At 40.4% G+C, this 135930-nt stretch overlaps 1 protein-coding gene across 1 annotated transcript; it reads right to left on the bottom strand.

Annotated features, from left to right (window-relative positions):
* Window positions 1-75333: 75333 nt before the first annotated feature.
* LOC124622477 (myrosinase 1-like) lies at window positions 75334-134536 on the bottom strand. The gene is made up of 11 exons (XM_047148185.1): window positions 134393-134536; window positions 133561-133691; window positions 128375-128509; window positions 122656-122778; window positions 122392-122572; window positions 113656-113750; window positions 113344-113491; window positions 101532-101647; window positions 91026-91160; window positions 90831-90937; window positions 75334-75630 (listed from the first exon to the last, which is right to left on the bottom strand). Exons 1-11 carry the CDS (start codon window positions 134526-134528, stop codon window positions 75516-75518), a joined length of 1422 nt encoding a protein of 473 aa, XP_047004141.1. The 5' UTR covers window positions 134529-134536; the 3' UTR covers window positions 75334-75515.
* Between the last annotated feature and the right edge of the window lie 1394 nt (window positions 134537-135930).

The following is a 135930-nucleotide window of genomic DNA, read 5'->3' as shown; positions in this document are numbered from 1 at the left end:
CCGGATAGATACTCTCCAGTGTCCCATCTCGATGGTGCTTGAAACTCTTGAGTCCGATGATTAGCGACACTGATTCCCGAGAAAAGTACAGTCGTCAATCCTTACAAGGGAACATGTGGCTCACATTAGCTAAGTACAAATTATAAATTAAAAACACAATAATGATTTAAGTGCTTTGGGAAAATCTACATATTGATGAAATTCTACGAAGAGGCAGTTTCTCATAGAATAGAGAATCATTCCTTACACATTCGGCACTTTAGTGTAACTGTAATTTACTCTTCAAAGGAAACTTTTGTGTTATAGTCAAACATCACAGTAAAAAAATTATTTGAGTTAAGCTGTTCCTCCACCCGTTCATAGGCGACTTACGTGCATTGCTGTGGTAATTTGTAGCCAGTATGACATTTCACCTCCTACTAGCAATTTGTATGATTGTATGTCTCTTAAAGTGTGTAATTTTTACACCTTAAGTACTGTACCAGCTAAAAGACCGCTACACACAGAAAAACTGTAATTTATAGTAGAAGAAATGTTTCGGATTATAAATATATATGGTATCTTTTGAAATGTTTCAGCAGGGTGCAGAAAAACCCGCGGCCAATTGCTGGGCAAAGAAACTGAGGACCCATGTTAGGAAATTTCATCCAAGATCAGAGAGTATCCGAAGTATGGCGAATGCGAACTTCCTCACCTACCCCAGAAAAATATTGTTTTCTTTCTCTGGACATATTCCCGTTCTAGTGGTGCCGGCACGGTAGCTCAGCGTGTTCGGTCAGAGGGTTATCTGCCCTCTGTAATAAAAAAACTGAGTCAACGGCTCAACACTGTACTTGAACGGATGTCATGGGACATCCGCACCGAACAAATGCAACGAAAAAAAAGGGGGGGGGGTAACGTCTTTGATAAGTAATCAAAACGTCCTCGCTCCCTGGTTCGAAACTGGCCACAGATTAAATTTTGATTAATAATCAGTATCTGTGGCCAAAGATCCGGCGTAAGACGTCATCATCATTCTGTCAAGGCTTTGGCAAAGAGGACGGAAGAGCGGACAGAGGTCCAGATCACTCTCTTCTCCGTGCGGTGGGAAACTAACCCTAAAGGCGGAAGAATCAGCAATGATCAACGGCAAGAGGATGCAGAAGGCAATGGAAACCACATGAAAGACACATAACGTGTATCCACAGGACATGTTGCCTGTAATTGAAAGTGTCATGATGAAGTCTCCATTGGCTAAAGATTCCGGAATAGTCCTCCACTCGGATCTCCGGGGAAGGACTGCCAAGGGGGAGGTGACCATGATAAAAAAGAGTGAATAGCCAACGACAGGATAACGTTCTAGGAGTCGCGGCAAGGAGTGTCAGAAGCTTGAATGAGGCAGGGAAGCTAGAAAATCAGAAAATGGAACTGCAAAGGCTCAATCTAGATACAGTAGGGCTCAGTGAAGTGAAATGAAGAGAATACAAGGATTTGTGGTCGGTTGAGTATACGGTAATATCAACGGAAGAAGAAAATGGTATAACGGCAGTCGGATTCGTTATGAATAGAAAGGTAGAGCAGAGTGTAAGGAACTATGAACAGTTGAGTGACAGGGCTGTTCTTATCGGGATCGACCGCAGACCAACACCGACAACGACAGTTCAGGTAAAAGTGCCGACATCGCAAGCTGAAGATGAAGAGATAGAGGTTTCAGTTGTTGCACCGTCTGGATCTTGTATGGGTACTAAAATAAAATAGACCACAAAATATTCCTTACTTGAAAATTTTAAAAATGGCTGCGAATCAGCAACTGTACGAGTTTGAAGAGGCTGAAAAAAAAAAATCAGCCAACCACTTGCAAATCATAGGTTTATTTAGCCCTCGACCTAAGTTTCAGTATTTATAAAAATATATTTTTCAGGGGGAATGGTCCTTGTTACATCACAAAGTGGTAAATGACATTAAGTGAAGCCTAATGGTTCTCTTCATACATAAATTTGATATAAAAGCCATAAACTTCACATGCCATGGCTTAAGATTACATTCAGCGTACGTCAGAATAGACTCACAAAAGTGTTCGCTCACTGGTAAACGCTCAACATAGTATTGTAACAGCAGTCCAAAGTATAAAATATTTGCATGATCTAAGTATTCACGACTCCAGATGCAAAGGCCACCTTGTTCCGGGGCAGAACCCCTTCCTCTTCTAGGTGCCACACCACGCTAACCCATTAGAGCTTTTAATGACATCGGGCCTCTGCTCAGACGTTTCAGTCGGCAGTGCTCCCTCAATGCAGCACTGTAATTGCTGCCGTTTACATACAACCCTTTCACCAAGAGCTCACGGTCTCCCTTCTCTATAGCAATACTGTTCACTGGCATTACGGTTTGTCAAAGGACAATACGCATGTCATACCTTCATGCAAACAGTGCACAGCGCCAGATTTGCACCTGATGGCCACAAATGGAACCAATTTGTTTTCTAATGTAAATCGTTTTCAAATTAATAAATTAAAATATCTACCAAGATTCGATGCCATGCGGTAACTAGAGCCCCCACTGGACCTGAATAGGTATTGAAAGGGTACAGTACTACCCGAGATACAAAAATTTTTCCTCATTGGGTACGGGAATACCCGTTGTAGAACAACATACTTCGTTGGTCTTGTCAGAACAGCAGTTTCATGGTAACAGAATTTTATTCAATACACTGTAACTGGATACTGATGTAGAAAAGAGGGGAAATTCCTATATTCAATTATTCGTATGTGCACTTCCTTCAAAAATAGACCCCCATATACAGTTCTGCGATGTTTGAGAAATGACTGAATGGTTTGTTGTCTGCTGACTACAGATAGTGGATGTAGAATCTGTAATTATCTTTGAGACAGTTCTCTGGTCATCTTTGGTTTGTTGTTGTGGTCTTCAGTCCTGAGAGTGGTTTGATGCAGCTCTCCATGCTACTCTATCCTGCGCAAGCTTCTTCATCTCCCAGTACCTACTGCAACCTACATCCTTCTGAAACTGCTTGGTGTATTCATCTCTTGGTCTCCCTCTACGATTTTTACCCTCCACGCTGCCCTCGAATACTAAATTGGTGATCCCTTGTGCCTCAGAACATGTCCTACCAGCCGATCGATTCTTCTAGTCAAGTTGTGCCGCAAACTTCTCTTCTCCCCAATCCTATTCAACGCCTCCTCATTAGTTATGTGATCTACCCATCTAATCTTCAGCACACTGCTGTAGCACCACATTTCGAAAGCTTCTATTCTCTTCTTGTCTAAACTATTTATCGACCATGTTTCACTTCTATACATGGCTACACTCCACACAAATACTTTCAGAAACGACTTCCTGACACTTAAATCTATACTCGATGTTAACAAATTTCTCTTCTTCAGAAACGCTTTCCTTCCCATTGCCAGTCTACATTTTATATCCTCTCTACTACGACCATCATCAGTTATTTTGCTCCCCAAATAGCAAAACTCCTTTACTACTTTAAGTGTCTCATTTCCTAATCTAATTCCCTCAGCATCACCCGACTTAATTCGACTACATTCCATTATCCTCGTTTTGCTTTTGTTGATGTTCATCTTATATCCTCCCTTCAAGATACTGTCCATTCCATTCAACTGCTCTTCCAAGTCCTTTGCTGTCTCTGACAGAATTATAATGCCATTGACGAACCTCAAAGTTTTTATTTCTTCTCCATGGATTAATACCTACTCCGAATTTTTCTTTTGTTTCCTTATCTTACCCAAGAGGACGCCATCATCATCAACCACACAGTGAAGCTGCGTAGAAAGAAGGGAAGGAAGTATTCCAGAGTACTAGAGGGCCTGGAGTGTGGCTGACCAATACAGTAACAGTATCCTCCCCCACTTCTGAAGAAGCGTGGGGTGGCCTGGTGAACAGGCAAGTTTCGAAACTCCGTCGCTGGTTCCTGCAGTTGAAACACCTATTTTCAGTGTGCTCCGTAGAACTAAAGAATATAGGGATGGTATGCATGTGGAATATTTAAGAGTAGCTAGAAATAATGATTTCCGTTTTCAGAATACCGACGGAAACAAAACTTTTTGGTGGGAAATTCATTTAAAGGTAGGCATGGGGAACTAGCGATTCTTTGGAAGCGACCAACGGTCACAATGAATCCACGTGTGATAATTTTAAGCTGAGGTACTTGCGTGTGTAAACTTATGCCAAGAATTGCGGGTGCAGAATTTGAATTAGGAACAAGCACTTGCACATGATGAGTATTGACTCTGTTTCAATCTGACCAAGAGACAATAGAAAACAGAAGTGCTTGTGCAAACATTCAGTTGAGGATCCGTGTGTGAGATAATTAAGTAATCATGATACCAAAATCACCGTTATTAATTACATTCTTGCGAATCAAGTTAGAAATTTTGATACTCTGGGAGAGAAAAAGGTGAGTTAGCCATCTGCCCAGGCCCGCATCTCGTGGTCGTGCGGTAGCGTTCTCGCTTCCCACGCCCGGGTTCCCGGGTTCGATTCCCGGCGGGGTCAGGGATTTTCTCTGCCTCGTGATGGCTGGGTGTTGTGTGCTGTCCTTAGGTTAGTTAGGTTTAAGTAGTTCTAAGTTCTAGGGGACTTATGATCACAGCAGTTGAGTCCCATAGTGCTCAGAGCCATTTTTGAACCATCTGCCCAGGAACACAATGAGGGTTACATTGCAGTGGGAGACGAGCATAAATCCTCCAGAGTATGTGGTAGGTCTGTAGGAAAGGTTACGTGTCAAATTCAATCCTAAGGTCTGTGACTTGTTAAGCTGGATTGAAATTGCGTCGTGGGGAAGATGTGATACGTACTGGCGAAAGTCGGTTGTACTGTTTTATCTTACAGGTTTAATCTGTGTAATTAGATTGTGGTGACTTAGTTACAAGTACTGTACCAAAAAGCAAGAATTTTCTTGTGATAGGCAGACCGTTAGTAAATTCTCTAGGTTATTAATGAATGAGCTTAAGAGAGAGAGAGAGTCAGAGAGAAAGAGAGAAAGAGAGAGAGAGAGAGAGAGAGAGAGAGTAGTGGTAGTGGATATCCGTACCAATACAGCAAGTGCACTATAGTAATAAGGAAAAACGTTAAGAGACCATAGGATATTGAAATGTGTGCATAATATCATGCACACTGGGCAGAGAATTCGTTGTTTTCTTTTATGTTTAAATGTATTGGAGGAAATTTTGTATCACTGCGGTGGTAGAATCTCAGAAAGTAAAAGAGGAGAAATGAAACAAAATGTTGGTCATGATCACTCAGTACAGGCTAGCCATTTCGTTCAGACATTTTTGCCATAAGCTCCCTATTACTGGAATAGTCAACCTCTGATTAAAATGAATGCACTAGAATGGGAATGTGGTCTCGCCGAGGTGGAGTGAGTCCGGCGGAAATGGTTACAGACGGGGCCATACTTAAAGTTTATTAGTCAGCATTTAATTCCATTCTGCTGAGATAGTTAAAAAGAAAAGATTATAGAAAAATAGTTGGACGATATGGCTTTGCTATCAAGGTACAGTAACAGTGGCTACGATAAGTCATATTAACATTTCCTATGCACAAATATTAAAAGCACTTGCTTGGCAGGCCACACATCTAGTACGCCTGACTGCTAGATTCAACAGGTGAGAGAGTTGCGACCGGAAAATATAACGGTAGTAACCCCTCAGCATCTCCACATTAGTTATAACCTCCCTACATAAGTATCATTTAACGTGATTTGTTTGGTTAGTGCCCAGAGACAGCATTATAGCATTACTTGGCACTTAACAATATTTTGTTCTTGATGTTATACTACCACATGAGATACTTAACGTCCCCATAATATTAAGTTAAGGTAAACTGTAATATTTTTCAGTGTTTCAGTATACAGTGGTGATGATAATGATGGAAGCAACCAGTTGGCATTCTGTCAATCACAGGCTGTTCCAAACACTGAGGATCCCAAACTAAGTGTTTTGAAATATGGAAGTGTTTTGAGATACGGAACCTATGGTAATATTTCAAGAAAAGTGAGAGCTTGAATGAATAATGCACCTGATTTACACGGTTCTGCATAGACGTTGTGATTTGTGTATTGTGTTTGCGGTCGTGTTTTTCGTCACTGGCTGCATGAATTTGTTTTTGAATGAAACTCTAGTATAAACTGAAGATTTAGTGATGTGTTCCAGTGTTGCAATTGTTGAGAGACGGGCGATACTGTGCGCACTAGCAATGGGCTTACGTTATTACAAGAGGTATGTTTTTAAATCAATAATTTAAAAATACCGTAAACCATTAATTCCTTATAACCATGAACTATAACAATACATATGTCATTCACGAGATATATTTCTGAAACCCCCAGGAAATCACGTAAAGTATGAATCATAAAATAATTGTATATCGATAAGAATGTTACTGCTGTAATAAATGCAAATTTCTGTCTCATTTTATGTGTGAAAGTCTTTGTGTCTTTAACGCCAAACTTCTCTAGAGACTTTACAAAAGAGCCAAGATTACTGATATGACGCAAATCTATGCAAGCTATATTACAAATAAGCGAAAAGCTTACTTCAGTTACTCTCGCCATAATAAGGTGCTGTTATGTCGTCTAGATGTTTAGCGTAAACATATATTAGGTTACGTTCCATTCGGAATGCCGTTGCACTCAGCGACTGTTACATTGACTTGTAAATTATAGATGCAGCAATTTTTAAATTTTATTATGCGGATCTAGATTTCGGCTAGAAGCTAGCTATTCTCAATGCTAAGAATACAAGAAATAAATAATCAGATTATGTCATAAAACGTTACAAATAATGGCTTAACTCATATGGTTTGTATATTACATACCACTATTATTTTCACTCAAAGCACGTAAGTCCCTGTTGATCGGCCTTCACCCACAGTTCATTGAATACTACTGTTTGCGGAAGGCAGGCTGTATGGTGGACACATCGGTTGGTTACATGGTGCCACCTACAAGGAAAGTAAACCACTTCAAATTTGCTTGTTGTTGTTGTGGTCTTCAGTCCAGAGACTGGTTTGATGCAGCTCCCCATGCTACTCTATCCTGTGCTAGCTTCTTCATCTCCCAGTACCTACTGCAACCTACATCCTTCTGAATCTGCTTAGTGCATTCATTTCTTAATCTCCCTCTACGATTTTTACCCTCCACGTGTCCCTCCAATTCTAAATTGGTGATCCCTTGATGCCTCAGAACATGTCTTACCAACCGATCCCATCTTCTAGTCAAGTTGTGCCACAAAGTTCTCTTCTCCCCAATTCTATTAAATACCTCCTCATTAGTTATGTGGTCTACCCACCTAATCTTCGGCATTCTTCTGTAGCACCGCATTTCGAAAGCTTCAGTTCTCTTCTTGTCTAAACTATTTATCGTCAATGTTTCTCTTCCATACATGGCTACACTCCACACAAATACTTAAAGAAACGACTTCCTGTCATTTAAACCTATACTCGATGTTAACAAATTTCAGTTCTTCAGAAATGATTTCTTTGCCAGTCTACATATTATATCCTCTCTGCTTCGACCATCATCAGTTATTTTGCTCCCCAAATAGCAAAATTCATTTACTACTTTAAGTGTCTAATTTCCTAATCTAACTCACACAGCATCACCTGATTTAATTGCTCTATATTCCATTATCCTCGTTTTGGTTTTGTTGATGTTCATTTTATAATCTCCTTTTAAGACACTGTCCCTTCCGTTCAACTGCTCTTCAAGGTCTTTTGCTGTCTCTGACTGAATTAAAATGTCATCAGCAAACCTCAAAGTTTTTATTTCTTCTCCATGGATTTTAATTCCTACTCCGAATTTTTCTTTTGTTTCCTTTACTGCTTGCTCAACATACAGATTGAGTAACATCGGGGATATGTTAAAACCCTGTCTCACTCCCTTCCCAACCTCTGCTTCCCTTTCATGCCCCTTGACTCTTATAACCGCCATCTGGTTTCTGTACAAATTGTAAATAGCCTTTCGCTCCCTGTATATTACCCCCACCACCTTCAGAATTTGAAAGAGAGTATTCCAGTCAACATTGTCAAAAGGTTTCTCTAAGTCTACAAATGCTAGAAACGTAAGTTTTCTTTTCCTTAATCAGTCTTTGAAGATAAGTCGTAAGGTCAGTATTGCCTCGAGTGTTCCAACATTTCTACAGAATCCAGACTGACCTTCCCCGAGGTCGGTTTCTACCAGTTTTTCCATTCGTCTGTAAAGAATTCGTGTTAGTATTTTAAGCTGATAGTTCGGTAATTTGCATATCTGTCAACACCTGCTTTCTTTGGGATTGGAATTATTATATTCTTCTTGAAGTCTGAGGGTATTTCGCCTGTCTGATATATGTTGCTCACCAGATGGTAGAGATTTGTCAGGGCTGGCTCTCCCAAGGCTATCAGTAGTTCTAGTGGAATGTTGTCTATTCCCGGAGCCTTGTTTCGACTTAGATCTTTCAGTGTTCTATCAAACTCCTCACGCAGTATCGTATCTCCCATTTCATCTTCAACTATATGCTCTGCAATTTCCATAATATTGTCCTCAAATACATCGCCCTTGTATAGACTCTCTATATACTCCGTCCACCTTTCTGCTTTCCCTTTTTTGCTTAGAACTGGCTTTCCATCTGAGCTCTTGATATTCATTCAAGTGGTTCTTCTTTTTTCTCCAAAAATCTCTTTAATTTTCGTGTAGGCACCATCTACCTTACACCTAGTGATATATGCTTCTACATCCTTACAATTGTCCTGTAGCCATCTCTGCTTAGTCGTTTTGCCCTTCCTATCGATCTCATTCTTGGGACGTTTGTATTTCTTTTTGCCTGCTTCACTTACTGCAGTTTTATATTTTCCCCTTTCATCAATTAAATTCAATATTTGTTGAGTTACTCAAGGATTTCTACTAGCCCTCGTCTTTTTACCTACTTGATCCTCTGCTGCCTTCAGTATTTCATCTCTCAAAGCTACCCATTTTTCAACTACTGTATTTCTCTCCGCCATTCTTGTCAGTCGTTCCTTAATGCTCTCTCTGAAACTTTCCACAACCTCTGATTCTGTCAGTTTTTTCAGGTCCCATCTCCTTAAATTCCCACCTTTTTGCAGTTTCTTCAGTTTTAATCTACAGTTCATAACCAATAGATTGTGGTCAGAGTCTACATCTGCCCCTGGAAATGTCTTATAATTTAAAACCTGGTTCCTAAATCTCTGTCTTAAGACTACATAATCTATTTGAAACCTTCCAGTATCTCCAGGTCTCTTCCTCGTATACAACCTTCTTTCATGATTCTTGAACCAAGTGTTAACTATGATTAAGTTAATGCTCCGTGCAAAATTCTACCAGGCGGCTTCTTCTTTCATTCCTTACCCCCATTCCATATTCACCTACTACGTTTCCTTCACTTCCTTTTCCTACTATCGAATTCCAGTCACCAATGACTATTAAATTTTCGTCTCCCTTCACTATCCGAATAATTTCTTTTACCTTATCATACATTTCACCAATCTCTTCGTCATCTGCAGAGCTAGTTGGCATATAAACTTGTACTAATGTTGTAAGCGTGGGCTTCGTGTCTATGTTGGCCACAATAATGCGTTCACTATGCTTACCCGCACTCCTATTTTTTTATTCATTATTAAACCAACTGCTGCATTACCTCTATTTGATTTTGTATTTATAACCCTGTAGTCACCTGACCAGAATTCTTGTTCCTCCGGCCTCACAACTTCACTAATCCCCACTATTTCTAACTTAAACTATACATTTCCCTTTTTAAATTTTCTAACCTATCTGCCCGATTAAGGGATCTGACATTCCACGCTCCGATTCGTAGAACGCCAGATTTCTTTCTCCTGATAACGACGTCCTCCTGAGTAGTGCCCGCCCGAAGATCCGAATGGGGACCCTTTTACCTCCGGAATATTTTAGCCAAGAGGACACCATCATCATGTAACCATACAGTAGAGCTGCATGCCCTCGGGAAAAATTACAGCTGTAGTTTCCCCTTGATTTCAGCCGTTCGCATTACCAGCACAGCAAGGACGTTTTGGTTAGTATTACAAGGCCAGATCTGTCAATCATCCAGATTGTTGCCCCTGGAACTACTGAAAAGGCTGCTGCTCCTCTTCGGGAACCACACTTCTGTCTGGCCTCTCAACAGATACCCCTCCTTTGTGTTTGCACGTACGGTACAGCTAACTCTATCGCTGAGGCACGCACGCCTCCCCACCACCGGCAAGGTCCATGATTCATGGGGGGGGAGGGGGGGAAGAAAATTGCATGAGAATTACATAAAATGCAACGCAAGTAAAATTCTTTACATTGTAGACCGGCTTATTTCATATTTACCGGCAAATAATGAAATCTCAATGCTAACTTCATGTGAGTCCGTTATTATTATTAAAACACGTACACTACATCAGATGGGTAAAAGTTTTCAAATTTTCAAAAATTTATAAAACACAATAAGACACGTACTGTATACACCTATTAGTTGATATGGCTTAAATATTGTTATATTTATATTATATCTCACTTTATTAAAACATTATAAGTATATTGTTCATCATATTCACTAAATAGTTCATATATGGCGCTAAATGTCAGTCAGATGCATGGTTGGTGCAATTTGGTTATTCCACTATAGATATAGGGGGCACTAATCTCATTATCCCTTACAACCGATTTTCCTTGTAAATGCAAAACAACCAATATGCTGAATTCCTGTTAATAATACTGTATATGCATCTGCGCTAACGTATCATGGACATAGTTCTGTTGGTTCAGAATTATAATCATCATACTCGTACAGCATTATGCAAGTGGTTGCTCCATTATGGCAACACAGCAGGTGTTATCTCGTTCCCCCTGACATTTTGCGCCATTTATGAACTATTTAGTAAATATGGTGAACAATATACTTATTATGTTTAAATAAAGGGAGATATAATATAAAGATAAAAATATTTAAGCCATATAAACTAACAGAAGTATACAGCACGTGTCTTCTTGTGCCTAAAAAATTTTAAAGAATTTAAAAAGTTTACCCATCTGACGTAATTCAGATGTTTTAACAATAATAACGGACTCACAAAGAGTGAACATGGAAATTTTATTATCTGCCGGAAAATATGAAATAAGTGGGACTATAATGGAAAGAATTTTACTTATGTTTCATTTTATGTAATTCTCATGCAGATTAGAAGTGGTTTACTTCCCTTGAATTTTGTATACGTAGTTCATGTAGATGGCACCATACAGCCAACCGATGTGTTTCCATGTAGTCTGCCTTCCGCAAACAGTAGTATTCAATGAACTGTGGATGAAGCCCGATCAACAGGGACTTACATGCTTTGAGCGAATTAATAGTGGTATGTAACATACAAACCATATGAGTTAAGCCATTATTTGTAACACATTATGACAAAAGCTGACTATGTATTTCTTGTATTCTTAGCACTGAGAATGGCTAGCTTCTAGCCGAAATCCAGATCTGGATAATAAAATTTAAAAAGGACAACTGATTGCTACAATCTATAATGTACAAGTTAACTTATATGTTTCATGTACTCTCCTATTGATGTAAATAGAGAGTATTGTTGCAACCGTTCATGTTTAATTTGTTCCGTAATATTGAACCCAATAAACTCTATGTTAATAATCGCAGTTTGGTCTGTTTTCTAAGATTCTTCTAAGATTTTTTTTACAGATGCTCTAATGAAAATTTTGGTGACGAATTGTTCGAAGGTATAACGAAAAAAAGCTTCCAGTGTTCTTTCGTTATTCATGCTGTGACGCTAAGCAGAACCTCTCTGAGGTCGAGTTGCTGTTTATCTCTCTTGGCTCCTTGCGTGAGAATTTTTCTCAATTTGATCGGCCAATTATCTTAGAACATTGGTGTAGGCAATTGCTTTACTGGCTTGATGTATCATACCCCATCAGAATCAACAGATGGCAATCTGAAATGCTATGTGAATGTGTAACTGTCATCTTTTAATAGCGATCATTAGTGACATTTATCTAGAATCTTTGGATCAGGTTCGCCGTCCTTGGACGTTTCTCTCAGTCACCGCTGAATTACATTACAATCAGTACTTTAATAATCATATTATATTCTTTGCGTGACCTACTGCGAAAATTTTCGTTTAAAAAATACCTCAGGCTTTTTGTTGTATTATATTTAAGATGTAAGTGAGTGTCTTACTGGATTCTGAATGTGTTGGTGGGCTTCAAACTGTTATTACACTTGATATCATTGCATACCGTACTTTCAGTGTTGGTGAAGCTTTTAGTAAGGACACTGTTATGCCTTATTATTATTCGACGATGCCTTTTGTAGCGAGGATCCGTGGACATCGTATGGCTGATCAAGATGGCGCTGTTTATGCTTGGTGTAAAGGATCTGGTGTGCGTGAAAATGTAAAACTCACTGGTGATTTGACTGCATATTATCATAAATACATAATCCTGACTCCTCCCCTCCCCTCCTTCCACTAAAAATCAAAAGAAACTGTCTCTCAGGGGCACACTGGGAAGCTCTCTGTGTGAAGCACCCCTGTGTCTCTCTCTGAGTCGCAGCTCGATGGCATAGTGCAAATACAGAGCTGTATGTCTCCTGTAGTGTGGGACACATAATTTTTTCCAATTCGGCGGCCAAAGGTTTACTGGCCGCTGAGAACAACAAAAGAAAGGCTTTCACATCCAGATTTCATGCTCTACTATTTGACTATCAAATGTTTAAGTCCTTGCTCTCCTTGAGCGGAGCACATTGGAACAGATTAACACTATAATTACGGTCTGTACTAATTTACAGTTTCTACAGTCTTTCCAACTGAGTATGACAAAATATCAACAGGCCATCGAGCTGGTTCCGAGATCCCCTGGCGGCGACGGCGGTGTGCGGTCGGCGGTGCTGGATCCGGAGCAGACTTCCTGTCTTGGCTGGCTGCGTTGTGACTGCCGTGATCATCGCGGACATGGTCCTAAATACCCACACAGCGGAGGTCCACTTCTTCCTGATTCGCTGCAGTTGACATTGGCAGATGCAGAAAACGGTTCGTAGTACGAGCGACCTCTCTTGCTGATTTACACGCCCTCTGTACTGTGATCCGGCGTATGCGAAGGCCATCTACAGGTCGCGATGCAAATGACGGAGTCGGCACATCGTGTAGTCACAGGGGTTGAGTTGGCAACCAACCCGACGGTGGTGTGTTGCCGTGTGGCGTCGGCACTTGGCGGCTTTTGTGACACGACGTTCCACTTCCCCCTCCCAGCATGACAGAGGCGAGGCGAAGACAGGTGTTGAAGTCCTTGACGAGATCACTTGTGACATCATGGGTTGGTGGGGGAGGTGCAGGCACAGTAGAATTGACTTCCATCAGGGTGTCAGGCTGTAACATTGGTTGCCTCCATCCCACTGAAGAGAAGCATCGAGGTCGGCATGTCCAGGGAATCTGTCGTCATGCTGAGTGTTTGGAACAGAACTTTGAGATGAGTTTTCAATCAGTGGAAGGGAGCTACACCATGGTCGGACCTGACTGATGTGTATGCAACCACAGGAGACATCTTGGAGTGTAACATGCACTGCATGGCCAATGATGCTGGACACTTTAGCAGGGAGCCAGCATGGTTGACCGCAAGCAAAGTGCTTGATCCACACTGGGTCCTGCAAGGAGGAGCAATGCTCTCTGGGTGGCTCTGCTGTTCTTGGTTGTGAAGGACGGAAAGAGAGGAGCAATGTGTTAGATCATGTAAGTGTTTCACTGGGGAGATCCTCTCCTGCAGAGTGGCCCCACATGATACCAAAAACTGAACGAGTGCATCATTGAAGGAGTGGTGAAGACATAGCTTTGCCATTTGGGTCTTGAACGTGCGGGTAAACCATTCAGTTATGCCACTGAATGCTGGATGGAATAGAGCCATAAGAGTGGAGAGATGTTATTCATGGCAGAAAAGGAAGAGAATGTGGAGGTATACTGTGGTCCATTGTCTATGACAATGATTTCAGGGAGAAATTCTAAGGCAAAAGTGGGTGTGAGAACTTCGATTGTCTCTCTGCCAGAGGTGGAGGTCATCTTAATTAGAAAGGGAAACCGTGTGCCAGTATCAACGATGGCGAGCCAGGATGCTCCGAGGAAGGGACTCGCAAAATCGAGATGGCTGTAGGACCAGGGTGTGATCGTAGTGGGCTAGGAGTAGTATCAAAGCTGGAGCAGCTTGCATGCTCTGGTATGTGTGACAGGCAGCGACTGTGTTGATGACTGCAGCATCCTTGCCCCTCCAATAGATGTGTTGCTGCTGCGCCCCCCCCCCCCCCCCACCTGCCCAGTGGCCTTCGTGGAGAAGGAAGAAGGTTGAGGACGCACATGTGTAGCCCTGGAAGAGAATGACACCTTGCACTGCAGACAGAACGCCTGGAAGTCCGGATGCGGCAGCATCTTATGGTCTGAATGCCACAGCAGGTTGACGTAGTGGAGAACTTCTCAGAGGATTGGAACTCTGACTGTTTCTTGTCTGACAAGACTGACACCCAGTGGAGGTTGAGTGACTGCCGCCTCTGCAGCCACATCAATGTGGAAATGTGGAAACACACCTCTGGATCCATTCAAATGTTGGGTCTTATCCAATGGGAAACCTGGAGAGTAAGTCTGCATTAGCGTCATGTGCCATTGAGTGAAACCGTATCTCATAAGTGTAGCTCGATAGAAAGAGGGTCCTGCATTGTACGTATCATGATATGTTGGTTGGGACTTGGGCAGCGGATTGGAGCAGTGGAATCAGTGGCTTATAGTCAGTGAGAAGCGTGACCTGTCGACTATCAATGTAGATCTGAAACTTATTAGTTCCAAAGATAATCGCTACAGCCTCCTTTTCGATGTGGCTGTAGTTGCACTGCACAGAATTCAAGCTCTCCAAAACAAAAGCAGTAGATCGGTCTGTGGTATGAAAGGACTGCCCGCACAACACAATCCGAGGCATCATTGGGCTGGATTTTATGGGGTCAGGCAGGTGGTGGGTTGCAGGAGTGCATGCTGTGGTGTGCAAAACGCTCTGTCACATGGTGGTGACCAGATCTACAGCACGTTTCCGTGGAGCAGCTGATGTAGGGGATCGGCAAGTGCTGCAGCATGTGGTATAAACCGCCTGTAATAGCTGAGTTTTCCTAGCAGTGACTTATATTGAGATTTATCTGTGGGAAACCATTGAATATCCTCTATGTACTGAGGAGTAGGGCGAATTTCAGAAGCACTAAGCTGATATCCCAAATATTCCACTTGTCGAACAAGGAAGATACATTTGTCCTCAATACACTGCAACTGAACTTTATCAAAGACGGAAGAAAATCATCCACGTTGGATGCCAGATCGTCAAGAGATGTGCCAGAGACCAGAATGTCATCCAGGTAATTGGTAGTACCTCTCACATCATGGATTAGGTGTTCAAGGTAGGTTTGAAAATTGGTGGGTGCACTGATGATGCCAAATGGCAGCTGATTATACTGAAACAACCGCAAAGGCATGTTGAGTACAAGCACTTCCTGAGAAGCTGTGTCCAGTGGAGGCTGTAGGTAGGCCTCCTGTAGATCAATCTTGGGAAACACGTTACCACCACCAAGTATAGGATGTCATCCAATATACGATATGAGTCTATCACTGCTTGGGAATTGACTGTAGCACTAAAATCACCATAGACCTGGAGAGAACCACTCAGCTTCTCCACAACCACTATGTGTGTAGCTTTTCTGCTGTTGGAAACCAGTGTGAGTATTTCCTCGCCCTGAAGCCATTGCAATTCCTGGCGTAGCCTGTCTCACAGAGCAAATAGTATGGAACAAGTCTTGTAGAACTTTGGAACCGCCGAGGGCAAAAGGGTGATGTGTGCTTCGAAACTGTTTACCCTAGAGAAAGGTTCTCAGAAAACCCTTTGTACATAATCCACAACATTAATGGAGGAGTCTGGGTTGCAGATATGTAAGTCCGAGGCATGAAAGAGGTCCAACCCCAGGAGTGCCAAAATTTTGGCAATGGGGCTGCTCCCAGGTTTCTGTATATAGGCCAGTCCATAACTGTTGTGGAGGAACTGGCGTCTATCTGCAGGTCCACCTGCACTCCAATAATAAAGACAGAAATAGACATCAGCTTTTTGGTAGGTGTAATACGGGACAGTACCAAAGAGACCGCAATGGGCGCGGCAGCATCGTCTGTCCATCCCTAATTGTGGGTGACTCAACCTGGATTCAGTGCATGTGCATCATCCTTGAAGACGGGCAAACTTCCACTTTGTGGCCCGACTTTCCACAGGTGGCGCAGTTCCGTCGGTAGAGACACTGTTGGCACTGGTGGCTGCAGCAATCTGTCTAGATCGATGCGGCCCCGACGGCATCGTGTCTGACTTCCAGGAGAGGTGAGAAGTAGACGGTGTACCACCAGATAGGCGGGAGGCAAATACCAATGGCGGATCATGCAAGGTCACGGCGTCAGTATGACTCAGTTTATGACGACCAAAAGTTTGTGGCATGCTGCCGGTACGTCGGTACGTGTACCTGGGAATCGAAGTAGTCAAGGGGACTGGAACGTAACGGGGCGTAAGAGAGGGGGGGGGGGGGGTATGGGGCTCTACCTCAGGGTGAAGCTGCTGTATCAGTTGATAAATTGATGGAACGGAGTTGGGCGGGAGGAAAGCACGTTGTTGTGTCTCCCCAGTGACGCTATGCATCAGAAAATTCTGTCCCACCCGTGCAGTGTAGGGCGACCAAGGTTCTACCTTACGATCGAATTCCCAGAAAGGCGATGACAGCGGCGAGTCGTTGTTGATGGAGGCGTTAAGTTGCGCTGACTGTCCAGAAACCACAGGTATCGACTGGACGAGAACAACGAGTTAGTACTCCAGTAGTTCGTTGGTGTGTTGCATATTTTTCAGCAGAACGATACTGGGTGGATCATGTCCACAGGTCCCGCGGCAGTTGCCATGGCGAAAGTGTATGGACACAGGCACTACCTGCAACTGTTGCATAGAAATTTCGTTCAAATCATCGTCTACAGCTGAAGTATCCCGACTTTGAAAACTTCTACAAGAGACACGAGAGCATATAGTTCATCTTCTATATTTAGAAACACAAGGAATTCAACAAAAATGGTCTTAGTTGACCGTCAAAGGAAACTAGTAACCAACTTTTTAACTACATCCTAACAAGGAAATAAATTCACAACTAAACGCAAGTACTTGAACGATAAAAGGAAGAATATCACAGTTAGAATTCGTGCTCTACTATTTGACTACTAAATGTTTAGGCCCTCGCTCTCCTTGAGCGAAACATATTGGAACAGATTAGCACGATAGTTATGGTCTGTCTGAGTTCACAGTTTCCACACTCTTTCCAACTGAGTCTGGCAGAATACACAGGCCCTCGAGTTGTTTCCGAGGTCCCTTGGCAGCAACGGAGGTGTGCAGTCGGTGGCGCTGGATCCGGAGCAGACTTCCTGTCTTGGCTGGCTGCGTCGTAACTGCCTTTATCGTCACGGCAGAGGTACACTACTTCCTGATTGGCTGCCCGTGACATTGGCTCATACAGCCAAGGTTCGTAGTATGAGCGACCTCTCTTGCTGATTTACACGCCCTCAGTGCTGTGGTCCGGTAAACGCGGATGCCCTCTGCAGGTCGCGCTGCAAGTGACGGAGTGGGTGCGTTATGTAGTTGCAGGGGCTGAGCTGACAGGCAACCCGACAGTGGTGTGTTGCCATATGGCGTCGGCGTTTGACTGTTTTCGCGACATGCCAGCAATCTTGAAATCTCATGAAGTATGCTCCTAAATCTTCGCATTTATCCTCCAGCCATTCCTGTTTTGCCACCTTGCACCTCCTGTCAGTGTCATTTTTAGACTTTTGAATTCTCTCTCACTTTCTCCATTTACTGCATTTTATACTTTCTCCTTTCATCAGTTAAATTCAATATCTCCTCTGTTATACAAGGTTATCTACTACGTCTTGTCTTCTCACCTATTTGATCCTCAGCTACCTTTACTACACTACTGGACATTAAAATTGCTACACCACGAAGAAACGTGCTGCAGAAGCGAAATTTAACCGACACGAAGAATATGCTGTGATATGCAAATGATTAGCTTTTCAGAGCATTCACACAAGGTTGGCACCGGAGGCGACACCTACAATGTGATGACATTAGGAAAGTTTCCAACCGATTTCTCATATACAAACAGTAGTTGACCGGCGTTGCCTGGTGAAACGATGTTGTGATGCCTCGTGTAAGGAGGACAAATGCGTACCATCACGTTTCCGACTTTGATAATGGTCGGATTGTAGCCTATCCCGATTGCGGTTTGTGGTATTGCGACATTGCTGCTCGCGTTGGTCGAGATCCAATGACTGTTCGCAGAAGAATATGGAATCGGTGGTTTCAGGAGGGTAATACGGGACGCCGTGCTGGATCCCAACGGCCTCGTATCACTACCAGTCGAGATGACAGGCATCTTATCCGCATGGCTGTAACGGATCGTGCAGCCACGCCTCGATCCCTGAGTCAACAGATGTGGACGTTTGCAACACAACACCTATCTGCACGACCAGTTCGACGACGTTTGCAGCTCGGAGACCACGGCTGCGGTTACCCTTGACGCTGCATCACAGACAGGAGCGGTTGCGATGGTGTACTCAACGACGAACCTGGGTGCACGAATGGCAAAACGTCATTTTTTCGGATGAATCCAGGTTCGGTTTACAGCATCATGATGGCCACATACGTGTTTGGCGACATCGTGGTGAGCGCACATTGGAAGCGTGTATTCGTCATCGCCACACTGGCGTATCACCCGGCGTAATGGTATGGGGTGCCATTGGTTACGCGTCTCGGGCACCTCTTGTTCGCATTGACGGCACTTTGAACAATGGACGTTACATTTAAAATGTGTTACGACCCGTGGCTCTACCCTTCATTTGATCCCCGCGAATCCCTACATTTCAGCAGGATAACGCACGACCGCATGTTGCAGGTTCTGTACGGGCCTTTCTGGATAAAGAATTTGTTCGACTGCTGCCCTGGCCAGCACATTCTCCAGATCTCTCACCAATTGAAAATGTCTGGTCAATGTTGGCCGAGCAACTGGCTCGTCACAATACGCCAGTCACTACTCTTCATTAACTGTGGTATCGTGTTGAAGCTGCATGGCAGCTGTACCTGTACACGCCATCCAAGCTCTGTTTGACTCAATGCCCAGAAGTATCAAGGCCGTTATTACTGCCAGAGGTTGTTGTTCTGGGTACTGATTTCTCAGGATCTATGCACCCAAATTGCGTGAAAATGTAATCACATGTCAGTTCTAGTCTCCTAACGCTGCCTCTGAAACCCTCAAGAACCTCTGGTCCTTCCACCTCATCTGGTTCCCTTCTCCTTAATTTCCTATCTTTCTGCGATGTCTTTAGTTTTAATTTACAGTTCACAACCAATAAATTGCGGTCAGGATACACAACTACTCCTGGATAAGTCTTACAATTTAAAAAAGTAGTTCCTAAATCTCTGTCTCACCATTGTACAATGAATCTGAAACCTTTCGGTGTCTACAGGTCTGTTCCATTATGTACAAAATTCTTATACGATTCTTAAACCAAATGTTAGAGACGAATACATTAGGCTCTGTGCAAATCTCTCCCAGCCAGCTTTGTCCTCCATTCCTTTCCCCCAGTATGTAGTCATCTACAATTTTTCCTGCTCTTCCAGTTGGTACTTTCGAATTCCAGTCCCCACTCACAATAAAATTCTTGTCTCCCTTAACCATCTGAATAAAATTATTTTATCACATCATAAATTTCATCACTCTGTTTATCATCGTCGGAGATAGTTGGCATAAAATATTGTACTGTTGTGATGGGTACTGGTGTAGTGTGTATATGGCTATGTTGTTCACTGTAGCTTACCTGCATTGCTACTTTCTTATTCACTATTAAACCTCCTCTTCCATTATCTCGATTTGATTTTGTATTTGTAATCTTGTATTCATATGACAAAAATCCTGTTCCTCTAACTGTCGAGCTCAACTAATTCCCACAATATACAATATTATCCTATCTATTTCACTTCTTACATTATCTGTCCGATGAAGAGATCCCACATTACATGCTCTGATCTGTAGAATGACAGTTTTGTTTCTCCTGATGTCGACATCGTCCTAAGCAGTCCCCAACCGGGAATGTGAATGGGGGACTATTTTATCTCTGGAATGTACACGGAAATGCCAAAGAAACTGGTATAGGTATTCTTATTCAAATACAGAGATGTGCATATGGGCAGAATACGGCGCTGCGGTAGGCAATGCCTGAATAACAAGTGTCTGGCGCAGTTGTTAGATCGGCTACTGCTGCCACAATGGCAGTTTATCAAGATTTAAGTGAGTTTGAACGTGGTGTTACAGTCGGCGCACGTGCGATGGGATTCAGCATCTCCAGGGTAGCGATGAAGTGGGGATTTTCCCGTACGACCATTTCATGAGTGTAGAATGAATATCAGGACTCCGGTAAAACACCAAATCTCCAACATCGCAGCGGCCGAAAAATGATCCTACAAGAAGGGGACCAATGACAGCTCAAGAGAATCGTTCAACATGACAGAAGTAAAACCCTTCAGAACCCTGCTGATTTCGATGATGAGCCGTCAATAAGTGTTTGCGTGCGAACCATTCGAGGACACATCATCGATATGGGCTTTCGTAGCCGAAGGCCCACTCATGTACCCTTAATGACTGCACGACACAAAACTTTATGCTTCGCCTGGGACCATCACACTGATATTTGACTCTTGATGACTGGAAAAATGTTGCCAGCTAGGACTAGTCTTGTTTAAAATTGTCGCGAGCGGATGGGGTTGTATGTGTATGGAAACAACGTAATGAATCCATGGACCCTGCATGTGAGCAGCGGGCTGTTCAAGCTGGCGGAGGCTCTGTAATGGTGTGGGGCGTATGCAGCTCGAGAGATATGAGACCTCTGGTACGTCTAGATACAACACTGATAAGTGACACGTACATAAGCATCCGGTCTGACCAGCTTGAATCCATTCATTTCCATGGTGCATTCCGACGGACTTGGGCAATTCTAGCAGCACAATGCGATATCCCACACGTCCAGGATTGGTACGGAGTGGCTACGGGAACACTCTTCTGGGTTTAAACACTTCCGCTGACCACTAAAATCCTCATACATAAACATTACTGTGCATATCTGGGGTGCTTTGCAACATGCTGTTCAGAAGAGATCTCCACCCCCTCGTACTCTTACGGATTTATGGATAGCCCTAAAGGACTCATGGTGTCAGTTCCCTCTTGCACTACTTCAATTATTAGTCGAATCCGTGCCACGTCGTGTTGCGGAACTTCTGCGTCTTCTTGGAGGGCCTACACGATATTAGGCAGATGTACCAGTTTCTCTGGCTCTTCAGCGTATTACCCAAGAGGATGCAATCATTATTTAACCCCGCTGTAGGGCAGCATGCACTCTGGCAAAGCTGCAGCTGCAATTTTGTCCTTGATATAGAGGTTTTTCCCTTGTCCTTGTGACCATTACATTGTGTGATTTCACTATTTATGTATGCCTTTGACTGTTTTGCCCTCTGTGGTTACCTTGTTATCACTGATGATATTTCTTTTCTGATAATCTGCCTGATTCCTATTGCTATTAAGTATCTGGTTTGCTCTGCATTGAAATTGCCTGTATCTTTCTTTTCTTCATGTTCTATTATATATTCACTTTCTGTAATGATTTTTTTAATGTTCTTTGGGAGACATGTATATGTGGATTGAGTTCCGGTCCCATCTGGAGTAAATCCTTGTCCTCACATTAAGAACTTTATTTAGTTGAATTAGCAACTCTTTCACAGACTGTATGTTTTGTGTGCAATGTTTGTTGTTTCTATTATGTGGGTTCGTGTTCAAAACTTTGTTTAGTTCCTAATCTGACTTCTCAAGCTTCCTTTCTATTTTAGTTTGTATGTGAAATTTCATCAGATCGATAATGTCATTAAGTATTGCAGATTGTTTAATGTGATTAGCTAGTTGTAAGTGTATTTAATATAGTTTGATGGTGAGCAGTCGTTTCTTCGAATTCAGTTCTTGTATTTCCTTCCTAAATAATGCAAAGTGTGTGTTTCTTTTTGCATATTGCGAAGCAAATTATATGTTTTTTGGATTAACCTTGGCATGATTTGTTAAACCGTTTTTGTGATGTGCTGTCGTTTTTTCCTGTTTTGCGTGGTTCGACATCTGCAAACTTCGAATCTGTTTCATTTGTTTTACTTCTGTGTTTGTGTGTGTGTTTGTGCGTGTGTGTGTGTGTGTGTTTGGGTGTGTGTGTGTTTGTTTGCTTGTTTTCTATCGCTACACACAAGATAAATATAATCAGACTGCTGCAGAAAATGGTTATAAAATAAGCATTGTTGACAAACTAGACCATAAAAACACAAGTGACACATAACACACAGAACAGTATCACAACATAACACACCAGCAACAGCCACAACAGAGAACACACAAGACACAGAAGGCAGAGAAACCATAAACAAGAAAACATGGTGCACCCTGACATTTGACAACAAAATAACTCATAAAATAGAAAATATTATGAGAAAACTATGTATACATATCGCATATAAAACAAACAACAACCGGCCGGAGTGGCCGAGCGGTTAAAGGCACTACAGTCTGGAATCGCCGACCGCTACGGTCGCAGGTTCGAATCCTGCCTCGGGCATGGTTGTGTGTGATGTCCTTAGGTTAGTTAGGTTTAAGTAGTTCTAAGTTCTAGGGGACTTATGACCACAGCCGTTGAGTCCCATAGTGCTCAGAGCCATTTGAACCATTTTTTGAACAAACAACACTGCAGGGGAGATTCAAATCACTCTAGACTGCTCTAGAGAAATTCAACAGAACAGGTATAAACGAGATAACCTGCCAAGATTGTAGCTCAATAAGCATCAGACAGACATGTAAATATTTCAAGACAGGATACTGAGAACATTTAAGAACACTGAAAAATGGCAGTGCACATACCACATTTGCAGACCACCTCATCGAAAACAACCACCCTACTAATGGCACAAAAACAGACCTTCAAATCCTAAAACATAGTAACCAACTGAGCCAGTTTTTAACAACAGAAGAAAATTACCACATTCAAAATACACATAGGGCAAAGTACCTATCAACGACCAGACATAACCACAGAGATGTCTGGTGTGCTTGAGATCGGGAGTTATCTGCGTCAGTAGGACTGCTTAGTTACGTCAATACCTACATCGCTTTGTGATTTACCTGGTCATTATGCAGCAAAGACCACCACACGCGGAAAGAATCCGTTTGTGCGTTGTAACTGGGAAGTGATTATAACTAGATGCCGGCAATCTCCGTTGTCGATTTCTTTTTGTGTCGTTCGCGAGAAGGCTAGCAGTGAACTGCAATATAATATAAAGAATGACCACTCTCTAACTGGTTGTGAACAACAGGATCTACGTAATAAGTGTATCAGAATAACATGTCCATGGTTTTAGCGTAGCAGTCTATTTGCTAATCTATAAACTACTGCCATTCTGCGCAACTGTCCATAAATGAACATAAAATGTTGTCTATCTTCCTGCTACATATCCAAGACAGTCGGCTGCGTAGGCGGGCGTGGTATCTTCAGAAACCCTGCAACTTGAATTTAAGCGTGATGATTTAAAATGTTTCCACCGAAAAAGATTTAACGATATTATTTCTTTGTCTTCTTAACAATAAAACTGTTTAACAGAATGGGAGTTCTACTTAAATATTTTCATTTCCAAGTTGGATATTCCATTGTCAACTTACAATGGAGTTTGATGAGAAGGCCATTACAGTTCGAAATGTATTTCGGGGTCAAAGTATTTAACGACTGACTTTGCGTGATATGTGTACAATACGTAAACTTTGCTCTATTTCTCCCAATTTTACTGTATTTTTTTGCACATAGTGAAGAACAGTCAACACGTGCCGAGAACTCTTGATACAAGAAACAACTGTCGCCGTTACAGACGAGACTGACAACTGACTAGAATGTGGTTTAGTCTAGTAGGGCTTTCTGTTCGAACTTAGTCAACGGAAAAAATGTGTGTCACATATGGCTACCTGGAACGGGAGAGAACTTTCCCGCTGACGGGACTATATATTATTGTCTTGGGTAGAATTTCCTTTCCACAGCTGAGTATGGTAGTGTGCACAACAGAGATGATCGTACGTTTGGATAGCAACATGAAGCTCTGTGGCCTCCATGATACTAAGTCAGACGATGAGGCTTCGTGCTGGGGCTATTTTTTTCACCCACCCACTTCTCCCATGGCCTTCATGTTTTCACAAACACTTCGTTACACATTCACATTCTCGTCAAAATTATCTGAAACTGTAACTGACTATATAAGACAAGTAATCAGCCAATAGTACCATCCAAGCCTTACTGTTGCCTAGCTAATTTCCATGTGCGAACGATTTCTTTTATTCAGAAATTATGGATACACTGGCTTGGTTTTCTGTCTTAACACCTATGTGATGTAATGGAAAAATTAGCATGTTGTCTGCCTGTGTCAGAAATATACTAAAAAAAAACAATGTTATTTGTTCGTTAGTTTCTTATTGGCGCCGCTCCGAGAACCCTCCGTATTATTTTTAGGTGTTTGTAAATACAATATTATCACATCTTAATTACCAAAGACTGAATTCCGTTGGCGATTAGTTCGTTGATAAGGTAGTCGATATCAGTTTGGTTGATAACGTCCAGATCTCCTTTAGGCAAGGTACGTGGCCAGGAAATCGAAAGTCGATATGCATCCACATGTTTAATCACAATGTATTAACAGATGCGACGAAAAGATTGTGGATTTATGGCTGATATTTGATAGTTAATGTATTATATTAATGCTGAACTTGAATAAGACAGATTTAAAACTGTAACAAACTGATTATCAGCTCAGTGCAAGATAGCTGATGAAGTATTACTCATGTAAAGACAACGAACCAAAATAACCCTAACTTAGTGGATATTCTTTGAGTATGATAAATAATTTATTTTTCTCTGTTTCCATAAATGTGTAAAATGATATGAAACTTCTTGTAAGCCAAAGATTTAACTGTATGTTAACGATTCATCTTTGAAAAGCAATGATGTGTAACCAATTTTTGCACTTTATGGAACAAGAGATCTCAGTGCTTTTACCATAAGTAAAAGTGAATGTTATTCACTGTCTCTTTCTAACCGTCGTAGCAGTTGTATCTCATTTATCTCGTATGTGTCACTCATTTCCTTGTATTTTAAATTATAATTACGGTAGTATTATGCTGGGTAGCCTTGTCACCCTTTCGAAGCCGCTTCCTAGTCCATTCTTCTAAAACTGGATTCTTGTCATGTATTTCTTAAACTAATGTTTCAGGCCTCATTGGAGAGACGTTACGGGAACATTTCTTGATGGCCATGGACGAACAACACTGATAGACTTCATTGATAGCTTACTCCATCATTTCAAACCCACACGTACCTGAGATAATTTTTTGGATCTTTTATTTTCGCTATCCTGGCTATGTTTACACGTGAATGGCGTAATGCTTCAGATTGGACTTAGCCACCTAACAACGTAGCCATGGAACAAAGTTCGTTGGTGTGATACAATGATACTGCTGGACTGCAGAAACCGTCAAAATTAAATAAGGCAGCAAGACAATCACGAAAATTTACCTTTTTCATCTTTTATTCTGCAGAAGTAGAGCCTCCAGCGAAGCATTACATTAAGTTAGGACGTTTCTTGTTCAACCATTTCTAGTTCATACTAGTATTTTCAAAAGATAATGCAATTTCCACTAAATCAGTAAAAAGAACACTATATTTGGCGCCCAACGTAGAGCACGCACAAAATTTGCTTGTTTGTAGCTAATGTTTGTATTTTTCTGTTTCATGAATCGACATCATTACTGGAGTGGAAAGCAAACTGATGCTTGCCACCACTAAACAAAACGCCAGCTGTAACAAAATAATTGCTGCATAGGGAGATGCAAGAGAAAGCTGACACACAACAAAGCGTAGCTTCGCTGATTCATGGAATTTAGTTTTACCTGTTTTACAAAGTTGTAGCAATATGGCGGCCTTCGTGCTATGGTCACACAAGACGGAACATAGTGCTTGTGTGCTGTTTTGAAATTGAGCGTCCATCTTGTCGTCATCCTGCAATAGTTTTACTCTATTTAAATTATGTAGGTCATTTATTAAATACTGCAAAATTAAGTCATTTCAAAAGGAAATTCCTTGACAAAGGAAAATAGGAAAATACGGATTCAGAGACTAATGATAGTGCTGAGACAAATGTCGTTGACGTCAGCAACGCCGATCCGACAACAGCGAATGTTCGCACACCCATTTTGCTAAACGATTTGAATGTGCAATTACAATTTGATGAGAGCGCTTATCAGATCCCTCAGGCAGTAGATCCTTTTGCTTATCTGTGAAATAAAATATCTGCTTTGATGAGCGCGCAGTGTCAGCAATTAACTGATCGGTTTAATGAGCGTGATAAAAAGCTTGTCGCTCAAGTAAATAATATTCTTGTTCAGAGGGACGAGTAATTACCCACTAGGATAAACAATAGTTTGTCTACAATGGCCACAGAAATTTCGAGTCTGAGAGAAGCGTACAATGGCATTTCGGAAGCTGTTGCCCAATTATCCAAAGATGTACAATTCCTTCAGACTGCAAAGAAACTACTGAGGCCACGGCGTTGCAGTTAACCCAAAGAGTTTAAAATTTAACCATAGAACCCGAAAGAGTTTTGCAAGAGCGATTAGACAAACACGGAAAGGGAGTAGCTAACAAATTTACAAAATGGCTGATAACGAATTTGAATGACAAAATAAATTCCGAATGGAAGGACGTGGTACAACCCGCAGGAGGAGGAAGAGTTGCTGAACTCGGCACTACAGGGTAAAGCATCCGTGCAGGAATAGATGGCATAAAACATGTTTTAGAAAACGAACTTTCAGAATGGCGCAATGAGGTTACGATATAGGTCAAAGAAGTGCGTTGCACTGTCGAAACAATTCAGCAGCCACAGCGCGATGCCCCGTCACTGGTTACACGCAAGCACGATGTATACGAAAGAGTTGCGCCCTGTCCCGGACCATATTACAGTGAGTTTAACCATGGCAGCCCCGAAGTAAAGCATCCGAATGAATCGCTGGGGGCACCTCCAATCTCAAACGGAATTTTGTTGGATGAGAGTGTGTTAAAACACCACCAGTTTTAGGCATTCACTCCGAAGAAAAAGCACGTCCACCCGGCAGTGTTTATCCATTTAGAAATGCGTTGCTACGATCGTGGAACAAGGTGCACAGCTTTCAGTTTGTGGGATGACACATTAAGAAAACGGTTGCACATGGATGACCGAGGTAGTGGAAAATTGCACGTCCTACAACCAATTAGAAAGAACATTCCTAGCCAAATATTGGTCCGTACGAATACAACAGCGCTTGCACAAACAAGTATTCAGCTTCGAGATGTGCAATCCTGAACACGGTGGATTACGCAAGTACTTTAAAAAGTACGTTAGGATATTCGCTACTGGGAGGAGCCCGTGGCACACAAAGACGTGCGTCGCTAACTGAAGGCAAAGTTGCCTGTGAACAGCAGAGAAAAATTAATTTCCGTATCCGACAATGATTTAGAGGATTTCCTGTAGGTACTGGATACGACCGACCTGATATAGAAAGATGCGAAAAGTACTGCCGACAATGCTGCACCGCCTTCCATAAACCAAACCGGACACGGCAACAATACAAGCCGCAACGGCGGTTCACGAGGCAACAGTGACGCGGCAAGCCGGACAAGCACAACAGATCTATAATGGAAGTCCACATAACGGAAAACCATTTAATCAGCGACCACATCGCAATAACAACCGGTATGATCCAGAATATCAAGCTAACCGGAACGGGAATTCGAACGGGCACTGACAACAGAGCCATAGGAACCATTTTCTACAGGACTACAACAGTAAGTGTTAGCAGAATGCACAGTGTCAGTCACCTCGTGCGAAATCACCGATTCACAAACGATGACATACCTCCACCGAACTGGACACGAAATGCTGTTTTCTGTTCATCACAAGAATAAACCTGATATCAACATTACGCGTTTGCTTGAGTCTCATTGGATTTAGTTTCACATGGAGCGGAAGCCCAGCTGTGACGAGTAAAATTCGTACGGTGATAAAGATACGTTTTATTCTGTGTAACACGCACATAGACTGAGCGATAATGTGGGACAGGAGCTTTACCGGCGCATTAAACATGGTCACCACTGGCCAGCCAGCGGTCAACTAACCTGCAATGAAATAATATTCGGAGAAATTCCAGCACTACCGCGCTACTTGGGTGACCAGACGGAAAGCATAACATGCACTCGTCCACACCTGACATAGTATTCCAACTACAAATAAGAGTGATGAAAATTTCTAACTTAAACTTAGGGTAAATTTTCTGAGTGAGCTGTGTATAATGCAAAAGCATACTGCAGCGATTTCACCGTACTGTTGAGTACTGATGCCACTGAAGGTATTAATTACAGTGAGTCGTCTGGTAATCCTTCCTTCCCCGAGTCCGAGAAATCCATTTCAGTTCTGGAAGTGTCACCTGCTACTTTGATAACGAGCCTATCAACAACAGAATCGACGAAGCCAACCAGGCCCCGCGTTTTCTCTTCTTTTATGACGAGCCGTTCTAAACATCGCCAGCGTTCGGCAGCGACATGTGAAAAAGCTGCGTGCTTTAGTTTCAGTATGTCTGGCAGCTTCCTTCAGTCTTCTTATCTCTCGGGCCCAATCCCGCAACCCGGCTCCAGTCAACTCTATTGGGTTCATATTGTAATGGGAAATGGAAGTGAGCGTTTGGCGTCATTGGCCGGGAGGCCCCTTGCGGGGCAGGACCGGCCGCCTTGGTGCAGGTCTTATTACATTCAACGCAACACTGGGCGACCTGCGCGCCAGATGGGGATGAAATGATGATGAAGACAGCACAACATTCAGTCTCTGAGCGGAGAAAATCCCCGACTCAGTCGGGAATCGAACCCGGGCCCGTAGGACGGCAGTCCTTCACGCTGACCACTCAGCTATGCCGGCACGGTAGCTCAGCGTGTTCGGTCAGAGGGTTTAGCTACCCTCTGCGATAAAAAAACTGAATGAACGGATCAACGAACAACCTGAACGGGTCTCATCGGACGTCCGCCACGAACATATTCAACGAACAATGTAGAACAAAATGAGATTAAAAAAAAAAGTATCGGGCGGATGTAATGGGAAATGAAATGATCGTACGGCTTTGTTGTCCGGAAGGTTTCATTCATTTCAGAGTAAGCTGACACAATTGCTATATACTTGGCAACCATCTCCAGCCGCTCTTTCGACAAAAGATCCATGCCTAAAGACTGGGAAGTTGCTCAGGTCACACCAATACTCAAAAAAGAGAAATAGCAGTTATCCGCCGAATTACGAACCTATATCAATGACTTCTATTTTCGGTTGGTTTTTGGAACATATACTGTGCTTGAACATTATGAATTACCTTGAAGGAGATAATCTATCGATAAACTCAGAAATTATCGTTATTGTGTAGCACAATTAGGTCTTAACCCACATGAAATAATGAGTGTTATCGACAGTGGATCTCAAACTGATTCCGTATTTCTGGATTTCCTAAAAGGCTTTGTGATATAGCAGGCTATTCGAGTTATAATTCTTTGCAGTAAAGTGGAATAAATCTTAGAGCCAGCAGCATGCAGTGGCGAGTTGTGAGGAGGTTGGAAGCCAAGTGCAATTGGCAGCAGTGGAATGCGCGTGGACCTGTAAACTGTAACAACACTTTGAGAACTGTGAGAGCTAGGCGGCCGGATTCGCAGTATCATCTCTCCGTGCTGTCACCGGAAAGAAGGAGTTAAGTAGCGTTTTATTTCGTAGGGTATGTGAGTGTGTAAAGAAATGTAAGCCGGCCGGTGTGGCCGTGCGGTTCTAGGCGCGTCACTTTCGAACCGCGTGACCGCTACGGTCACAGGTTCGAATCCTGCCTCGGGCATGGATGTGTGTGATGTCCTTAGGTTAGTTAGGTTCAAGTAGTTCTAAGTTCTAGGGGACTGATGACCTCAGTAGTTAAGTCCCATAGTGCTCAGAGCCATTTGAAAGAAATGTAAACATGGAGGGAAACAGTAATTCTGTAATATCTGAAGAGAATATGGGGGTAAATATGGAAGAGACAATACTTGTTAATGATAGTATAGGCGATGGATTTAAGTCTGATTTGTCATAATCAAATAATATTTGCTCTCTAAATTCGAAGTCGTCTAGTAATGGATCAATAAATGATCAAGACATGGTGGAAGCTGATGTGTTTGTATTATTGCTTATGAAGTAAATAAATGGGTAGCTGTTATTCGAAGTTGATGATAAATTTACACCATTTCAAGTTAGATAGATAAAGAGGGAGCCAAAGTTCGAAGCTGATGCTAAGTTTACATGAAATCCTGTTCTAGAGATAAAAAGAGAGGCGATATTTGAGAATGTTGAAAAATTTGTATCCTCTATTGTGACAGAAACAAAAAATTTGTCAGTTTGAGAGTTTCATGACCACAAAGATGGTATTTCAGTAATATTTATGAGGGTTATTGAGTACATTTGAGACGTTAACACTAAAATGAATAGATTTGGTTCTGATATTAATGGCACAATGATTGGACTGAGTTCTGACATTGATAGAAAAATGAATGTAATGGTTTTGACATTAGTATTAAAATGAATGGATGGTTTCTGAATTTAACCGTTTAATAAATTATGTGCATAATTTGAGGCTAAATTAAAGATTTAAATGTAAATTACTGCAGGAAGTGAAAAACAGCTTCTAGCTTAAGGGAATCGTTGAAGAATGTTATGTTATTTCTTAATGATAGCTTGAAAGGACAAGTTTTTCAAATAAAGCAGGAATGAAGTGATGCAGGTGTAATAGTGAAAAGTTTCTTAACAGATCGTATGCAGAAAGTTGATGAAGAGAAAGAAAAGTATGTTTGTATAGTTAAGTGCTGACTAAAGCACAGAAACGAGTAAATAACTCTGAAAAACCATGTGAGAATGTGCATAATATTTTGGATTGTGAAATTAAGGTATTGGAGGATAACTGTGAGCAGACTGGTTTACAAGTGTCTGCCAGAATCACGAACTTGGAAACTAACATAATACAGTGTAGTACAAATGTATCCAAGAACCTGCACGAGGATGATTATAGACTAAAAATACTAAAGCAAAATTTAACTAATAGTAATGGGCATATGATACATAGAGGCGTTGCAGGATCATCTGACAGTGAATTTTTTATGCACAGACAATTTTTTAGATTTGAAACCAGTCAAAGTTTGCACCCAAAGCAATTATGAGTGATATCCGAGAATATATTGCCCAAATCATGAAACAACAAGCAGAAAACTCGTTTTCTAGCGTAACGCTTCATGGCACACACTTGCATATCAAAAAATTTAACAACAAATAAATACGATTATATAAGAAGTTCAAAACAGGCTTTCTGTGAGGAGTATTAGGGAAGAAGAAGCAAGTGGACAAGCTCTATAATTTTTGTTCAGGTGCAAAATGACACACAGAAGAGGATTCTATAAAGAGGTTTGTGCAAAACTGTGTAACAACTTTGGTCCTAATCAAGAAATAAAATAGAGACTTACCAGATTTTTATGGAAATGGGATATAGGTTGTCTTTGTATTGGTGAAACCAAATAATTTCTATACCCAAGTATGATGTCAGTAAGTTCATTCTTTATCTGGAAAGAGAAGAGAATTAAGGAATGCCGATTACCGACAACAGCAATCAGTTGAATGGAAGAATAACCTTCTAGACAGCGTGTAGAACAAATCGTCAGTGTTAATGACATGGTAGAAGAAGAAAAAAATTATAATCGATCTGTAAGTCAGTTAGCATTTGCATCCTGCACACATACAGGCTAAGTCCAGTATCAAAATCATTTGTGACTGGACAACGAACAAACAATTATAATCTGGTACTGTAATAAGAAATATAAAAGAAGAGAAGGATTAAATCAGGGTATGTACTTTCACAGAAACGTCGTATAATTTAGTGAGAGGAAAAATAATAACACTAATTTTAGGAACCAAGATGAGAACGAACAAAATTTTCAAAATAACTTCCAGCTTCTTCGACTTCCATGGCTGCTTTGCTACTATTGGAAAAACATTTTTTACATTCTATGTAAAGCCTCCTCTGCCTGTCTATCTTACGTTTCCCCATTAACAGTGCTTTCTCCTCAATTCCATACGGGATTCTCATTAGCACTGCACTGTTAATTTAAACTATAAACGTGCTCTAAAACTTTAAGTGTCTCATTTCCTAATCTAATTCCCTCAGCATCACCAGACTTAATTCGACTACATTCTATTAACGTCGTTTTGCTTTTGTTGATGTTCATCTTAGATCCTCCTTTCAAGACACTGTCCATTCCGTTCAACTGCTCTTCCAAGTCCATTGCTGTCTCTGTCAGAATTACAATTTCATCAGCGAACCTTAAAGTTTTTATTTCTTCTCCATGGGTTTTAATACCTACTCCGAATTTTTCTTTTGTTTCCTTTACTGCTTGCTCAATATACAGATTGAATAACATCGGAGAGAGGCTAAGACCCTGTATCACTCCATTCCCAACCACTGCTTCCCTTTCATGCCCCTCGACTCTTATAACTGCCGTCTGGTTTCTGTACAAATTGTAAATAGCCATTCGCTCCCTGTATTTTACCCCTGCCAGCTTTAGAATTTGAAAGAGAATATTCCAGTCAACATTGTCAAAAGCTTTCTCCAAGTCTACAAATGCTAGAAACGTAGGTTTGCCTTTTCTTACTCTAGCTTCTAAGATAAGTCGTAGGGTCAGTATTGCCTCACGTGTTCCCATATTCCTACGGAATCCAAACTGATCTTCCCCGAAGTCGGCTTCTACAAGTTTTTCCATTCGTCTGTAGAGAATTCGCGTTAGTATTTTGCAGCCGTGACTTATTAAACTGATAGTTCGATAATTTTCATGTCTGTCAACGCCTGCTTTCTTTGGGATTAGAATTATTATATTCTTCTTGAAGCCTGAGTTGTGAGGAGGTTGGAAGCCAAGTGCAATTGGCAGCAGTGGAATGCGCGTGGACCTGTAAACTGTAACAACACTTTGAGAACTGTGAGAGCTAGGCGGCCGGATTCGCAGTATCATCTCTCCGTGCTGTCGCCGGAAAGATAGAGTTAAGTAGCGTTTTATTTCGTAGGGTATGTGAGTGTGTAAAGAAATGTAAGCCGGCCGGTGTGGCCGTGCGGTTCTAGGCGCGTCACTTTCGAACCGCGTATTTCGCCTGTCTCATACATTTTGCTCACTAGATGGTAGAGTTTTGTTATGACTGGCTGTCCCAAGGCTGTTAGTAGTTCTAATGGAATGCTGTCTACTCCTTGGGCCTTGTTTCGACTCAGGTCTTTCAGTGCTCTGTCACGCAGTATCGTATCTCCCATTTCATCTTCATCTACATTCTCTTCCCTTTCTATAACATTGCCCTCAAGTACATCGCCCTTGTATAGTCCCTCTATATACCCCTTCCACCTTTCTGCTTTCCCTTGTTTGCTTATAACTGGGTTTCCATCTGAGCTCTTGATATTCATACAAGTGGTTCTCTTTTCTCCAAAGTTCTCTTTAATTTTCCTGTAGGCAGTATCTATCTTACCCCTAGTGAGATAAGCGTCTACATCCTGACATTTGTCTTCTAGCCATGCCTGCTTAGCCATTTTGCACTTCCTGTCGATCTCATTTTTGAGACGTTTGTATTCCCTTTTGCCAGCTTCATTTACTTAATTTTTGTATTTTCTCCTTTCATCAATTAAAATCAATATTTCTTCTGCTCCCAAGGGTTTCTATTCGTCCTCGTCTTTTTAACTATTTGATACTCTGCTGCTTTCACTATTTCATCCCTTAAAGCTACCCATTCTTCTTCTACTGTATTTCTTTCTCCCATTCCTGTCACTTGTTCCCTTATGCTCTCCCTGAAACCCTGTACAACCTCTGGTTTAGTCAGTTTACCCAGATCCCATCTCCTTAAATTCCCACCTTTTTGCAGTTTCTTCAGTTTTAATCTACTGCTATTCCTTATAGAAAAAAATGGTTACCATGCCAGTTCCTGGAATAAACATCGCTGTAGCCGTAGTAGAAAGTAAGAAAGCAGCAGTGCAAGAAGTTACGATACCTATGAAGATTCAGGATGCACAGCTGTCCTAGATTTTGCTTATAATGCCAGGTTTGAGTACGGAAATATCAGTAGATGCGAAATTTTTTGAAAAAACACTAAGGAGATGACTTTGGACTTTATGAGGCTGTCATTGTAGTGGAATAGAATTTTATAAGATTTTCTTTTCCAGGAAGAAATCGTTATACTTCTGAGGAGCAATGAGACAACCCTAAATGCTACTGCAGAAAGAAAGAGGGTGTAGTGGCGTGTAGTGAATATGGATATATTAGGCACTAACACACCTCAGGGACTGACACTCTTCGCATCATCCCGTGTTTGATAAGCATCAGGCCCCTTAATGGTTATTCGGTCTTACTTTCTTATTGTCGACCTATTTCTTCATTCAGAATTTTCCACTGTTGTCTTTCGTTCTTGCTTCTGTTGTGTAGCTAGTGTAGATAATGTTTAAAATATATAATAGTTAATGGAAACTGTTTCCAATAAAATGTAAATCACAGACAGGACACATAAGGAGAGTAATATTTTGTGGAGTTAAGTACATATGTGCTTAATTAACTATTGTAGTGTATCGACTGCATTTGGTCAGAATGTATACCAAAATGGGGGTGAGTTCCAACAAAGCCAGCTGGAGACAGCCAAGAGGGTTATGCATTGCAAAACTAAGCATGGTCGACAGGCCAGTACAGCAACCGCCGATGCTGATACATGTTACCAAAAGCATGGAAACTTTTTCCACTTACCGCCACATAAGTGTCGGAGTATGTGCCTTAAACCCTAAATAAATATAGTGTGGAGCAAATATGTACTCAGCGATTTGTCTACTAAAATATTTTCTTCTCAGTATTGTAGCCTACACCACGGGCCTTTGACACTAGGAGCGACATCACAGAATGCGATAATTGGTCCATCGTTCAACCAAGGGTTTTAGCAGCCTGCCTTGAGAGCAGCAGCTGCTGGAGCAAAGAGTCGCCCACTCGCTGCAGGGTGGGCCCGCCTCCACAGTATCTTCAGCTGCACTGCCACGCTTTCATTACAATCCGAGATGGAGACATTACTGACAGCAGCATTCGAGTGATTCTATGGTTGGCCTTGCTCTTCTCACTGTCAGAAATGCCAGACGTCTATTGTTTTGCATGAGAGGCAACTGGACACCTCCACCGAGCTGTTCCTGATGTTCTGTGGACGAAGGCCAGAATAAAGAAGTCAGCTGAACAAATCTACTGTCGTTCTGGCGTCTCATTTCACTCTGCTATGGTGGCAATCCATGGGTCATTCAACAATGGTGGCAGATCACTGACATTGATTTCTTAGAGAAATGTCTGAACCTACAGCGTATGGTATTGTGAGTACAAAAATTTTTAACGGTGTTTTGGTCATGGAGAAAATGTTTGACAGTCAAGCATTTTGTAAAGTAGATTTTATTGTTAGTAGAGAACCAGTGGATATGTCTAATGTTAGAGGTAATGGAAGTCACGATTAGTTAGTACCTGTTAGATGTGCACCGTGTAACCTTGAGAGGCACTCAGCACCATTTGCACAATAAGTTACAGTAAAATGTTATTTCATGTAACTGTTATTGATGTACGGCTAGGCAATGTCGGGAGTCGAGATGACTCATGATTAGACTAATAATTAATTAAGTTAACGTATTTTTTCGTGTCATACGAATATTAGTTGCGAAAATGAGTGTTTTCAAGGACAAAGCTACGACAGAACCAGAAACAGAAGGTGTGTTACAGTTGAAAGCAGTATGCAAATTGTTAGAAAAGGTAGCACAATTAACAGCAGATAAAACTGCATGGGTTGGTGGAATCGCAATCGTTACAACAGGGTGGAGATTTAACAGTCGCAAGTCAAATTGCTCCTTGTGCTTCATATAACGTGCATTCATCCACAATTAATGTAACAATATTGAAATAATTAAGATAGCTTCTTTAGTTTTCAATAAAAACAAAATACCAAATATTTTTAGCTTCTTCTATTTACCATTTCTTTACACATTGTGAATTGACAATTCTTGTTTCTCAGAACATCATTGCATCTGCTCTCAGAAGTTAGAACTGAATATACAGCAGCATATTATATTACATTCTCTTTGCCACTGATATATTCTGGAACACCCCCCACATTTACATATCTCTCTCTCTAGGTTCATCCATGTGTTTGTGGCCTTGAATGACCCATGGATTGTCACCCAAGGAGAGTGAAATGAGATGCCAAGATGACAGAAAGTTTGTTTAATTAATTTCTTTATTCCAGCCATTCGCCGTAATACATCGGTAACAGCTTGGTGGAAGCGTGCAGTGACCTCTCATGTAAAAAATAGGCATCCAGCATTGCTGAAAGTGCAAAGAGTGTGGCCAGGCATGGTGTCACTCGAATGCTACTATCAGCAAAGTGTGTGGCTGTGGCTGTGACGACATCACAGCTGACGATACTGCAGATGTATAACATTAAAACTGAATCAAACATTTGTCGAGTAACGTCATTACTGGATATAAAATACTTGCTAATTAAATTGTTTTCTGCATAGTAATTGAATAGTAATAACGAACTATCGAATTGTCTTTGTAGCCAGTACTGATTATGAAGAATATAAGTACCCACCATTAGTGCCTTTATGTAAAATAGTGATGTAATTGGTACATGTCAGTACAGTGGGATGCTTGTAGTAGGATAAAGTTCTTAAGAATTTAAAGGCAATCTGTTTGTTAAAACTAGTTTCATTTTTGAGAAGAACAAATGGGAATTTTGTAGAAAAAATGATTTTGGTAAGAAGTTGTAAAATGATTACGCTCTATTGCCATTAATTAGAGATATTAGAATTTTGATATTGTACTGTAACAGAGTTTAATATTTTGTTATTATTTCGATTATCGACAAACTTTTTGGTCTAGCATACGTATAGCAGACGGTGTGCACTTGAGCACCGAACCAGCATCTCATACAGTCGAAACGTATGTATACACTTCCAGTCAATGTAAAGGAAATATTTTTATTTTTATCCAATTTCTTTCACACCTCTTGTACAGTCTGGTGTTGCTACAAAAACTGTAAAATAAAATGGCAGACTATTATATACAGTACTTGAGGAGATATAAAAGTTTCCTAAAAATTACAGTAACTTCTCATTGTTGGAGGACATACGTGATGTCTGAATGTTTTACTTTATTAAAAACAGTATAGAAGTATGTGTGGGTGAGTGTTGTGCAACCGTGAGGCATGTGACACACGTCCAGTGTGCATTTGTATAAAAGCAGTCACAATGAAGATTTGGAGTTTAAGGAATTAATGTTTAATTTCTAGTAATAGTTCGGACCTCGTTTGGCTTTTGTTGATATAACGTTTCGTAAATTTAGAAGCTCTTTCATGTTTACTTTCGTAATCCTATTGTATATGTTAGGGATTGCCGCCGATATTTGAGATCAGAATGTTTTCTGATTGGTCGTTCATATCATCAGCTAATAAGAATTAAGCATTTTCAGCAAATAGTGAGAGGATATGAGCTGCATTTGAGTCGAGGAGCTGCTCAATAGACTTCTTACTGAGGAGAACATGTGGAACACCGCCAAACAAATTCCAGTTCCTTTACCGTGATTCTGAAGCGACTGCAGTATTAAAACACCCAGGGAAGTTTCTCAGTGAATTAGTTGGGAAGTTAAATAATTTGCACGTGAAATTTCTGTTTGGTTCAAATGGCTCTGAGCACTATGCGACTTAACTTCTGAGGTCATCAGTCGCCTAGAACTCAGAACTAATTAAACCTAACTAACCTAAGGACATCACACACATCCATGCCCGAGGCAGGATTCAAACCTGCGACCGTAGCGGGCACTCGGTTCCAGACTGCAGCGCCTAGAACCGCAAGGCCACCTCGGCCGGCGAAATTTCTGTTTGATTAACAACTCCATGTGGTGTATTTGTGAACTTTAGGGAGTATCACGGCGAGTACGTCTTTTAAAGAAGACCACTGAACGACGTGAGGCAGTAACTAGCAAATAGCTAAGAGGCAGTGAGTCTTTAGAATCAGGAGTTTACGACCAGTGGCTTGCGGGCCGCATGCAGCTTGAAACAAGTACCAATGCGGCTCAAAAAGTGAGCATCTCTCAGGAAAAAAGTTCCATAAAAATCTGCTTCTGTAAAATCATGGTAAACTGAAACACAATACTAAAGACGGAATGGCAGACGCAGCCATACTTCTCGATCTGTTGCAAGTATTTCAAAATAAATTTAAGGATTTTCGAAAAAAATTGAAACTTTTGTTTTCATGTGAAAACTTTTACAAATCCCTAGGAGAGACACCATCATCATTAAAACTAACGATCCTCATTTAGATTCACACCTCTTCATAATTATATCCTGTTTCTGAGGAAATAATACCATTAGGACTCTTAGAAATCATCCGCCTACACAACACCAGTCTACCATGCAACCACAATGTTCACAGCAGTGATCCAGATGGCTAACTTACACAAACGAAGAGATCGAAGATGAACTAAACTCCTAAATCAGAAAACCATGTGCGCAACGCTAGCGCATTCAATGTGATAATGGTCCTCACTTCTTGTAGCAGCATCTCTATCCCCTACATAAACGTGGAAACATCAGCGATGACGCCAGTACACTGACACCTGACGCAAAATTCCAGGAAGCCAGACACTTTCCTCACTGCTTGTAAAATCAGCTTTACAGACAACGCCTAAATGTAAACTCCCCACTCACCTGCACCACCTGCGACCTACCTCACCCCGTCTGTTCCCACTAATGCAAATCCAGATCCTCCGCCCTAAAGACTGAACCCACTGTTCCCATATGCACAGTTGATGCACCAATCCACACGAACAATTTCCTCCATCCTTCACCCACCGTTGAGGGTGTAATCCGTTTCGTAACATTAATTCTGCGCAGCATGCAGAATTTTGAAAGACACGGTATCCTACAACACCCACATGCACCATCTCCTATCTCAATATCTACGTTACATACTCCAAAAATCAAGCCTATTTCATTTTTTATTGTCTCGAAGCGCTAGTCTAAACCTGCTCTTCAAGCACCTCCTTGTTTTACTAAAAATGACACAACAGAAGTACAACACCCTATAACAAAATATCCATCCACTGCACTACACTAAATATCCAACTACACTAAGTCCATGTCCTCCTCGTCAACGCTGCTTTTCTCCAAGCTCACCATTCCATATGCATATCTCTTTACTGCCTACATTGCGCTGATAATCACAGTCCTATTGTCCATGATCGAGCAGGCGTCTCTCATCTCCGAAATATTACTTCTATCCCCCACCCACTCCTAAATGATCCAACTGAGCACCCAAAACTCACATTAACCTTTGCTACCATCTACATCCTGTACAATTTGCTAAACCATGTAGACCAAACTTTGACCAAGTACATAATCACAGACTACATTAATATCACTCTCGCTCACCGCCCGTAAAACATCCTCAATGGCCACAATAACCATATCCCTGTCCACAGCCATCCTGACGCAGATGCCACTATTATTTCTTCTAACCTCTTGAGAAGCACCACATTAGAAGTCCTACATACAACTGGGTGTGATCACCCAGCTGTCCTCCAGATCTCATACCATGTACCAAACCCGCCCGACATCTAGTAATTGACCCCAACACGTACAGGATTACTACTGTACACTCTGGAACGCATATTGTGGCCCATTTCATACCATGAACGGAAACCGTGACTTCAAAATCTTGATGTCATACAAAGCGAGGCTAACTTCCGACAACACACAATCTTGGATGCAAATTCCAATCATATCTCACTCTAAACTGTCTACCAGGACCGGTCTGCTCTCCCTCAACATTCTCTTGTCCTGCTCTAATATCCTGTTGCTTAAAAAGAGAAATCCTTCATAATAATGACTGGGACACACTCACAAGCCACCAACAGCTCCAACGACATGTCTGGAGCTACAAACAATTCCACTCCCATCTGTCCATCCTACATCCATATCCAGACAAACCTCACGAAAGTTTACCGTTTTGCATCCTACCTGGAAGACATGTTCACCACCCCACATGATGCCAGCTTTGATTGTTTGATGGACCCCTATGTGTATGAACGTATCAACACAACTACCCCACCACTCTCAGTCAGTGAACAGAACAAAGTACGCCATTAACAGCTGACGACGTTGTATAAACGATCGCAACAAAGCGAAACACTACACCCAGGCATGATACAATATTACCCACCCTGGCTCAAGGAACGTTCTAGAGCAAATCAAAAAACTAATGCCATTCTTCAGAGTACTATTCTGTACACATGTTATTACCCAGCGTGGCGAAAAGCGTCCAAAGACCTCCTCTTCCTGAAACCTGATAAAACATCCTCACAGATCCCATCATATCATTAACCTCCTGACAGTTTTCAACAAAATCTTTGAAAGTATTCGTACTTGAAGAACACATCAGCACCTGCAACCCACGCACCCATCCTCAATACCAAGTGCGATTTTCGTCACAACTATTCTTTCGACGAACAGCATCTTCATCCCACCCACATAATCTCTCCTTAACTTAATAAACGGAAATCCACTATATTTGTCTCTCTTGATAGCTAAAAAGACTGACCAGGTATTGCAATCTGGATTGCTCTTCAAGCTACAAATCTAAGCACTACCGTCAACTGTATCTGCCTCATAGCATCTTCCTTCACCACTGTGCTGTACATGTCACAATGAACCACCCCTGGTCCCATATCATCACCCCACAGTAGGTGTGCCTCAAATCTCTGTTCTTTCCCCCCCCCCCCCCTTCCCCATTACATCCTGTACATAGTAGACATTCCCAAACCGCACTCCGAACATACGTCCTTCAATATGCTGATGATACTCCCTATTTACCCACTGAAGACATCCTTCAACTCTTTCAAGCCTTCCTTCAACGCCACATGAATCTCCTGGTCGAGTTTTGTAATACATGGAAACTTCAAATAATCCACAGGAATGCCAACCTGCGTCTTTGGTCTCACCTCTCAGCATTTCCGTCGTCCAGATTTCCATCTCTCCATCTGCAATCAACCAGTCCCTCTGATTAACACAGTAAAATAGTCAGGACTATCTCTAGATTGGAAACTAATAAGGAATGCACATCACGAAGACCAAAACTCAGTAAAACTACTAAAACTACCGACAAGCCACACCAGGAGTCTACATTTTTCTACCATTATCCTCACCTATAGCTCCGTCATCTGCCACCTCCTAACCTACAATAACCTTACCTGGACCTCTCTCTCGCCTAATTTCAGTATGTCCCATGGTATCTTGAAAAGACATGCACAGGGCCTCGCCTTCCATATCCGCTAAACTTCCCCAATTCCTATCCACTTTTCACACCTTATTTTCTTCCTAGAGCACCCTCGACTCCGATACTTTAATTGCAGAACCCAGTCCCAGCACCCAGTTTTGCACCCACTAATAAGCAATCCAAGGACCTTGTTGCGCCAGCTACATCCATATTCCAGCTCCCACGCACTTTCATGCCTTAAGCATCCTCTCCTGTCAGATTTTTAACCTAAAAACAATGCCCCACCTCATACCATCCTTCCATTCTTTCCCTTCCCCTTCATCCATCCTGTTGACTTCTAGTCGCTAAATGTAGTTCTGCAGGGAGACACAGTCACAATCATTACAGTTCATTCCATGTATCAGTTAGTATCACCATTTACCATTGCATCATTCACATTCACCAGTGATTATAATTTAATTATGATATAAAGTTGTTAAACGAGTTTTGACAACAATCAATATTTTACACCTATGTGTATTTTACGAAAACTTCGTTTATTGTCACTTGTTTTTATGTAAACATCCTAAATATAGTCTACCAATGCGTTTTTGCAAAATCATCTGTTATTGTCACCTTTCTACGTATTTTAACCAACTTTTACATAGGGTTTATTTAACATTTAGCTGAAGAGCGTTTTTATTCACTGTCAAGCCGATCCCTTTTGGAGGAATGGAAATAACAATAGAGAGGCAATTGGCCAGCCCCTGCAGTAAGTCGCTTTTACGCCTGACGAATATAGCGGAGGTAGGCATCGAATACGTGAGAATTTCATTCGAACTGACACAGCTCGAAAACCGAGGAGATTTTATTCAGACATGTCACTACGGAAGACTACAAGTAGATGTGCTCTGAACACAGAATATGCTACTTACATTTCGCTATGCCTGTCAGTATATATTCGGTTTCATACTGATTAAAAATTTTTTGCCTCGTTTGTCAGTCAAAATTTCTTTTTTTTTTTTTCTTACGTTTATCAGTTTTGGTAAAGAATGTCATGGTTTCCTCTTGCCAATAATTGTGAGGCACTTGCCGCAAGATATTATTCTTCCATTATTCAGTTGTAAGCTTTCTTGAAGCCATGGTAATGTGATAACTCCATGTTGCATACTTTTGCTAGCTGTGCGGGTGTTTTATAGATCTTACAACACCACAACACCTTGCCTCACAATTATTACGTTATTTATTCAGCCATCTTGACATTATTTCTGAATATATTATTATTTTCTTAGTAATCATTCGCAACTGAAGAATTGTAATGGGTATTTGTGATGAACTATTTAGAAAGAAAACTTCAAAATACTCTAATAGACTGAGGTGTGTGTGCATTGTAATCTTACGTGAATTGTGTTCAACATCTTAAGTTACATGAAAGAAAGTGGATATATTACGTTATTTGTCTAACCCCAGTTTCGTTTCTTTAGTTATTTTTAATTTTGGGAATGGAGAATTACATATTTTCTGTGGGGACACACAATAATGTCTGTAGGAATCTACAGTACATTTGTGAGCACTTGGTTGTACTTTGAGATTTCAATGAAGTGGTAACTCTTATCAATAGTTTGCACTTGCCAAGTACACTCTGTTGGGGAAAGTTATAAACTGGTCAGGTGAGTCATTCCGTGCTATTCGTTATATGCATTCTACTGTTTCTGTTGTTGGCTACGTTCGCAGTAACACTTAGTGGTGGTGGATAAATGCAATATACTTCGTATACATTTACTGGAAAATGTCAGGGTGATCTGTTTTAGTAAAAATAATGTTCTGCTGATGTAAGTGGCTTTAAATCTCGCTTTAGGGATTGCTCAACATGTTTCAGCTTATCAGTGTGGATTGACTTGTGGATTAACGGTTTATATTAGCACAGTGAAATTTCTATGTGTATCATACACCTTCATATTTCTACTATTTGGTCACAAAATGGAGGTACTGGCTGGACAAGGAACACTTACATTCCGTAGTGTTCTAAGTAGTCAAGCGGTCACTAGAAAATGAGTTGGAATGAAAGGCCAACTACGTACAGCAATGTATCGCGTCCGTTGCCACTCGAAATGTTGGTTTTATACAGTGAGAGATAACGCTGTGGGTCTCTGGCAGCGACAATTCACGCAAGATTTGGGAGTGTTCTCCTTGTACGTAATTTGGCTGCGATAAAAAGTTCTGAAATATCCGTCTGGCAAATATCGTACAGATAGATGGAACGAGGGCAAGGTTCGATCATATGAAGCACTGATGCAACACCGAACGATAACCACGGCCACAGCAGTACATCTACCTCAATTGTCAAGGTGTGTAACGAACGTTAGTGCCATGCCGATCGACCTGGATGAAGGCCTTGGGAACACTTCTACAAGGACACAGATCAATTATCAGTATCTAGCGGATGGAGTGGTGACACAAAATAAAACAATCAAAATGATAGCACACGGCAAAATCAACAGATACGGTGCACTCAAGATACAGCACGTACAGGGGTGGACGAAAATATGGAAACACGAAAAATATAACACATTAAATTGCTCCATAACGTGTAGGAACACAGTTGACACCCAGAACCATTTCCAGTCGTCTCAGAATGGATAAATGCAGGTCCTTTCTCAAGAGAAACCTATACAATTCTCCCTGTAAAACTGTGGCAGTATCAGGTAATGGTGATGGAAGTAGATAGCGATCAGGGACTTTTCTCTCCCAAGCGGACCATAATAGTCTAATAATATTCAGATCTGGGTACTGTGGTGGCCAGCGGATATGCGACAATTCATAATCACTCCAAAATACGTCCTGGATTTGATGAATAAACATTGTATGACACATGGGCCTGATCAGCCAAACTGGCTACGTAACCATTAGTAGTAGTGTGACCTTATAGAGTAACCACGGAGACCATTGAATACCACTATATGGCTGCCCAAATCGTCACCGAAGCCTCATCAAGCGTTGTTATTGGAACGTAAACTCGACCACAAGTTGGAAATCGTGTGAAACAGGACTCACCCCACCAAATGGCATTTTTCCATTGCTCCATAGTCCAGGTTTTGTGACTTTGGACCTACGATTTCCTGTTGGAGCCATCTGCATCACTGATGAGCGGCTTTAGAAATTCCAGCTCGCCCTGCTTATGGAGCTCCTTCCACGTTTATGGTTTTTAGTTTTCCTTAATATACATTTTTACGAGTGATATACGTTTTCTGAATATCTTACTTTTCGTCACAATCCTCTTCAATTGCTATCTATTATGGTCACTCAATATACATTTTCATCCATGTTGTGACTTACCAGATGATATTTTTCCGGTTTCCTTCTACATGGTTTAAGTCTGCCCTACGAAACCTCTTGAACCCCTTTTCCTCTCGCAACAGTGAACAGTGTCCTGACCAAGACTGACACATACATTTTACTGAGGACATTACAACAGTGCTACTTGCAGATTTGGTTGGTATCTGTATGTACTGTATATTCCAGCTTGAATTTCTCGCGGTTTTTCCATTCTTTTGTCCACCCCTGTATATCACTGAACGTCGCAGTATCACGATCGAACATAAGCATAGCTCACTACTCATGTAGATGGAAGCTTGATGTTCCTTAACAGAGAGAAGTCATCAAACGTTAAAGTTAGTTCTCGTATATTCCAAGGGGGTGTGATAGGACCATTATTTTCCACAATACATCTAAATGACCACTGTATAAGACGGCAGTTGCATGTAGGATTTCACGGATGACACTGTTGTATAAATATCAGTTGCAACTATAAAATGATAGAGACCTGTAGGAAGACCTACAGGGATAGAAAGAGATAGCATAAACACGCCACTATTTGTTACCAGATGCAGGGTATGACGGTACATAATCTTATTTCACATGCATACTACATTATTTTTCATTTACTCAGTACAGATATTCATCAAGCTCATTTTCAAATGTTTTCCTTCTCCAGGTACCTATCAGTAACCCTTGCCATTAACTGTTTTTCTTTAAATTTTCCAGTCATCTACTTGAAATAAAGATATAAAATTACGTATTGGGATAAGCGTGCCATTATGTACTTAGTTGCTGTATGTGTCAATAGCACTAAGATGTGTAATAATACACTCCTGGAAATTGAAATAAGAACACCGTGAATTCATTGTCCCAGGAAGGGGAAACTTTATTGACACATTGCTGGGGTCAGATACATCACATGATCACACTGACAGAACCACAGGCACATAGACACAGGCAACAGAGCATGCACAATGTCGGCACTAGTACAGTGTATATCCACCTTTCGCAGCAATGCAGGCTGCTATTCTCCCATGGAGACGATCGTAGAGATGCTGGATGTAGTCCTGTGGATCGGCTTGCCATGCCATTTCCACCTGGCGCCTCAGTTGGACCAGCGTTCGTGCTGGACGTGCAGACCGTGTGAGACGACGCTTCATCCAGTCCCAAACATGCTCAATGGGGGACAGATCCGGAGATCTTGCTGGCCAGGGTAGTTGACTTACACCTTCTAGAGCACGTTGGGTGGCACGGGATACATGCGGACGTGCATTGTCCTGTTGGAACAGCAAGTTCCCTTGCCGGTCTAGGAATGGTAGAACGATGGGTTCGATGACGGTTTGGATGTACCGTGCACTATTCAGTATCCCCTCGACGATCACCAGTGGTGTACGGCCAGTGTAGGAGATCGCTCCCCACACCATGATGCCGGGTGTTGGCCCTGTGTGCCTCGGTCGTATGCAGTCCTGATTGTAGCGCTCACCTGCACGGCGCCAAACACGCATACGACCATCATTGGCACCAAGGCAGAAGCGACTCTCATCGCTGAAGACGACACGTCTCCATTCGTCCCTCCATTCACGCCTGTCGCGACACCACTGGAGGCAGGCTGCACGATGTTGGGGCGTGAGCGGAAGACGGCCTAACGGTGTGCGGGACCGTAGCCCAGCTTCATGGAGACGGTTGAGAATGTTCCTCGCCGATACCCCAGGAGCAGCAGTGTCCCTAATTTGCTGGGAAGTGGCGGTGCGGTCCCCTACGGCACTGCGTAGGATCCTACGGTCTTGGCGTGCATCCGTGCGTCGCTGCGGTCCGGTCCCAGGTCGACGGGCACGTGCACCTTCCGCCGACCACTGGCGACAACATCGATGTACTGTGGAGACCTCACGCCCCACGTGTTGAGCAATTCGGCGGTACGTCCACCCGGCCTCCCTCATGCCCACTATACGCCCTCGCTCAAAGTCCGTCAACTGCACATACGGTTCACGTCCACGCTGTCGCGGCATGCTACCAGTGTTAAAGACTGCGATGGAGCTCCGTATGCCAAGGCAAACTGGCTGACACTGACGGCGGCGGTGCACAAATGCTGCGCAGCTAGCGCCATTCGACGGCCAACACGCGGTTCCTGGTGTGTCCGCTGTGCCGTGCGTGTGATCATTGCTTGTACAGCCCTCTCGCAGTGTCCGGAGCAAGTATGGTGGGTCTGACACACCGGTGTCAATGTGTTCTTTTTTCCATTTCCAGGAGTGTAGTTTGAATTATTACTCACTCGCTTTTGAAGGTAATGGGTTTGCAAATGGTTCTCCTTTCAATTTTTAGAAATGATAATTTTTATTACTGTCGTATAACATTCATAACGACTGATTTATTTATTTTAGATATACTTCACAATACTCATCAGTCATGAAGCACTGTAATGTAATATGATTTTTGCTACTGAGATATCCTCAGTCTTTCCTTTTCCTCCAATATATTTACTGTTTTGTACACATTTCAAAATAAATACTATGCTCCTACCCTTATATACAATTGATGATGCATTTATAACTGTACATTTTTGTACGTACTGGTGGTTCAAATGGTTCAAATGGCTCTGAGCACTATGCGACTTAACTTCTGAGGTCATCAGTCGCCTAGAACTTAGAACTAATTAAACCTAACTAACCTAAGGACATCACACACATCCATGCCCGACGCAGAATTCGAAGCTGCGACCGTAGCGGTCGTAAGTCCTGGTAGGATATTTTGTGATTTGATGTAACACTGGTTTACCTAGTAGTGTAGCTGACCATCAATAGGAGATATTTTAGGTACAAGTTTTTTTCTTTGGTTGTACAAACCTCAAATTAATGTGACATCACTAGCTTTACCCAAAAATTAGTTGAATAATGCTAAAAATATAAGTAGACAGTCATGTCTGCTGAAATAAATGATAGTAAAAGTGGAAATGCATGTTACTTTACTACCTATGTACTACAGTTATCAACTGGACATTGAAGGCCATGGTCAAGGTCCAGGTCATTTGTTACTATTCGGTTATATCAACCCGCCCTGGTGGCCTTAGCTACACAAGACGTGGCCATCCAGGAAATGAGAGATTAACTATGTATCAAAGTCCAGATAAGACGTAAACAACGACTTATCGGCCATCCAAGTAGTGAGACATTAACTATCTTCAAAAGTCCAGATATGATGAAAACAGCCAGAGTAAGCATATGATGTAAGGTATAAATCATACTGTACTTTGGATTACACCATCCATTACTTGAGATCTAGGTTTTGTACCATCTGTCACCAGAAGTCTAGGTTTCATGCTTATACCATCTGATTATTGGGATTTATGGGATGTACCAGTTAGCATTGTTAATTACATTTTGTATGGCAGTGTCTATGATTTACATTCTTTGGAATTACATTTATTTGTGGGCTTTTTACTGAAATGCACTAATGAACAAAGTATAAATTGCTATAGTAATTTCTCTGCCTTATATGTAAATTAATACCCATAATGGCTACATGGTATGTCTGGAAGTATGACTTGTGCTAAACTGAAATCGTTCTGTGGAGCCTTAACTGTCAGGTAACGGTTTCCATTAGGGTTAATTAGTACTTACCAAGTTTTGGATGTCTAACGTAATTTTAAGGTTGGATAGATTGAACAACTAGCTTCTACGACTGGTCTTAAAGCTCCTCATGTTCTTAAAAGCCATTCTACAGCCAAGATTGCATTAAATTTTTTTTTGACATTAAGACAACCTAAGACAAACTAAGGTGTCATCTTCAAGTCCATAAGACAGTACATAGACATGGAATATGTCTCATAAGTTAAGATGTAACTTTTGATGTAAAAGTTTAAAATTGTTATTACAAAAACCGGAAGTGGAAATTGTTACATCTTAATTTATGATACATATTATATGCAATTTCTTACAGATATCAAGATGAACATAGTCTGCTGAAACCGGTTGTGTTAAAGTATACTAAAAAATATTTTCTGCGGCCTTGGCTGCTGAATGGTTTTTAACAACAGATGGGCCTTCAGTTCTCTCAAAATAAGAAAATTCGATCCCATAGTTTTATTGCCTTTTTTGATTTACAGTCGTAATAACCTCATCTGAATACATCACATGGAGTAATAGTTTTTAATGCCTTGCTCCGTTACAGTGCTTTGTATTGACTTCTTTCACAATGTTGAATGGAGATTAATATCTTCTTTTTAACGTCTGTAACTCTAAATTCGATATACCACATCATAACAAAGTATGTATTTATTTTGATGTTAAGAGGAAGGACAAAATGTTATATCTCTATTCCTGTTGCTGTAGTGTTCGGATAGAGCAAAGAACATTTGTAATTTTTTAGGTATTCATACTTTGTATGGGTTTCAACTTCACCTCTTTGACGGTCACATGGTATTTGTACCTTTAACACACATAATGCATCAATGAGTGGACTTACCGCCAAATGTGCACAGATGTAATTGTGATAAGGCACAGAGTGTCCATATAGACTGTGTTAAGACAAAGTATTATTATAATTGATATGTAACTGTCAACATTTATAAATTTGTACGGTCATATAGGACGGAAATGTGTGGCTGTTCCTTTGAGGCACAATGTATAAGTATTTTGGTTAAAAATGACCTCTCAATTCCTCCATTTGCAATGATACTAGTGTATATTCTATAGTTATTTTTTGAAGCTTATGGTTTTCGCCTTCAAGATAAATATACCAACAGAAATCGGTAGAGAATAAATATAACATTCTACAGCTGATGGAACAAATACGCTTTTTCCAAACATTTTATTATTGTAGGGTTATTGTCAGGTTTTTTTGCTGTTGTTTCTTGTTTCTACTTGTCGTTAGTTACTCGTTTCGAAAGGAGGGACGAATGATGGACGATTCCTTTTCTCAGATAGCTATTTCGGAGGACATCCTGGGTTGGCCACAGTCCATCGTGAGTGAAGCACAACGCTTAACTGTCTTTCAACCTTTGGAAGCAGGTGGGTTGCTCTCTAGGAAATCGGATGTCTTGTGTACGAGACATCAGTGGACACTAGAATCAACAGTAGTGAGCTAAGAAATTATGAGTGAATTTCGGAGATGGATGTTTTTTCGGAACTGTATAAAGAGGCAGAGGGAAGTAACGCTTTTACAGATGTGCAAGAGGAGTACCATGAAATGCAGCTTACCTATGGTAAATTAAGGGCGCAATTATCACTACTTGTGGCTTGTACCACGAACGGTAGTTCAGAGGAAAAGTGATTGGTTAATGTGAGAGGTAAATTCCTAACAACGGTGTTTGGGACAGTGAATGAGGAGCATGTTCGGAACTTAAATTATATATTTGGTCAGATCCAGCAATTGGCGAGTTCTACAAAAGATGCCATAGAAAGACATTCAGCCTGACTGTTTAGTTACGAGTGGGGTGTGTCAAACAGTACGAGGTTAGTGCAGGAGCTAACTATGGAACTACCTTGCTATACCAGTGATACAAAAATATGTGTTGAATAATGATGTGTGGAAGATAGAGGGGCAGTTAAGTTTCTTGGAAAACAAGTTGACCATTGTCAGGTCACTCCATGCATTGGCAGATCGCCTGGGACTGATGCAAGGAGTGAGGTGACCAATATAGCATACGATAAACTGAAGGCTCAGTCCGGTGTTGATTCCAACACGAATCTTTACGTTGTAATTATACCTGGCAGAGAAGCAGTTCCTAGCAGAATTAAGGCACATAGTTAAAGTCCCAAGACGTAATTTAGCATTATTTTTTTCGTATTGCTAGGGTAAGTGTAAGAACGGATGGAGCAAGGGCATACAAGTATATAACGGTTCACTTACCTACAGCAGAGTTTGGTTCGAATTTACAGTGTTACACTATTCACCCACATCCAGTGAAATGAGGGGGGGGGGGGGGAGGTAATGAGCAAATGGATACGAATAAGGATGTAGGGGATATTGTTGATTTTGGTAGTAAGGAAGCTCATGTAGTTATGTCGTTAGTGGCTTTGGAGAAATGAAATCAAGTAGATATTGCTCTCTTGTCAGTCAGACTAGTAAATATTGAAATACAAACATTGAGGCAAGTATGTTTTTAGGGAAAAAATGGTATGAGTGGTGGAAAGGGAATCTTGCCCACGCAATCTTACTTCCAGAGGGTGTACTTGGACTTCTCGCCAGAAATTGTGTTGGCAAATTCCTATGAAAGAAACGAAACTTGAGGGGCCGAGAAAATAGAGTTGCAGGAAAGTGATATTATCATTAGTAGTACAGCTTGTGAAATAGTCTGGAAGAACTTCTGCCAACAGTGTACAGTCGTTGGTACAACTGTCATGACATTGAAGCGGAATACGTTTTGTTAGCCCGGAGCGTCACTGTGGGTATTCCACATGCCACCCACAACGCTGACCTCATTCGTCTATTAGACAAATTTCTTTAGTCACGGCATGGAAAAATTTCAATGGAGCAGATGTTTCGACGTGTTCAAAATTCTAAAGATAGTCGTCAGCACTAGATAATATCGATAAACCTTTTAGCTATCAGTTGTGGCGTGTTCCTCTTGGGAACTTTTATATTTTATTTTTGTAATAAACCCAGACGTGCACAACCTTTAGATCCAGCGATTCATCAATTTCTAATCGAGTGGTTAGCCGACATAGGCTGAGGGAACAGTTGATGACATTAAAACCCCTGTATTAAGCAGTACAAGCGTAAGTAGTATAAGCATGGGACTTTATTGTAATATGTCCCTAGAGACCACACTTTGAGATTAAGATCATGTTAGAAGTGGATAAGGGAGAACTCGGTATGGGACAGGTCATGGTTGGGGCTGGGTGTTGCCATCGGCATGGTATGGCGTTTATTTATGGGTTTAGAGTAATCTAGAAGTTTCGACACGAATCTCTCGAAGGGGGGAGGCGTCCTACACCCCTGAATAGTTTTTGAAAGAATTGCGAATTTTTAAAATTTTGGTGCTACCATGACCAGGTAGTAGAAGCCAGCCCCACTGCTGTGCTAGTTGAGTAAGCTGTAGGATGGTATTATTGACACCAAAACACTTGGAGGAGACAGGAATTTCAGACACCAGTCAATGGTTGAGCTCATGGATCACCTAACCAGCTAACACGATGTGACCAGGGGTGAATTAATATTTTGTAGCTCGGGAACTTGCTTGCTACTGAGAAACTCACACTTTGCAAATTTAAATGGACTTAGCAATCCGAGCGCGGGACAGAGTGAGCTGGGACAAGCAGACAAGGCAAGTAATAGGATCAAAATTACTCATTCTCCTCCATTAGAACTATGTCAGAAGCATAGAAGGCTATAAAGAATCCAATTTTGCGGCTCAAAGCGTTCAGTCGTGCCGCCATTCTGTCTGCGTCCTGAAGTGGACAGAATGACAGGCTTTCTATGTTTCAGAGAATTCACTGCCGTCACTTGGTAATGAAGATTCACTCTCACAGTTCCGGCAAGGCGTGCCTACCTGTGGGGTAGCAGCAGCAGGACTTGGGAGACTTCCCTGATGCAGGGAGCCAGAGCAGCGCGTGCATCCGTCCTCTGGGGGACATCGACTAACAGTAAGCTATCTGCGATCCGGCTGGGGGAGGTGCGCCCACGCGGACTCGTAGTCACCTAGACGTCATCAGCCATTGTCTTGTTGCCTGTTCGATCCATGGGGGAGGAGACTGGAGCAATGGCGTACGGCAACGGATTTCTGATGTGAGCTACTGTATTCAAGCGCACGACAGTGCGAGTATGAGTGACGATGTGTTGCCAGCAGGTCTCTGGAGGACCTTGACGAGCCACGTTCGTTTTTCACCGTTGAAGGCACGCTCGGCGTCGCTTGCTATGTGACCTACTCGCGGTAAGTGCCACCCATCACCCAGCACAATGGACGTCATAGGCGGATCAGAGTGCCAGCACATCCTGGGATCGGCTGCTCTTACAAGCACACAGTGCGGCTGTGAGGACGGCTGCAATATTGTAAAAGGCTGCTTGAATAGATACCTGCCAATATTACCACGGTCTGACAGTATGCCCCTCGTAAACCTGCCTCTCCCACACCATTTCTGTCACCCATCCTGAAAAGTAGTGGCCCAGAAGGGGCCATGTCGTTAAAAGAGAAAGATGAACATGTTACATACACTTATTCATAAATTATTCATAAGTAACTAGGATAAACGAGTAACTAGTTGCTATACATATTACAATATAAATGCACTTGTTACAGTGAGATAAGAAATGTGTAACGACCACTGTAAAGTTAGATTACGTCTATGGAGCGGAAATGGTGGCGATTGCCACGGTCCTAATGGATAGTTAAACGTAGTTTGATGAGGACAATGGAACCTAGGAACGAACAAATGAATCAATCTTCCATCAGCTATAAAAATTAAATGATAAGTTAACATCTGTATAGAACTTTTCTGAAATATATATACGATGAAACAAAACTTGTCGTGTTTACAGCCCAATAGATATTAGCACCCTCAGGGACCTGGATTGATAAGTAATGTTGTGGAAAATACTCATGAAAGTAGAAGCTTAACTGTGCTGAATATTGAGATAAGTATGTGTAGTTTAGCCTGCAGGTTTTAAGATGAGCTGTAATGTGAAAGTATTCTTCTTATACAATGTAAGCGAATGTAATCTTCCCACAACTAGTGTCACGGTGGGGAATGGTCGTAGTGTTTTGTATCATCAGTGAATATTTAAAAAGTGATATTTTGCTCCTCGTTGGAGTATATGAAAACATCCGTACACACTGTCTTAACAAACTAGATCCTGCCTATAATGTGACCTCATCTGGCTGGGTGTGATACACGTTGCTGAAAACCATTAAAGAAAAACTACAGCTTATTACTCATATTGAGCAACTTCAGTATGTTTCACGCATGGTCTGAGGGTAGCGTCTTTGATTCATTATGAAAGCGTCTTCGGTTCCAGGTTCGAATCCCACCGCTGCTTAAATTTTGATTAATAATCAGAATTGGTGGCCGAAGCCTTCAGGCATAAGAAGTCACCCTCATTCGGCCAACGGCTGTGTCAAAGAGGGCGAAGGAGCGGACAGACGTCCAGGGCACTCTCTTGTCCTACGGGTGGGAAACTGCCCCTAAAGGTGGAAGAATCAACAATGATCAACTGTATGAGGATGCAGAAGTCAATGGAAACCACTTCATTAAAGACTTGTAACTTGTATTCGCAGGACATGTGGCCTGTAATAGAAATGTCATGATGATCTCTCCATCGGAAAAAGGTTAAGGAATAGTGGAATAGTCCTCCATTCGGATCTCCAGGAGGGGACTGCAAAGGGGGAAGTTAAAACAAGAAAAATATTGAATAATCAACGAATGGATAACGGTCTACGAGTCGGGGCGTCGAATGTTAGAAGCTCGAACGTGGTCGGGAAACTAGAAAATCAGGAAATGGAAATGCAAAGGCTCCATCTAGATATAGTAGGCGTCAGTGAAGTGAAATGGAAAGAATACAAGGCTTTCTGGTCAGATGAGTATAGGGTAATATCAACAGCAAAATAAAATGGTATAATGATAGTAGGACTCGTTATGAATAGGAAGGTAGGGCAGGGAGTGTGTTACTGTGAGCAATTCAGTGACTATGTTGTTCTTACCAGAATCGACAGCAAACCAGCACCAACGACGATAGTTCAGGCATACAAGCCGACGTCGTAAGATGAAGATGAAGACGAAGAGATAGAGAAAGTGTGTAAGGATTTTGAAAGGGTAATACAGTATGTAAAGGGGACGAAAATCTGATGGCCATGGGGGACTGGAATGCAGTTGTAGGGGAAGGAGTAGAAGAAAACGTAACAGGAGAATATGGGCTTGGAAAAAGAAATGAGAGAGGAGAAAGACCAATTGAGTTCTGTAACACGCTTCAGTTAGTAATAGCGAATACCCTGTCCAAGATTTACAATAGGAGTAGGTATACTTGGAAAAGGCCAGGTGATACAGGGAGATTTCAGGTAGATTACACCACTGTCAGACAAAGATGCTGAAATCAGATACTGGATTGTAAGACGTACTTAGGACCAAATGTAGACCGAGATCACAATATAGTAGAGATGAAGAGTAGACTGAAGCTTAAGACATTACTGAGGAAGAATCGATACGTGAAGAAGTGGATACGGAAGTACTAAGGAATGACGAGATAAGATTGAAGTTTTCTAAGGCTATAGATACAGCAATAAGGAAGAGCTCAGTAGGCAGTACAAAATTGTTCAAATGGCTCTGAGCACTATGGGACTTAACATCTGAGGTCATCAGTCTAGACCATACTACTACTTAAACCGAACTAACCTAAGGACATCACACACATCCATGCTCAAAGCAGGATTCCAACCTGGGATTGTAGCAGTCGCGTGCTTCAGGACTGAAGCGCCTAGAACCGCTCGGCCACAGCGGCCGGCAGTAGGCAGTACAGTTGAAGACGAATGCACTTCTCTAAAAAAGGGCCATCACAGAAATTGGGAAGGAAAACCTAGGTACAATGAAGGTAACTGCGAAGAAACCAAGGGTAGGAGAAGAAATACTTCAACTGATCGGTGGAAAGAGGAAATACAAAAATGTTCCAGGAAACTAAGGAATACAGAAATACGAGTCCAAGTCCCTGAGGAATGTAATAAATAGGAAGTGCTGGGAAGGTAAGACGAAACGGCAGCAGGAAAATTGTGAAGACAGCGAAAAAGAAATGACTGTTGGAAGGACAGACTCAGCATACAGGAAAGTCAAAACAACCTATGGTGACATTAAAAACAAGGGTGGTAACATTAAGAGCGGAAAGGGAAATGCACTGTTAATTGCAGAGGAGAGAGTCGATAGGTGGAAAGAATATATTGAAAGTCTCTATCTGATGGAGAAGTTTAGTGTGATGTGATTTAGAAGAGATCCAGTAATAGAATGGGAATTTAAAAGAGGATTGGAGGACCTAAGATCAAATAAGGCAGAAGGGATAGTTGACATTCCATCAGAATTTCTAAAATCATTCAGGGAAAGGAAGTGGGAACAAAATGACTCTTCATATTGGTGTGTAGAATGTATTAGTCTGGCTACGTACCATCTGACTTTCGAAAAAGCATCATCCACATAATTCAGAGGATGGCAAGAGCAGACAAGTGGGAGAAGTACTGAATAATCAGCTTAACAGATCATGCTTCCAAGTTGCTTACAAGAGTAAAATACAGAAGAATGCTAAAATGAGGATGCGCTAGATGACGATCAGTTTGGCTTTGGGAAAGGTAAAGGCACATGGGAGCTAATTCTGACATTGTGATTAATAATGTAAGCAATCTTGACTGAAAGTGAAGAATTACATAATCTGCTGAATGGAATGAACAATCTAATAAGTACAGAGTATGGACTGAGAGTAAATCGAAGACAGATGAAGGTAATGAGTAGTAGAAATGATAACACTGAAAAATTTAATATCAGGATTGTTGGTCATGAAGCAGATGAAGTTAAGGGGTTCTGCTACCTGGGCAGAAAAAAAAAATGATGGACATAGCAAGGACATCAAAAGCTGACTAGATATGGTCAAGAAAGGCATTCCTCGCCAAGAGATGTCTACTGAACTATATAAATTGCGGAAGAAATTTCTGAGAATATACATCTGAAGTAGGAGAAATATATTGAATATATGTTTAATTTAATTGATGAAAGGAGAAAATACAAAAATGCAGTAAATGAAGCTGGCAAAAAGGAATACAAACGTCTCAAAAATGAGGACGACAGGGAGTGCAAAATGGCTAAGCAGGGATGGCTAGATGACAAATGTTAGGATCTAGAGGCACATATCACTAGGCCTACGATACCACCTACAGGAAAATTAAACAGATCTATGGAGAAAAGAGAACGACTTGCATGAATATCGAGAGCTCAGATGGAAACCCAGTACTAAGCAAAGAAGGGGAAGCAGAAGGGTGGAAGGAGTATATAGAGGGTCTATACAAGGGCGTTGTTCTTGAGGACAATATTATGGAAATGAAAGAGGATGTAGATGAAGATGAAGTGGGAGATATGATATTGCGTGAAGCGTTTGACAGAGCACTGAAAGACCTGAGTCGAAACAAGGCCCTGGGAGTAGACAACATTCCATTAGAACTACTGATAGCCTTGGGAGAGCCAGTCCTGAGGAAACTCTACCATCTGGTGAGCAAGATGTATGAGACAGGCGAAATATCCTCAGACTTCAAGAAGAATATAACAATTCCAATCAGGTGTTGACAAATGTGAAACTTACCGAACTATCAGTTTAATAAATCACAGCTGCAAAATACTAACACGAATTCTTTACAGACGAATGGAAAAACTGGCAGAAGCCAACCTCGGGGAAGATCAGTTTCGATTCTGTAGAAATATTGGAGCACGTGAGGCAATACTGACCTTACGACTTATCTTAGAAGATAGATTAAGGAAAGGCAAACCTACGTTTCTAGCATTTGTAGACTTAGAGAAAGCTTTTGACAATGTTGACTGGAATACTCTCTTTCAAATTCTAAAGGTAACAGGAGTAAAATACAGGGAGCGAAATGCTATTTACAATTTGTACAGGAACCAAATGGCAGTTATAAGAGTCGAGAGGCATGAAAGGGAGCAGTGGTTGGGAAGGCAGTGAGACAGGGCTGTAGCCTATCCCCAATGTTATTAAATCTGTATATTGAGCAACCAGTAAAGGAAACAAAAGAAAAATTCATATTAGGAATTAAAATCCATGGAGAAGAAATAAAACCTTTGAGGTTCGCCGACGACATTGTAATTCTGTCAGAGACAGCAAAGGATTTGGATGAGCAGCTGAAAGGAAAGGATAGTGTCTTGAAAGGAGGGTATAAGATGAACATCAACAAAAGCAAAACGAGAATAATGGAATGTAGTCGAATTAAATCGGGTGATGCTGCCGGAATTAGGAAATGAGACACTTAAAGTAGTAAAGGAGTTTTGCTATTTGGGGAGCAAAATAACTGATGATGGTCGAAGTAGGGAGGTTATAAAATGTAGATTGGCAATGGCCATGAAAGCGTTCCTGAAGAAGAGAAATTTGTTAACATGGAGTAGAGATTTAAGTGTCAGGAAGTCGTTTCTGAAAGTATTTGTATGGAGTGTAGCCATGTATGGAAGTGAAACATGGACGTTAAATAGTTTAGACAAGAAGAGAATAGGAGCTTTCGAAATGTGGTGCTACAGAAGAATGCTGAAGATTAGATGAACACACTAAGCAGATTCAGAAGGATGTAGGTTGCAGTAGGTACTGGGAGATGAAGAAGTTTGCACAGGATAGAGTGGCATGGACAGCTGCATCAAACCAGTCTCTGGACTGAAGACCACAACAACAACAGCGTCTGAAGTACGGCATTATATGGTACTGAAACATGGACTGTGGGAAAACCAGAACAGAAGAGAATCGAAGCATTTGAGATGTAGTGCTACAGACGAATTTTGAAAATTAGATGGACTCATAAGGTAAGGAATGAGGAGGTTCTTTGCATAATCGGAGAGGAAAGGAATGTGTAGAAAACACTGAAAACTAGAAGGGATAAGACGATAGGAAATGCAATTGCAAAGAATAGGTTTATTTATTTTTATATTTACAGTCGATGGATTGAGAGGCTTAGTATTAGCAAATTCGTCAAATATGATTCAAATGGCTCTGGGCACTATGGGACTTAACGTCTGTGGTCATCAGTCCCCTAGAGCTTAGAACTACTTAAACATAAGTAAACTAAGGACATCATACACATCCATGCCCGAGGCAAGATTCGAACCTGCGACTGTAGTGGTCACACAGTTCCAGAATGAAGCGCCTAGAACCACATGGCCACACCGGCTGGCAGCAAATTCATCCCTCGAGATTTAACTACATATTACATAATAGCCCTCTTCCACTATGTATTATCCATAGGAGCAGTATTGGCAATCATAGCGGGTGTTACCCTCTTTTTACTGAGCAAACCATGAACAATATACGATGAAAAATTCAGTTAACAATTATGTTTATGGAGTAAACCTGACCTTCTTCCCTCAACACTTCCTAGGATTTGCAGGAATACCACGATGACATTCTGACCACCCAGACGAATACACATCATGAAATGTAGTGTCAAAAATTGGAAAAACAATTTCTATTGTAGTAATCGTTGTATTTATTGTAATTATATGAGAAATATTGGTTACAAATCGAGCAATCATATTTAGAGCTAATATAAGTAGATCAACTGAATGGTTACAAAATAATCCACCTACAGAACATATTTGCTTAGAATTACCATTAATTTCTAGATTTTAATGTGGCAGATTAGTGCAGTAAATTTAAGCTTTACAAATAAAGGTCTGACCTTCTATTAAAAATTTTCCATGGCGACATAGTCCAATTTATCACTTCAAGATTGATCTTCACCATTACTGGAGCAATTATCATTCTTCAATGACCATACTATAGTTGTACTATTTCTAATTACAATAATTGTAGGCTACACTCTATGATATACTCTATTTATTGCTTATACAAACGGAAATATACTTCATGGACACTTTATTGTTGCTTCCCTCACTACGACTATTATATTTTCTTAACGACTTAGTAGACCCTATAATCACAATTAAAACAATAGGACGACAATGATACTGATGATATGAATACTTAGGCTTTATAGACGTAGAATTTGACACATACATAACACCAGAACAAGATGTAGAAAACGATGGATTTCGACTACCAGATGTACATAATAGGACAGTTCTATCTAAAAATACAGAAATGCAAGTATTAACAGGATATTCAGATGTTCTACACTCATAAGAGCACCTGCTCTAGGAGTTAAATTGATGCCACCCTGGGTCGCCTAAGTCAAGGAACATTTACAATAAATCTGCCTGCACTATGTTTCGATCAATGTTCAGAAATTTGTGAAGCAAACGACAGATTTATATTAATTGCAATTGAAATAACTTCAGTAAATTTATTTATCAAGTGATTATCTAAGATAAATTAAGGAGTTAGTTAAAGTATATAACATTAGAGTGTCAATCTAAACTAATTAAATAATTAGTTCACCTTGAAACATCAGATGACTGAAAGTAAGTACTGGTCTCTTAAACCAAATAACAATAAATTAACGCCTTCTTGTGATGGGGAAATTTAATGCATGCCCGCAAATATTTCTGCTCATATGATTCTCTCTATTTGTTATATATTCAGCCACTTTAATTCTATTTAATGAAAAAAACTTTTACTCCTTTAAGCCAAATCTTATTAAAAGGCTAAAAAATGAACAATTGAGATAAAAATCTAACCTCAAAATGATAACAAACCTATTCTCAGTATTTGATCCACTACTAAAATCTTTAATTTATTATTAATTTGAACTAGATTATTTCTAGGGCTATTATTAATCCCATCAATATTTTGGCTTACATATTCATAAATTAATATTATTTCAAATAAGCTACATTTAACCCTACATAACGAATCTAAAATATTATTAGTGTCAAAATCCTTCATTGGGACAACATTAATCTTTATTTCAATTTTCATTACAATATTATTCAATAATATCTTAGGATTATTGCCTTATATTTTTTCAGAACAAGACATTTAGTATTAACATTCACAATCACTTTACCTGTATGATTAAGATTTCTACTATATGGATGACTTAATCACACAAATCATATAATAACACTCCTTCAAGGTACCCCATATGCACTAATTGTTTATGGTACTAATTGAAACAATTGTATATGTTATCTGACTAGGTACATTAGCAGTACAACTAGCAGAATTTATGATTGCTGGACACTTATTATTAACCTTATTAGGAAATACAGGGCCTTCCTTAGCAATAAATTTAATTTTATCATTGACAATTGGAAAAATACTATCATTAATCCTAGAATCAGCAGTAGCTATAAAGCAGGCTTACGTTTTCTTAATTTTAAGGACTTTATATTCTAGAGAATTGTACTAAACTTAAATTAGAAACACAAACCACACATTCCACTTAGTAGATTACAGACCTAGGCCATTGTCAGAACCAACTGGAGCAGTAGTTCTATTATCAGGATTATCAAAATGATTCCATCTATTTAATATCAGCCTATTCATAATTGGATATGTAGTTTGAGAAGGTACGTACCAAGGATTACATACAGGATTTGTATCCATTGGATTATGATAGGGAATAGTTTTGTTTATTGCATCACAAGCTTTTTCCTTTGTTATCATTCTTCTGAGCTATTTTAAGCAGTAGACTAGCGCCAACCATTTAATTTACGAATATCATGACCCCCAATAGCAATCCAACCATTTAATTGAATACAAATTTCATTACTTAGTATAGTTATTCTTTTAGCCTCTTTGGCAACAGTAACATGTGTCCACCACAGTGTAATAGAATCTAATGATACACAACCACTAAAAGGTTTATTCTTCACAGCGCTATTAGGATTATATTTCAGAATAATTCAAGTATGTGAATATTGAGGAGCCCCTTTTACCATTGCAGATGCAGTACATGGATCAACATTCTTTCTTGCAACAGGATTCGAAGTACTTCATGTAATTATTGGAACAACCTTTTTAACAACATGCTTACTTCGACATTCAATGGGTCAATTCCCACCAAGATATTACTTTGGATTTGAAGCAGCAGCATGGTATTGACACTTCACAGATTTACTATGATTATTCCTATATGTAGCAGTTATATATGAGGTAGATAATTGTTTTTGTAGTATAAATAGTATATTTGTCTTCCAAACAAATAGATTGATATAAAACATGAAAACCAATCCTATTCCTACCTACAAGAAATTTTATTAGATTTATTATTCCGATAATCATTAGAATCCTCATAACAGCACTAACTAGAAAAAATATCACCATTTGAATGTTGATTCGATGGGAAAAGATCAGCATGAATATCATTCACCCGGCAACTCCTCTTAATTGCTGTAATTTTCGTAATCTTTGATGTAGAAATTACATTAATTCTGCCAATTGTAATTATTTTAAAAACATCAGACATTATAATCTGAATAGTCTCAACAATATTCTTCAATTTACTCATAATAGGAGGCCTATATCACGAATGAAATCAATGAGCTCTACAATAAGCAGAATAAAAGGTTGTAGATAACTGTAAAATTTAGGTTGTATTGAAAATGTTTTGTTATAATCAATCAACCTAAAATAGAATAAGCATCGAAATATTGTTGTCAGTTTCGAGTTGAAGGGTTGGTAAATAAAGTACCCTACTTCTTCTTTAATTGAACCCTAAAAGAGGTATAGTACTGTTAATAACATAATTAACTATAAAGTTTCCATTAAGGAAATGTAAAGCCAATGTGAAAGCTGCTAATTTTTTATATTATTGGTTAAACTCCATTAACAGTTCTAACAAGTATATAGTTTAAACAAAAGATTATATTTTCACTGTAAAAATAATATAAATTATATTCATAAATACCTAAAATTTAAAATATTTCCTTGACCTCTTCATTGTCATGCTCTAATTATATGCTATGTAGTTACAAGAAAAAGATTACCACTAAAATAAATATTCAAAACATAATACAAGATAAAACATAAAATTTGAGTCATATCGAATTGTATATAATTAAATAAATAAATAAGTACTCTACACTACTAATTCACCCAGCCATAATCAAAAGACTTTGGTGAATAATAACCCAACTATCAGGGTGTATGTCTACCAAACATAGTTGAAAGAATAGTATAAATTATATAGAACCAGCCAATCTAACAAAAGTCAGAATTGTCAACGAAAACAATTACAAACAAAATCAAACTTAGACATAAAGTAAACCAAATAATCACATAAAAACAACATTAATTGTTACAAATTGTAATTAATGAAGTTAAGCAATCACATGCGGAATAAGAAAAATTAATCAAGACAAAAGGCTATCGCCAGAAACAGCATCAAATAATAAACCAATTATATCAAATGAAACATAATAACCCTTATCATCAAATGAAAATGTAGATCAAAAATTATTATCCCCAGATATTGAATAATAAAATAAACGAAAATAATAAGAAGCAGTTAAACCCACAGAAAAATTAAAGAATTAATTCAACTTAAACAAATCATCTCAAGAATTAAATTCTTTGAATAAAACTCAACCAAAAAAGGTATACCACATAAAGATAAACAAAAAACTTAAAACAAAGAGAAGTTAAATATATAATATTAACAATAGAACCTATAAAACGAATATCCTGAGAATCCTTTCAAGTATGAGTTATGGAACTTCCACACATACATAATAACACTTTAAAGCATGAGCCAACAAATGAAAGAATGCAAGCTTTCGATAATCTATAACCTAAATTTTCATTAGTAAACCAAGTTGCCTCAATGTAGAAAGAGCAACAATCTTCTTTAAATCAAACTCAAAACTCTTCTCCCATTCAGGCCATAAACATAGTTATGCAAAACATTAAAGTAAAAATCAAAACAGTTTAAAACCCTAATATTGGTCTAAAATGAATTAATAAATCAACCCAAGCAGTAACAAGAGAAGACAAATGGACTAATGCAGAAATAAGAGTAGGTGCTCCTATGGCAGCAGAAAGTCAGGAAAAGAAAGGAATCTAAGTTCTCTTAGTTGTACCAGCTAAAACAATTAATATAGTAATAAGCTTTATTTCAAAGGAACTCAAAATAAAGTCATAATAATAAATATAATTCCAACCACCGAAATATGACATTCAAGAAACAGAAATTAAAATAGCAGCATCACCAATCCGATTGGACAAAGCAGTTAATACAGCAGCATTACAAGACTTTAGATTTTGATAATAAATAACTAAACAAAAGAAACCAGCCCAAAACCATCTCAACCTAGAAAAATTCTAATCAAATTAGGACCAATCATCAAAAATCCTATTGAAAGAATAAATATTAAAACAATAACAATAAATCGATTTATGTTTTTCTCACCTGATATATAATCCTCTCTGCAATTAGGTACCAAAGAAGCAATATTTATAACAAAAGACATAAAAATAAGAGATATTTAATCCAAAATTTAAGTTGTCACAACCATAGAACCATTTAAATAAAAAAGTTCTCACTCAACAAAATTTCTATGATTAATTAGTAAATAATAAATACCCAAAATAAAAATTATAGTTCAAGAAAAAATAAAAAATCTTACAGAACAAACTGAAGATAAATACACATTGGAAAACTTCATATCATTGATCCCACAAAACAATATTTTTAATTAAAATACTTAAGCTTTTTAAACAAAGAAATGTACACCCCTTAAACAAAGAATATTTAAAGGGAATCAATGTAAATGGTAAAGATGAATCTCCCAAAACTAACAATTAGTATAAACCTCAGTATAATAAACACCATACTGAGAATAAGAATATATTGTTTCATTAATTTCAACAGCTGTAAAAAAAGGTAAAAAATAGAATCAAAAATCGAAAATAGGATCAAGACATAATTCTACTTAATAATCTCAATTCACATACCAAATTTAATGAAAGAGGAGCAGTCATAATTGATGTTTTTAAAAGAAATGACCACAAAGCCATTATAGATGTTTAATTAGTTATACCCTTGTTAATTAATAATCTCTATCTACCTAAGCACTCATAAATAATACAAAATAAACCAGAAGAACATAAACCATGGCCAACCATTAACGAAAGTGAGCCTATACAACCTCATCAATTTATCTTTAATAATCCACCAATAAACATTCTTATATGAAAACCAGCCCCAAACCATATCAATCCAGAAAGGACTTCAAATCAACTTGCCAAAACAGATAAATCTAACAATATCTCCACTTGATTAGCCTAAGGATAATCAGAAATAATTAAAGTGACTACCCCAAATAAGAAATAACCTTCAAAACATGGAATATACCAAACTTCAACAAAACGCAAGCAAGAATCGTTCTATGACAAATAGGGACGTTTACATGTGCCTTAGGTAGCCAACAGTGAACCAATAACATAGGCATCTTAACTAAAAAAGCATAAATTGTGAAAAAACGTAAAGTAATTAGAACCAAAATCAGTCAACAAAGGAAAATATATATTATTTTCAAAATCTTAAACCTTAAATAAAGCTAGCAATAAAGGTAATCTAACAACTAAAGTATAAAAAATTAAATAAACACCAGCCTGTAAGCGCTCAGGTCGATAACCTCAACCTAAAAGTTATGTAATAACCAATATAGCCTCAAAAATATACAAAGAAAGAAGGCTTAGTCTGGCAAATGAACAGTAAAGCATAATTATTAAAATTAAAACTGTAAAAACAGAAATAATAGAATGATATGAAGTTAAATAAACTGAACTTGTAGCAGTAATTATTAATGAACATATTCAACAACTCAACAAAATCAAACTAAAAGAAAAATAATCAATACCAAAATAATATCTTACCTTATTTAAGTGAGTATAAGAATACACACAAATTATAAAAACAAAACTTGACAGGAGCATTAAAGAATGGACCAACCATCAACAATTATTTAGTAAACAATGAAGGATAAAAAAACCATAAATAAATATTTTAACATAAAGACATTCAAAAAGAATTTAAGAAATCATTATCATGAGATCGAATTATTGGAACCAGGATAGAAAGTCATAAAGCTCCCTCACAAATAGAAAAAAACTAAAAAAAAAGAAACAGGAAAAAATAATCATAAACAAATTCAGTAAGCAAAATAATAATTAGTACAAATAAAGAAAGAACAATATATTTCAATCTCAAATGCGCCGTTAATCACTCTTTACATTTAGAGGAAAAAACATAATCACCAGTAAGATAAAACAAAAAATTAGTAAAAGCAACGATTTTAAAGAATATTTTTAATAGATTGTAAACCGGAAATAAGTCTACCCCCCAATTTCAAAACTTTCCAGCATCGGTCCCCAAAACCGATATTTTATTGAAGTAACACCTGAAATGATTAAAATAATAATTACACCACTATCAAATGTAATAAATACTAATTTTATTAAACTATTACACCCAATATCAATAATACTCTTCATTATGCTTCAAAACCTTTCTTGTTGCAATACTAACAGGAACAATAATAGAAAGTTATTCATTATCATATACTCTATTTCTCATATTTCTTGGTGGAATGTTAGTCCTACTTATTTTTACCACAATAATTGCACCAAATGAAATATTTCAGCTTAAATCAATTACTATATTTCTTACTTTAATAATATGTATCTTCATTATGTCAACATTAATTATTTTAGGCATATAATAATCTTTATAAACTTCTTCAAATATACTAAAGCTATAATTCATAATAATTCGATCAATTCTCAAGAAATAACAATATCTTTAGAAAAATTATATAATAGACCAAGATTTATTATTACAGTAATAATTATTATTTATTCATTTTCTCCATTATTAGCAGTAGTTAAAATCTCTTATATTAACCAAGGCCCTATTCATAAAATAAGATAGTTTTACTAATGAATAAACCTATACAATTAAGACATCATTTCATTCAAATTTTTAGTAAGTCCCTCATTCATCTACCTACACCAACAAATATTTCATTTTGATGGAATTTTTGGTCCTTATAAGGATTATGTTTATAAACTCAAATCGTGACTGGACTGTTTTTGGCTATATATTATACATCAAATATTGAAATAGCATTCAGTAGTGTTGTCCTCATCTGCCAGGACGTAAATAAGGGTTGAATCACTCGAACTTTGCATGAAAATGGAGCATCTATATTTTTCTTTTGCATTTACTTGCACATATTTTAGCCATTTGGTCCTTTCGCACTAATATGGATAAATAATCTTAGGATAGAAATCGACCTGGTCACTGAATTCAGATCATGTAACAATTTGAAGGTTGAACAGGAAATAAGGATGAATATAAGGATGAGTCTTAAATATCTTGGTTATAACAGGCTGTTTACCTGGGCCAAGATGACGCACCTACCATAATCTATCATAGATGCCTGTTAAGAATTTAGATGTATGAGTATACTCAGTTATTCAAACGTGAGCTATATCCTAGTAGTAGTACATAGTTGCCTGAATATATTCATGGTCTCCACTATGTTCTGCCTTTGTGTGCGGAGAAAACTGTGCAACCAACTACCATGAACATGTCAGGCATTCGAAAGAAATTCAGTCCCACCTAGTACAATGTGAAAGATTATGTGATTCATTATAGAAACTTAAAGCAGTGTCTAAAGAATAACTTTATTCTCTGCTAAATTCACCATATATTATCATTTTGTGGGTTAGGGTGAGTGAGGTATTAATATTAATGTTGAGAAGCATATGAGTTCAAATGTGTAATTCGGAAAAAAAGTTTTTGATGAACAACAGCTTTTTCAGCAAAACTATTCTTCATATATAAAAAATGAGCCACTTGAAAATGGTCGCGTGTTGGAAGGGGGATATGCTGCTCTTGCTCTGCCTGTAGGATGTTATTTCTAGTGCAACATCGTACTTAACGAACATGTAGTTGAGACGGAAATGAGCAGATTCAGCGATATTTTCGACAAGTATCTGGCCATGGAAATGGCCAGTCTAGATGTTTCCCAAACGCTCCTGTATATTTTCATTATTACTAGAAGTGAAAACCTTGACCGAAAAAAATTATTATATGGTTTAGGGGTGCAGATAGCCTAAAATGTAATGTAAACATATTGTATATTTGTGATATAACTAAAACAATGTGCTCACATGATTCCATATGTTGGAAAACACTGATAACAACATTTATAGCGTCCCCCTCAGTAAACAAAAAAGAAAGTTGGTCTAATGATAGGTAAATTGTCTGGAGAGATATTCCTAACTTCTTGCGACTGAGAGCAAAAATCCACACTGTGGAAGCTGACAGCCAATGCGTAATGCATATAACAAGAGGTGTGAAACATCTATTGGTAGAAGAACTTACTGATTGCTTGACTGTTACAGTGGTTTTTAGGTAAATGACAATGAAAAATTGACTGTGCTGTACATAATTCAATCCCAAAAGCACCTTGTATTTGATACTTGGTGACTCTGTCAGTACCCATGACAAGGTCACTACCCAATGTCAAATAATGATTGTAAATAAATAATAATCTGCAAAACCGTAAATAGAAGTAAATTCTTATTTTAGATGAGATCACCTTTTTCTGATTGAAAACTTAATCATCTGCAGTAATTTGGTTTCATTACAAATAATGGACACTGTAGAATGTAACCTTTTTCTGATTGAAAAATTCAGTGATCCATCTTTATTTGACTTTATTATAAATAAGGTACACTGTAGATTGTAACTAGAGATATGTTCCTCATTATCTGATGGAAAAAATTAGTTATCTCTCCTAATTAGATTTTATTTTTAAGGATGTAAATATTTGTGAAATGCAAAGAATTGCATGGCAGTGCTGCATAGGGTGACTTATTAGTAATTCAAATTAGCTTTTAGGAGAGAGAAATTGTTGCTAACGATAGAGGGAAGAAAAAAAGAATTTAATACAAGATAGTATTAAAAATCAGTGGCGAATTCAGACAGTGCTTGACATGTGATTAGCTGGCGTTTCTCATGAAGAGATGACTTATCAGAATGCGATATCTCCTTGGAATTCTCTCACACTTCTCAGGGAGATGTGATAAATTTCATAACTGGCGGATTCTTGGTGGATCGGACTTTTCATGAAGGCTTGGTGGAGTGCAGATGATGTAGTACTTTACTACCTTGGGAACTGGTGCATTGAAATTAGTTGTGCCAGGCACACTTCACATTTATGTTTCTGTAGCAGCTGTGAACTTACTGGCTAGATTTAGTCATGTTGAAAGCAACAGTGGATTAGACACGTTTGCATTTGCAATGAAATGCTAATTCTTCTCCAGAAGCGTTGGTGATCTACATGTAATAAAGTCCAGTGTAGATGATAAGTTGTTTTATTAGAATACAACTCATTCAAAATGAGGGCTTTATTATAACAGTTATTTCTCATCAGTTTTCTCTTGTTATTCACTGTAAGTGGATGCACTTTGGAGTTTCTCATACAGGCCACATGTCTTTGTACTGCATAAACTTCTATTGTAAGATGATTAAAATTTATGTCTCTACATTTTCTATATATTTGCTATAGTCGGTATGGGGAGAAATGGATCTAAATTTTCCTATATATTTCGATTTTCATAAAAACCTGAAAAAAATATGTGCAGGCTAAAATGTACATGAAGATTCTTTTCTATGCAATCTTTCCTATGATTTGTATTATACTATCACAGTTATGACGCTGTAGATGTCACAAAGAATGAATATGCAGTATTATCATAACATATACATTCTAGATATAAAAACTATCTGTTCTGTAAAAAGTGAGAGCACAAATGTCCAGCACAAAATGCTCTTAAGCGAAATTTAGAACAGAACACAGTTTTTAAACATTGCATACAAATTAAGATCGTAATTTTAAATATGTTTTATCATGATTTTGTTCTTTACTACAATAGTTGTAGATCTCACAACTGATGTTGTTAATGCTTATGATGGTGATCATGATCTTGCAGAATACATTTAAAACCCTACCCAACATTACAGTGAATGTTTATAAAAATTCTATAAGAATGATTTCCGACTTATTGTATGATAAAGAAAAAATGCACTGTCAAAATTTTGTAATGTTCATGCAGTAAAATTTACATTTGGAGTATTTTTGTTTGATTGGTCGTTTTTTTCCTTCCTCTCTGTAATATACTACAGAAAAAATACTGCTAATTCCTTATAGTGGCGAAATTCCACTCTCGTTGCTGAATTCATAGCAATCACCATGCAGGTTGAAATAGCTGATGAAAGACATTGACCTGCACTCAAAACTTGTCTTACGTGCATAGTTTAAAGAAAGGAATGTACGACATTCATGAAGCCAATTTAGCTGATCTGATTATATATTCAAAAGTAATTCAGATTATAAATATATATTAAACGTACTTTATAAGGGCTCCAAGTATCCAAGGGATGGTCTACAGTCTAAAAAGAACTGAGATGACAGAAGCATTCACAAAAGTATATTAATGTGGGAAGCTAATGCAAAGATGGAAGATTAATCACTATGCATCGTTACTTACATTGGGAGTATTTCAATAAAATAATATGTTTAACGTTCCACAGAGCAAGGTTCTTCCAAATGGATTAATTGATATGGTGCAAGATCTAGCAAGTGAGTACAAGCACACATAATGTAAAACATTTAATGTGTCACTGGTTAATGTCAGATAATACACTTTTGTCTGAAGTGTGTAGTAAGATCAAGACTATAGATCCACAAATGACTAAATTCATATGCAGCAATTTTGATAGAATTAGCAAACACAATTTTCAAGAAATTCCTCACCAGAAACTGATATACCGAGACATTCAAAATTCGAGCAGTTCTGGACATACATCCGAGATTCTATCTGCTGGAAGAATTCATATTCTGACTTGCAGCAAGAGTTTTCTGCAGCACAGGACTACGAGAGAATGAACACCCATCCACGTATGACGGGATCAGAAGCAAAGGGATAAATGTGAAATATCCCACAAAAATGAGATACGTGCATCTAACGCTTGGTAGGACGTGTAAGATTGTTGTGTCAAATGGATACAAACGAAATTCCACTCTGTACTGTTCCATGGTAAAAAATAAAAAACTAGTTACAGGAAGTTACGAAACAGTTTCATTCTTGGAGTGTTATTCTCACTTTTTACGTTATATATTACCTACATAAACTATTTATGATGCATGTCATGTCCTAGATGTCATATGCTAATAAAAAAGAGACGACTGCGTTGCGACGATCCAGAATCACATTAAAATACATGCACAATAGTTTGACAGTACTTCGGTCTCTGTGAAAATTATGTTGACACAGAAAAGGAAGGGACGTCATTAACCAAAGCTTCTCTCAGTCTCAACCAAAGCCAAATTTCCTCTTTCCGGATATACTAAAGTTTTTATTCACGACACAAGTCAGCGTAGTTGTTTTTATGACCAGATTTAAACATCTTAAAACTGAAGAAACTGCAAACGTTGGGAATTTAAGGATATGGGACATGGATGAACTGACTAAACCACAGGTCGTACAGAGTTTCAGGGAGAGCATAAGGAAACAATTGACAGGGATGGGGGAAAGAAATACAGTAGAAGAAGAATGCGTAGCTCTGAGGGATGAAGTAGTGAAGGCAGTAGAGGATCAAGTAGGTAAAGAGACGAGGGCTAGTAGAAATCCTTGGGTAACAGAAGAAATAATGACTTTAATTGATGGAGGGAGAAAATATAAAAATGCAGTAAACGATGCTGGCAAAAAGGAATAGAAACGTTTCGAAAATGAGATCGACACGAAGTGCAGAATGTCTAAGCAGGGATGGCTAGAGGACAAATGTATCTATGTAGAGGCTTATCTCACTAGGAGTAAGATAGATACTGCCTACAGAAAAATTAAAGAGGCCTTTGGAGAAAAGAGAACCACTTGTATGAATATCAAGAGCTCAGATGGAAACCCAGTTCTAAGCAAAGAAGGGAAAGCAGAAAGGTGGAAGCAGTATATAGAGCGTCTATACAAGGGCGATGTTCTTGAGGACAACATTACGGAAATGGAAGAGGATGTAGATGAAGATGTAATGGGAGATACGATAGTGCGTGAAGAGTTTGACACAGCACCGAAAGACCTGAGTCGAAACAAGGCCCCGGTAGTAGAAAACATCCCATTAGAACTACTGACGGCCTTGGGAGAAACAATCCTGACAAAACTCTACCGTCTGGTGAGCAATATGTATGGGACAGGCGAAATATCCTCAGACTTCAAGAAGAATATAACAATTCCAATCAGGTGTTGACAGATGTGAAACTTACCGAACTATCAGTTTAATAAATCACAGCTGCAAAGTACTAACACGAATTCTTTACAGACGAATGGAAAAACTGGCAGAAGCCAACCTCGGGGAAGATCAGTTTCGATTCTGTAGAAATATTGGAGCACGTGAGGCAATACTGACCTTACGACTTATCTTAGAAGATAGATTAAGGAAAGGCAAACCTACGTTTCTAGCATTTGTAGACTTAGAGAAAGCTTTTGACAATATGGACTGGAATACTCTCTTTCAAATTCTAAAGGTAACAGGAGTAAAATACAGGGAGCGAAATGCTATTTACAATTTGTACAGGAACCAAATGGCAGTTATAAGAGTCGAGAGGCATGAAAGGGAAGCAGTGGTTGGGAAGGCAGTGAGACAGGATTGTAGCCTCTCCCCAATGTTATTCATTTTGTATATTGAGCAAGCAGTAAAAGAAACAAAAGAAAAATTCGGAGTAGGAATTAAAATCCATGGAGAAGAAATAAAAAGTTTGAGGTTCACCGATGACGTTGTAATTTCGTCAGAGACAGCAAAGGACTTGGAAGAGCAGTTCAACACAATGGACAGTGTCTTGAAGGAGGATATAAGATGGACGAGGAGAATGGAATGTAGTCGTATTAAGTCGGGTGATGCTGAGGGAGTTAGATTAGTAAATGAGACACTTAAATACTAAAGTAGTTTTGCTGTTTGGGGAACAAAATAACTGATGATGATCGAAGTAGAGAGGATATAAAATGTAGACTGGCAACGGCAAAGAAAGCGTTTCTGAAGAAGAGAAATTTGTTAACATCGAGTATAGATTTAAGTGTCAGGAAGTCGTTTCTGAAAGTATTTGAATGGAGTGTATGGAAGTGAAACATGGACGATAAATATTTTGGACAAGAAGAGAATAGAAGCTTTTTAAATGTGGTGCTACAGAAGAATGCTGAAAGTTAGATGGGTAGATCACATAACTAATGAGGGGGTATTGAATAGAATTGGGGTGAAGCCTAATTTGTGGCGCAACTTGACAAGATGAAGGGACCAGTTTGTAGGACATGTTCTGAGGCATCAAGGGATCACAAATTTAGCATTGGAGGGCAGTGTGGAGGGTAAAAATCGTAGAGGGAGACCAAGAGATGAATACACTAAGCTGATTCAGAAGGATATAGGTTACAGTAACTACTGGGAGATGAAGAAGCTTACACGGGATAGAGTAGCTTGGAGAGCTCATTCAAACCAGTCTCAGGACTGAAGACCACAACAACAACAACATGATGCATGAGAAGAGGGAAGTGACACAGGTGGCGCAAAATATTTTCATTAATGGGGTAATGCATTAACAGTATTTTTTCTTATTTAGTTTCACTATTGTAGTCCACAAAAGGCATGAGATTTAGCATTACATGAATGTCTTGGTATAGCTCTAAAATGAAAAATATGATAATTGAATTGATAGCAACTAGTAATAAAGTTTTATACTGAAAACATAAATCACATTCTTCTTGATTGCGCAAGTTCTGTAAAAAAATGGGATAGAAGTAATACAGACATTTACGAATTCTGTTTCATACCTGATCATTTGTATTAACTTTTATTCCAACGTCCGATCACAAAACGATAGTAGTTAATTTTATGGCTAATATAGAGAAAAAATCGGAAATTCCATTTTACAATCTCAAGATAATTCTGTGACCTTGTGAACCTTTACTTCAGTATTCTCAAAACTAGGAGAAGTATAATTATACCCCTTCGTTTGTGACCCCCTTCAATCTAACCGAAATAATTGTGTGAAGAAAAGGAAAAAGGTCATTGTAAAAGGCTAGCTTTTCATAAAGCATACAATTAATGAATTAATTTGGTAAAATATTGGATGTCTAAGGTCTTGGCTGATAGATGTGTTACATTTTGTGATCAAGGTAAGCTCAATATAAAATCTGAATATTCAAAACAGCACTACTACACCTACAGATGTGTGTACTGTAGTTATGATTGTGCCTATTGCACTGATACAGTGTTCGCATTTAGCTGTTAAGGTACATTAAAAAAGTGAGGAAACTGGTTTGTGTCAGTGTTGCGTTCTCAAGCTGTGCTGGCGATGACTCCAATGCCACATGCAGATCAGTGATACCATAAAATCTCGGCAATCGTCGTCGTAAAGGCCATAATTCTGATACATGTATGTTTCTGTGTGCAACAGCGACATCTAACAGACCTTCCAGTAGTTGGGTAGCAATCATTACATACGAAATACCGTCTTCTCAAATCAGATGATGTACCTAATCAGCCTAATACACTAATAATTAAAATCAAGAATTAGAAGAGAGAAATAGGAGCTAACTATAATGATGAATCTGGATCAACAGAGAAACCACAAGTTAATGGAAGCATATATTTGAAAGTAGTCATAGAAGTAGAGAGAGTGGGGGAATGCACATGTGAATGGTTGGCACTTCTTAACTTGTGCCTAGCAGACAGTAGTGTCTGTCAAGGATTGTTTCTCAATTCTCTGACAGACATGGCAAACTTCACAGCTAGTTTAGAGTTGGTGGCCTTTACTTTTCATGTAGGTGGGTTGAGCTGAAGATGGCGAATTGGGGTGCATTGCTGCTAGTCGGTCTGTTGAAACTCGTTTCTGCCCAATAAACGTAAGACATACATATGTTCGTCACAGCTGTGAGACTTTTGTGGATAGGGGTATTATGAGTGTTAAAATAAGGAGCTTATGAGACGTGGTGATGTTTGCAACAATATACTAAAGCTTTCCTAAAAACTTTGGTAATCTTTGGTGTCTTTAACCCCATGTTTTATTGGTATGTGTTCCAGTCATAAAATGAATTTATTTGTAATGGTCATATTTTCAACCACTTTCCTCTCGATACTTGTCGGCCGTTGCCTACGCGAGTCAACCTACACCTAATGGAAATATCAAAAACAAAACACGTTACTATGGTCAATACGGTCTCGAAATGGATGGAAATAGATCCTGTATGGTTTTCAAGGGTACTTTGTACCATTCCTCCTGCAAATTATTAACCAGATCAGGTAATGATGAGGGGAGCGGATAACTATCACAACTTTGTCACTACAGTAGAGCCATGGGCTCAATATTACTGAGAGCTTTTGACATGTAATCTCGGTCAGATGCAGGAAACAGTATGAGGCAAGACTCATCAGAAAAAATGAATTTCTTCTTTTGCCCCATAGCCCACGTTTTATAGCTTCGGGGCCACATTTACCTGTTACGGGAATTTATCAAAGTATAAGTCAATGGGGAAGTAACACAACCCACCTACTGCAAATAATTTTTAAAACGTTGACCTAGATTTCTAAACCTCTAAGGATGCCTTCATGGAGATGACATTTTAACAACCGTAATGCTACATTTCGAGCAGGCAACAGTCAAAATTACATGCTCAAGACAAGAATTAAAAGATAAAAAAATTCCAGCTTTCAGTACCGTATGTATACAACGTTAGACCGGTAGGCTGTGTTATTTCTCCGTTGAAACTTACGTACGGTTGGTGAGAGACAGACATGTTCAAAACAGCAAAGTACAATTGCTCATTTTCAGAAATTTATTTACATAGACAGTGGTTGAAAAATATCTACATTCAGTAGTTGCAGACAATACAATTATTCCTTCATCTAACTGTACTGCATTCGGCAATAGATCATATTAAACACTGTGTTGACATCCTCATTAATGTCTTCTGTGGTGAACACGGAACGTCTTACTTGTTGTACTAGCTGGGCAATTGCTTGCTGCTAAAGACTTCTGCCATGAAGAAGGCCGATGCCTTTGGCGTCCTCGTTCTGTTTGGACTGCTGAAATCCACCTCGTACAGCCCAGACTTAAGTCTGCATAGTAAACATGAGAGTGTTTATTTAAAAAGTCACAATCCACATACGCACGTCTGATATGTACTATCACTAATATTGGATGAGAGTATGAGAACATTTACAGAAATGAGCAGCTATTAAAACTAGGTACATTGTACTAAACTGGAAAGTATCTAGCAATATTATAGGGTTCAATATCTACCCCAGGTTTCAGTTTACCTATTTCACACATTGAAACACTACACAGGAGTAACAAATAACGAGTGTCTTGAGTTCAGCTTGGTAACGTGTTGGGTTAGAAATTTCTTACTTTAGTATTGCGGGTAGCTTGTTACAGAGATTTGTACGATCGTATATAGTTTCACACTGAACTGCACATTGCCATACAAATTGGAAATTTAAATTTTTATGAATTTAATATCTATGTTGCGTGCATCAGAGTTTAAGTGGCCTCATTTATTACTAGAAGTACCGTAATACGATTTTGTAATCATGCCTAAGTCCTTGAAGCGTTTAGTATCAAATTCATTGCAAACTTACAGTAGAAGTCGGTAGGGATACTACCTTATTCCAGGAGACTGAACCATTAGATAAGCAGTAAATCTGCGAAGAATACGTTAGGAAAGAAGACTGGTTAAGTTTAGAGTCGCGTCTCAAACGACTAGTTAATTTTAGATTGACCAGAAGGGGAGACTGTAGAAGAATGGGAGATGAATCCGTCAGGGACTTATTTATGGCTGGATTGCAACATTAACGTCGACCAATTTAGGGACACTGCAAAACTCCGAAATTAAACTGGGATCCTCCACCCGCTCCACGCCCACCCTCTCCCAAAATGCCACGAATGGTTTGTCGACGACAATGCTTCAGAGGTGGAGTAATGTGCTGGAGACATAACAGTACTAATTATCAACGTTAGTATAATATGTAGAAAACAAGCTGAAACGCAAAATTTGCTCCTCTGGTTTACATTCAACTCATTTTCTCATTATTGTAAATGAAGATGCCATGCTATTCAGGAGAAATTTATTCAGATTCTGAGCATTTCTTATTAATTGAAATTATCGATAAAAGAAAGCGATAACCCACAAGAGAATGTTTTTTGATATTGCATACTTTTGTTTTGCTTGTATTCCAACACAATAATATCAATGCAGTGAGACAGAACAGTTTCTGAAGTTACAAAGTTTATACTATTGTATAATATACAGCGCCTCCTAGCTGTATAAACGGGATTGCCTGTTGCCGGCTGGTGGTGCATTCTAAAACACATCGGGTAATGTTAATCCTTAGTAAATTGAGCCCTAATACTATCTTCTGCCGATCCCTTTAATTACACAATGTATAATTTTAATAAATTTTTTCCGTTTCTTCAGTAGATTAAGGCATTCTCTTCCGGGTAAGTTGATTCTTTCCAATTTCTTTTTCCTGCCTAATAAGTCAGAGTTCACGTCTTTGTCACGTTTGCTTGTGTGATAAGGAGACACTTCGGAAAAAATAAAAATTTATTTAGGAGTCAGCCTCGTTTGAGATCGCTGTAGCTTAGTTTGGGTTTGTACTTGTGGTGACTTATTTTGGTAAGGTGTTACGTTTCCTGTCATGGAGGTACGGCTCGTCTCGTGAATACACTATACATTTAACAGCGTGACACTATAACTCTTATGGTGACTGTTTTCGGAACGCCCTTCTTATGGACCGTCTGCAGTTAATCTAGTACCAAAACGCAACACAAGTAGCCATTTCTCAATCATCTGGCCTAGGTGTACTGGGTTATAACTGCTTTAATTTTGAATAAAATCGCCAGCAATGGCAGCAGAAGACTCCCGGCATTTGCAGATATCCACAGGACACGGGGCATGTAGCTGAAAAAATGTCATGATGATTTCTCCTATGGCAAAAGATTTCGGATTACTTCCCCATTCGTATTTCCGAGAGATGACTGAGCAGGGGAAGGCAAACATGATAAATTTATTCAATAACCAAAGAATGGATAACCTTCCACGTGTCGGAACGTGGAAGTTCAGAAGGATAGCTAGGACATCTGGAAAAGCAAATGCATAGACACTATTTAGATAAAGTGGGGGTTAATAAAGAGATAAGAGTATAAGGATATCCGGTACGACGAATATAGGGTAACATCAAAAGCAGCAGAGATATCAAGTTGAAATTTATATTAAATAGTGAAGTCTACGGTTCGTTAGAGATGTAAATAATTTGAGATTACGGCCATAGAAGCCAAATTTTTATATCTACAAACTTATTTTTAAAAACCTGCAAATGATCGTTTTATATGCATGTCAGTCCTGGTGGTCCAATAGTAAAGCATGAGACTGGAAAACAAGAGATGGCGCGATTGAGTCTTAGTCAGACTACACATTTTTCTGTCTCTTTCAATCTTCGTTCTAACTTAGCCTTCACCTCTCAACGATGTGACGAGTCACGAAAAACAACCCGTGTTTCTAATTCCACGTTAAACTGCAAGTCCCGTACCCTGGCTGGATAACTAGCGTAGGTTAGGAACACCCAAGTCGTCAGAGCGGAGTCCAGTAGAAACACTCGCACCAGGCCACCGAACCACATGAAGCTGTTATAATTATTCATAACTGAGTTTGTATGGCACTTTCAGGGCGTGATTCCTATTCACACATACCCAGTTTTTTGATCGTAACCTCTAGTAGAATAAAAGCAAATGCAATAAAGAGCAATATTAGCTAATCAAAACAATCGATTATAATTTTCGAAGGTAGAACTTGATGCATTTTCTTCTTCCTCCCTAAAATCATACTTGGTGAAGTGACGCAGGTGTTCGTAGTCTGATATTTGTACCATGGCTAACATAGCCTCAAGTTGCCTGCGATCGAAATGCCAATATTGAACATGTCGTAAAAAGTGCTATATTTTTCTATGGCATGTTTTGCTGAATTGTCGGAAAACATGATGCTGGTGTACTGAATACCTGTGGGATATAACTGCATGATTAAATATCAAGAACTTATTAAGAAGAGAACATTAGTTACATTTCTCTAGTGTAGAACATGATCCATTATCTTCTTGTCCCTGAAATGGTGCTTATTCAGGTACTCTTATTCACGCCTAGGATGAAGTTACCTGATTACTTAGCATGCTACTTGTGTAGAGTTATAGAACAGCTAAGATGTGGAGTTGGCATTGTGCAAATTAATTTGAGAGTTCACAGTCATGGCATAAGTTAAAAATTAATTTCATTCTATCAGGAGCTGGCAGTAATTCGGATTGTCTGATTCTTTGTGTCAGCTATCACTGATTATCTGTTTATCTTAATATTATTACCAACGTGCGTTGTGTACAATTATAGGCTTTATAACAATTCAGAAGTGGAAACAGCATTGGGCACGTAATCTAAGAGTCCACAGTCATGTTTCAGGTATCAGTTTTGACAGTTACGAGTATGTATGTGTGTGGAGAAGTAACATTGTGATACTTGATAAGGGTAAGATGTTGTATACAGTAGTCGAGATGTGGAAATATTTAATTTGAACGTCCATTGTGCCTTAGATCAAGAGTGGTACTGACACTGGACAACATACGTTAACAAGAGGTGCTTAACTTGCAAGAGAGAGAGAGAGAGAGAGAGAGAGAGAGAGAGAGAGAGAGAGAAAGACGGGTTCTGAAAAGAGGGAAGGTGGGATGGTGGGCGGGAGAGAGGGGGAGAGATGGAAAGAGAGAGGGGGGAATGAACTGCATCAATTTTAGCAAGTCAGTTAAAGCGTAAGTATTTGGTAAATGGTACAATACAGGCAATTTCGTTATTTGTTTAACATGGTGTCATTTACCATAATTCAGGTGCAGGTTACATATCTCGTTTTTTAAAAAAGTGGTACTATTTATTGAGAGTGACCATGGTGGGTACATACTGAGTGGCTGTTTCATCCACATTTGTATCTAAACTTTCCGTCTTCTGCATGATCTCATAGAAAGGAAGGTGTAGCTTATGACACTGGTCAAATCGCACAGTTCAAAACTGCTTTTAAGTCAAAGTGGCTAATTTATTGGTGGCTAATTTATTGGACTGTGTTGTCAATCGTGCTGCAAAGTTCAGTTCCATGTTTAAGTGCTATGTGGCAGAAATTTCATTGATAAATTGAAAATCCGAGCACCTCTTGGTGGTATTATGATACATTTGGTACATCTTCGATTAATATTGGTTTTCAACGTTTCAGTTATTTTGAAAGTATCTCTTAGATACCTGTGTTAACAACATCAATAACTTTTCCTCGAATATTTCTTCGAGAATGATTGTCAATTTACACAAATGTTAATTACAGGCACGATGTGTGTTTCAAAATTAAGTGTAGACATTGCTCTTCAGTTATAAGCTGCAGCTGAGAAAGGCCACGGGCCCAACAGGTTGCCGCTCTGTCGGGAAGAGGGGATAAGTGGAAAGATGGAAAGCATGCAGTTCTAAAATTGGAGGGGAAGAAACCGAAAACAAACTTAAATCGGTTGCCAATGTAAATTAACTACCTGGTGAAGGCTCGAAGATGAGAACCCCCTACATGGACATTTAGAAAAATGTTCAGAAATAATTACCATCTCACCGAACTTAATCATGGACAAGAAAATTTAGATAGATCAAGGAGAAGATGACAAAATCAGAGACAGATGACAGCTCTCACATGCTTCCTTGAAGGACTTCCAAATTTATCGTTTTGTATCTTCATGGGTGTTGTAATGGTTGTCACTGAGCAGTGACTTGCAAGCCTTAAATTTCCAGTGTTTCTACATATGGCTACGTAATTATCAACGACAATCCCACTAAAATAAATACATTTATCGAACACACTGTACATAGAGTTTGACTCGCATAAAGAGCTCGAATGTGACTTGCAGAATTTCCCAAATTGTCTCATTGATGCAAAGTCCAAATGACACAGTTGAGCGAGATCTTTGAATACAACTCAAAATTAGGAGTGTTAAATGATCGTTTAACTGCAAAGTCCCAACTATGAGGGGCAAATAATTACTTAGATACAAAGTACAAATTAAGTAACATAAATGAACACTTGGGTGGCCAGTCCAAAACAACTACTTCAGACAGATTTGGATGTTCTATAAACGGCTCCCTGATTAACATTGCTTGGTGGCTTACAGAACTAGAAAGTAACTCGAAGTAGTAGAGTGAAACCGAAACTAACTGGCTCTGAGCTGTGTGGCACCATAAATACCGGATGTGCGGAAGGTTAGAGGTCTCGTTTGCTTACGGACACGTGATCGGTGTAGGAAAATATTGCGTCGTCGGTGCTTTCCTGAAGCCAGCCGGTAAACACGTTGTTCTTTTCCTAATGTCAACGTCTGCCACAGTAGGCAATCGTCAGCCCTGGCCTGCGATAGAGCCTAAAGCCTAGGACACATTAATGGTACTTCTTCGGCGATTGATTACTTAATGTGTTAGTAACGTATATAACCTCAAGGAGTGATCTGATCTCATGAAACTAGTCGTGCTCCTGTAAACAAAAAACTTTATTTGCGGTTTATGTCTGGAAAATGGATTATTTAAGTAGTCGTTTCCCTCAACAGAAAACTATTTGTAACTTCTTTTTACCTGCTGCACCATCTTCTTCCCCACTGGGCATTGTCAGTGGATGCACAATATTTCATAGAATCGTGTTTAGTCTAGTCGGGGTGTGTGCACCGTTGACGACGCCTATGATCTGTATCTACTCTGTGTTGTTTACCTCTCGATTATGTGAACAGCCCAGTAAGTAATCGGAACACAATTTGAGGGTAAATTCATCTGAGGCAGTTCAAATAAGAAGGTGGCCAAAGTTAAGATAGCGTGAGGTAAATACTTGTGGGGTGCACTCAGCCTCGTGATGCCAATTGAGGAGCTACTCGACCGAATAGTAGCGGCTTCGGTCAAAAATATCATCATTACGATCGGGAGAGCGGTGTGCTGACCACACGCCCCTCCTATCCGCACCGGCCGGAGTGACCGAGTGGTTCTAGGCGCTACAGTCTGGAACCGCGCAACCGCTACGGTCGCAGGTTCGAATCCTGCTTCGGGCATGGATGTGTGTGGTGTCCTTAGGTTAGTTAGGTTTAAGTAGTTCTACGTTCTAGGAGACTGATGACCTCAGAAGTTAAGTCCCATAGTGCTCAGCGCCATTTGAACCTTATATCCGCATCCTCCACTGAGGATGACATGGCGGTCGGATGGTACCGGTAGGCTACTCGTGGCCTGACGACGGAGTAAGGTAAATGCTGGTAAATGAGTCATAGTAATATCACAATACACGTTATGTTTATGGAGTCAACAAATTGAGATCAAATTAGTTTTATACTATTCCACTGTCATTTAAACTAATCTAAGTTCAAACTGTCGTTTTGATGGATTAAGCAGCAATCAGGTGGTTTTCTTTTCTTTTGTATACCCTGTTGATCAGGGATGTAGTCTACACAGTGAATGATTGTCGTGAGAAACTCATTTATAGCTACGTACTGTCTTGGAGGGAGCGGAGCAGATGGGCCTGTCTCGAGGCTGGTATGTTGTCAGGGCTGGTGACAGACGAAAGAAGGTTGGGCAAGACGCCAGATATAATCGATTTCATAATACGTAATTAATGCAACATGACACACTGAACACTTGATCACTTAGAGTTGGCTGTCTCTGCGCTTTCAAGTGCCACACTGTCGAGGGTAAACCGTGAAGAGCTCGATAAGAGGAGAAAGCACCGCCACCAGATGGGACTGTAGTAGGTAACAACGTATTTATTGCCTGACTGGTCGCCGACTACTGCACACTACAACTGAGAAGAGACGGGACATCTACACATCACATGTAAAGCCACACCTTCAATGTTGTGTGCAGCCAATATTGTCCTCACACATGACAAGACACAGATATCATTAGGAACGCATCAATCCATTTACAGAACGCACGAAGAATGGAAAGTAATCACTTACATGAGTGTAATAGTGCCGTTATACAGCACACATAAAGGATCTAGTGAACAACAGCAGAAGATCCTAGAGGTGGTTTGCTGACGAAGCTGTTGTCTTTAGAAGGGTTACAATACCAGAAAACGACAGTGAAATGCAAGAAGACCTCCAAAGGATTAATGGTTGAAGCAGCTACATAATTCACTTCAATTCAAATATATTTAACATACTACGCACAAATGCACAAAAAGGCATAGAGATCCATTACTGTTAGGTTACGCTACTGAAGATAAATTACTGAGAACAGCAAGAACCCTTACATTCCAAGAGTAACCATTTGTCTCGATACAAAATGGAACACACATATAAAACTAGTTGTTGGAAAAGTACAGACCTGGCTGGAATCAATTGGACGCATCGCAAGGAAATGTATTACTCCAGGAAAGAAGCTGCTTGCACGACAGTTGTTCCATCGGTTGTAGAGTATTGTTCGAGCGTCAATCCTCACCAAGTTGGGTTAGTAGGATACATTCAAGAGGTGCAAAACAAAGAGCATTCTTTGCGTCACGTGAGCGTCTTAGTAAACCATAGTGTGAGATCCTTCAAATGGTTCAAATGGCTCTGAGCACTATGGGACTTAACATCTGAGGTCATCAGTCCCCTAGAACTTAGAACTACTTAAGCCGAACTAACCTAATGACATCACACACATCCATGCCCGAGACAGGATTCGAACCTGCGACCGTAACGGTCGCGCGGTTCCAGACTGAAGCGTTAGAACCGCTGGGCAACACCGGCCGGCTGGGAGATGCTACGAGAGAGGTGGTGTTCATCACGGGGAGGTATACTTCTGAAATTCCAATAGCGTACGATTCTAGAAGAATCGTGCAAGAGATTAACTCCTCCCAAACGCATTGCGCGTAACGATCATTACAAGAAAATCATACAAATTAGAACTCATATGACAGTTTATCATCGGTAGTAATTTCGACATATCATTCATGAAGGGAACGAATTCGATTCTAACCAGAGTGTGTGAAAGAACTTGCCCTCTTCTATCGGTAGTGTACAGTAGTTCTTTGTGGGAACGAAGTGGTTCTAATGGTTGGAGTAAACCACAGGTCATTCCCATTCCCAAAAAGGCTCGTCGAACAGACACACAAAACTGTAGGTCCATATTTCTGACTTGAATCAATTGTACAGTTTTGCAACATGTTTGATGTTCACATACTGTGACATATCTGGAGGCCGAAAATCTCTTCTGTAGGAACCACCATGGCTTCTGATAACAACTGTCGCGTGAAACCCAACTCACTCTGTTTGTCCACGAGGCCCAGAAAGCACTAGGTACAGGCATCCAGGTAGACGCCGTGTCCCGTAATTTCCGGAATCCTTTCCATATCGTTACATACTGCCGCCTAACGAACAAACTACTAGCGTACGGAATATCAGATCAACTGCGTGAATGGACTGATGAGTTACCAGCAAAGAGAACACAGAATGTCTTTCCGAACAGAAGTAATAGTAATTTTGAGCATGCGTCACTGGAGTGGTATAGGACTGTTACTTTTCACAGCATGTATTAATGACTTAGCAGATAACGTCGAAAGTTCCATGAGGCTTTTCACGGATGATGCTGTTGCATGTAAAGAAATCGTGACTAGGAAATTGTAGCGAAATTCAGAGGATCGATGCTTGGTGCAGGAGGTGGCAACTGTCAACACAACCAAATACAACGCATTGCGAACAAATAGACAGAAGGACCCTTTATCACACAATTGCCGAACAATCACTGGAAGCAGTTACTTCCATAAAACGTCTATGAGTCTGTGTACCGAGTGATCTGAAGCACAGCGCCAACAAAAAATTAATCGCGAGTAAGCCAGATACCAAACTAAGATTCATTGGAATAGTCCTCCGGAAACGTCACCCATCAACAAAGAAAGTAGCTTACAAAACAGTCCTGCGACCAATACTTAAACATTGCCTGTCTGTATGGGATCCATGCCATGCCCGCACTGACAGAGAAAATAGAGCAGATCCACATCAGCACGTTTCGTTAGCAGCACGTTTCGTTACAGGTTCATATATTAAGCACGAAGGAGTCACAGAGATGAGCAACCAACTCCAGTGGCATACTCTGCAAGAGAGACGTCCAGCATCACGATGTCGTTTATTGTTAAAGTTCCAGGGGTGTACTTTCCTAGAAGCGTCAACGAATACAATACTTCCTCCTGCGTATATCTCGAGAAAAGGCCATGAAGATACAATAAGAGAGATGCGAACCCACCAGGGTTCTTACAGACAATCGTTCTTCTCCGGAACAATTAGCGACTGGAACAAGAAGTGACAGAAGCACATAAAGTACCCTCCGTCATACAACGCAAACTGGCTTGCAGAATGTAGGTTTCTTCAGAGCATAGCTGCAGAGTTTCGGTGCACGTTGGTATATACCGTTGGAACACATCGGGAGTTGGACGAGGCGATACATCTCGCATGTCATCTAGGCTCGTTTCAGGTAGGTGACGGAGGTACTGCGACATAAAAACATTTGAGTACAAGCAGTTAAATGTACTGCCTGATAGACCTGCCGTGTTCTCTCGCTGGAGAATCATACTGGATTTGTACCACAGTCCATTGTCGTGTTTGTATTTCCAATGATACCGGTTTAGTTCATGGTCTCAGCATTTTCAGATTTTTAAAACAAATAAAAGAAATCAGAAGTGGGATCCTGACTAAATAATCTCAAACACGCATACCATAAACGTAATAGTTACTGCGATACCATCTGTAGCAGCAGAGTAGCGAGCAAAATGTTTGTTCTGTGCAGAGTACCGAATTTATATACATTATGGAAATAAGATCACTATCACCAAGGGATAAAACAGCCAACGCCCACTCTGGAAGAAGAGTATTTCGTATAATGGCCCATAAATGAAAATAAACTTCCTCAGTGACATAGCAACAAGAAAAGGATAATTTTACACTGATTCATTGATTACAATAAGAAATTAAAACAATAATAAAGAATAAAAAAGCAATTCTTATGAAAAATTTGTTTTATAAAATTAACAACGAACAATGTTAATACGCACTAACGCATACACACACACACACACACACACACACACAGGGAATGCCTGCCTAGCGCTCATAGCGTAGCGGTCAGTGGAGCTGAGGGGAGAGGAGAAAGGGGAAATGGAAGACAGCTACCGGAAGCCGCTCGAGCAAGAGAGTCGCTTTGCCACACGCCAAGCAGTGTGATAACAATACTACTATTGTTAAGTTAGATTAATGGACCACTCTTTGAATATTATGACCTGTACGCATTTGTAGAAAAATAGAAAAAGTGGAGAACTGCCTTACTTTTCTATAGTTCTATGCCCATGCAAAGTGCTTAATAAACCGTCACACTGTTACGAGCTACAGAAATGATCATTTGAACGTCATTATTAGATGAGCTACAAAGACGATACGAATGTAGCCACAACTGAAGGCGACCATTTGGGGAAAATCTGAGTTGAGCGTAAGTAGCTTAGTGACAAAATCTTTTATAGTTTACATCACTAATTATTTAAAGTCTTAAATGTCTTAATGCAAACAGACTATCATTTGATAGCAGATGTTATAAAACAAAAATTAACGCTATGGAACGATCAGCTTCAACTTCGTACCCGGGAATATTTTTAAGAACCCAAGGCGGTCATTTGTTGGCCAGACATGAATGATTACGTTTCTGTAGTTGAAACATTTCTTCATGACCTCTTAAAGAGATTCCAAGACTTTACTCGGCTGAAGACTGTTTTCCTTTGTCAGATCAACGATGTGAGAATGGGAGTAGAGTCATTACAAGTAGCAAAATTTCCATGGCGTAAACAGATAACTGAGTTCGGTGTTATTACCTCCACAAAAGTTCTTGATATGGGTGAATCTAGCGGGGAGAGAATTTCCTGCGGAACTACGTCTCCGAAAAGAACTTGGCGATATTTTACCATACAGGAAATGTGGAATTGGGTAAGGACAGATCAGAGTTGAACGTAATGGTCCAAAGACCCCAAGGACCAGTGGCAGAAATTCTCCCCTATCCAGTAAGATGTGGTATAATGAGTAAAGGGGTACACTTAAAGACGTCATAGCTATCAATAGTTTCTCAGCATGAGAAGCTTATGCTCTTATGCCATTCGGGTACCTACAGGAGTGTCCAAAAGAAACCAATCATTTGTAAAGCCGAGAAGTGTAGACTGACGTACAGACACGCGAAGCGTAACTACTTCCAGGGAAATCAGAAGCAACGGAATGCCAGAAGAAAGTAGTGGCTATACAATCTCGTTCTCAGAAAGTGTGAGCACATTGGATCTACTCAATTTTTACACCGAGACCATCATCGAAACCATCATCGTAAATTACTATCAGGAGGGGGAAACCTAAAGGTAAATTTCGAATTACGTGATAATGTACAGACTGAAGATATATCACATGTACATATAAAGAAAAAATGGAAGATAAATATTTAAGACACAAAGGAATTCATGACATTAGCTGCCAATAGGCACTGACGAAATCAAATGAGAAAGTTGAAAACTTGGGCCGGACCGGGGTTTCCTGCTTACTAGGTAGGCACATGCGCTTGTCAGTGCGCCATCCGAACACAGTGGTCAGGACAACTGCACGGACCTCTTGCACGCCTTCCGTCATACCGAAATTCTCCTCTACACATTACTAATGCAGTGCCCCTTGCTCATTATCCCCAGTACTCGCTGCATTTCGCCGGTCCCCCTTAGAGTTCTAGAGTGTTGTGCAACCACAATGAAGCGATCATTGATCGTGTTTGCCTTAATTATGTGTGTGTTGTCCCTTCTTTCGGGCATGTCCGAAAGAAGACACCATTTTCAACATACAGCCACCATGAATCAAAACACAAAGGAATTAAGAACAGTAACTCCCTGGCGCCATTGATGAAATCGTTGATGACGAGGTTGTTGCAAACGGAGAAGAAGTTCCGACTGTGCAAGGATGGGAGGGAAACTGGGTGGCCTTCTGAAAGAAACCACCCCGGCAATCGATTCGAGAAGACTCGTGGAAGCTGCTCGAAACCTATATTTCTATAACTGCACGGTGGAATTCTCACCTTAAGAATGCGAATCAGGGGTCGTAACATCTGCAGCAATTCGCTCGTTAAAAGGTCTATGGAAAACTGTAACCCAAAGGAGCAATACATACGTTTTACATGACACAGGATTGAAGTAATTAATTTGGTAGAGTATGTAGGTGAGGATAGAAAAAAAGATTGTCGAGACCGGATCACGCACTCCTGAGGCAAATGAAGACCACTGACTACGACGAGTATAAAAACGGAACACAAACGAATCGGGAGATGTTCTAGTGACGATACGGGTCACAGATGCGGAAATCCACTGACTCAAGTGACTTATATGAAGGGCATATAGCTACGGCCCAGCGACTGAAAACGAGCAGTTGGTCGACTGTTCGCATGCTACTGTCTTGATAATCTATGGAAAGTGGTTGAAGGACAGTAAAACCACCAGTACGGAACATTTTTCGACTATGCGTCACCGCAGAACGAGTAGGTAGGAGGAATTCACGCTCTGTAGAGAAGGAAAGGTGGCGTGGCAAATCTGACGCCACAGATCTCACGCCACAGGACAGTTCTGGTGTTTTTGAGCATAGGGGTTTGGTGCAAACTGTTGAACTGGGGGTTCTGCAACAGACTGTCCCTGTGTTTTCCCATGTAGGCCCAGCAGCATCGTCATATTACGATTGTAGTGGGTACGGAATCATCGAGATTGGAGTGCTGATCAGGAGTAATGTGTCGCCTGGTAGCCTTTATTGCTACACCAGATCGATGGTGGTGCCTGGGTACGCCGTCAACAAGGCGAACGACTGCTCGAAACACGCATCACACCGCGAAGTAAGCTGGTGAATGCAGTATTGTGCCACGGGAGACATCCACCTGGTCTGCCATGTGACCTGTGATAGTAATCGAAGACAACAATATAGCCGTCGACTAGCTGTATATTACTGAAGGCCATCTGCCTCCCTTGATGTTCAGGAAAATAACCGTTCCATAGGGCCAGAACCGTGTTACATCTGTTTGAGAATCATTACAGTGAACATAAACCGATGCCTTGGCCACCAAATTAGCCTCATCTGTACCCGACGGAACAGTTCCGGTGCGCAATTTCGTGCCAACTCGGCCCCTACAATTTACTGGCGCGTAATTTAGGGCATTTGCGTTAACTGTGCGTAGACGCCTTGTGCCTCCTACGAATGCCTTGTCGAAATCATACCACGCACAGTCGCTCCTCAGTTGTTTTCCAAAGATGAACCAGCTTGCTGGGAAGTGGGTGATACTAGTGCTTTGGCTCGTCAATGTATAAATCAGATTCTTGTAAGATGGTGATTAGACGATATGAAAAATGTTACAGAACAGAAGTAAATAAACACTGACATCCGAAATTTGTTAGAAAAGAAGAAAGAAGCTCTAATACAATGTTCTAAACGATCAGGTGTATCATACGGGTTGATTCCTTGTAGATGTTACAAACTTTCTTGGAAGATGGAGAAGGGTAAATGAACCAGTGTGAGGCAGGGACCCTATTCTGGAAAAGACCGAGCAGAAAGGTATAAGCGAAAGTTGATTCATGTTCCCTTTGCAAATCCGCGCAATGCTCAAACTGAGGGTCCCGCCTAACGAATCCTGATGATGAGATACAGAATTCCCGATCAGTACTCCCCTGTTGGACTTGTAACAGCGCACGTCACTTGATGTTGGAGAGACCGATAATCATTTACCGGTACAAATTTTGCAAGGTGCTACATTTACAACAGATGCTCAAAATAGTGTGCCGCCGCATCAGTGCAAGCATGGTATCGTCGCAGAAAGTGTTCTTGTACCAGTTCTAATATCCCCGATGTAGTGTGAGTCTCAGACAGCGAGAATTCTTGACAGGAGATCTATTTTAGTCACTTTAGGCCTCTCGTACCCGATACTTTTTACATGGATCCACAACAAAAAATCCTTTTCAGTAAAATCAGTTTAACGGTTTGGCCACGAAACATGACCTCCACTGCCTACCCACTTTTCAGGGAATGTCGGATAAAGGTGTTCTTCAGTCCGAAGTGAAGTGGAGCTCCATCACATTTGGGACCATATACTTTGACAAATAGCAAGTGGGATATGTTCCAGGAACCTCTTTAGCATGATACTGATGAACACTTTGTTCACTGGAGCATTAAAGGTGGGAGGACGGAGAAACGGGTCTAGTATATAATCATTGACAGTCCCTGCTCAAACGTTGACTGATGATCTGTGTTTATGGTGGAGGAGGAAGAGAAGATTAGTTTCCAACATCTTGTCGACAACGTGGTTATTAGAGGCGGAAGACAAGGTCGGATTAGGAAGAGATGGAGAAGGAAAACTGCGTGCCCTTTAGAAACCCTCCTACCATTTGTCTTAAGCGATTTCGGGAAATCACAGAAAACCTGAATCAGGATGGTCGGACGTGGGTTTGAACTGTCGTCCTCCTGAATGCGAGTCCAGTGTGCTGACCACTGCGCTACGCCGCTCGGTCTGTTGGTTGCTCTTCACAATTGTCGCGAGGGGATTCTCATCGACTACATGACTATTGTATTTAGCATTCCACCTCTGATAAAACCGGTTCGGAACGTGATCACGGAATCACCCTGTTTATCGCAGATGCTCCCAAAATCGACTTTGACTCTGTAATCAGATACACTTACACGAGTGGTGTCACTTCGAATAAAACCCTTTTGGCTGTTCGGCCGAACAATTTTCAAAAATTAAGACCGACTTACAACGAATGTTTCGACCAGTTTGGTAGCCGTCCTCGTTTGGGAGAAAGAAAAACTGCTCGAACAGAGAAGGTTCACAGCTTATAAGGTCGAATAGTCGGTTTTATAGTTTTTTTAATGTTGTATATTACGCGTCCTAACACCCAAATAACCTTCATCTGACATAGATATTTTTCGCTTTGTATAGACGTAAACGTTACGATATTGGATGGTAAATTAGTAAATGTACCAACACATGGCAATACAAGCAGTCATGTTGAGCAAACGTTGCTCCTGTCTGTGTTTACAATCCTCTATTATGTAACACTATGGCAGTGACTTGTTTTATGAGATATGGTGAAATAATCGACCTTACACTACGTTGTACTAAGCTCATAGAAAGCCGCAGGGTTTTATCGATAGGTAAATGTGTTTGTGTTTTGTCTGTATTATTTGTTTTAACACATAAAAATATCATAATTACTCACGTGAATCCCGAGTTAAATTCCAGGTTGTCCATGAGACCATAAGCCGTGTATCCGATAATCGGAACACCGTCGATGTTTATCGCCTCCAGCACAGCTCCGAGGTATCCCTAGTTATAATACAGCATACTGCAGGTAGAGAAATGAATTTCGGAAGATGAAAATGGCTGCTACATTACTGTAGAAATTTCTGCTTACATTGAAGTATTCGATGCGGTCTGTGTCGTTTCGTCCTCCGGAATTGTAGAGACCGTTCTCTGTTATAATTATTGGATATCCTGGGTATTCGTTGGCGATCCAGTTCAGCTGACTCCGAAACCCCCAAGGAAGGTGCTGAAAGGTAAGATACGTATTACAGACATTATTTCTGTTCCTACCTGCTTCTTCAAGATGGACGCGCAGGTATAAAATGAAGTTTTTTGGCAGTTTTATCTCTTCATTAGTTACAACCCGGGATTACCCAGTTACTTACATACAATTATTCATATCTTCTATTCGAAATTACAAGATCCAGTCACATTAATGTGACAACTAGATATGTTCGACGTCAACGTGCAGGAGGCAGCATTAGGGTCTAACGGTGGGGTCTATAAAGCGTGTCGGGGAACGCGGAAAACAGTGCAGTCCTTGCCATAATGCGGAAATAGAGTCATCATTGTTATCCGCATTCGAAACGGGCGTGATAAATGCCCTACGGGACGAGGTGGGAAGCGTTTCCGGAACGGCTAAGTTTATAAACTGTTCCTGTGCCGCTGTGGTTAAGGTATATCGCATTTGGTAAAAGGCCGTGGAAATATATATGAAAGAACGGGCATGATACTGTTGAGCAACGGGTGAATTACGGAGCACCAACAGTGCCTCCTGAACGAACGTTCAGTGAAACTTGCGGCGTATGTGCCTCTGCAGCAGGCGCCAGTTTCATGCACCCGTGCTGATTAGTCTTCATTTGGGACGAAGGCAACCGAACGACCACTGATTGCCGACAGGTATCCTTTTCAGATGAATCACCTTTTAGGGTCCATTGGATATATGACCGTAGGTGCGTACGTCCCTGCAAAAAACGTCTAGATCGGAGAGGGAGTGTTATTGTCTGAGAAATGTTTTCGTGGCATTCTCTGGGTCATCTCGTCATTTTGGACCACACAATGCATCTACACAAGTATACGTTTATCCTTTGGGACATAACCACCCTTACATACGACTTTTTATTTTCCTCGTAACAATGACGTTTACCAGCAGGACAATACAACGTGCCACACAGTCCGTAGTGAGCGTGTGTGGGTTGGAGAGCACGCAGCCCGTTGCACAGTGACCAATGTTTGTCGGTAGCGCTGGGCGAATTCATTCCTTTGCTCAGAAGGTGAGGCCAAAATAGTTTGCCATCTCTCGGCTGGTCGGCAGCACGCTGCGGTGACAGAACCGAAACCCATGCCCCCCACGCCCCACAGTCTTTCTCAAACGATTTTTACAGAAACTATGTTGTTGTTGTTGTGGTCTTCAGCCCTGACACTGGTTTGATGCAGGTCTCCGTGCTAATCTATCCTGTGCAAGCACCTTCATCTCCCAGTACCTACTGCTACCTACATCCTTCTGAATCTGCTTAGTGTATTCATCTCTTGGTCTCCCTCTACGATTTTTACCCTCCACGCTGCCCTCCAATGCTAAATTTGTGATCCCCTGATGCCTCAAGACATGTCCTACCAACCGATCCCTTCTTCTAGTCAAGTTGTGTCACAAAATTCTCTTCTCCCCAATCTTATTCAGTACCTCCTCATTAGTTACGTGATCTACCCACCTAATCTTTAACATTCTTCTGTAGCACCACATTTCGAAAGCTTCTCTTCTCTTCTTGTCCAAACTATTTATTGTCCATGTTTCACTTACATACATGGCTACACTCCATACAGCCGGCCGAAGTGGCCGTGCGGTTAAAGGCGCTGCAGTCTGGAACCGACAGACCGCTACGGTCGCAGGTTCGAATCCTGCCTCGGGCATGGATGTTTGTGATGTCCTTAGGTTAGTTAGGTTTAACTAGTTCTAAGTTCTAGGGGACTAATGACCTCAGCAGTTGAGTCCCATAGTGCTCAGAGCCATTGGAACACTCCATACAAATACTTTCAGAAACGACTTCCTGACACTTAAACCTATACTCGATGTTAACAAATTTCTCTTCTTCAGAAACGCTTTCCTTGCCATTGCCAGTCTACATCTTATATCCTCTCTACTTCGACCATCATCAGTTATTTTGCTCCCCAAATAGCAAGACTCCTTTACTACTTCAAGTGTCTCATTTCCTAATCTAATTCCCTCAGCATCACCCGACTTAATTCGACTACATTCCATTATCCTCGTTTTACATTTGTTGATGTTCATCTTATATCCTCCTTTGAAGACACTATCCATTCCGTTCAACTGCTCTTCCAAGTCCTTTGCAGTCTCTGACAGAGTTACAATGTCATCGGCGAACCTCAAAGTTTTTACTTCTTCTCCATGAATTTTAATACCTACTCCGAATTTTTCTTTTGTTTCCTTTACTGCTTGCTCAATATACAGATTGAATAACATCGGGGAGAGCCTACAACCCTGTCTCACTCCTTTCTAAACCACTGCTTCCCTTTCATGCCCCTCGACTCTTATAACTGCCATCTGGTTTCTGTACAAATTGTAAATAGCCTTTCGCTCCCTGTATTTTACCCCTGCCACCTTCAGAATTTGAAAGGGAGTATTCCAGTTGACGTTGTCAAAAGCTTTCTCTAAGTCTACAAATGGCTAGAAACGTAGGTTTGCCTTTTCTTAATCTTTCTTCTAAGATAAGTCGTAAGGTTAGTATTGCCTCACGTGTTCCAACATTTCTACGGAATCCAAACTGATCTTCCCGAGGTCCGCTTCTACCAGTTTTTCCAGTCGTCTGTAAAGAATTCGCGTTAGTATTTTGCAGCTGTGACTTATTAACTGATAGTTCGGTAATTTTCACATCTGTCAACACCTGCTTTCTTTGGGATTGGAATTATATATTCTTCTTGAAGTCTGTGGGTATTTCGCCTGTCTCATACATCTTGCTCACCAGATGGTAAAGTTTTGTCACGACTGGCTCTCCCAAGGCCGTCAGTAGTTCTAATGGAATGTTGTCTACTCCCAGGGCCTTGTTTGGACTCAGGTCTTTCAGTGCTCTGTCAAACTCTTCACGCAGTATCATATCTCCCATTTCATCTTCATCTACATTCTCTTCCATTTCCATAATATTGTCCTGAAGTACATCGCCCTTGTATAGACCCTCTATATACTCCTTCCACCTTTCTGCTTTTTCCTCTTTGCTTAGAACTGGGTTTCCATCTGAGCTCTTGATATTCATACAAGTGGCTCTCTTTTCTCCAAAGGTCTCTTTCATTTTCCTGTAGGCTGTATCTATCTTACCCGTAGTGACACAAGCCTCTACACCCTTACATTTGTCCTCTAGCCATGCCTGCTTAGCAATTTTGCACTTCCTGTCGAACTCATTTTTGAGACGTTGTATTTCTTTTTGCCTGCTTCATTTACTGCATTTTTATATTTTCTCCTTTCATCAATTAAATTCAATATTTCTTCTGTTACCCAAGGATTTCTACTAGCCCTCGTCTTTTTACCTAGTTGATCCCCTGCTGCCTTCACTACTTCATCCCTTAGAGCTACCCATACGTCTCCTACTGTATTTCTTTCCCCCATTCCTGTCAATTGTTCCCTTATGCTGTCCCTGAAACGCTCTACAACCTCTGGTTTAGTCAGTTTATCCAGGTGCTATCTCCTTAAATTCTCACCTTTTTGCTATTTCTTCAGTTTTAATCTACAGTTCAAAACCAATAGATTGTGGTCAGAGTCCACATCTGCCCCTGGAAATGTCCTACAATTTAAAACCTGGTTTCTAAACCTCTGTCTTACCATTATATAATATATCTGATACCTTTTAGTATCTCCAGGATTCTTCCATGTATACAACCTTCTTTTATGATTCTTGAAGCAAGTGTTAGATATGATTAAGCTGTGCTCTGTGCAAAATTCTACCAGAGGGCTTCCTCTTTCATTTCTTAGCCCCAATCCATATTCACCTACTATGTTTCCTTCTCTCCCTTTTCCTACTGTCGAATTCCAGTCTCCTCTGTCTATTAAATTTTCGCCTCCCTTCACTACCTGGATAATTTCTTTTATCTCATCATACATTTCATCAATTTCTTCGTCATCTGCAGAGCTAGTTGACATATAAACTTGTACTACTGTAGTAGGCATGGGCTTCGTGTCTATCTTGGCCACTATAATACGTTCACTATGCTGTTTGTAGTAGCTTACCCGCACTCCTACTTTTTCATTCATTATTACACCTACTCCTGCATTACCCCTATTTGATTTTCTATTTATAACCCTGTATTCACCTGACCAGAAGTCTTGTTCCTCCTGCCACCGAACTTCACTAATTCCCACTATATCCAACTTTATCCTATCCATTTCCCTTTTTAAATTTTCTAACCTACCTGCCTGATTAAGGGATCTGACATTCCACGTTCCGATCCGTAGAATGCCACCTTTCTTTCTCCTAATAACGATGTCCTCTTGAGTAGTCCCCGCCCGGAGATCCGAATGGGGGACTATTTTACCTCCGGAATATTTTACCCAAGAGAACGCCATCATCATTTAACCATACAGTAAAGCTGCATGCCCGAAGGGAAAAGTTACGGCTGTAGTTTCCCCTTGCTCTCAGCCGTTGGCAGTACCACAACAGCAAGGCCATTTTGGTTAGTGTTACTAGGCCAGATCAGTCAATCATCCAGACTGTTGTCCCTGCAACTACTTAAAAGACTGCTGCCTCTCTTCAGGAACCACACGCTTGTCTGTCCTCTCAACAGATACCCCTCCGTTGTGGTTGCACCTACGGTACGGCTATCTGTATCGTTGAGGCACGCAAGCCTCCCCACAAACGGCAACGTCCATGGTTCATGGGGGGAAACTATACGGCGAAAAAAAGTCAATTTTGCCTTACTTTTAACTTTGTATGTCAGCGTTATGATGATCTGCCAATCATTTCAGTAATATTCACAGCTAAGCGAATATTTGCACTTAAATAGAACACTGCGCAAAATTTGAAAAAGATTACAATGAAAAATAGGGCTGGCTATGATTTATCATTTGGTGCATATTACATAATATGTTGCTGCGTATGAAATTTAGCTAACATACTGAATTTTTCTTAAGAGTCGGCGGGAGATCTGTACCTGTCACCAGTCTTGAATGACTTGATGTCATGTAGCACACTCATTTGCGATCGCGCGTGTCACTGATAAAGCCAGAATGAAATCTCTACAACACTTCTCATATTCCAAAAACGATTTGACATCTCAAAATCAGGTTTTGGTAGATGATAACATGCAAAGAAGAGAGTATTTTACCATAGGGTTGCATAAAATTTCATCATTTACAGTGTTATTCTATTGACTATAGACTTTTTCGATGGCAGAATGTAATTTTTAAGGCCATCGATTGCTGGTGAAACGAGAAATGCTGTAGGTTTTGGAACAATGTAATTGAAGACTTTACACGTTTATTTTTATACTGAGGACGTGCTTTTTCATAGGCTATACACCTAACTCTGCTTCAGTTCCTCACTTAATAAAATTAATAAACCACTGCACATTTTAGTGGGGTGACACTGTGTAAACTCCGCTGTGTTTTGACAAAAGAAGCAAATTTTACCATGGAAAAAAGGCAAATGCAGGATTTACTCGAAATTCGCCATTCATAATGTTGCTCTGTAAGTTACAAATGGTTATCAAGCCATGCAAAAATAAAACTCTGCTTTTCTTGGATTTTCATTGTAGTTCTTCCTAGGTAGTAACCAAAGCAGAGGTAACAGTAGATGTTTTTGAATGGTCACCATGCAATTGGAGGGATCTACTTAATATATTTTTAGAAAAAAATGGGCTCTGTAATCTTCAATTTAGAATGGACCCATTACCGCTTGTCATTTTCCCTATAGCACCTGCCGAAAAGCTCCAACACTACTGCCCTCAACAGGCGTGTCCTTCCGACTGTGCATCTACCGGCCACCAAGAGGGCGAAAAGCGTGGAGTACCTTGGAGAATGGATCTCGGGTGACCTCAGTAAAACGGTATATCTCGATCAAAGGAAAAGTCAAACTGGGTAGGGCACATTATAATACCAAGAATACCGCAAATCGTCAACCAGTGAATATCAAACTAAGCCAGAACAACAGAGTAGCCAGACCCGCCACGTCTCTAGACAGTAGAGTGCTGTTCTTACTCATTAAGACCCCAGTAACACTCCTAGAACTATGAGAAGGAAAATTCCTTCGAAAGATAGTACGACCACGGATCCTACCAGATGGGAGATCTAATTGTGACCTCTGTAAGCAGTAAGAAAACAGCGTCGGTGCCATCAGAAGAAGACGAATAGCTTTCTAAGATAACCTGTACAGAATGGGCCACCATATACTGTACTACAAGGTTTTCAAAGTAGCCAACAAGGAAAAGCCACTGGATACTTGTGGATCAAAACAACACAGAAAGCTGAAAGAATGCAGAGTCTCGCGGCAGTAATAATAAATGGTTCTCGGGTTTCCAGCAGCGCCAAGTGACTAAAATTACACAAGATTTCGGCCACGCACTCCGTGGCCATTGTAAAGTGGTATGACTGCCAGTTGGCTGCTGGTGCGCCCTCACATTCTCCAGATTCCGGCTATGACGTCACTGGTGCTCGCGGCATCCTCATATAGGGGCATACGCTGACTCGGCGTGTGATGTGCCCGTTTTGCCATAGCTATCGCTGGATCCTACACCGCGCTGATCTGCAGACCACGGTCTCTGTTTGGGGTGTTACCGGTAACTTTTATTTCGATGGCTTCTTTAATTACACAGTCCGAGAAGTTGCTAATGCGAGCCGCGATGGAAGTTTCGTCAAATTTTATCATCACCCAGTACAGAAGCGCACTGTGTGGTGCATCATGTAATAATGGCAGACGCTGATAAGTGGCCCCATGAGCTGAACAACCTACGCAAGGTTTTCAGCAACAACCCCTGTAACGTTCATCAAGTAAACGAGGTTATTTCAAGCAAAAATCAGAATGAGCAGCCTAAGATACTTACTATCTGGCCTTCCTCTGACTTCATATCAGGTACGATAAGGCGGCTGTTGAAAAGACACAAGATCAACTGTATCTTCAGTCCTCGGACAAAAGTCCGTCAATTTCTGAGACAGTTTAAAGACACAGCAAGTCTTAGAACACGTGGGGTCTACAAGATACCCTGCGAGTGTGGCCAATCTTACATCGGACAAACTGTACGCACTGTGGAACAACAAAGGAAGGAGGATGAGAGTTTCTGTCGCCTGTGTTACGTCGAGAAATCCTTTTTAGTTGAGCATGACTAAAAAACGGCCACCGGGTAAAATTTGACGAAACCTCTCGGCTTGCACTAACGGGTTCTGGGACACTGAAATTGAAGAAACCATCGAAATAAAAATAACAGAAAACATCGTAAATAGAGAAGGTGTCCAGCAGATGAGTGCGGCGTGGGGTCCAGCGATAGCGCTGTCAAAACGGGTACATCGAACGCCGAGTCAAAGTGAGGGCACCATTGTCGTTACAGCCGGTAGTTAGTATACGTAAGGGCGTACTAGTCGCTCAATAGCAGTCATAACACTTGACGATGGCCAAAGCGAGCTTCGTCTAAAGCTCGTGTAATTTTAATTACTTGATGCGGCTGGAAACCTGAGAACTTTTTATGCAATAGGGAGAGGTGTTGCAGAATTTTTTAATGTGCAAGACATAATAAACAACAGGCGCGACTACCATTTAACTGTAGAAACCAGAGCATTCCTAATACCTCGTACTAGCCAGAAGTTCTCCGAAGAACGCAAGATACAGCTGAGCAGGAAGGTAAAGGAATACTGGGCTAACGGAAAAGTTTAAGGTAATAACAAGAAAATAGCTACTTAGCTTCACCACGAAGACCAGAAGTCTCAGACGACAACAGAAAAGCTAAAACACAAGCACCATGGACAGATGGCAGGAACGTGTTGAAATAACTAATGCTACATTTTTAATTTGGTACTCTGTTGGTGACTGAGGGCTGTTTACTATTATGTAGCTTTCAATAAAATCCCATTATGAAAGGATTCTGCCATCCGTAGCTCTCGGGGAAAGAAACATATAGTGTAGTTATGAATTTTTCTGTAATGAAAATGATAAGTCGGTATTACGCAGGTTAGAAAATCGGAACTGGAATTTTTATCGCTGCTAAGAAGTCGCCATTCGCCTTCGAAAATGTTAAAAGTACTCCATATCCCCAGGTCTCTTCTCCTCCAACCCTAGAAAATGTCGTATGGGGGCCGTTGAAAGAGGTTACCTACCTGCAACAATAATAGTTGAAGGGATGGAGGCTGTATTTGATTATCTGTAGACCAAAACGGAAGAACAGATTTGGTTCACACTTTTAGTGGGCGTGATAAAACATGCTCCGTTTTCGGTCAAGGGAAAGTGAAGTTTCGCAACATTATGGAGAAAATAATACCTAAAACCAACACATGGCACGTTCAGGAAACAAGACGCTACCAGCGAAGAAGTGATAACATCTGGAGAACAGTTTACTATCCCATTGTACAGTGAAGGTGCCAGTAGTTCCCAGATGACGATTTGCAGTGACAGCTACTAGCTAAATCTGAATGTTGCAAGGTTACAACCAGTAGAAGATGATGAGAAACAGCATTATCTACGTTGTTACCAGCAAATCAAAAGCTGGATTGGAACTTGGAAACTTCCTGAGAAGTGGGGCTCACGGGAGCCACGGTCCGAGGCTTGTTGTAGCGAGGCAAGATCCAGCACCTGACTCAGTCCTTTACGATGTTTCGTGCTCATGTGAGCTGAGATGTGGCGGAGCGTGGTCCTGAAGGAAAGCAGATTTGAAATATTCGTCCACTGGCAGTAGCTACAGGGTAGTCAACTGTTACAACGTACCAGAATTTTTATATGACGAAAGTGAAGGAGAATTATATTTTATGGAAATTGTTGAGGAAACAGAAGACGAAATTAACAAAATGGAAGAGGCTGTCTCAGTGTTCCTAGGAATCATCTCTCTGCAGATGAAGTAATTGTTATCAGAAACTGATATGTTCATTTCCAGTTTGGAATATGATACTAATACGTTTGTACTTTATAAGCAGAAACGGCAGTGGCAGTACTCAGAAACAACGTATCTCTCCATTTTGAACAAAATTTGAAAACTGATATTCTTTGACGAACTGCAGGGCCATTGGTGTTGAGTGCCGAAACAAGTTGTAGTAGTGGAATTTGTAGAGAACCTTGTGCTCGCTTAAAAAGGGCGTAGACGTCAAAACGCTCGGAGCACGAGAAACTGAGATTTCTAGAAAAAAGCTGAAAGAAGTCCGATATGTTTCTTGCCTTGATAAAGTTTAGGCAACACAAATTTTATTGGAAAGTCTTGGATTTTAGTTTTACCAACGACATGCCTCAGTTAAAGGAAAAAACTGTCACCCCCAACTTTTGGAAGATGTATGTGCTATTTGACATCAGGAAGTGCAAGAACTTCAGTACCCTATCCATGAGTGAAAAATGGTGTTCGGTGAAAGCTCGCTTTGTTAATTCAGAATTTCAATGAGGTGTGCTTCTAGTAGTTATGGATCTTTAGTTCCTCCAGAGGGTTCGGTAGGCGGCCCCTTGCCGCAGTATGTACAAGACTGATATTGTTATCCATGTAGGTTACAGTATACATGTGTTCAGTAACGTGCAGTCCAGACGCAGTTCTGTCCTGCGAATGTGCCTGTTCCCTAACTCCAACATTACACTATCTAACCGTCTTTCCAATACAAAACTATATTTGTTACCTATCTTGTGTCTAAGCCGAATTTTCATTGTATTATTTATTTGAAAAGCGTATTTGACACTTGTGTTTTGAAGCGGTTTCTCTAGCTGTTAAGACTCTCTTCCATAGTATGTCATCCGGGCAAAATTTTTCTTACTTTGCATACCTCTTGTGCTTTTAAATGAATGTGTACCCGCTTTCCACGTCTATTTCTTTTAGATTTTATTGGCCATCTAATGGCAAGCAAGTAAGTCGATGTGGCATTGCAGTAAAAAATTCTCCGTTATGGAGCTGTGAGTGATAGGATTTGACATGAATAATATTGTATGTACCCTTTCGTCCAAGTTCTGAACTTACCTGTATTGTTTGTTTTAGTGATCGTCAGATGCAAATAGTTAATAGGGTTACTTCCCTTTATTTCGGTGGTAAGATAAATTTTTGTTGTTTATACGACACAGCCGACGTGCGAAAACAGCGATATCGTTTGCGCTACCTTTTGGCATAACCATGATATTGTCTACATAACGTTTATAGTGAATGACGTGATGTTTGCGGTTTGAGAATTAACCTAAAAAAATTGTTGGCAAGACATTAATAAATATATCAGCCTATGTTCGATCTAAGCTGTCTCCCTTGGAAGGCCTTGTTTTTGACAACATATTGTGTTATTAAAAGTAGTTGAAGGAGAGAAAGAGTTCAAGCTCGACTATTTCTGCTTTGATAATTTTCCAGTGACACATCAGATTATCAAACATTCGATCGTGTTTACCGTCAAGGTGATCATGTCACTCCTCATCAATTTATGAACATTTGCCTGCCTCAAATGTTTTTCCACTAAACTTACCTCGCCAGAAGTTGTAATTACAGCCATGTCACGTTTTTTGGAAGGTGAATCGCCTGTGATTCCCGGCGTCACGAAAGTCGTTGAGTAGTGGTTTATTGAAAAGAAGTCTGCTGACCCTGCAACAAGGTATAATCCCTCTATTTCAGTCACCTGGTAAATCGAATCGACAGCGTTAACATTAAGAACAAAGTTCTGCTGCTTTGTTCGCATTTCTCTCATGTAATGTATTGTTCCACCGTGCAGAAACGACGCTGCGGAAACCGAATACGAATAATGATTCACATGCATGTTTGTTATAAAGACAGATGCACTCGGAAGGGACCAATGACGTGTTAAAGATTTTAGTCGGTGCTTGAGGTCAACTCGGAGAGCGTGACTGGTACTTCACTACGTGCTAACAAAATGGGGATAAAATAACACTGTGTCTTAATGCTTTATACTAGTGACACAGCTGTGTTACAAGAAACGCTTGCTGAAGGACATACATAGAGTGCTAAGGAACACTACTATTGCAAATGTCGATAGTTTCGTGTTACAACATGGTTTAAAAATTTGGTGTGCAGAGTGGATTTCCAATGGTTCAGTTCAACCAGGACTTTTTTCCCCTTGGAATCGCATTACTTCAGTTTCTGGACAGCCATTGCTTTTGGTTCTAAAGATAGGAGTCATGTTTCAAGTAGCGTGTGTTTCTACAATGCTACTATTGCAATGTTTAACATCGGAGATGGTCTTCCACTTCGTTGCAAAGCACTGTTTGTATAGTTTGTTTCCATTTTTCACGGTGAAAGGTGGAAAGTTATTTTGTTGTTCTGAACCAACAGATGTGCAGCGGAAACGATGCAACAGTTTACATCGAAGGAGTCTTGGGCGAGGTTTTGAGAAATCCTGTCTACGTAACTTGCTTGGTCCTGCAGGACTAATGATAGAACGGGCTTTGCTTTGTGTGCAGAGTATTGTCAACGTAGTATAAAATGTGTTCGATTTCTACCTGTTGCTACTTGTGACAAACAAGCACCTTCCAAATTGTTACCTTATACGTCAGTGTTTAATTTTCCTTTGACCATAACTCGTGGTCAGAGGAAATACAACACTGTCGCCACTTACATCTGATGTAAGGGAAACATCAAGTACCGATGATTACCTTCGGCTCAAAACAGTTTTGTATTCCTCCCAAGAGCATGTGCTTCACGTTTCCCTTAGGGCATTATCCGCTTTGCCGCCACTGTTGTCATTGCTACTACTGCTAAACTGCTTGTTAAATGGAGAAGAAAAGAGGCAAACGAAACACCTCTGCTAGGCTGTGCGGTTGAGTGTTTGCAGTTTTGTACACAAAAAATTTTTCCTAAAATTAGTTCTTAGATGTTGATCCTTTCTTCTCTTCCTGTGTCAGTTGCTACAGCAGAAAGATCTTTCTCGACATTCAAACTCATTAATTGGTTGCGAAACTGTTATAGGCAATGCCGCTTAAGAAGGCTTGCTTTGTTGTGTGTCCATAGATGAATCATTATTACCAAAGAAAAACTATAGACTTTGTATATTGAGAAGGGCGGAAAGAATAGAAAACTATGTTCTCTGTAAGTACAGATAACATTTAACATAGTGACAGTTGTTCTTCAGTGATGTAAAACGATAGAGTAATTAGCAATCACACAGATTACAGTTTTGTATAAAACTTGAAAAAAGTGTGAATCAGATGCTAATAGGCATAAAGCATGCCAAATATACACTGTATGTATAGAGCAGTAGGACGAAAAATATAAGCATGATTATAGTTTGTAAAATGATCTTCTTTGCCAGATTTGAATTATTCAGTGTATCAAAGAAACTCACTATTACATTCAAAATTATGGCATTATGTACCTGCAAGTAAGGTTTGAGCTACTGTAACGTTGTAATATCATTGTCACTATTCACATTGTATTTCTTTGGACGTATTAGTCTTAAATACATAGTTTTGATGATATAATAAATATGAATTTTGCATTTTTATTCCCACTATGTTTGTTTAAAAACGAGTATCATTGTGAATTGTACTTATTGTATTGAAAATAATAATTAGAGAAACATATTTCAGTATCTATTGAAGACCTCGCAATTTATATTTGGCAAAAATATAACCATGAAGAAATTAATAATTTCAGTTTCAAAAGTATTTCATTGTAATTTTAGTTTATTTGTTCTTAATTTACTTATCAACTCTATCCCAACAAAAGAATTATGAGCTAGTTACGTTGTGTTAACAGTCATATAAAAGACGTTACCTAGAAAAAGTTTGTGAATACTACACATTTCAAGAAATTTAAAATATTTTTGTCGAAAATAAAACACATTTTTGATACTGTTTGGTATTTTAAGTATCAAAACAGTTTAAAACAGTTTTTGAAGGTTTCCTTCTTAACTTTCAAGAGGAAGATTCCTGGGTCTTCTTTCTCACCTAAGCAACCTCCCTCAACTACAAAACTTCATTACTCCACTCCTGATTCCTGCTTTTACAGGGATGTGAAAATAAATTATAGTGATAGTAGTTTTATTAACCCGTAGATCTCATTTTCTGGGACATTTTACGTGTCTTGGTATTAAAATTTAAGAGCAACAAAATATTACATAATGCATCTCTACGGGCATTTACATACTTACAGTCTGGTGTGACAAGGATCGGACAGGTAGTCGGTCGTTCCCTTCTAGCAGATACCACCCTGGCATTTGTGTGAAGTAATTTCGGCAAACCACGGAAAACCTAAATCAGGGTGACCGGATAAAGACTGGAACCTCCAACTTCCCGAATGCAAGGACAGGCTGTTTAAAACAGTGCTACCTCATTCTGTTTGTCCTTTGTACAGAATACCGTATTACAAAGGAGTTACTTAATAATGTAAAAGGCTCTTACTACACTAGTCATTCATTTCCCACTCTCAGCCACTGCTCCCACACATTGTCTCATAATGTAGCACTACACACACTACCAGCTGGTGTCATTACCATAGCGACTATGTTTGGTTTCACATTTGGAACACAGCAGCTGCCCATTCCCTAGTCTGCAAAACTCACGCAGAATCCCCCTATTTCGACTGAGATATTGAGTTCAGAAAGAGGAAGCCGGCCAGTGTGGCCGTGCGGTTCTAAGCGCTTCAGTTTGGAACCGCGTGACCGCTACGGTCGCAGGTTCGAATCCTGCCTCGGGCATGGATGTGTGTGATGTCCTTAGGTTAGTTAGGTTTAAGTAGTTCTAGGTTCTAGGGGACTGATGACCTCAGATGTTAAGTCCCATAGTGCTCAGAGCCATTTTTTTGCTCTTTAATAGTGGGAAGCTGTGACAGTGCTACACACAACAACAAGGGGTGCAAGCCCCCTCCATGAAAATCACGACCACACCATAACACCACATTTTTTCAGAAAGAGGATAAGATGTTAGTATTCTATATGGCATAGCTTTGGGAGTAATTTTTTTTTTTTCAGGAAAAGAGCAGAAAGAAACATAATGTGAAAGTATTGTCGGAAAAGACGTACAGGATGTTCCGAAACTATTCGATCCAAATGACACAGGGGTATAGAATATCAAAACAAATATATTTAGTTGTGGCACATATGGTCCCCGACGGTAATTGCTGATGGCAGGGACGCTTTACACAGAAGGTAATTTAGCATGATAAATGCTGCACTGGTATTCACGGGAACTGCTCCAGTGCGCGACCATTGGCCTGTACGCATGCAGGACATCGTCGGACCATTGGTGGTCGTGACCATTCGAAGATTCCAGGCATGTCTGTAATGGCACCAACAGCGACGGCAATTCTAGCGACGAGGTCTTCTGATTCCACAACGTTTTCATACGTCAGCTGCTTCATAAAACCCCAAGAGATGTGTGAGAGCACGCCTCATAGATTTGTGAGGTAAGGAGAGAAGTCTTGACTGTCAGTATACATTCCCAGTTAACGACACCGACACAGCAGATTACATCAGCACCACTAACAAAATATTTCCTGCCATTAGAAGTTGACTTCAGCGACCACATGTCGCTTATCGAAATTTTATTTATTTAATCGTGTCAGAAGCATCGTATCTCAAGACATTATGTCGCTCAACTGTGATGCTTCTGGTGTGAGAGAATCTGCAGGCTTAGAGCCGTTGGCCAAGGGACGCCAGAATGTCTTATTAATGACACGTCCTTCGCGGAGGCTTCTCTTGTGTCCCCCTCATCGAAATGTGTTTTGATGTAGTCTATCTCAGGTACTAATTTAAACGAATTGTTTAGGGGCATTTTGTATGGCCGGCCGGCGGACCGAGCGGTTCTAGGCGCTTCAGTCCGGAACCGCGTGACTGCTACGGTCGCAGGTTAGAATCCTGCCTCTGGCATGGATGTGTGTGATGTCCTATGACACTTTTTCATGAGGGGTTTTAAGGGATTGGGAGGACTTTTTAGTACCCGCTGTTATAAATTTATTTGTGTGAGATGTTGATAATGACAGGAAATGATATTGAGAATTTAGAGAATTTTGGATTTTCATCGGTTTCTCTGTACACTTAATCCCTTTCTTGATTACCTGGTTCTCTTGAAAATCTTGTCTTTCGATTATTGAAAAATGCCTTTTGTATTCCTACAATTTAGGGAATTCTTACAAAACCATTTTTATTGTTTGTCAGAAATGGTCTGATAGCCCAAGATATTTTATAGCTACCTCACTACGTTTTCCTGTCCATATCTGTCGCCACATGGTTGATGCAGTTATTGGTAATCCTTGTTGACCAACGATGGCAATCATAATGATAATTGTGACTATGCCACTAGTTTCATGTATGTTATATATGTTTATATCTGAACATGCAGTTTAGTTGGCTTTTGTAATTGAGACTTTATCTGGAATTTCTGTTAGTTTATTGAAAATAGTTTCCATTCCGGTTCCGGGTGATTGATACAAACACTAAATAATTAATTTCTTGCTTCCATGTGGAACGCCACATTAATCTGCCTCAGGGCACATAAACTGGTGGCCGATCACGACGCCTGAACAGGTCGATGAGCTATAAGGATGCTGTCGTGATGACGACACATAATTTCAAGGATGGGGGACATGGGCATATGGCAAGACATTGAAATGGAATGTTAACAAGGACCAAGGGAGAGTGTCTCGCAGAAATACTGTCTACGAATGTGCAGTTAATCGGAGGGAAGTCTAAATCTAACTTATTAACCTAGACTACGACCACTCACAAGTTCACTTATAACCTGCTGTAGTTTGGGGATTCTCATCGGCATATACCTACCTACTGCGACTACTGAGCATACAGCATCCGGTGAAACAACCTTCATCCGAGATAAGAACAAAAACAGGGAAGTGAAAGTCCACCGCATTGTCTCGTAGGACCCATGGGCTCTACACGACGAGATGTTCGATCGCTGTACATAAATGTGGTATTTTTCTGAGGTTGATAGAATTTTGCTGTCATTCACGCATTACTTGTCTCGCAGTGCTGAGGGCAATTTCCATTTTTTGTGCAACTGATAGTGTTGATTCGTTTCCTCAACCACATGAACGATTTTTGTTTCTTTCGAATCCATAATCCTTACATTTCCTCATCATCTGACAGTATGGCTGCACAGTCAGATTAAAACAGAACAGATGAAAAGGTGTGGCATAATATTTTTTATCGCGTATTCGGGGTCGAATAAAGTTTTAATTATCATGTTAAACTATGGAACTGTCAAATTAATTTTGAACTTGAACGTAATCCTTATTGCTCAGTGTCACTTTAACATAAATCTCGTTCGTGGGTAAGATAACATCAGGACCACTCTCAGTGAACGAAAAGAGGCCCTCACGGCTTCTGTAATAATTCTAATAGATGTACGTGCCCTTATCAACAAACGACATGCGTTTTTTCTACCCTTTTCTGGAGCCCGAGGAGATTGTTTAACTTACAAAATCAACATATGGTAAATGCTTAGCCGTCGTTGCAAATTTTATCACCTTTTCCTAGAAGAGATAAAGCTGATAGGTCCAAAGCGTTCTCTGTGAAGCCGATCACAGAACGGCAAGATGTTATATTAAGCTCCAACACACGAAGACGTTCGAACTTAGACCAGTGCCGGCAGTTGCAGAAGGAAATTCCCAGTCAGACTTCGTCCAAGAAGCAAAGACCAGATAATTGTTGCGTTGCCAGATTGTATAACCCACCTGAGAATTAGTGCTATCCACAACTTTAGAACAACATTATGATGTCAACACAGTAACATAAACGAAAGAACACTTTGCAATATGAGTCTATGACAGCCAAGTCTTCTGCAAGTAACAATACATTTCCTTCTTGTAGAAGTTTCTTCCGGCATGTAAAACGTTCGAACAACTTACTGCAATGCTCCCGGGTGTCATCTTTGAAAAGCGCCGACATTTCTTCGGGTGCACGCACTGTCATTTTCAAGGCACAAATGTAACATGAGAAAAAGCAAGTTTTTATCTTTAGTATGATAGTTGTCACCATCCAACTCATCGTGAAGTGCTACTTCATTTCTTGGTTATATGGTCGACATTGTTATCAGATGCTGAAAGTTTGTCTGGTGAATTACCTCAACTCGGAGTAGCCTTTCGCCAGAACCGTCGTAGATCACTCAACTGTCAATCGAATGGGTGACGAAATGAACGAAGTGGCAGCAATGGCTATGACCATTTTGTCCTACGTTGGTACTATTACTCACAAGATTGGATATATACGGCAAAAACATTTTGCTTTTTGACCAGCATCTAAGATTAGAGCCTTTTAAAATCTCTAAAGGATGAGCTTGGCTTGTGTAATGCGGGTGTCTACCGTACCTCTTGCCGGTGTGGTACGTCCTATATTGGTCAGACCATTAGGATATCGGAGGATTCTTGTGCTGAGCATATGTGTCACATATGCTTCCAATAGCCGAAAAAAGGTGCTGTAGATGGAGATTGCCTTGATACCGGTATTCCTATGGAATACAACATTACGGAGATTCTGCCATGCAGTTCCAGCTATTGGAATAGAGTTATTAAGGAAACAGTTGAGACTGAATTATCAAGACATTTTTTTGAGTCAGTGGTCTTCTGACTGGATTGATGCCGCCCGCCATAATTCCTTTCCTGTGTCAGCTTCTTCACTTCTTCATCTCTGAGTAGCACTTGTAATCTACGTCCTTAGTTAATTGCTGGGTGTATTCTAATCTCTGTCTTCCTGTATGCTTTTGACCCTCCACATCTTTCTCTAGTACCATTTAAATCATTCTCTTACGTCTTAACAGATGTCCTATCGTCCTGTCCCTTCTTCTTGTCAGTGTTTTCCACATATTGCTTCCCTCTTCGATTCTGCGAAGAATCACCTTATTCCTTACCTTATCAGTCAACCTAATTTTAAACATTCGTCTGTAACATCTCATCTCAAACGTTTCTTTTCTCTTCTGGTTTTCCCACAGTCCATGTTTCCCATCCATATAAGGCTGTGCTTCGAAGGTACGTTCTCAGAAATTTCTTCCTCAAATTAAGGACTATTATCTGATACCAGCAGACTTCTCTCGACCAGGAATACCCTATCTGCCAGCGCTAGTCAGCGTTCTATGTCCTCCTTGCTCCGTCCACTATGGTACATCTTGCTGCCTATTACCAGAATTACTTCATGTCGTCTATTTTGTGAATCCCACCTCCAATGTTAATTTTCTCGCCGTTCTCATTTCTGCTATCATTAGCTTCGTCTTTCTTCGATTTTCTCTCAGCGCATTTTCTGTACCTATTAGACGCTTCATTCCATGAAATACATCCTATAATTGGTCTTCACTTTCACTCAGGATATCAATCTTATCAGCAAATCCTTCTACTGATATCCTTTCACCTTAAATTTTAACCCACTCCTGAAACTTTCTTTTATTTCTCTCAGTGCTTCTTCGACGTACAGATAGAACAGTAAGACCGAAAGACTACATGTACCATTTTTTAAAGAAGACATTAAAATACACAGACAAACGTCCATGTTGGTACTTCACATTTGATGTTTGTTCTGTGCGCCGGTAAGGTTTCGAATCGTTCTGGCAGATGGTCGATCCGTAGCCCAGCGTCAAAATGACTTCTATACACGACTTAGATTACAAGCAGCGGGCTGTTATTGAATTCTTGTGTGCCGAATAAGAAACCGTGGTGGACATCCATAAACGTTTGCGTGCCGTGTATGGCGATGATGCCAGTTGATAGGAGTACAGTTGGTCGGTGGTTAAAGAAAGTTACAGCATCAGGAAATGCAGAAACAGAGCTCAATGATCGGCCACGCTCGGGACGACCTGTCATAGCTAGTGCTTCAGACATGCTCAATCGTGCGGATGCCATTATTCATGTCGACCGGCGCATCACAACTCTATAATTGGTTTTATAGTTGCCGTTCAGCATTTGAAGTGCGTCTGCAATGATCGAGACTCTAGGATATCCAAAAAGGTGCTCCTGATATGTTCCACGACTGCTCACAGCGGACCGCAAGATTCAAAGAACTTGTAAGTAGGCTGTTTTTGTTTTCTTCATTCTCGAGGATGTGATGCCAAGAAAGTTAACCATCAATTGAGAGGCATACGTGAAGACTGAATAAACTTCTCAAGCGTTTCCGACGTGTTCAAATGGACGAAAATCCAGCAGTAATCTTGCTCCAACACGATAAAGCACGCCCACACACGAATCTGAGAACCCGGGAACACATCGCCAAATTGGGTTGGACATCATTGCCTCATCCACCATACAGTACAGGCCTGGCATCCTCCGACTTGCAACTCGTTGGGCGGCTTAAATATTTTCTACGGGTGATCATACTTTGAGGAAGACGAAAGTGTCAGCCATGCAGTGAAAACTTGGTTCCGCCTACAGAACAAGAGCTTTTACCAGTAGGGAATACATGCTCTTCCACAACGTTGGCGTACGGCCACCGTAGAAAAATAGGACATGGACAAGACATTTTGATGTATATTGTCACCAAAGTCTGACTCTTAACAATAAATATGTTCTTAGAAAAAAATGTTTGGCTTCACTTATTGAACGACCCTCGTACTTTTCCTGTAGCTTATCCATATTCTTCCCAGAATTTCGAACATCTTGATCCATTTCACACTGTCGAACGCCTTTCCCAGGTCGACAAATCCCATGAAAGGTTTCGATTTTCCTTCAGTCTTGCTTCCATTACAGCTGTAACCTCCGAACTGCCTTTGACGTGCCTTCGCCATTCCTGAAGTCAAACTGATCGTCATGTACTACATCCTGAATTGCCTTTTCCACTCTTCTGTATACTATTCATCTCAGTAAAATGTATACATGAGCTGTTAAGCTGACTGAGACATAATTCTCGCATTTTTCGTCTTTTGCTGTCTTCGGAATTGTGTGGATGACGTTTTTCCGAAGGTCTTGTGGTATATCGCCAGTCTCATACAGTCTACACATGAACGTGAACAGTCGTTTTGTTGCCACTTGCCCAAATGATGTTAGGAACTGAGATGGAATATATATATCCTTTATTATTTATCTGACTTAAGTCGTCAAAAGTTCTTTTACACTCCGATTATAATAATTTATCTCCGATCCCATCCCTATCGAGTACTGTTTCTTCTTCTATCACCCCATAAGTCCCCACCCTCATAGAGGTTTCACTGTAGTCTTTCCAACTATCTGCTCTGTCCTTTGCATTTAAATGGTATTCCCATTGCACTCTTGATGTTGCCACACTTGCTTTTAATTTCACCAAAGATTGTTTTGACTTTTCTACATGCCAATCAGTCCTTCTGGCAAACAATTATTTGTCTTCACATTTTTCAGGCAGCTATTTCCCCTTAACGTCTATGTACTTCCTATTTATCTCTTTCCTAAGTGACTTGTATTTCCATATTCCTGGATTTCCTTTACATTTCCGTAATTCCATCTTTCGTCGAATTCTTTTGTTGTTCATGGTACTTAGCAGTTGCCTTCCTTAAACCTATGTTTTTCTTCCCAACTTCGGTGATTGGCCTTTTTAGAAATTTCCATACCTCTTCAAGTGAACTGCCTGCTGAATTACGCTGTAATTCTTCCTGACTGACCTCTTAAACTTCAGTCTAATGTTCATCATTACTAAATTGAAATCTGATTCATTATCTGCTCTTAAACATCTTACAATCCAATATCTGTTTTAATAATCAGTGCTTGAAAATGACGTAATCTAACTGAAATCTTCCCATCTCTCCCGGCCTTTTCCAAGTGTACCTCCTCCACTTTTGATTCTTCAACTGAGTGTCGCTATTACTAACTGATTTTATTGCAGATGTCACTTAGTCTTTTATAATATTAAAAACCAATATCACTAGATCTGAAAGAGCTCATTCCATGACCCGTCTCGATAATAACTAGTTGTCATCCTTAGACGTACAGTTTACGGAGAAAATAACGTAAAGCTAGTAATCTGCGTGATCGTACAACAATTATACACTAGGAGTCATATTATCTGAATACTAAAAATTACACACCTCCAAGGAATATAATTACACACCAGTTTCGTCGACATAATAATGACTTGTTTCGATCATAAGAATACAGCTCCACACTGGTTTGTAAAATACATATAAAACTTGCTAAATAAAAAATCTATAGCACAAATAAGGAGAAAATACAAGTCGATCAGTTAAGAAGAAGCGCCCATGTTAGGCGATTTCAAGCTCGGTCGGCAGACGGGGCACCGCACTAAGGCAACGTTGTGTACGAGATTACTTCGAAGGTTGTATTAAATACTAACCAACTAGTTACATAAAAAATTAACCGATGTTACGCAACAAAACTTTAGACAGGAACGTAGTTCCAACTGGGCAATAAACACTAACACGGCATACAGCAGAAAGCAAGTGTAGAACCAGGCATAGAAATGAAGTGAAATGATCGTGTGGCATTATTGGCCAGGAAGCCACATCCGCGTAAGTTCAGCCGCCGTGTTGCAAGTCGTATTTCAGGTGACGCCACACTGGTCGATTTCCCGGTCGGTGATGACGAGGACAACATAACACCCACTTCACGAATGGAGAAAATCCCGAACCCGGGCGCGAATCGAAACCGGGCTCGCTGAAGTGTATGCAAGCACGTCACCACTGTACTAAGCAGGCGGGCACCAGATATACAATCGAGCAGATAGAATGTAATACACGTTGGGCGATTTCGCTAGCACTCTGGTCGGAATCCTGTTACATGCTCACCCGTTGTTAAATAATATTCAACATCGGTAACTTCAGAGGTTGTTCACCTTTTGTTGTGTAGTGGTGCTCGTGTTTACCGCCCTCGTGTGTTGTCTTTCTGCATGTGCCCTGCATACCGATGTTTTGAACTTCCCTGCTAAGCGTTCTCTCGTTGTATTTGTGCCTTGAGAATCACTGGGTGTTCAACTGTCAAAATATCCGCAGTTATTGAAGGCATCGAACGGTTACCTTCCCGAACGTTATTTGGAGACATTGTAATAGTTCATCTCTTGAATCTTACTTGACACTTAATATTTAATTGGGAATATATTCTTACCGTACAGCTTCACGCTATGAAACAGATTAATTAAACTGATAATTGTTCGAAAGTTTTACTGAGTAATCCGTATATCGGTATCAAAGTTGCCGATGACTTCTGAGAAGTTCCAGAGTCTCAGAAAGCAGCAGCTGTTACCGTACATTTTCGGATGTTACATTATTCACTCAGACAATGTCGCTGGTACTAATAATCTAAGATGAAGAACATGGGACAACAATTTATTTCAGAATCATTTCCGGACAGTGCTGGATAACGTTAATCAATCTCGATTGTCTTCAACTGCTATGTATTTCGATACTCACCCCTGATGTACTCTACCTCTTCCTGTGTGAAGGTTGGCAGCCTTGATCGGGGTCGTCCTTCAGCCTCACTGTTGCCATCCACTTGCTGTCGCACCACTGCCGGATAATCACCACTCTGAGTGTAGATAGGGTGTCCGTAGAGACCCAGCTGCAGAGCAAATTACACATTAACTTTCCTAACAGACATCACTTTTATATTTATAGGCCATATAAGTGAAGTGATTAGTATCTTTTGCACTGTCTAAGAGACTAGCAACAGACTGAAAAGTTGCAGGAGCTCCAAATGCTAGACGGCAGAGGTGCAGTACCCACCTGAAACTGTCGTGCTCTTTCACTAGCCTCTATGTCCTCTGTCGAGTTCGTCATTGGCTCAAGCCCATTCATATTAAGTGTAATTCCCACGCTACCTGTAAAACACATCGAAACAATAACATACATAATACAGGTACTCTATCAACTATAACTTTAATGTATTCGGAGTTCTCGAATAAGACGCCAGATTTTGCTCTACATTTCCAGCGTGGGAATAACTTAGTCTGATGTGTTTCTTGACATAAATAGGAAAAAATTAATGTTGTTCTGTGAAAGTATTATGTGGTAATACAAAAAAGTACCATAATAAATAATATACTCAGAATTTTCATTCTTCATCTGTAAGCTCACGAGAGATTATTTACTTGTTTGCTATCGGTTCATACTTCAGAACAAGAGATTACTCTACCATTGCCATTTATGCGCATCACTACATAATTCAAGATGTACTGGTAAAAATTTAGATTGTAGAATGAAAGGAACTTAAAATGTTCTGTTTACTTAAAATGTCAAGTACATAATAATATTTAACTTCTTCTTGAATTCCTTGACTAAAACTCGATGCATCATGTTCTATTCCAGATAAGCAACAACTTATTCTTGGTAATCTACTGAGGGTTCGTTAAAGTATTTGCAGCACGATTCTCATTTGGGAATGAGACTTGTTTCATGTGCAAATATAATTAAAAGATATAATTACGACCCTACGACATCCTGATTTTTGCAACATTCCGCTCAAGTTGTGAGTTCTTCCATAGTTATCGAGGACTGCCTTATGCTTCTAGATTGCTGGAAGTTTGATGAACCAATGCGGAACTTTTTCCCTAGTTCTAAAACACCCAACATACGCAAAATATAAGATGAAAATTTTTCAATCAAATAAGATATCTACTGCCCTCTGCTCAGTAAGTAGATCAAACAGCAAAGAAAATTCGGTATTGTCTGAGGATGATTACTTTAAGAATAGAGCCAGCAAATCCGACCCAAAATATAAACTTTATGATTACCAAGGCAAACTCTTAAATAACACTGGTTCAGTAAAAATTGTCATTTAGTTGTCTCTTCAATTGGTGATTTTAAGAACTATTATTTTGTGTACAAGTGCTCGAGTATACTAGAATATGATGCGATGGTGTTCCCAAGTCAGTCACTTGATATTTCATTACATCTTTGAGGATGACACCATACTCGATATTAGAAAGAAAGTTTGAAGTACACCAAGATAACTAGACATATAAAAAGTACTAAGCCGATGCATGCTGTTTTCTGTGGAGTACACGACTGTCTTTCGAACTTCGTTCACGGAGAAATAATAATCCTCGCCATTTTTTCTTCATGTATAGATTTCAGTTTCTTACCCTACGTTCATCTATTAGGAAAAATCCTGCCCTTTTGCGTTAATTGTAAAAGTTCTTGCTGTTCTTTTGATATTTTGATTTGCCAGTAGCTACGTTCCAAACAACAAAACACAAACACTCACAAAAAATGAGATAGAGATACCTTATCTTTTGGAGAAAGATCTCTCCTTTGCCACGACAGTTGAAATACGTTAGCATGACTGCGACATCGTGAAATTTTGTACAGGCCTATAGCAGATTAGCAGAGCGCAATGTGCAACATTCAGGCTTCATTGCCGTTTACCATCACTATGTTGTGGTTGTCCGATTTTCAGATTGGGAGAGTACTTCGTTTTTCACGTCTTACTTTGTGTAGCACCTTAATTCGATGCAAATTACCATCAGATGTTCATTTCTGTGGGCACCAAGTTGTTGATGACATGGGTCGTCATAGTTTCTATCAAACTGAAAGACCATGTAGTAGGCCTAAAGTACTGCAATGCTGCAACCCACTCGCAGATTCAGTGATGGACGCCTCAGCTGGTGGGCAACCACACCATCCCAACATACTCCCTGTCTGATGGATGCTTCACAGCAAAGGCGAAGAAATGCCACTGGTGTTTATATTGTTCAAATGTTCAATTGTGTGTGAATCTTATGCGACTTAACTGCTAATGTCATCAGTCCCTAAGCTTACGCACTACTTAACATAAATTATCCTAAGGACAAACACACACACTCATGGCCGAGGGAGGACTCGAACCTCCGCCGGGACCAGCCGCACAGCCCATGACTGCAGCGCCTCAGACCGCTCGGCTAATCCCGCGCGGCGGTGTTTATATTCTAAGTCAAATATGACAGTAGTAATGAGATGCACTACACCTTTGCTACAGGATAACGACTTGACATGGATTCGTTTAGATAAGTTAGGGCAATAAATGCCAACCTCTGAGGCACGGTATTCGCCTGATATGAATGTCAACATACCTTAAATATTGGCCCAGATACTTTTGATAACAGGAACTGAGCAAAAGATCATTTATGTTTCAGAGAACACTTCTCATCGAGTCAAGTGAATGCTCCATCCAATCACACCAGATTTTGGTTATAATTGTGTGAGGAACGCTACACACACTAGGCTGCTATTGTAGGACTAAAATTGCCTGTTAATTGACTCTTCACATGTGAGAAGTTGGTTCCTCCAATCACTGATCACAGTAGAGTGACGGTTCACTCTCTGTCTTCTAGTAGAGCAGAGGCTATTACAGAGTCGCAATCGAGAAAGATGTCTGTGCCACTGACCATGCCCCGACAATTCTTCTTGACGTAAGGGTAAAGAACGAGCAATAATGGAACAGTGTTGCTCCCCATCACTTAACATATTCTCGAGGAGGCCATGTGCAACGATGCCACCGTTGTCAGTACGAGAAACATCTGTGTAAACGACTCTTATTCTAATGGCGATAGGTGCACTTAGGTGTTCTTTGAGAACTGTCATGGAGTGTAAAATATGGCTTCCTACCATATTTTACACGGACCTAATGATGCAATACATTATAGCCTCCTGCTTAACAGCGTGTTTATTAAACTTTGGAACGCAACACAACATCGATTCTGCATCGATTCGGCAAATCATTGGAAGGTTTCTCAAGGAATTTGTCACTAGAGGTCTACGCACACGTCACTAAGTTTCTCTATGTTATGGGTTGGTAGTTTGTGGCAGCTAAGCTGTCACCTGATAGAATCCCACATGTTTTCCATCAGATTAAGATCAGACAAATTCAGCGACCAACACACCAATGCGAGTTCGCTATCATGTTCCTCAAACCTCTGTAGCACAACTACGGCTCCATTTAATGAACACTTGTCCTATGGAAGATAACAACGCCATCAGGGAAAACATTAATAATGAATAGTTGCAGGTGGTCGTCAAGAATGTTCACCTAGTCGAATGCTGTCACTTGCATTAGTTTACTACCTCATGTCCCATGGAAAGCCAGATGAATCCCCCGCCGTCAATGGCAGAATGCTATGCCCAGCAGGCTGCATCAATGGCGTGTCGATGATGGCTTACCTGGACAGTCCATCGACCTGGTGTGACAAGGCATGTGATTCATTCTACCAGCTGAATAGTTTCAATTGAACCACGGCTCATTCTCGATTATCCCGTACCACCTGCGATCGCAACTGACGAAGTCGTGGGTACGTATGAGAACTCATATGAGTCGTCTGCGTAAGAGACCGATTTAAAACGATAAGCACCGTTCTTCAGTATTCTCCAAAATACTTATGCCTACCCAGTATTGTATTTTGTGAGGAACCTGTTAGAGATGGCACCTTCTACTAATTTTTATTCTCACGATACCAGATGCAAACAGCTGACCACCTTCACTGTTCCAAGATGATTGTTGCTAGGTGCTCAGCCATAACAATCTTCAATTCGTCACAGTTACTAATGTCAATGTATGTTCCCATCTGCGGTTTTTAACGTCGCTAGAATAGTTCCTCGATTGTCCCTACTTCGCTTATATACTACCGTTGTTGCATCATTTCCGCAACCTAACCACGAACATTCAATTTCACAACGAGCAGTGGTCACAAAGTTTTGATTATTGGTGTATCGTAACTAAAGATGTCTTGGTTAAGCATGGGAATCTACAAATTTTTGTAATCAGTACTAAGTGGCGTTGGAGGTGTATAGAGACTTACGCCACTAGACTCTCGATGATCGAAAACTAGTGATTTTCAGTAATAAATCGCTGTAAGCAGCGGCAGTCCGATGGATGGGTTTGGGTTTGATGAATACTTGAAGAACGTTACATGTAAATGTGTGAAGTGGTAGAAGTGAGCTTTGAAGGGACTAGCGTCACAGTACGCTTATACAGGGTGAGTCACCTAACATTACCGCTGGATATATTTCGTAAACCACATCAAATACTGACGAATCGATTACACAGACCGAACGTGAGTAGAGGGGCTAGTGTAATTGGTTAATGCAAACCATAAAAAAATGCGCGGAAGAATGTTTTTTAACACAAACCTACGTTTTTTTAAATGGAACCCCGTTAGTTTTGTTAGCACATCTGAACATATAAACAAATACGTAATCAGTGCCGATTGTTACATTGTAAAATGTTAATTACATCCGGAGATATTGTAACCTAAAGTTGACGCTTGAGTACCACTCCTCCGCTGATCGATTGTGTGTATCGGAGAGCACCGAATCACGTAGGGATCCAAAGGAAACGGTGATGCACCTTAGGTACAGAAGAGACTGGAACAGCACATTACGTCCACATGCTAACACCTTTTTATTGGTCTTTTTCACTGACGCACATGTACATTACCGTGAGGGGTGAGATACACGTACACTTGTGGTTTCCGTTTTCAATTACGGAGTGGAATAGAGTGTGTCCCGTCATGTCAGGCCAATAGATGTTCAATGTGGTGGCCATCATTTGCTGCACACAATTGCAATCTCTGGCGTAATGAATGTCGTACTCGCCGCAGTACATCTGGTGTAATGTCGCCGCAGGCTGCCACAATACGTTGTTTCATATCCTCTGGGGTTGTAGGCACATCACGGTACACATTCTCCTTTAACGTACCCCACAGAAAGAAGTCCAGAGGTGTAAGATCAGGAGAACGGGCTGGCCAATTTATGCGTCCTCCACGTCCTATGAAACGCCCGTCGAACATCCTGTCAAGGGTCAGTTTAGTGTTAATTGCGGAATGTGCAGGTGCACCATCATGCTGATACCACATACGTCGACGCGTTTCCAGTGGGACATTTTCGAGCAACGTTGGCATATCATTCTGTAGAAACGCGATGTGTGTTGCAGCTGTTTGGGCCCCTGCAATGAAGTGAGGACCAATGAGGTGGTCGCCAATGATTCCGCACCATACATTTACAGTCCACGGTCGCTGTCGCTCTACCTGTCTGAGCCAGCGAGGATTGTCTACGGACCAGCAATGCATGTTCCGTAGATTCACTGCCCCGTGGTTTGTGAAACCCGCTTCATCGGTAAAAAGGCAGAGCTGCAACGCATTCTCTGTTAATGCCCATTGACTGAATTGCACTCGATGATTAAAGTCATCACCGTGTAATTGCGACACATGAAACGGGTGAAAGCGGTGACGATGCAGTATGCGCACGACTCTACTTTGACTCAGTCCACCGGCTCTCGCAATGTCCCGTGTACTCATGTGTGGGTTCATGGCAACAGCAGCTAACACACCAACTGCACCCGCTTCTCCTGTGACGGGCCTGTTACGGACCCGTTTGCGTGCTACGACCATACCTGTTGCATACAGTTGGCGGTAGATGTTTTGCAATGTGCGGCACGTTGGATGCTCTCTGTCCGGGTACCTTTCTGCATACAACCTGCAGGCTTCAGCTGCATTTCGTCGACACTCGCCATAGATGAGTATCATCTCCGCCTTTTCAGAGTTCGAACACAACCATGGTCACAGTCCCTACAACACTACACTATCACAGACGTCTGGTAACACGGTGTACTACAGTTGGTCTGCGTGCGGAGACGAATGCAGAATAACAATAGCAGCAAGCGCTACATGCGGACACTGCGACAGCTAGACCAAACCACAACAGTGCACTACAGACACACTCATAAACACGGCCGTCATCGTAAACATGTCCCTGCAGATGCTACTCGCCGACCGTGGCTCGTGTTTGTTGCAACACTCAACTGAACGTCGGAGGTTTCAAGCGTCAACTTTAGGTTACAATATCTCCAGATGTAATTAACATTTTACAATGCAACAAACGGCTCTTATTACGTATTTGTTTATATGTTCAGATTTGCTAACAAAACTAACGTGGTTCCGTTTAAAAGAACGTAGGTTTGTGTTAAAAAACATACTTCCGTGCATTTTTGTATGGTTTGTATTAAACAATTACACTAGCCCCTCTCGTCACGTTCGGTTTGTGGAATCGGTTCGTCAGTATTTGTTGTGGTTTCCGAAATATATCCAGCGGTAACGTTAGGTGACTCACCCTGTATTTTTTGTGGTTATGGCGCAGTCCCCTTAATACCACTTAATAAATCGTCGTAGCTGACAAGAACACCGTCGCAATACACTGTAGTATCGTCTTTCTATTTCTGAATGGGCACGAACCAAATGCAAATAAATTGAAAAAAAGAGAAATGCAATCAGCGGATGAAATCGTTCATGAGCTCTAAACTGCTACCAGCAGTCAACCTAGCACTTTGGCTGTGTCTGTGGAGGTTAAAGAATGGCCTACGATGCTCAAGTAGCTCCTCAAAAGCCATAAATTTTTTTAACAAGTGCTAAGTGGCGATGGAGGTGTGTAAAGACCTACGCCACTTGACTCTCGATGATCGAAAACTAGTGATTTGCAGTAATGAATCGCTGTAAGGAGCGGCAATCCGATGCAAGAGTTTGGATTTGGTGTATAATTGAAGAACGTTAACTGTAGATGTGTGAGGTGATAAAGGTGAGCTTTGATGGGACTAGTGTTAGGGTACAGGGATATTTTTGGTGGTTATGGTCCAGTCGCCTTAATATCGCTTAGTAAAATGCCGAGTGGGACGAGATACACTATGTGATCAAAAGTATCCGGATACCTGGCTGAAAATGACTTACTAGTTTGTGGTACCCTCTATCGGTAAGGCTGGAATTCACTATGGTGTTGGCCCACTCTTATCCTTAACGACAGTTTCCACTCTGGCAGACATACGATCAGTCACATGCTGGAAGGTTCTTGGGGTATGACAGCCCATTCTCACAGAGTACTGCATTCTGGAGATGTAGGTCGGTCGGTGAAGCCTGGCACGAAGTTGGCATTCTCCTACATCCCAGAGGTGTTCTATACGATACAGGTAAGCACCCTGTGCAGACCAGTCCATTACAGCGATGTTATTGTCGTGTAACCACTTCGCCTCAGGCCGTGCATTATGAACAGGTACTCGATCGTGTTGAAAGATGTAATCACCATCCCCGAATTGCTCTTCAACAGCCAGCCGGTGTGGCCGAGCGGTTCTAGACGCTTCAGTCTGAAACTGCGCTACCGCTACGGTCGCAGGTTCGAATCCTGCCTCGGGTATGGATGTGTGTGATGTCCTTAGGTTAGTTAGGTTTAAGTAGTTCTAAGTTCTAGGGGACTGATGACCTCAGATGTTAAGTCCCATAGTGCTCAGAGCCATTTTTTTGCTCTTTAATAGTGGGAAGCTGTGACAGTGCTACACACAACAACAAGGGGTGCAAGCCCCTCCATGAAAACCACGACCACACCATAACACCACAGCCTCCGAATTTTACTGTTGGCAATACATACGCTGACAGATGAAGTTCACCGGGCATTCGCCATACCCACACCATGCCATCGGATCGCCACATTGTATACAGTGGTTCTTCACTGCACACAACTTTTTTCCCCTGTTCAGTCGTCCAGTGTTTACGCTCCTTACACCAAGCGAGGTGTCGTTTGACATTTACCGGCGTGATGTGTGGCTTACGAGTAGCCGCTCGACCATGAAATCCAAGTTTTCTCACCTCCCGCTTAATTGTCGTAGTACTTTCAGTGGATCCTGATGCAGTTTGGAATTCCTGTCTCATGGTGTGGATAGATGTCTGCCTATTAAACATTACGACTCTCTTCAACTGTCGGAGGTCGCTGTCAGTCAACAGACGAGGTTGGGCCGTATGCTTTTGTACTGTACGTGTCGCTTCACATCGAAAAACAGTGGAGCTAGGGATGTTTAGGAGTGTGGAAATCTCACGAACAGACTTATGACACAAGTGGCACCCAATCACCTGACCACGTTCGAAGTCCGTGAGTTCCGCGGAGCGCCCCATTCTGCTCTCTCACGTTGTCTAATGATTACTGAGGTCACCGATATGGAGTACCTGGCAGTATGTGGCAGCACACTGCACCATTATTGAATATGTATGCTTTTGGAGATGTCAGGATATTTTGATTACATAGTGTATGAGGCCAGTTTACTGCATTGCGTATTGCATACAGTACAGAAATAGTTCAGAAACGATGACTGTAGCAGCGTGACAGGTCTCCCTGTTATAAATCAGCATCTGTATGGTGATGGTTTGTGGCCGATAACATTCATGGAATGGCCTGGCCTTCGCAGTTTTGTCCTGAATCCTTTTGAATAAGTCAGAATGTCGGCTTCAGTCCATAGTCTATTGTCCACCATCACTATCGTCTCTGGTTTCGACTTTTGGGGATGGGCTACCAAGCCACCAGAGACATTCACAGATCTCATTAAACGTGTCGACAGGAGAGTTCAGTCATGACAAAGGCAAAGAGTAGGCCCGCTTGTATTTATGTCTACTTTTGATCAGATAACGTAATGGTTATAAGCATCAGGTGACATCATATTTGTCTTGAGGCACTAACCATTTTGAGAGGCTCTGAACTGCTCATCGTAGAGGTGCCAGACGCGCGCGTGGGCTTTGATGATGGTATGTGCCGCCAGGTAGTCGCCGATGCCTTTGGCAGGTTGGGAGGGGGCCATCCTCACATCTGTGTTGCCATGCACGAAGGTAGCTGGCTCGTTGAATGTAACCCACCATTTCACCTGTGAAACCATACAGTACCATCAAGCTCCTAGACGAAGTGAACGTGTTGTTAGCCTATAAACACTCTGAAATTCTTACTTACCCTATCTCCGAAGTTTTCAAACAGTACCCTGGCGTATTCAACGAAGTAGTCTGCCAGCAACTCGTTGGGCCAGCCTCCGATGTACTGCAGTGCTTGGGGCAGGTCCCAGTGGTACATAGTCACCTGTAGACGACATACTAGAGCGTGAAACGTATGATGTAGCGTTAACAAAATTCACCATTTTTTTGTCAAGTACTGAGAAACCTGCCCACTAACCACAGACATTGCCGAGATGGGTTGGCTTCCATGCCTCAGCGATACATATAGCTGTACCATAGGATCGACCACAATGAAGGGGTATCTGTGGAGAGGGCAGAAAAGCATGTGATTCCTGAAGAGGGACAGCAGTCATTTCAGTAGCTGCAGGGACATCAGTCTAGATGAATGAGTGATCTGAACTTGTAACATCATCCAACACGGCCTTGCTGCACAGGTACTGCAAATGGCTGAAGGCAGGTACAAACTTCAGACGCTAGTTTTCCCGAGAACATGTTCGTTTAATGTGTGGTTAAATGATGATGGAATTCTGTTGGGTAAAATATTTCGAACGTAAAACAGTATCCCATTCAGACCTCCGGTTGGTCTCTACTCAGGAGAATGACGTCATCAGGAAGAAGAATGATGAAGACTGGATGAGGAGGTCGCGGAAATTACTGGGAGACCGAGAGTTGAACTGGGGAGGAAAGAAATTTGGGGTATAACTTGACTCACAGAAGGGATCGGTTGATAGGGCACATTCTCAGACACCAAGGATTCGTCATTTTAGTATTGGAGGGAAGTGTGGATGATTAAAAATGCCGAGGGACACCAAGAAATGAGCAAAGTAAGTAGGCCCAAATAGATGTGGCTTGAAGTAATTATTCGGAAATGAAGATGATTGCTAGAATTCATCAAACCAGTTTTCGAGATGAAGACCGCAACAACGACAACAGCAACAAAGATAATCACATAAGTATGCCTGAAGTGTTGCGGGATTCTGCAACAGTAACTCAGGCTGGAAGTTTGTTAATGGTTTTTGTATACTTTTTTTCTTAACTTGTGTTTCAGAGATTTGTGATAAATCTTAACGTATATTATAATAAAAAAGAGAATAATGACTTCGACGAGAAACGGGTGTATAATCATTTAAACCTTGAGGTTAGTAATGTTAGTGAAAGGCCGTTGCAAAATGTAATCTTGTTTGCAGAGATGAGGGTTAGCAGGAACAGTCAATGGATGCTAACAGTGCAGTAAATGGTGGACAAATATTGTGCGGACACATTTCATTGCGTAGCTTTTACCATCTATTATGTATGTTGTGCAAAGGCAAAAGAGAATTCCAAATACCAAACTGCTGGACATCTAAACAGTGGGAATGACACCAAACAGAATGCAAGAAAGACAGTCAGAGAGCGGGACTCTTGGTCATTCGGAGAAAGGATAGGGACTGAAATCGGTCGTGGTCTTATCAAAGAAAATCTTGCAGCATTCGCAGCTGATTCATGTAATTATAGGAGTGCGAACAGGAGTTTGGTGGACTGATTCCCAGTTATGGTTCAAACAACTAGTTGTGGTTCTAATAACTTCAACTGCTTGCGAAGATGTCAAACATACACGAGTTCGGAAAATTACTTTGCTATTTACCTCAGTGGGTTTCCTGGTCTCCCCTACTTTAGGATTTTTCTGGTGAGTACATAGCACAGATCACTCCACGTAGGTATGAATTTGTTGACCGTGGCACCTGTGTGCTGACGCTAAATGGGTGTCGACGACATCAGTGGCTGATATTTTCTTGTGTTGTTCGCTCGAAGGCTGGCAGTGCATTGGAAAACAATATATAAAATGACCATTGGTTGTGGACAAATAGATCTACGAAATAGTTACGTCTGGATGACATTTACATGATTTCATTGAATATAGCTGGTTCAGCACTTCTCGATGTGAAAGAAATGTCTGTTCATCTATAAACTGCAAACAGACTGCGTAAATGTGCATAAATCAACATAAAATCTTGTGATCTTTCTGCAACACACCCAGACAGTCTGTTACGCCTACAGTGATGGCTGTGGTACCATTAAAAAGTTTCACAATTTGAGCTCAAGCCATTGCCAGGCTGAAAACTTCCTACCAGAAAACGATTTAATCATAACATGTATATTTGTCTTCTCAATACTAAAATCTTGTGCTAGAGTGGGAATGAACTTACATCTTTACATTTCCCAGAAGGTTTTCCCTTTATGATCTAGAATATTGTTTGACAAGTGTGGCGCCATATGAAGAGCGGGGCCCCAAAGCAAGGTTGACAACCAAGGAAAAGTTTAATCGCTGCATGCTGCAAATGATAAATGAGAAACAACGTCGTAGCCACATCTGTTAGGGCTTCGCTAGGCCGACATAGTCGATGGTCTACTTATGGTTCGGCCAAGATCGCAGTCAACGATCAACACGGCAGCATCGTCTTGGACAGGCCATCTGTATATTAAACGTCTTAGGAAGAATTTTATATGAACATTAGCTCGGTCTTTCTTCCACTGGAGACTGTAAAACTCAGTGTATCAAGTGACGTTTTCTGTTCAGAGATAATTGTAAATACTCATAACATTGCTGTAGAAGTGGAACATACGAAGTTAAGTAAATCTTCACATCTATATTGTAATTAAGTGAGCTAACACTTTGTACGCTACAGCTCCACTTCATCTCCTTCTGGAGCAAATAAAAGCAACAACCATTGTGCCAGAGAGTGTACTTTCGATACGACACAACAACAAGAACGGCATTTCAGTGCATAATATATTTCAGGGTCAGTGGTTAATATTGCGGGGTATATCCGAAATGCGTAACTTTTGCTCACTTTCTCCTACTTTTAGCACACTTTTTGTACATGTTCCGTTAATGTGAAGAGGATTAACAAGTGCTGAGAATTCCTGGTACGGAAATAGGCTGTCACCTCCATAACAGAGACAGAGAGCGAACTAGTGCGCCGTATAGCGAACTGCAATATCTGTTCGAATTCAGCCTGTGAAGGAAACTAGTACCACATACAGTTCGCCTGAACAGTAGAAGAACTGTTGGTGTAGAGTTCCTGTTGACCAGATTATGTGTTGATGTTTTTGGTTCAACCTCCTTTCCACAATGGGGTACATATACGGTGCACAGCTTACATGATCTGTTGATTGGAAAGCGATGGTTATATGCAGGACGCTTCGTGTTGGAGCTATATTTAGCACTCTGTTCTCTAATTGCCTTATGCAACACAAAGTCTTCGTTAAACAAACACGTTTTCGTCAAAACAGCATCATCTGCACTTGTGACTGACGAAACATGACATGAAAGTACCACACGCGAGTTAATTTCCTTATGATGCTACATTCAGTTATTCTGTGGTTGTCCAAACACTAGGTTCGTAAATTACGCAAAACTAAAAAGGCTATCACAGTTATTGAGAATATGAAATATTGAACTACTTATTTATACTTATACCACTGCCCCATTTTCTATCCGTACAAGATTATACAATGAAGAGCCAAAGAAACTGATACATCTGCCTAATATCGTAAGGGGGCCACACTAGCATGCAAAAGTGCAGCAACATGATATGTCATGGACTCGACTAATGCCTGAAGTGGTGCTGGAGGGAACTGGCACCATGCATCCTGCAGGATTGTCCATAAATTCGTAAGGGTACTAGGGGGTGGAGTCCTCTTCTGATCAGCACGTTGCAAGGTATCCCAGGTATGCTCAATAATGCTTCATGTCTGGGGAGTTTGATGGGCAGTGGAAGTATTTAAACTCAGAAGAATGTTCCTGTAGCCACTCTGTACCAGTTCTGGGCGTGTGGGGTGTCGCATTGGCCTCCTGGAATTGCGAAATTCCGTTGGAATGCACAATTGACATGAATGTATGCATGTGATCAGACACAATGCCTACGTACGTGTCACCTGTCAGAGTCGTATCTAGAGATATCAGGGGTCCCAAATCACTCCAACTGCAAACGCCTTACATCACTACAGAGCATCCACCAGCTTGGACAGTCCCTTGCTGACATGCAGAGTCCTTGGATTCATGAGGCTGTCTCCATACCCGTACATATCCAATTTGAAACGGGACTCGTCCGACCAGGCATTATATTTCCAGTCATTAATAGTCCAATGTCGGTGTTGAAGGGCCCAGGCGAGGCGTAAAGCTTTGTGGCGTGTAGTGATAATGGTTCGCACAGTGACACTTGTTGATGGCCCAGCACTGTAATCTACAGCAATTTGCGGAAGAGTTGCCCTTCTGTTACGTTAAACAATTATCTTCAATCGTTCTTGGTTCCGTAATTGCAGGATATTTTTCGAGCTGCCGCGATATCGGACATTTGATGTTTTACCGGAATTTTGATATTCACGGTACTCTCATGAAATCGTCGTTCGGGAAAATCCCCGCTTCATTGCTGCCTTAGAGATACTATGTCCCATCGCTCGTGCGTCGGCTATAACACCACTTTCAAACTCATTTGAATCTTGATAACCTGCCATTCTAGCAGTAGTAACCGATCTAACAACTGCTCCAGACACTTGATGTCTTATGTAGGCGTTGCCAACCGCAGCGCCGTGTTCTACTTGTTTACGTATCTCTGTATATCTATTGCAGTTTCTTTGGCACTTCGGTGTATAAGAGTCCATAATCCCTTCATTTTCCGCCCATTAATTTTTACTGCTGATACAGAGCGACTATTGACCTCTTATCCAACTATCTATTAATATTTCTTATACTATAAACAATACCATGATACTCACCGTGAGTGAAGGATCATTGCTTATGATATTGGTTTCAGGTTTAGAAGACAGAGGATCTACACTCTGTCTCGTAATCCAATTAAGTTTTCCATAAATCGACTGCGGCGATTGTTTCCACTATTCCCAACCCTTCCTCATTTCATTTGGGTGTCATATCTGTACGCATCTCGTCGACGACAATTCTTAATCTATTACTTTCCTTCAGTTTTACTTCGTCTCATTTGTTTGCTAATTGTGATAACCGTTTGCTAGTGGAAATAATGTGTACGGATTTTCATTCTTGTTTTCTTATCCTGTGGAGTAGTGCTGAGTCTAATAATCCAGTCAGCAACTATGTTTACTTGGATTCTTTTGGCATCATACTGCAAGTCAGTGTCGTTCCTCTGTACCCTAAGAAATATCAGCTGTCACATTTCTGATACCACTCTCACTAACACAATGGACTAGCTAGTTACCATTTTGTTCGATGATTGCCAAGTTCGTGTGCTTTCTGTCCATCTTCGTATACTGTTGACTTACAGAGAAGGTAACACAATCGCATGGTGTGAAACTACTGTGATTTTCCTGGTCTCTCTGTACACTAACGCCTGCCGTACTGTTAAAGATGCCCAGAATTTACTTGTTTGTCAGAGTATTTTCGGGAACATTCAGCCCTAATTCTAACCATGACCCAGTAAACTTGTTTTATTTAAAAGAAATGAGTTGCTTATGAGCCATGCCCAATTGGACAGTGAATTACATAACCCGACAGCATGAGGGATTTCAGTCTTGGTACGTTTGTGAGGTAAGGGAAAATTTCAGATATCGGGAGTGGTCTATAGAATTTGTCACAGCTGTTAAAAAGCTGTGTCATTTTTATTCATATTTTCATTACGGTACTACAGTAACTGCAGGTGTTGCAATAGGCAAGAGAGGTTTATTGTACTGCTTTAAGTTTGTGGATAATATTACTTCTTACTTACCATCGGCTGAATTCCGTTAGCGAGTAGCTCGTTGATGAGGTTGTTGTAATAGTCGATACCAGGCTGGTTGATAATGTCAACGTCCCCGGTAGGCAACACTCGTGCCCAGGAAATCGAAAATCGGTATACGTTCGCCTGTTCAAGCACAATATATTAATATCTCCGAAAAATGATTGTCTATTAATAGTTGATATTTGATGTTCATATATTAATGCTGAACTTCGGAATAAGGCTTTAAGTACCTGCTTAACCAATAATGGAGAAGATAGCTTGATTGTACAGGAAACTATAGATCAGCGAGCTTAGTCAAGAGTGAAAAATATATTTACATTTTATCTAACAGATACTTAAAAACAAAATATTTAAGATAATATCAACTTTTATGTGTTGTATATATGGTAATATGAGATGAAATTACCCTGCAAAACTGTTTACCACTCTGAAAAGCTATGTTTACTATGAACAGTGATTTAGAAATACGCAGTGATAGAAACGAAAAAAGTTACAGGTAAAGTTCTGTAATAAACAACAAGGGCACCTTGTAATTATCAAATAGATGATTGGATACGACAGTGAACATTACAAACTTAAGAACCAAGCACGCATCTTACGTGTCACTGGGTGCGTAATAACATTTCAGTCGGTACAAACTGACGAGGAATTTCAGTAGAGAACTACGTACCATTTTGACTAACAACAAGATCCATGGCTATTAGCGGACAAGAACTGAGTAAGAAGAAAGGCTATTATGCAATTGAGCAAAGTAATGACTATGCCTCTCGTGCTGTGTGGAAGTCAGATTTTGGCTCTAAGTAATGGAAAAGGAAGGAGTGATAGGCTGAAGACACATATTCCAAGGATTATTTTGCACGTTAAATCGTAATGATGTGGAATGAGTTACTTTACATTCGCATTGCAAAATAATTTGTAAATTTTTAAATATACTTACGTGGATTAGGAATTTCTATCACACCATGTTTTACATATTATAGCAATAAAAATTCTACTACGGAACGGAAGAAGTTGTCAAGGAGAGACTTAATGACTTTGATTGCAAATTTTACTTTACTCCCTGTGAGGCATTTCATGGCACTGGGTAAGTGATCAAAAATTTAGTTGCATCATTGGGCAGCACTTTTTATGCTAAGACAACCTTAATGCCGACTAATGAATGTCATTTTACCCTCTGGTGTTGTAATTATGTACATCATTGTTGCTTTAGACCTGTAGGGGATTATTTGCAACAAACTTCATGAGGGAATAAATACACTGTGAAACAGTAGCCAGAGTGCCCAACTCCTTAAGCAGATGTTTACAACATGGTTCTGGTTGAGTACCACACATTGTTCTTACAAGACGTTTATGAACAATGAAGACTTTCTTTCTTAAAGATGAGGTACCCCAAACATTATTCTACATGACGTTATTGAATTAAACATGCAAAGTATCTCAACTTAATGATTTGTCTCTCTCCTCGATTTGCAATGATTCTAAGTGAAACCGTTGCTGATCTAGGTTCTTTTACGAGCTCAAAAATGTAATTTTCTCAGTTTAAATGATTATCAGTACGGATACCTAAGAAGTTCGAAGTTTCGACCCTATTTATTATTTTCTTGCCATTGTCATGGTGAAGTACCGCTAGTTATGCAGAACTGAATATGTTTTGTCCTTTTAATACTGAGGATGAGATCATTCGTAGAAAACTAGCCAATGATACTTTTAAGTACATTGATTACCATTTATTCTGTTTCTGTTCCTGTTTGTTTGCTTGGTTTGATGACAATATTAGTGTCATCTGCAATGGGAACTAATTCTAATTACTGTATATTAGGCATACATGAGGAATAACAGTGAACCTATGGGTTCATAAGTGAGTTCTTCGGAGTCAGAACTACGTCCCTGGACTACATTGGTTCAAATACAATCACAAAAATAATAATACACATATAGAACCACGGAACAAAATCAAGAGTTTATTTATGTCAGGAACATCACCCTCGTGATCTGAAAAATAAACACACCTATCTTTCAAGAGAACTACGTCCCCGGACTAAACTGGTTCAAATACAATCACAAAAATAATTATACACATATAGAAACACGGAAGAAAATCAAGAGATTATTTATGTCAGGAACATCACCCCCGTGATCTGAAAAATAAATATACCTATCTTTCAAGGGAATGAAGGCTAATAGAACGGGCAAAGTTAAAAGGAACTGCGACACAATAAGAGTGTCAAATTGTATGGAGCTACAAAAAATAATTTGTAAGAAGAAAACGCAGAAAAGAAAAAGGGAGAAAACCTTCTTATTTGGTAGGTATTAGATGTAAGTTGCATTTCCAGTTTTAAGACCTTCTAAATAGACATGGAAATAATAATGAATAACACTAACTGTAAGTCCATTGTCTTTTCATCTGATTACTAGACTTATTAGAAGACAGAGACTGCGATGACAGCTTGAAAATAATATTAAATTTATTAATTTAGGAATCAACTGAATAACAGAAAATTACATATGCAGTTCGAATTTTCGCTGCTGTGACCCCCAGGTCGGCACTTAGCTTTTTGTGTGTGTTATTCCAGATAATAAAAAGACATCAGTTTTTCAGTCCCATTCAGCAGCTAATGTGTGACTGGACCTACATGTTTCTCTTCACGACAACGATTCACTTTGTTATTTTAAACATTATTTCTCTCTCCCCAACTACTTCATCGAAATTACGTACTCGAAGATTTTCCCAATTTGAATGGTTCACTTTAATTCGTTTCGAGTGGAACCATTACTTTTAACTTTCCGAGTATCTGTCGTTTGAACCCTCACGGCCGACGATATTCTCACGGAGACGTTAAAGCTCCTAGTCTCTGTCGACAATATGGAGTAGGAGGAGTCTGTGTGATAGCATTGCATTTCCTCGACTGGCATATCTTCATTTTCATAATCGACCGTAGTATACCATAAAACACTCATAATACACTCTACAAGCCCTAATCACTAACACGGCCCAAGCACACACGAGACCCGGTCTAAGGCGCTGCAGTCATGGACTGTGCGGCTGGTCCCAGCGGAGGTTCGAGTCCTCCCTCGGGCATGGGTGTGTGTGTTTGTCCTTAGGATAATTTAGGTTAAGTAGTATGTAAGCTTAGGACTGACGACCTTAACAGTTAAGTTCGATAAGACTTCGCACACATTTGAACATTTGAACACACGAGACCTACTGAGGAATGGGGAAGGACTGTACTTCCGTATTTCAGGACTTTACGTAACCATCAATATTGGAACACGTGAGGCAATACTGACCTTACGACTTATCTTAGAAGGAACATTAAGGAAAGGCAAACCTACGTTTCTAGCATTTGTAGACGTAGAGAAAACGTTTGAGAATGTTGACTGGAATACTCTCTTCCAAATTCTAAAGGTGGCAGGGGTAAAATACAGGGAGCGAAAGGCTATTTACAATTTGTACAGAAACCAGATGGCAGTTATAAGAGTCGAGGGACATGAAAGGAAAGCAGTGGTTGGGAAGGGAGTGAGACAGGGTTGTAGCCTCTCCCCAATGTTATTCGATCTGTATATTGAGCAAGCAGTAAAGGAAACAAAAGAAAAATTCGGAGTAGGTATTAAAATCCATGGAGAAGAAATAAAAACTTTGAGGTTCGCCGATGATATTGTAATTCTGTCAGAGACAGCAAAGGACTTGGAAGAGCAGTTGAACGGAATGGATAGTGTCTTGAAAGGAGGATATAAGATGAACATCAACAAAAGGAAAACGAAGATAATGGAATGTAGTCGAAATAAGTCAGGTGTTGCTGAGGGAATTAGATTAGGAAATGAGACACTTAAAGTAGTAAAGGAGTTTTGCTATTTGGGGAGCAAAATAACAGATGATGGTCGAAGTAGAAAGGATATAAAATGTAGACTGGCAATGGCAAGGAAAGCGTTTCAGACGAAGAGAAATTTGTTAACATCGAGTATAGATTTAAGTGTCAGGAAGTCGTTCTGAAAGTATTTGTATGAAGTGTAGCCATGTATGGAAGTGAAACATGGACGATAAATAGTTTGGACAGGAAGAGAATAGAAGCTTTCTAAATGTGGTGCTACAGAAGAACGCTGAAGATTAGATGGGTAGATCACATAACTAACGAGGAGGTACTGAATAGAATTGGGGAGAAGAGGAGTTTGTGGCACAACTTGACGAGAAGAAGGGACCGGTTGGTAGGACATGTTCTGAGGCATCAAGGGATCACAAATTTAGCATTGGAGGGCAGCGTGGAGGGAAAAAATCGTAGAGGGAGACCAAGAGATGAATACACTAAGCAGATTCAGAAGGATGTAGGTTGCAGTAGGTACTGGGAGGTGAAGAAACTTGCACCGGGTAGGGTAGCATGGAGAGCTGCATCAAACCAGTCTCAGGACTGAAGACCACAACAACAACAACGTAACCATCTATGAAAATTGGTCCGAAGTTCCGAAAGAAAGGGATTGTGGCACACTGGTTAAAGCACTGACTCATATATATGAGGAGCGGGGTTCAGATACCCTTTTCAGAACAACTATGTTTTCCAGAGTTTCGCCAAATCTATCAACCCGAATTTTAGAATGGTTTCTTTAGAAAGAACACAGCAGTTTGCTTCAACATTCTTAACCATTTCTGGACTTAGTTCCAAAAATAATAATCTCTCTACATTGTACCGTAAACTTACGATCCTTTGGTTTCTGTATTACCGAATTTCTTTTACTTTGTTGTTCATTGTCTGTTGCAGTATAAAATTGGGAACTGCTGCTGGAATGTTGCTTGTACTTTATTTGCTTCATCCAACTCCTGGAGAATACGGAGGCATTCTTTCTCCTGTAGCTCGAGAGAATGCTACATCAGTCCGAAACTGTGGTGCCTCTTCATATTAGACTTTCTGAGATTCAACTAGTTTCCGCATAATTGTAGTTCACCATTTAGTTCACCCTTAGATGTTTACTCAAAGGAGCTTATATCTGAAAATGAAACAGCATTCGTTTTCGAGAAAAACTGCCCTTTTATACAGCTATAGAACTGTTTCTGCGACACATAAGGAGAATAAACAAATCACCAACTTTTTGCAGTGAAGAATGAATTGATGACAAATGAAGAGAGACGCGTTGCGATCGGGAAATGCAGAAGATGGTCGTCTTCGCTTCGAAAGTGTACTCACATTGAGGGCCTTGAGCATCTGCACGTCCTCCTTGTACTTGTGGTAAGAATCGCAGGCAACGTCCCCTGTGTCTCCTGCAGTATATTCAGGATGGTTGTGGAAGAGGTAGTCCTGAATGTTTTCTCCCTTCCCTGTACAGATATGGCAGAACAGTTCAGTAAGTAATATTTCACAATAAATATTTTCATGAAAATTTAGTATTGACCCTTTGTCTTCGCCTAGCAACAACTTGGAACATATTGACCCCACACGTTATTGTAAACATAATTAAACATTTATATGGTAGAACCATTTTAAGCATTCAACGTAGGCTGCCAGATTCTTTATACAAGGTGACCTTTATTGCTTCATGTATTACATTACATTTGCGGGGCAGTTCCGGTGTGTGGAAACGTTCAAATTCAGTTTCGTCGATGATGCTCGTATAAGTGTCAAATTTCAAATTTCAAAACTATTTTACCTACGTGAGAAAAGAAACTTGTTCCTCCTCTTCCTTCATACACACACACACACACACACACACACACACACACACACAGACCCGTACTGGCGTCGCACTAGACAATCTTTAAACATGTAGCTGCATTTAAAAAATAATGTATGGGCCGAAACTGCCTGATAATGTAATATGAAACATCATACAATGAATGTAATATTGTATAAGGAATTTTTGCAGCCTAAGATGGATGCTTAAAATTGTTTTAACGTTTAAAAGTTGCATCGAGGCTGTGAATCCACATGCGCGGAAATTAATGATGGAATGTTTTTTTACACAAAGTTTCTTTAGTTCTCGTTACATTTCTGCTGAATACATTAGTCGTTCTGAACTCACCATCTTCATTCCAGGCTCCTTCGATCTGATACGCTGCTGTTGCAGCTCCGAACATGAAGTCATCTGGGAATCTGTCAGCTGCTGTCTGTGCCGAAGCAACGGCCAACGCAGCCGCAAAGGCGATCAGCAACTTCATGATTGGCGATGTCCAATGCCTTTATGTGACCTTCTCCAGGTCTCTATATACAATGTAGCTACGCTGCAGTTTCGTAAGATGTTTACAAAAACTCAATAAATTAAGTTAGATAAATTTTTGTTATCATCAGTTAATCAATACATATCGTTAGAGATAGGCTCTGCTGTAACATACAAGTGCTTCTCAGCGATATTATCGGAGGTGTGCGGAGGGAACGTCATGAGTAGGTGAGTGTTATACAATGGTTTCAGTAGAGGCTTTCTTATCGATTACGCTTCAATACTCTCACCTGCCCCACTAGGACGGTGCTGTAAACGCGCGAGTCGGATGTTTAGCAACATTGGTTCTGAAGAAAATGATAGTTGTCAACGACTGCAACGGTATATGTGACTCATAGCTTAGCTAATCCAAACTATAAAAAGAATAATTATTTACGTGTTTTGGTAAAAGCTCATAAATCAATATAATTACATGGACAGCCGGTTCTCATTTTATGAAGAATAATTTTTTTAGCTCTATTGGATAGAAAGGGGTCGATATTTGCTCACGTCCGTAGGTATAGCCTAAATTACCCTACAGGTGACCTCTGGATGGTCCTAAACGAGCAACAGTGTCATATGTGATATACAATATGTCCGGAAAGATAACTATTAATCGTCCTTTTTAGGATCATCCAACTGGAGACGAGAAAGACCTAGTTCGTATTATGCAGCTTAATATTGAAGGCGTAAGCTCTACCAAATGTATCTGCGGGATCAACTGCATGAACTTAACAGTGATGTTGTCAAAATTCAAGAAACACATACGAAAGATGAGAAAGATCTTCAGCATAGAGGACGAATACGTGGTTTTACACTGGTCGAAGCTGTCCACCATCCACAATATGGAATAGCCACTTATGTGAAGTCAGGCCTAAACGGAGGGCATGTAAATGATTCTACAGAAGTTAACCACATCTACACAATAATAATCCAGACAAACGACTTAAAATTTGTCAACCTCTACAAGCCTCCAAGTGTGAACTGGACCTCTACAGTTCTGCCGGCTATCGATCACCCTTGTATATACACTGGAGACTTTAACAACCATCACACGGATTGACGGTACGACACCGTGGATGTCAATGGGGAGTCACTAGCTGATTGAGCAGAAACTACCAGCATGCAGTTGGTCTTTGATGTGAAAGACAAGGGAGCCTTCCACTCTGCACGCTGGAATAAGGATTACAACCCAGACTTGGTACTTGTGTCCAAAGATCAGCTAGACGAACCACTTGACTCGTACTGTTCTGTCTAACTTCCCAAACTGCCAACACCGTCCTGTTATGACAGAAATTGGTTTAAAAATTCCACTTGTAAACCCAATGCCCCTACCCAGATGGAATTTTCAACGAGCTCACTGG

This window comes from Schistocerca americana, chromosome 7 (assembly GCF_021461395.2).
Source record: "Schistocerca americana isolate TAMUIC-IGC-003095 chromosome 7, iqSchAmer2.1, whole genome shotgun sequence".
Taxonomy (NCBI): Eukaryota; Metazoa; Arthropoda; class Insecta; order Orthoptera; family Acrididae; genus Schistocerca; species Schistocerca americana.
This window is presented reverse-complemented; position numbering and strand designations above follow the sequence as displayed.

Excerpts from the sequence above, each read along its gene's own strand:
- LOC124622477 (XM_047148185.1), bottom strand. The coding sequence starts at position 134,528 with ATGAAGTTGCTGATCGCCTTTGCGGCTGCGTTGGCCGTTGCTTCGGCA. Across the intron at positions 128,510-133,560 it reads AGATGCTCAAGGCCCTCAAT|GCGAACGTATACCGATTTTC; the intron begins GTGAGTACACTT and ends GTGCTTGAACAG. Across the intron at positions 122,779-128,374 it reads CTAACGGAATTCAGCCGATG|GTGACTATGTACCACTGGGA; the intron begins GTAAGTAAGAAG and ends TGTCGTCTACAG.